This window comes from Tyto alba, unplaced genomic scaffold (assembly GCF_018691265.1).
Source record: "Tyto alba isolate M040663 unplaced genomic scaffold, T.alba_DEE_v4.0 Super-Scaffold_38, whole genome shotgun sequence".
Classification (NCBI taxonomy): Eukaryota; Metazoa; Chordata; class Aves; order Strigiformes; family Tytonidae; genus Tyto; species Tyto alba.
In genome coordinates, this window is record NW_024881313.1 from 18,198,422 (window position 1) to 18,324,958 (window position 126,537).

General features: G+C 35.9%; 2 protein-coding genes across 10 annotated transcripts; both read left to right on the forward strand.

Moving 5' to 3' along the window:
• Window positions 1-1,493: 1,493 nt before the first annotated feature.
• Window positions 1,494-66,192, forward strand: ABCB1 (ATP binding cassette subfamily B member 1). 9 transcript variants are annotated; one of them, XM_032991569.2, is made up of 35 exons: window positions 7,304-7,493; window positions 13,918-13,989; window positions 14,078-14,184; window positions 14,516-14,616; window positions 15,181-15,313; window positions 15,799-15,934; window positions 21,111-21,278; window positions 21,555-21,655; window positions 22,082-22,200; window positions 22,972-23,029; window positions 24,326-24,473; window positions 25,824-25,887; window positions 30,859-31,050; window positions 31,771-31,942; window positions 32,950-33,074; window positions 33,837-34,008; window positions 35,684-35,797; window positions 36,758-36,868; window positions 39,505-39,630; window positions 39,818-40,021; window positions 40,415-40,585; window positions 42,410-42,571; window positions 44,178-44,360; window positions 45,178-45,324; window positions 45,643-45,747; window positions 47,685-47,762; window positions 49,119-49,202; window positions 50,182-50,385; window positions 55,500-55,600; window positions 57,448-57,588; window positions 59,667-59,823; window positions 60,281-60,478; window positions 62,686-62,892; window positions 64,470-64,616; window positions 65,965-66,192. In XM_032991569.2, exons 9-35 carry the CDS (start codon window positions 22,106-22,108, stop codon window positions 66,169-66,171), a joined length of 3,873 nt encoding a protein of 1,290 aa, XP_032847460.1. In that variant the 5' UTR covers window positions 7,304-7,493; window positions 13,918-13,989; window positions 14,078-14,184; window positions 14,516-14,616; window positions 15,181-15,313; window positions 15,799-15,934; window positions 21,111-21,278; window positions 21,555-21,655; window positions 22,082-22,105; the 3' UTR covers window positions 66,172-66,192. The 9 variants fall into 9 exon arrangements, with proteins under 9 accessions (XP_032847466.1, XP_032847468.1, XP_032847460.1 ...); XM_032991578.2 differs by lacking the exon at window positions 21,111-21,278 and having other exon boundaries at window positions 13,918-13,985; XM_032991568.2 differs by lacking the exon at window positions 14,078-14,184 and having other exon boundaries at window positions 13,918-13,985.
• An 11,184-nt stretch (window positions 66,193-77,376) lies between these two features.
• On the forward strand, window positions 77,377-126,309 carry LOC104368207 (ATP-dependent translocase ABCB1-like). The gene is made up of 27 exons (XM_032991712.2): window positions 77,377-77,471; window positions 80,349-80,403; window positions 83,190-83,337; window positions 85,211-85,304; window positions 88,354-88,545; window positions 88,895-89,066; window positions 90,325-90,449; window positions 93,482-93,653; window positions 95,842-95,955; window positions 97,270-97,380; window positions 99,770-99,895; window positions 100,083-100,286; window positions 100,680-100,850; window positions 103,259-103,420; window positions 104,591-104,755; window positions 105,627-105,773; window positions 108,088-108,192; window positions 109,768-109,845; window positions 112,667-112,750; window positions 113,588-113,791; window positions 117,371-117,471; window positions 118,411-118,551; window positions 119,873-120,029; window positions 121,192-121,389; window positions 123,456-123,662; window positions 125,154-125,300; window positions 126,068-126,309. The coding sequence occupies exons 1-27, from the start codon at window positions 77,380-77,382 to the stop codon at window positions 126,272-126,274; spliced, it is 3,879 nt and encodes a 1,292-aa protein (XP_032847603.2). The 5' UTR covers window positions 77,377-77,379; the 3' UTR covers window positions 126,275-126,309.
• The last annotated feature ends 228 nt before the right edge of the window (window positions 126,310-126,537 follow it).

Sequence of the window (126,537 nt, forward strand, 5' to 3'; positions counted from 1 at the left end):
GGACAATAGAGGGAACAGTCAGGCTCTTCTGTGGAGGGCATAACAAATGGACAAGGGGCAACTGTCGTAAGATGCAACAAGGAATAGATATTAGGAAACATTCTGGACAGCAGAGATGTTCAAACACTGGAATGGACTGCTCAGAGCAGCTGTTCAATATTTGTCCTGGAGATACTCAAAACTTAACTGGATGAAGAATTAGAATGCCCTGATGTAACTTCAAAGTTGGCCCTACTTTGAGTAGGTAGAAAAATTACTTCTATCAGTTGCTTCCAGCCTAAACTGTTCGATTCACATCTGACAGTTACATTATAGAATTATTCCTATAATTAATTTCACAAGAAAAAACACTTCCAGCTCTTAATTTTCTGAATACAGAATGCATAATATGGATGCACCATATTAATGGCAACACTGCATCTGTGTGATTTGATGCACAGACTTCAACAATGTTAGCTTTAAAACAGCAATAAGATACCGATAGCTGTGTGTGTCAGAGTATACGGCGTCACTTACAAGTCACTCTCCATACAGCATGGTCATGAGTAATGAGTCATTCTAAAAAAGTATACAAATTAAAACCTGAAACCAAACCCAAACCTACTGGGAACTAACTCCTGTTTGATTTCAACCATGTGAAAGTGGAACACATTACTTACAATATTCAGAAACATTATTGTTGAAGTAGGAATTTGAAGTGTCACTGTATGAATAAATACAACAGCTATGACTGGTATAGTGGCAATGAGGAATATTAACAGGTTAAAATCTGTCTGGATTTAGGGATAGCAAGGTCTGTATGAAAATAGCTACATCTCAAAGAACAGAAGACTCAGAAGTGTTTCTCCAGATTTGCTGGCTTTCAGTCAATAAGAAGATGCCTTCTAAACAGATTGTTTGCATAACTGAAGTGGCAAAAACTCCATTAAGGACATTCTTCATTAAAAAATCTGTGGCTGGCTTCCCTTTCAAATTTGACAGAATTCATTCACTTGAATTATTTCCTGAAGGCATAAGGACACTGGAAAATAAAATCTAAGTGTCAGACTTTTTGTTCCATTCTCAGTGAATTTGTGTCTCAGCACAGTTTGCAACTTTAAAACTTCACTTCTGAACATTTTAAATATTTACAAGGTTTAGTTCCACTTGAACAAACTTACTATACAAGTTGTGTACTGAGTCTGACAGGGATGGAGTTAATTTTCTTTATAGCAACCAGTATGGCGCTGTGTTTTGGATTTCTTACCAAAACAGTGCTGGTAACACACCAGTAGTTTATCTACTGCAGAACAGTGTTTATCCAGTGTCAAGGCTTCCTCTGCTTCTCACGCTGCTCTGCCAGCAAGTAAGCTGGGGGTGCACAAGAAGCTGGGAGGGAACACAGCCAGGACAGCTGACCTCAACTGACCAAAGGGATATTCCACACTGTATGACGTTGTGCTCAGTGGTAAAAGCTCAGGGAGAGAAGGAGGAAGTTGGAACATTTGAGGTTACAGCATTTGTCTTCCCAACTAACTTGCAAATGATGAAGCCCTGCTTTCCTGGAAACGACTAAACATCTGCCTCTCAATGTGAAGTAGTAAATGTATTTCTTATTTTGCTTTGCTTGCATGCACTGCTTTGCTTCACTTATTAAAATGTTTTTAACTCAACCCACAGTTTTTCTTGCTTTTGCCTTTCTAAATTTCTCTCCCATCCCACTGGGCAGAAGTGAGTGAGTGACTGTGTGGGGCTTAGCTGCTGGCCAGGGTTAACCCACAACAAGTAGATGCTATATTGTGATTTGAAGTAGGAGATAATGAACTTGATATCAAGATATCATGCAAGACTTCCTCAGTTAGGAACAAACCACAAACTGATTATGGCGCGTTTGGTATGACATATGGTATATTTTATGATCACACTTTTGGATAATTTTGAGTGTACTAATAGTTTGGAGCACATCTAATGGATTTCAGTCAGTTGTTTGGCTTTGTGTATATGTAGAAGGCATACAGGCTCACTGTTTTGAAAGTCTGTTTTGAAGGGGTTTTGGCTTTTTTGTTGTGCTTTTTTTATTTTTTTTTCTTTTCTTGTTTGTTTTGGCAGCATCCTCTGCATGTCTCTGTATATTTGATTTACCAATATCTTTGTACTGAAACCTGCTAGGTACCGTTTGGAGTTCTAGTTGCACTTTTGCAAATCACTCTTTCCTATGTAAATTCTTAGAATCAGTAACTTTGTCAGATTATTTGTAGATCTTGCACTTCGGCCTTATTACTTTTCCTTATGTCTTAAAAAAATCTGTACAAGATCCTTTAAAAGAAAGCTTTGAGGTGTTTTATAAGATGCAATTCCACCCATCCTCCTGATGGCATCCTGCTGATAATTCTGTGCAAACAGTGAAAGGAATTGAGGAAAGCAGAGTACCATATGCCTTTTTAGAGCATATTTGGGTGACAGTCATGAACAGAAGGAGCATAAGAACAAGACCTGAATTCTACAGAATGACATCATGATCGTAGAGTTGGCCAAGAAAAAGTAGACACTGAAATATGAAGCGTGTTTATGATTTAGAACAGAAAGGATGTAAATTTCGGTCTATGAGTTTTAAAACTTGTGGCAAGTCATTTTAAGGTTGCTTGCCTGAAATGATCAGGAAAGCAGTATTTGAAGGCATCATGACTTAAACACTGGAAGACAGCCTTTGAAAACTATGCTCGTGAACCATAAATGAGATTACTGTTTTAAATCAGAGCACATAAAAATTAATCTGTGTTCATTTCTCTTGATTGTTCTTTTTGCATATTCTAAAGTTGTGTTATTAAAAGGTATTACACTTTTCCTCTGTGACTTTAGATATTTGCATTGGCACTTGGTGGCCTCATTTGATCAGGTAATAGGTAATAAAAATAGAAGATCCTTTTTCTTCACAGATGTGCAGTTTAAACCTTGATATATAGTCTTCCTATACATCCAGGAACAGTATATCCCTTTTTGCAACTGAGTATATGTATGCTATGTTGATTGCTGTGGTTTTTGATGACCTGTATTGCCGATGTTGAGGTGGTCAGATCTGAGAGCTCTTCAGTGAGGACTGAACTGAAGTAGATGACTTTTCTCCCCATTTTTCCTTGCTCATCCTTGATTTTTTAATGTTCCTCACCCCTTCCCAATCAAAACCAGCAGAGGATCTCATCTGCTACCAATATAGTTTATTTTTTTTTAGGACTATAATTTGTTCTGATTTTGCCAGGGTTCTTTCTTGCTTATTCTGAATCCTTAGTTCTTATTTTCCAGATTTTATTACTTGCAGATGTTTTTCTGTATCCCTTTTGTGAAACTCTATCCCAATTCTCTGTCCCTTTGTGGTTCCATATTCCTCATATAATTAGTTGTGTTACAAAATGCTTGTATGTTATTTCTCTGTTTGCTGTTTTACTGTGCTTATGTCTGGGTTCAAGGTAAGCAAATATTGATTATCTCATGCTCAGTATACTTCTACTCGTAGAAGTCTTCTGCCTTGGTATGCTTCTTGTCAATGATGGGATGGAAACTCAGTTTCCCTATGCCTTGATTCTGAATCCAGATACTCAAGCTCTGCTGGCTCAAGGCTTGGTACTACCTCAGAGCATGAAGGTGGGTTGTCACCCTGCTCCAATCTTGTCTCATGGTTTTCTTGCAAAATCCATGTAGGTTTTTTGCAGTTGTATAGCTCCAGATAGCCCCTGTCATACACTGTGAGACATACTGCAAGCTGGAACAGAAAGAAAATTAGTTAATACACAGATAATGATTTATGGTTAAAATAATACAAGATTCTTGTACCAGTACTTGACTGTCATCTAAAAATGTCATGCTAGAATCAGAGTTTCTGTATCAGTTCCTGGCATTAGTAGCTGTTGATTCTCTAAAGGAATATATCCTTTCACTGCTTGGTGCCTATTCATTAATTTTTTTAGCTACCTGCTCTATTTGCTGTGAATCCTTAATGTTTTTGTTATAAAGATTCTAAATTAGCACCAAGTTGGTGGTGTTCTGGATATTATAATTCTGGTGATATGGGTGAATATTGCAAATGTCTACCCTAAATTAGATAGATGAGAAATGTTACACACTTATTTTTCTACATAGAGCACAGTTTTCTGGCAATTCTTCATGAAACAGATGCAGAGAAACAATAACATGTATCCATATCTGATGTCATAGATCCTAGAATCATTAACTGCTAATTGGCTCCACATACAAGTAGTTATTGGTATTGTAGGAGCAATATTCTGTTTCCATTGTGTGGGCTTCTTCAGACTGCACTGCCATAGGACAGGTCTCAGTGACTGTAACCTCATTTCTTACAGTGCCTTTCCAAATCTGTTCACACACCATCAGTAATGCTCCTGAACTTCTGTGCAGTGCCTGATAGATCTCTTCAGGCAATATCAATGCAGGTTGTGCATGTGCCATTTTACAATCATCTCTATGCCTTCTGCATAGTATCTTGGCCTTCATTTCTCCTAAAATCACAGCTTTGTCCCATTTCAGTAGTTGAAATTTTGGCCATCCTACACAGTGACTATCCCATAACTTGCATGTTGGTAATTATTGCTCAAAAAATCTACTATGCTATTAGTAACTTAACAATGTTAATAACCTTTTCTAGTTCCAATACTTTTCTTTCTATAAAACTAATATTTTTGCTACTTCATTCCTCATTTAATTCATATATGACATTGTTAAATCTCAGGTAAATAACATTCAAAGACACATGGTTACTTCACAGATTTTTGAATGTTGCATGTAATATGCCTCAAATTTGATAAGTTACTAGTCAAAGTTTCTACATCAGTTGTGTCCAAAATTCCAGTTGCAACTTCTACTCCCTTTAAAATGGTATCCCTAAACCCTCTTGGTGTGTTGTACTCAATCATATGGAAACCATTTCTGGGTCAGTTACAAATGTCTCTAATAAAAAGAGTATATCTGTTCTGCCTTGGAAAAGTCAAAGTAAATGCTTTGTTCAAAGTAATATGCACTCTATTAGATTGCTGCCACTGAGTAGTATCTTGTATTTCCAGAACTCTAAGTTGTTTCTCAGCTGGAATCTTTGGTTTAAAAAGTTAAACAACAGCAACAACAAAACTCTGTGAACTAAACAAGTTTTACTTTTTTTTTTTTTTAAGTTTCTACTTTGCTTCTGACTTTCACAGTTGGTTTAACCATCTCTGGTGGTTTCCACTTCTATTTCATTTGGTGTGGTTGTTCAGGTTCCATCACAATTGTTGTACATTATTTTAATTTTTAGAAAAGTAAGTAGAAATAAAATCTCCAAGTTAAATTTGTATGCTGCTTCAAGCCCCCATAGTACATTCTGTTAAAATCTGAGACATTTGTTAAATTCATAAGATTGTTTTTGGCATCATGGAATATAGACACTATTGTTTAGCTTTCACACTTGTCTCTCATAATGTTAAGTAGTGGAGACATGTATCCACTGTTTTCATGATCTTTGGTACAAAAGAACTTTCCATTGTTACTAGAGGTAGGATCTATTATCAACAAAAAGCGGGGTGCTTGCTACTCCTTTGTAGCACAAACAAATATTCACAGCTTTGAACTTAACATCGTTATTAATATACAATTATTAATAAAAATAAAAGCATGAAAAATTCACTCAAACAAAGCCTAACAATTAATTTATGCTTCTTTTAATAGCCTTTCCGCTGGCAGTGATTCTGGTGAGCCTTCCCATACATCTTACTCACTGTCAAATATCAATAGCAACATCTATAACATAACATTCTTGCTTTTTGTTAACTTATCTACCTTCCCATAATTAAAATTGAAACTGGAACTACTTAGGCATTTTTCCATTCTGGTGTTTTATTTGATATGCATAAGGTCCTGCTTTATTTATAATTGGAGCCAGTCCATCCCATTTACAGTTTAGACTGTAAACTTGCATGGAAAATATGGAACATTACTTTCCATCCTTGCCATTCTGCAAAGTAGTGGTTTGTTCTTGTTTGTTTATCCATGGATTAAGCATTTCTTCCCCATTGAGTTGTTATAACAACATTAATCTATTTCTAGTGTTTAGATAGAGTCTGTATCTATTCTTCAGTTAAAACATTAGGCAGTCTGTTTTCTCCCAGGCATAGCTCTAGATCACATGAACTTGTGAGAAGCTGTAGTGGCTCACTGGTCATTAAAATGACAAGATGATGCAATATCCCAAACTTTTCTGTAATTTTTTACTGTTTTGCCTAGTTCTATTTTTTTTAGTCCAGTGGGTTCATTCAATTTACCTTGAACTAGGAGTTCCCAGCAGTGTTTAACCTTTCTTTTCTTCCCAGGGCTCCACATAGTTCCATGATGATTTGCCCTGGAAAATATGTTCCTTGTTCCAAATCAACTTACTGGTTTAAATCCCATCTGGAAAACACAACCTTAAATGCCTGCACTGTGGTTGACTTGGCTATAGTTTTCTTTACTGGAACTACCTCAACCCATTTTGTCAGTAGATCTAGTATTAGCAAACAATATTTAATCCCACTTTGCATGGTAGGTGGGATTAAGGTGGGACTACACATGTTCTAGTGTAGTCTGTTTGTATCCTAGCCTGTGGTTCATGAAGTTCTCTAACAATTTAATGTTATTTTTCTCTTAGTGAGGATATTCACCATAGCACAAGTTAAGCAGTTATGTACCCGTCTGTCTTCATGTTCTGCCAACTAGCTATATTCTAACTCTCCCTCTTGCATTCAAGCAACCCCTATATCTTGTTCATGCACCTATTGAAACAAATCTACTTGAAGTGTATATAGTGCTCCCTGTCTACAAGTGTTTGTTATCTGGTCACTTTACGCTCTATATGCTTCATCTGTCTACTTTCTTTTGTAGTAATTGCCCCCCAATTTCCTCATTTCCATGTTGTAAAGTGTCTAGGTCTTTGATACCTTGCTTTGTATGATTTTCTTCGTTTTGTTTTCAAAACGGGTATTTCTTCAAATGCTAAGTCTACTGGAACCACCACAACCTTGGCAAGGACATGTGCTTGACTATTTCAATACTGCTGCTTCTGTATTTTTCCTTTTGGTATGCTTTTATGGGACCTGTGTATTTTTTTTTTTTCTCCCTGCTTTTTTAAAACTATGTTCAGAATTTCTTTTCCATCATTGACAGGCTACCAGATTTCTATTCTGTGTTTGTAGGTCATCTTTGTTCCATGTTGGTAGTCAAATAGTTAAAGCTTGATGTATCCGGTCTGAAACTATGTACAAAGAGAGATCATTTCCTTCAGGTTCCTCTTTTAACATTGCTAGCAAAACTTGTGTCTCTGCTGCTTGTGCAGAGCAAAGGCAAGCAGCTCTTCTTATTTTTTCATAGGGGTTGCAGCATATTTAATTGAGGATTTTCTATTCTTTTGATAAAAACTGGACCTATCTGTGAACCACACTGAATATCCTGTGGCACAAAGTCAGCAACGGAGCTTTTATCTGGTGAGAGACACATAACAGGTAAAGGACACTTACGTTCTGTTCCAGTTGTTAAAAGCCATATAGAACTGGTGATAAAATCTTGTAGTCTTCTACAGAAAGCTCTTAGTTTATAAAAGCCAATGACTGTCCAGCTAATCTTGGGTTTGGTACATACTGAGTTTGTACTTTTCCCTGATTATGCACTTTAGTGGAGTACGTGTGATATGTACTACTGCAAAACAACCTCTAGTGGTGTATTCCCAAAGTTTGTTGCCTATGCCAATGCTAAACCTGGTTTTTAGTATGGAATAGAGTTCTTTCCAACCAATCTTATGACTCTCAAAACAAAGGCTGTATCTTGCATCTTATTTATATGTGTTTTTGAAATAGCACAGTCACAAGGTCTAGATTGGTAGTGGCTCACTGAACATGTAACAGTTTACAAGAATCTGGGCATCTGACAGCCAGGGTTTTGAACCAGTGCAGTTTTGCTTCTTTCTGTTCTTTCTGTTCTTGCTTGTGAGATTTCTTCACAAATTTGATTAGCAATTTCCTGTTTTCTGCAAAAGTAAGGATTTTCTCACCAAAATGCAAGCAATTCCAAAAGTGAATCTAATACAATTATTACTGTGGTGACATGGACTCTCATAATCAGTTCTACCCTTTGGTGATGCCACCATCACCTTCCCTTCCTGACCTAAAACTATTTCTGAATATTTCACTTCAAATTTTACCAACTGAGTTTTGACATGAGTAGCTCTAAAGCCTGTGTTTTGAGTAATGCTCACTACCTCTTGGCTATATTCCTGGACTTTCAATTCAGTTTTTCCATGTACCAACATATCATCCACATATGATATGACATAACACATTTTGATGGTAATTTCATCCACATTTGATATATTTGATCTGAAAGTCTTGAGGTACATGGATAAAACAATGTTGTTTTCCCTCATATGTAAATGCTTGTTTTTACCAGCTTTGCTTTGCTAGTGGAACTGCAAAGAAAACATCGGCTAAGTCAATAACAAAAAATCGGTGAGATATTTTGCTTAGTGCTACAAGATTTTTCAGATATGTTTCCACCACAAGCAACCTGAGAGGTGGCTACCTTGTATAAGTGTTAAAAATCCACTTTTAGGCCTTTTGTTTACTTTTAACCCTGAAAAAAATGGCATGTTAAAATTATAAGTCTCTGTACTAGAACCTTGCTTTCCAGTAAACTTGTTGATGGTGGGTTGGAGTCCTTCCTTTGCTTCTCATGGGTGTTGATACTGTTTTTTGGGAAGGAGAATCTGGACCTTAAATTAATACACAACTTCTATTTTTCCACATTTTAACTTACAGGCACAAAAAACTTGAGGAAACTCTGTTACCCAAATATCCACTGTTTTTATTTCCTCCGGATTCTTAATAACAAAGCATCAAAGACTTGCAGGAATCACTCCACCCTCACCTCCCACTGGTCAGCCCCAATTCCACAAACATCCTTCACAAAATCTGCAGCCAATCCTTTTTGTTTCAGCAAGGCTGTGCCAGTAATTCCCTGCTGTTTATAAAAAGGATCCTCCCACTTCTATACTCAGAAGGAGCTCTTGAGCTTGGCAGCTATTAAACTGAAGGAAGAGGTCTTAATACAGGTGCTTGAAATTCCTTCCATGCGTATTATACAGGTTTCATAATTTTTCCACTTTCTTCAGTTTCAACTGGTACAAATATTCATTGAAGAGTGTTTATTGACACTACGATATCAATTAACGTCATGGCACTACTGGTAGTTAACATTCTTCCCTGACCACCCAGTACTAATATTGTTATTGGCCATTTACATTGGTTATATTGTAATTTTACTACTAGACCAGGGGCAGGTAGACAGGAGAGTGTTCCTAGTCTTTGTTATTGAGAGGAAGAAATGGTGCCTGAGGGCTTCACTGAGAGAGACCTGTTGTGTTCTGTAGTTTTCATTCCTTCTCCTCATATTTTTCCATTAGCTTGACAAAACAAGCCAGCAAAGAATTTATGGATTCTACCCCCTTTTCTTATATATTTGCATATTTTTCTCAAACTTCACCATCTATGTTGCTTTCCTGCAGTCCCACTGGTGTTCCCTAAAGGAAGTTTTTACCAAGTTCTATTATAGTTTTTTACAGTTACTGTTACAACCTCTTTTTATGCAAAGAGCTAAACCCACACTGAGGACTGATTTCCCTTTTCTGTTCCTTTTGATCTTTATTTTTAAATGGAGGCTGAAAATTCTGAAAATTACAGTATGTGCAGACCTTTTGTCAGATCCACAGGACTGAGATTTCCTTGCCTTCCATCTTACCTTCATTACCTTGCCCATTTGTTGAAGCTGAATTTGCATATCCTCCCACTGTATTTCTGCTTGATTCACAGGTTCCAAAATTATTCTTGATGATTTAACCCTTGTACCACTGCTACATTAAAAGCACTATAGTTCTATTAACTCAAACAGATATTTCCCCAGATGCTAATCCCAACAATTTTTCCAGGATTCGTATGATTTTACATTCTGATAGTGTTCTTCTAAGTGGAATAATCTGCTAGCCAAATCTCCTTTTAGTGCTGAAATGTTTTGAGACATCTACCAACTAAATTTTATACAGGAGATTCTTCCTGCCATGTAGCTGATAATCATACTCCACTCTCGGGCAGTGTTTTTTAAGGCTGTGCAATCTTTACTAGTTAAGAAAAGCTAATTCTCAAGCCCTGAATTCAGTGGCCTCAAGTTTTAACCAATTACTCTTGCTTGCTCTGCAGTCAGGTAGTTGCTATTGTTAGAATCTCCCAAACATGACCAAGCAGGAGTAGCCAGAGCCATGAGTTCTGGTTTTATCACTGTTTAGGTTGTAACTGCATACCTGGATCATAAAATATTCTCACATTAACATGAATTTTCAGTATAGTTGTGGACCGAGTTTCCCATATATCCCTGTTTTATTCTGGATAGAGAAATGTTAACATATTCATAATGTATAGTTGACAGTTGTCAACTATACATTATGACAGTCCTGGATGACTGCTATAAAAGTGCTCTCTGAGTGTGCGGAAATACTTATACACAGTATAGTTTTCAGGATGTGTCTTCAAGTTAGTAAATGATTCATTGAGAAAACTAGAAGGTAAACCTAGCAATCAGAAACAGAACCTACTCTTAAACACCATTAGAGTAGTAGTATATACCCAGATCAAAAGAGAAACAAAAGTCTGTCTTTTTATTATTATCTAGATCAAAGCTGATGCACAACAGAGGGTTTGGTAGCATTTGCCATTATTTCTTTTCACCATTTTTGTGCTGGTATAGAAGATTATATATACATATCTCTTCTTTCTGTTGTTTCCCCCTTTCTTTTTCCATATGTTCATATAAATATATGTGAAGAAGATGTCATTATTGCTTTGCTCTATTTCTTCTCATGGTTTAACACTAACGTATGAGTCATCTGATATGGCATGACAATCAAGTCCTTATCTGTATCCATGTGATCTGTTAGAAGAGGATCAGTTTACTTAGTTTACCATTATCAGATTGGCCACTACTATTAACACTGTCCTAGCACAAAGGATGTTTTGATCACTACCATAGTGGTGGCACATAAAAAGAAACAGGATAATAACTTGTACCCATTCTTGGGGTTAAAATGTTTATGAGGAACATTGTACTATGAAATCTTGGAGTAAGCATTATTCTTCCTGCCTGTCTTCACCCTCTTGTGTACCTGAGAAAATTGTCTGTGTGGGTGCCAGATTTCACTGGAACAAAGTGAACTCTCTAACAAATTAAGTGTGATCACCCAATCTAACCCCCAGTGTATGAAAAGACCATACATACACTCATGATGCTATAGACTTATATTCACTTTTAGGCCTTACAGAAGCATGTGTATATACTTTCCCTGAGATACCTACTACTCTTTCAGTCTACTTGAAATATGAATATAGATGGAAATCAATTAGGAAAGTAGGTAGCAATTTTGTCCTGTGAAGCGACCCACCACACCAGTATTCCAAAAGAGTATTTGTCACAGATATATTTGGGACAAGATGAAGTATCACATTTCAAATAATTTTTGTTCTTTTAAACATATGATTTCACATATACATTAGATTTGGGCTATTCAGTTGGTGTCTGATAAATTCTTCCTGGTTCTATTACATACAGTAATAGGCATCTTTCTTTGCTAATGTACTGCCAAGATGTTCCATAAATAACCTAGGCAGATATGTTCTCCTCCTGCAGTTTTGCTTATAGGACTTGGCCTTGTTCTGGTCACATCTGCTTATAACTTCCAACTCAGTGGACCTCTTAATGAACTGATTGCCAGCCATGCATGATCACTGCAGAAATCATCTATCTTCTTCAGGATGTGGGACAACCTAGCAATATATCTGTCCCCAGACACCATGGAAAATGCTGTAATGTTTTCTGCAAATGGCCCATGACATGGAATCACTACCAGATCATTTTCTCTAATGGTTAAATAAAAGGATTTGTTTGCATGCCACTAAGTCCCATAGATACTAACCAGCGGTAGTTTAAAACAGATCCATTTTCTAAATTTATAGTATTGACCATATGAGGAACCCCAGAGGATGGTTCCATTGAGGAATCCCTGTAGTATTTAATAATCATACCTTGCCCGCAGTGGGAACCTGTGGATCCTTAGGATCTCTGATTTCTACTGGAACAGCATTCCTAGTGTGCCAGGTGTGTTTGACACTGAATACAAGGGATATGGGCCTTTGCTTACAGTAGCAGTATCTCAGTTTGACTAAGTGCTCAAATGAGCTGATGAGAGTTGTTTCCTTGAACGTTGTTCCATAGTAATAAAATCACTTGCTTTCAGTGAATGGTGACATGGAAAACAGGGCTGCTCTGAACATTTTATTCAGTCAGGATGAGCTGTTAATCATTTATTATTTGCTGATGACTATAAAAAGAAATGAAGGAATTACATTTAGTGTCATGACCCTCACACAGGGTCATGCGTCATTGTGTGCGAGCAGAATGTAAACTGAGCAGAGGTAGTGACTCAGGGTTGAGTCAGAAGGGAGGAAGTCTAGAGTGCAAAGGGTGAGGAAAGTGGAATATGTGCAGAGATCAATGCGTTCCATCAATTATCTCTGATGCTGCTGGGACACCGTCCTAAGCCTCGTGGTTCAAGGGTTGCTGTGAACATAAACTTTTTGTGGAGCCATCCCTTTAGTCCTGGCTCTGACCTACAGTCTCCATCTCCCATTCTGCCTGGGAAGTAGACAAGAAATCATACTGTGACTTCACAGTCCATTCAGGGAAGAGGAAAAAGCATTGGGGAATACCCCTGAGGCTTGATGATTAGTTAAAAACTTTGTATTGGTCCTTTCTGCTGTTTATTGGGCAGAGAGGTCTCTGTTTACTAATACTACTCTATGAGTTTGGCCATGCTTAGCATTTCTTAAATTTCATCGATCATGTTTCTGTTTAATATGGTATGTCACTTTTACACAAAGTTTATGCTTAGAAATGAGTAAGAAATAAATAAGGAAAAAGATGAAATTTGGATTTGCAAGGCAGAAGTCTAATAAATTCAAATTTCAGTGGGAAATGTACGGGAAAAGGTTGTTTTGCCCTTGATATGGATATTTGGAGTAGAGAAATAAACCTTATTGGAATCAGAATACGTTTTAATGATCTTATGATGTGCCAGCTTGTCAGAACTGGAGTGAGTTTTGACTGAAAAGAAAGAACAGAGAAAAATGGTATTTTTAATAGGTGAGAAATTAATTTTCATTTAGAATACTGGTATAATTTTAAGTAAAGTAATAATATTATTGTAGTATAGATATTAATGAAATTATATCAAGCACTTTAGTACTATATTCTGTGGTGGCTGCTTAATAAATATATGAAATAGTTGCTGTGAAGATAAGACAGTTAAGAAATGGTTTTTAGGAGTTTTTCTAGGGCTGGCACTCATTCCGATTTTTACATAGCAGAGTTGTCAACAAGATAGAATGTTTTACTGACGTGGGAAGACAACTTGTTTATCCTTTAAAAAGCATGAAATGTATAGGATAAAGCAGATCAGCTATCAAAAGCTGGCATGTAAATGCTGTGCAGTTGGGCCAATGATGAGGCAAGTTCAATTGCTCTCACTAATGACTTGAGAGTCTGTGGCTTGTAAAAGAGTTGATCTGTTTGGTAGTGTGAGAGTAGATTTATCATAATTCTTGTAGACTAAAGACCAGAATAAATTATGAGTCTTGGACATTTCTGGGTCTCTGTGAAGAAAACTTTTTTCTGTATCAAATATAAACCACACTCCACATTTTTTTTACTTCTAAAATAAATAAAACAAATTATTCTAACATAGGGAAAATTCCTTTATTCCTAAGAAACATTAACTACTGTATATTTATCAGTAGGTGACTAACAGTTCATAAAAATGTATCTTGTACCCAGGAACTGGAAGCAGAAAACGGAAAGGATACCTGGTAAACAACCAGTCCACAGGGAGACTAACAGTAGTAGTGAGTAAGCTTAGATAAATATATCTTACTTGGGATCATTGTAACTGTGCTTGCTTCTTCCTGATCTCTTTTTCCTTCCTCTCTGTCACCAGCTTCAGCGGTTGACAGCTCCTGGACTAAAGATGGCTTAGAACTGCAAGCAAACCAGGAGTTTGCACCTGGAAGTGTCAGGAAAGATAGAGTGCTGACTAGCCATTGGGTAGGACTGTAGGAAATTAATTTGTGGCAATTAAGATTTATGAACCCTTGTGGAATGAGGGAAATTGGGAGTTACGAGAAGATACAGATAAATTAATGAGACAGTAGAACATCTAGTCTGGTTCAATAGAATGACTACAGGTAATTGCCTCTTCAGTAACTGTAGCCATAATGTAGCTGGCCACAGCATACAGAAATCTGATGTTCTAGCCGCTGAAGTCCTGCATGGTGAGAAAGTTAATTCCTTCAGTCTCTTTAGAACTATTTCTTGCAAAGTGATCACATGCATGCACATCTTGATATCATAACTGGAATCTTCCTGGTCTTTCCAGGATCTACCTGGATTGTTATCAGGGATGTGTTGGCCTTGTGCAATGTGAAGCAGACAGAGCTGTGGCATGTGGAAGTATGTTCCTTGAGGCAGAAGTGGTTGGTAAGAGGAAGCTTTATCCTCAGTGTCTATGGATATGGCTATGGCTATTTAAAGGGTTTGGAGCTTGCGAACAAGTGTATATGTGTACTGAATACAATTGCCTTTAGAACCATATTTACTTTACAGTATAAAACCATTTGTTTTACAAGAAAAATCAAAAAAAAGAACAAAGCAATTTGGCTCTGGTCAAAGACTAGCATGCAGAACATGGTCATAGTGCCATAATGAATTTCTCATTAGATGAACTGAATTAAGTGATTATTTTTAGTCATTTCACTACAGAAACAAAATTCAATATCCAAGATTAAATAAAATAAGTGAGTATACTTCCATACTTCTATGGCACAAGAAAGTCAAATTAGTTATAGAAATTGAAAATATTTACCTATTTTTGAAATAAACCCCAGCTTGGCATTATTTTCCTAAAAAAAAAAAAAAAAAAAAAAAAGCTGTGAAACAATTTGTGTCCAGAGGATAGCAATGTCAAAAATCAATAGCACCAACTGTATCCACAAGGGTTATAGGAACTGTTTGGGTTTGTTTTGTTTATTTGTTTTTGTCTAGAGAGGACAGACACTTGTGAAAGAAGCATTAAACTTTCAAAAGTACTGCAAAGTGGAATGGAGGAAGTTGTTCTTCATATTTGCTGTGGATAGAAAAGGAGTAACAGGTCTAACCTATCTCAAAGGTAATTCAGGTCAGAGATCAAAAAAATCTCCTAAGAGTTCAGAGAGTCTAAAAGTCTCCATCTTTGTTTTTGAAAACTACCAGTGGAGTGACAGAACTCAAACATCTGTCAAGAATGACAGATGGAATAGTTGATCTGATCTGATCCATCTGATTCTGAGGTCTTTTCCACTCCTCATTTTTTGTGATTTGTAAGGAATATAATGAACTGTAACTGTAGAGTAGAGAAATTAGAAAACCTTTGGAATTCAGTATTAGTAGGTAGAAGCTGAGCAATAGGTTTTTTAGTCTCATAATTTCCTGTGTAATCTAAACATTTAACAAATTGTATGGAATAGAATACTAGTATTTATAAAATACAATTTTAAATAGTATTGTAGAAGGGAACATGTCAATATGAATAGCTTTGATTTCTGCACAGGATATAATATTAACACTGTTATATATTTCATATATAATGACTTGAATTTGTAAACTCCTTCCCCTTTTCCTCAGGAGTTCAGCTATCTGTGATCCAAGACATTGCTGTGTAACCCTCTCTCAGACTTGTGAGGAAATTGCTAAATTCTGATCAAGAACTGCGAAAAAGCTGATAGAGTGGATTTCTGCAAGCTAAGAGAGGCAGACAGAGGTAAGACTCTTGAGATGGGGCTAGACAGCAGTTCAAGGGTTCAAGAGGAAAAACATCATCATGAAAATGAATAAAATCCTATGGGAAAAGCAGGGATTTGGAAGACAGCAACTCAGTCACACTGAGGATCCATTCGAGGGGCAGTAGAAACCAGTCCTACCCAACCTCACTGAGAACTTCCTGGCCAATAAAGACTTTTTCTGTTTTTTATTCAGGGCACCGAGCATACTAACACTAAGTTTAGTATTTCTTTAATTAAAATTATCTTTTGTGTGTAGTAACTAACCAGTAACTGCTGAATACTTTTAAATTGTGTATATTCAGCTTACAAAGGCTCTTTGTGCATGGCAAAACATGTCCAGTCAAAGTGATACAGTGAGGAAAGGATAAAATTTCATTCGAGTTCCTTGATTACTCTTAGTGTTACAATGTTACCAGGCATATCATTGGCTAGAAAAAATAACAAGAAAAATAAACTGGATGTGTCTGTAATGATATATGCTTTATTCAACTTCATTGGGGAAAAATGTTTTCCACCTGAAAAAAAAGTCACTTTCATTACTGTTTTTCCATCATTTTTCATATAGCATATTAAATACAGTAAGCTAAAATAAAGTCCTGAACACTTTTAAATCCCTAATGTTCTATACTATATTCCTTTGTATTAATATATATTGTTTATCCAGATTCAAAAGGCATCTGAGTTTCTAGATATGGTGAGGGTGAAAACATCTGCTCATGCTCTAGAAAGATAGAACTTCTTAATCCTGCTCTAGTTTAAGAAATCTTACTAAATCTAAGACAAATTTAAATACCACTTCAATTAATACATTTCTCTAACTGTAGTAAGAATCTAATTTTAAATGCAGATATACTGCAAGTAATTATTATGAAAAATATTATCTCCTTACACATTAATGTATCATTGAGATATATTTAATAACTTCAGCGATAAATAAGTACCAAGAAGTTGTTTTCCATATATAGAAAATATGTCTCAAAGTCAGATGTAGATTTGTCTGGATTTTCTGTTGTTGGTTAAGTATAAACGAAAACAATTTGAAGCTTTCAGAAACAAGACTGAGTTTGTAAAGCTGAAAACTGACATATAAAACTAACTAATAGGAAGCTAGTGACATTAGTTTGTGGCAATCCCCCTCACTAGAATACACAATTAACTCCAAATCAAATCACCAGACAAGAAAAGTGGAACTTTGTAATATCATTAAACACTGTTTTCAAAGTAGACATTTTTAAACAGATATAGAAGCTTGATGGTGACAATAACTTAGTTTGGCCTCATGCTTAGCCCTAGACAAATAAGATGTCTAGCAATTCCTATAGACAGTATCTTGTGGTTGAGCATACAGCATAGTTCAAGGAATACAAAATTGTCATCTTCTGACTGTATGATAATCCTCTTCATGTAGCACAATTCTTGTTGATAGAATGATGGCCAAGTTGGCAAAATTCTTGTACAAAGTAGTATTCTTTTCCAGCACGGATTAACAGGAAAGGGGCTGCTAAAATGGAATCAGATTTCCCTGAGTATCACAAATCAGAGCTTGTTCACAGTTGTTCTCACCTATGCTGGAGCTGAATGTCATTGAGGAATCATTGCAGGATTCTTGGGACCCTCTCCACCATTTCTCCTACCTGGAGTTTATTGGAAAATGCAATTCTCCATCTTTAAAGGAGATAAAAGAAAAAAATAGTTTGTGTCCTTTTCTCTGGTTATAATATATAAAGGCTTTGAAGTATTTGCTTCAGTTTCTTTTCTTGTTTGCTGTTTTTATTGATAAGAATAAAAAAAAATGCTAGTTTTTCTTGATACTGTTAAGAAAATGTTGAAGGTATCATGTCATCATTTTGCAATATTTTGACTCTGATGTCAAAGTTAGATTAAAGTTTCTGTGTCAGTTGTTTGTACTGATATCAGTGTCAGTTGGTCATCTTCTTTGCTGGCCTGCATCAGATAAAAAAAATCCATGGAACCAATGTGTGATTTGTGGGATCGGATTTTCTCAACACAAATTATTTTCTGAAAGCATAACTAGTTGAAACTTTGCCACAAAACATGAGTGCCCTATTTTTCAAGTGCCTTTTTCTGCCATTCCAGAATCTGACTTATGATCAGTTTGCTCATAAAATATTAAGACATTTTGAGATATAGGAGAAGGTTGGATAAGTAAATTTAGTTAAATAAATGTATGGAAACAGTCTAGAATAATTACTAGTGAGTTACAATAACCTAACCTAATGGCAGTCCGAAAGTTATGTTATAATCATGCAAAATACGCCTTAAACAGTTTTGTGAACAACAGGGCTATCCTGAAAATACTGGTGAATGGTCTGTAAGAGCAATGACTTAGAGAGGGATTTAAGGTTCGTTATAGTTTATTGTTATAGTACAATCTCTCATTGCAGTAGAGTGACCGAGAGAGATGATTAAGGCCATGCATTTATATCAAGTTGGAGAAGGGAATTAATTGTGCCTCAGTCTATGGCATCACAATATCTCCAGAATATTTCAAGGATCATCTTTCAAAAATGCAAGAAGTTCTTGTGCTCAAAATTGTAAAAAAGATGTGTGCATATAATCCAGGAGTCATAAAACTATGCCAGGCAAAAGGAAACTGGATACTACCTTAATAAAGAGAGGTTTGAGTAAACCTTATGAATATTTATCAGTATTTTCACATAGAAAGGATATCTGGCAATGAAGAACCTCATAGAAGTAATAATATCCAAGAGGTATTGTTCTGTCTTGAACTAAACAATTTCTGTGAAGGGAAATGGAGCATAGAAGCACCTAGCCAATAGGTGCAGTTGGTGAGCAATTGGAATTTTTTTCAGTAAAATTTATGTTTTCCTCATGTATAGGCTTTAATTTAGATAAGGTCAACTTTCCAGATCCTATGAGTCACTTTCCAAAATTTTCAACTGGCTAAAATCTCTTAAGACATTTACCGCATAACTCAATAGAGGTAGCTCTCTGAGATGCAGTTGTCATTATCTTCATAGAGCCCCACTGATAGATGGTGGGATAGGGCTGAGATGGACGTGTGGCAGAGTTTTGGACAATCCAGGTGCATGAAGCTTATCAGCCTTTTTTTTACTTGCATGTACAAGGGATTTGAATTGTCAAACAGTTCTCATATCAGCAGATCCCTCTTTCTTCTGATTGGGCAATAACAAACTGGTTTGGGAATGAATTTTTAATAGTTTATAAATAGTTCGAAGGACATAGATTGTTCATCTCTTCAAATCCATCTTCTGTTGGAAATTTTGTGACTAGTAAGTAGAAGGAGAAAAAGAACAGTGTTGGATTTTTGAGTGAACAGTACACTCCACTTTCAAGATGTTCAAAACAGCTTTACTTTGCATTAAGTCAATGTCCATTTGATACAGACAATATCTATATGAGATTTCATGCTTCAGGGCTTCAGCCTACAAAATTAAAAAGAAAACTCTCTTGATGATATTGAAGATTGGTTAAAGCTGGGGGTAAACTATTGATTTAACCAAATAACTGATCTGAGGGAAGACAGTATATTTCATACACTGGATTTATGAATCCTGCTTATATATCTAGGGCAAAACTGTTTTCCAGACTTTGGATGAGAATTTCTCCTCAGATTAGGTTGACTGGCACCTACATTGTTTCTGTGTCTTTTTGTACATTTTGGATTGTGAATCAGCTACTACGTTCACCTACATGTATTTTATATAATCAAATGCTGGTAATGTGCAGTGGTGATGCCTCAGATTATTCTGATGTTGGTTTATGACACAAATTTAATCTCTTCAGACTGAAGTTATATAGTCTAACTCAAACTACCAGTTTTAACATGGAAATAACTGAATGATTTATAGCAAACTGTGAGATAGAAGAGATTAGAAGAAAGATTTAGTCATCTTTTTCTGGCTTCAAATTCTGTGCAACCGTGAAGCTATGTCACTGAAAACTCAAAGTACAGAAGCTATGGAGAACTAACAGAATTTTGCAGTTTACTAAGTAGCTGTATAATATTGTACTTTCCCATTTTTTCTGCTTTTTTCACATCAGATTAGTTGATTCAGCTCCTAGTGTGATAAAACCAGATGTAAAAGAATTTTTATTTTTCTTTGCATTATTGTATACAGGCAATAGAAACTCAGATAAGAACTGCTATTCTGATTCATTTCTATTTCACCTCCTTATCATGATTGTACTACAATAGCACTGAGATATTGCAATGAGATAACAGAACATTGTGACAGATCTTGTAGTTTTGTCCATTTTGCCTTTAAAATGAAACAGTTGTGAAAGACCTGCCTATACTGTTTCATTTGTTTAAATTAATTGACTTTTCTCTAATATCTCTTGTTCAGCTTTATTCAGCTCCTACTGAAATAGTTGGACCGGTCCATTAAGATCAAGTCTAGCAAAGCACTTAGGCACACAAGTGAAAACACAGTATTCCCATTAATTGCTGTGGATAGAAGAAGCCTATACAAGTATCTCAGGATGGCTTTTCATAAACAAATGATACCTATATTTAATAATCCTCCATATTCCACGTGACTGGCAATGGTAACCTACCCTTTCTAAAGTAATCCTCATTCTGATATGACCTTTTGTATTCCAAAACATTGTAAAAATACTCACTTTTTATCAAAATTTTGAGATTATAGGCATGCATGACTAAAAAGAACAAAAATTATCTCTTCTGGTTAATCATCAGATTAAGTAAATTTAGTTTTAGTAAAGTGATAGGAGACCTACAGAGAAATTAATATAAAATCTACATGTCTTCTAGGACAAGGATTTTTATTTAACTTCTCATAAATTTTACTTCTGTAAAAGTCTTGAACATATCTAGTTTACTACATACATTGAAATAACAGTTAAGAAGAGCAACTAATTTATTTTAAATATGTTATAATTTTCATTGAAGTAATGCCTACAGATACTGATAAAAACAATACATTCCATAATAAAAATAAACAGTCCATTTCAAACAGTTTAGAATCTGAACATACATTCAAAAATCAGTATACTAATTGATCAGATTTCTGCTGACCATAGCTATTTCCAAACCATTTCTAAACTGAGTGTGCAACTCATCTTGCTGTTCTGCAGTTACCCTATGAGAAACAATATGCACTACAGTAAAATACTGTTTTATTTCAGGCTAGATGGGTCATGGTTTTGTGGATTAGATTTAGAAGAAGCAAAAAGAAGCAGAAGAGTAAAACACTCCTTTTGTGTTATTTGATTTCATTCTCACTGTGTATTCAAGAATGGATTCATCCTTAAGTGTAAGAGTTACTTGGAGCATTCAGCACCATCTCTATTAAGGTAAAGAAGAATTTGTGGGAGTTTTAAGGGGCATAATTAAGCCAACAGCAGATAAGGGGAACTTTTCCTGCTGGAAGAATAGACTATTCAGGCTTGTTTTCCTTGGTGACAATGAAATAATTGTGCGTTTAAGGACCTGTTTGTTAAATATTCCCTTTAGAAAAAAGGGCAGCCCAGTCCAAAGTGCATACACTTTACTCTCCAGAGTAGGCGAGGCAATGGGACTGAGAAAAAAAAACAAGTGAAAACTGTTGTTTATCTGTTTTACATATGTAGAGCAAAGTCCAACCATGCTGCATGTCCTGAACCATATTAATTCTGCAGACTTTTGAATACTTTTTCAGAGGGCTAGACTCAAACCAAGAACAACATTCACGGTATGTCAATAATTTTTTTGTTTTAAATCAGAGATATTTATAAAATTCGCTGATAACTAGAATTGGTGAAATTCCGTATAACTGCATATTCTTTTAAATATTTATTTTCTCGTGTAATTTGTGTATCTGTGCTGAATTGCAGAAAATATAATGCTTTTATTATTCAAATTAAATTAAATGAAGGACCCACAGTTATCAAACAGATACAAATATGAAATATAGATGATTGTAAGAAAACTCCAAACATCTGGATTTGTTTCAACATGTTTATACTTGCCCATTATGAGGATTCACTTGCAATATATGGCATTGATAATATTACTGATTTTAATAGATAGCTACATTTTTCTTTCAAACAAGCGGTCACTGAGATTACTGTAATTGGTTTAACAGTTGTATATTTTTTGGTCAAATATTATTTTACAGGGACCTATCTTAAATAAATTTAAAATGCATTCTGAAGATGAAAAGAAGAAGCGTACTTCAGATGAAAATAGTCATGAAGTTACTGCATCCAACCAGGGTCATAAATCTGAAGACAAACAGTAAGTATTCTTAAACATTGTAAACACGTTCTGTATTGAGGCTTATAAGATTACATTATATTATTTCTGATTTTATTTTATATTTTATTTAATTTTTTTAAAAAAATATTTAACTTTATTTTATCAGGAAAGCCTAATAACAGAAAGCTTTATATCAACTTGAGAGTAGCATTGATTGACACATTCATTTGGTGAAGAAACATCTTATTCTTTTAAGGACTAAGTGTCTACAGTATTGGCTACAGTTTATTGAAAAACAATTCTAAACTATGACAGAAATTATGTTGGAATGGACATCTTGAATACAGTTATGTCATTAACCAAAAATGATCTTAAAATTTTTAGTATGACAGGGAATATTTATTTTATATACCCTGAACATTTTATTTATTCCCCATCCCCTATGTGCAAAAACTTAATTTTGTAAGTTATCTTCCTCTTTCCTGTTTTGCAAGCTACATACTGCTTCAGTTCACAACTTCCCTGATCAGAAAATGGAACCACCAGCACTTGGTGTTGGTGTTTCACCCCTGAGAAGTCAACTGGGAAGAGCTGGACTTAAATTTAGAGGAGCTGATGCTACTTATATACCTGGAAGTTTAAATACAAACATCTCAAGAATGCTCAGTGAAACACATTTGTTTTACACACAATTGTTTCCTGTGAAAATATTTCATAATTATATTTTAACTGAACTTCATTAATATATTACATTAGTACTTCTGTGAAATGTCACTTTTTAAATGCACTAAAACAATTATATCTTTCAAGCAAGGAAAAGAAGAAGAAGAAAGCAGAAAAGGCTAAGATGGTCAGCCCATTTACACTGGTAAGGTTTATTCTCTCTATGCGTACATGTATACACACACACACGTTTCAAAGTATAAACAAAAAATTGTTAAAATTATGTTAGAGTACTTCATATATGGTCTTGCGTCTACCAAATGCTTTGATACTACAGAATATTGGATATAGTATAACAATCAATCAGTTCTTTTTGTGCATGTAGTTTTATTAAAGCAGCTGTCTTATTACTGGTAAGGATTCTTAGAAGTCTTCCCTTAGTAAGTTATCATGCTAAACACACCTGCACTAGATTTTTGTTTGTGAAAGGTAAGGATTTCATGTTTAGTCATTTTTTCCAACACAATGAAAAGGGCATCCATATACCTAAGATTATGTGTGGTCTTGTCCTCTAAATTACCTGAGTGGGGTACTAATCACATTAATTAGCTCCATTAATCCATTCACCTGAGTCAGCAGTAAAGAGCAGCTCCATGGCAATGATGAAACCTAAAATTAAAAACTGTGTACTAAAAAGTACTTTAAATTCCAGAAATTTTAAATTTTTTTGTATATTTTAAAAAAGGCAATCTGTTTATATTTAATCAAAGTAAATTCTATGTCCTCTTTTACTAATACTGAAATGTTTTATACTTTGTAGGTTTAGTGTGCATGATGTGCAGCAATGATATGGCAAATAACAGAAATAGAACTATAGCCTACAGTGCTGGCCAATGCCCAATTTCTCTGCTTTGCTGTACCAGCTAGCACTTGTACAATTACATCATATCACTAGAATTTACAACAGTAAACTTAATATTTTACAGTACAGAACAAAGACAATGATTTTGTAACAAATGAGCTCAAACTTTATTAAGTTCAATGGCAAGAGGTATTTAGGATTTCAGTACATTTTGATAATGTCTGTGGTGCATTAGGGAGAGTTTTTCTGACTGCATAATAATGAATTTACAGTAAACATCATTATTGCCTTAATTATCACAATGCCATTAAATTTTTTTATTATTTGACTTTAAATGCCAAACTGGCAAATTTCTTGTTTTCGTATGGTCTTTCTTACCCAGGTGCAGATATTTATGCATTAAAATAGTACTCTTCTCTGGTTTTGAGAGTTTATAGTATAAAAGTGCTTATATTAGAAGGATTAATTCCATTTGTTTTGTAAATTGTTTCGTCATCTTAATTTCTAATCAGATAAGGTTGTAGTTTTGCAATATTAGGGGTACAATTGTTAGCTTTTTCTCTACTTTCTTGACTTTGTACATGTAACGTTGTGTTAGCATTCTAATACCACAGAATTAAATTTTCTTCTCACCCACAGTTTCGATACTCCAATTGGTCAGACAAATTACTAATGACACTAGGCACACTCCTGGCAATAGCCCATGGAAGCAGTCTCCCTATTGCAATGGTAATTTTTGGTGATATGACTGATAGCTTTGTTGCTTCTGGAGACTCAAATTTTACAGGTAAGAATATATCTGCTATGAAGTGAACAATGGCTCATATGTAGAAAAGAACCAGGGAGATTCAAGCATTTTCACAGGAGATACTGATGTCAGACACCCCATCTTGCTACTGTACTATGATGCAAATTAATAACTACTGTGTTTATTGTAATAGAGGAATTTTTTTGCTCCTAACTCTTAATTTCTGTAGTAGTACTTTTTTTGGTCTTTTTTTTTTTTTTTTTTTTTCCCAAATTATCCACTACACTGCACATTCAACAAATCATGTTTAACTGTGGCTGTGAGAAATAGAAAGAGGCTGATTTTCTATCTTCTCCACATGAGTTCCTGTTGATTCCCTTGCATCAAATCTGACAATTATAGTCCACAAGGTGAATCAGATCAGTAAGTAGATCCATCAGAAAATTTGCTACCAAAAATAAAAGTACTAATTTTCTCTTGGATCAGTTTGTTGAATAGCCTTATTTGATGAATCAGAAGAAAGAAATCAAACACAAAGGAGAGCAGGCATGCACTGCTGGATACAAGAGGGAGGAGTGAGATACTGTAACTTCAGTATCAACTCACAGCTAGACCAGATTACGTTGTCCTCTGAACTCACACATTAGATGTTAAACTCATGAACAGGTTTGTTGCCTGAAATATTATCTAATAAAATTTTATTAAACATTTTAATAAAAGTCTATGCAGAAAAAAATAAAATATGTGACTGTCATCTGTCCTGCATCCATGTTTTTTCTTATTATGCTGCTCTAAAACAGAAACATGGGCATACTGCCTTTATCAGAACAAATAATTTATGATTTACTCATTCTCAAGTACAGTAAATTGGTCAGATTTTTATGGTGCAAATGCAAAATGATGCAGCTATAGTCTTCTCAAAACATTTGTCACTAAGTTCTCATGTGGGGCAGTAAAGTTTTAGGGCCAACAGCAATGTTATAGCCAATGTTTTTATAATGGGTTAAGCTATTTACAGTTACTGATTTGTTGTCAGTGTCCAGACCTGTATTTTTAATGGGTTTTGGCATGACACTAATGCCCTATTTAAAAAAAAAAACAAAAAACAACACAACAAACTGAGTATTTATTGAATGCTCAGGAAGACCTTTTAATCTCTAGTTACACCAATGTAGTTTTTTAGTCAGTGGAGTTATGACTGACCTTATATTAGTATAATCATTATGTTTGAATAGGTAGAAGCCTGTAATTGTCACTCCTCCTTTCATTAAAATCAACATGATTCAAAAAGAGATGTAGCAACTCAGAATTAGCTGAACAGCATGCAGGAAAACAAATTTGTTAAAACTTGCTCTATTAAGAGTACTTACTCTTTTCTACTTTCCTAAGATAACATTTCTGCAGTGAATTCCTCTTCAGCTATTCTTGGCAAGCTGGAAGAAGACATGACAAGGTAATTAGAAATTGATATTTCTGCTTCTTTTTTTTAATGTAGGCACACATTTCTAGTCAAGCCATTCTTCTTCCACGGATGTTTTTCATATTTTAAACAATATAAAAGCAGTGATCGAATGAATAATGCATGCAACTAAGGATTTGCACATGAGATTATTGGAGTCACGGGGAGGATTCTTGAACATCCCCAGCCATTCCCAGCAACTTCCCTGTAATCTCTTGCTCTCATCCATCCCACCCCCTTTTCAGGAGTGCTCTGTGTACCAATGCCATCTGCTTTTCCTTCATTCTTCCTTCTCTTCATCTGGATTTATAAACAGTAATTGTTATGATAAAAAATTATATTAATTATCATCGTTCAATTCCTTGAGCTACAATGATTCACTGATAAAAAGCAGAATTTCTGCCAAAGCAACAAATTTAATTAAATTATATGGTCTACAGAAAAATTAGAGTTATATTATATGTAACCTTAAATCTAACATTCTAGAGCTGCCAATAGCAGAAGACAATAGTCAGTAGGTGCTTCTGCTTCAAAGCTTTATAAGGAAAAGGTCAAATAAGCAGGAACATCGGCTGCCAATAGATGTGTTTTGTTAACGGGCTTTATTAATCACTGTCTATAGACTTAGTTTAGGCAGGATATCTAAAGTTCACGTGCAATTCCATGTACCACTTCAGCTTCTTTTCTTCAAGGTTAAAGTCTGTTCCTCATTAGGTGTTGAAAAACATCTGACATATCAGGAATGCTGATCTGATCTTCAAGGCAATTGTCTTTTCTAAAGAGAAGGAGGAGATAAGCCATTCACTCTAGTAACTCTTGCTGTTTCATATTGAAGTGCATTATAATTTCTGGTAACAGTGGACTGTAAACTTATAGATCATTTAGATTAAGTAGTTAAGTTTCTAATTAAAAAAAAATCTATTTACACCAAAAAAAAAAATCTTATTTGCCCTAAAATAAATGACCAAGAGCTAGTTAGAAAAGGCTATTACTTAGAAATGAAGAACTTGTATGTAATGAGAATGAACTGGCAGTGAATTGTCAATTATGTTTTATAAGAGGGTATGGACACACAGAGCTTCTTGCTCTAGCAACATTTCTGTTAGTCTCTGACATGAATGCGAATAATGCATACACGCCTTCAGCAGAATATACTTGTGCCCAATGATTTGAAGGCAACATTGCAGAACAAAATAATTTGTGCAAGGGTGAAGTTACCCTAACTGTTCTAGGTTTAGTAAATACCTGATGTCTCGTTGCACAAATTTTAAAATTCTGTCTTATGTGTATTCTAAAGAAAATTTTTAAATGGTTGTTCTTAGTACATATGCAATTATAGAATTCCTTTTCTGAAACTCACTAAGATCTTAGTCTCCAGCATACATTTTGACAAGTCCAATAGTTTTATAAAGTGTCATACAAACAGCAATTCCTGTTAAAATGTAAAATTAGGTCATCTGAATTTGAGTGTTCTGTTATTCTTGCAAATGTAGAAAATACTTGATTTATTTTCTCTATGGCAGTTAATTATACTATATATTTCTACTTGTTTAATTATCTCTTTCTAGTAGCTGTTCTTATGGTTGGATTGCCTTTAAAGCTGTATCACTAGCTGTTACTAATTTCTCTCAGTTTTAAAGATATTTGTGTTAGTGTTTTCATCTCCTCTTTGAAATGAAAGTAATGGCACAGCTTTAAAGTCAATATATTTTCTTTTTTTTTTTTTTTTTTCCCTACTCAATTCTACTCAAGCATATCTAACCTGTATTTTAAGAGCAGGATGTGCTACATTTATGGAAGGTATTACTGACTCTTATAACTATAACTCTTATAATAAGAGTGGTGTGTAAATCAGTGTTTCATTTATAAGTTTTTTAGACCAACAATCAATCAGAATTATTTTTGATTAATGGTTTGGGGTCCTTTTAATCTCTGAACTCATATCACACCATTTCAACTAAAACCAATAGGAATCCTCGCATTTTCCTCAGTGGGCTATTGTCAAGGAGTCAGTACTGCTTAAATAACAAAGAGTACAGGAAAACAGACAAGCTGACACAAAGAAATTATAAATGTAAGTATAGATCTACATCAACATCTAAATGTTGAGAACTGCCTGTTCTCATGACCCTAAGAGATGGTCTTCAGAGAGGTCCAAGAGAAGGTTCAAGACAGACCCGCCACTGGACAAGGCTGAGTTCAGCAGTGATGGTGGTAACGTGTCTGAGATAACATATTTAAGAAGGGGGAAAAAACTCTTCACAATAGAAACTGCAGCCAGAGGGAGGAGTGAGAATATGGGAGAGAAACAACTCTGCAGGCACCGAGGTCAGTGAAGGGGGGTGGTACTCCAGGAGCTGGAGCAGAGATTCCCCTGCAGCCTGTGATGAAGACCAAGGTGAGGCAGTCTGTGCCCCTGCAGCCCATGGAGGTCCATGATGGAGCAGATCTCCACCTGCAGCCTGTGAAGGACCCCACACCAGAGCATGTGGATGAAGGAAGCTGTGACCCCCTTGGAAACCCACGCTGGAGCAAGCTCCTGGCAGGACCTGTGGACCCATGGAGAGAGGAGCCCACACTGGGGCAGGTTTGCTGGCAAGACTTGTGACCCTGTGGAAGGGATCCACACTGGAGCAGTTTATGAAGAACTGTAGCCCGTGGGAAGGAGTCAAGTTGGAGAAGTTAATAGAGAGCTGTCTCCCATGGGAGGGGACCCCATTCTGGAGTGGGGGAGGAGTCCTCCCCCTGAGGAGAAAGGAGCAGCAGAAGCAACATGTGATGAACTGACCACAACTCCCATTCCCCATCCCCCTTTCACCACTGTAGGGGAGGAGGTAGAGAAAATCAGGAGTAAAGTTGAGCCTGGGAAGAAGGGAGGGGTGGGGGAAGGTGTTTTTAAGATTTGTTTTTCTCATTATCCTATTCTGATTTGATGGGTAATAATTATTTTTTTTCCCAAGTCAAGTCTGTCTTGCCCATGACATAATTGGTAAAAGAACTCTCTTTGTCCTCATCTTGACCTGAGAGATTTTTTGCTATATTTTTCTCTCCCCTGTCCAGCTGAGGAGGGCGAGTGATAGGGCAGCTTTGGTGGGCACCTGGCATCTATCCATGGTCAACCCACCACAGATATCATGCATGCCACCTTGTCTTTTAGACATTAACTCTGAAAGCACAAGTATGAATAAAAAGCAGCCCAAGTTTCTCTCTAGAAACAAACTGTTGAGTAAGGAATGTATTACTTATTAGCAGCACAGGAATAGGTTCTCTTTTCTAAAGTTTCGAGATTCCTGAGTTCACCTGTTTGAAGAAGCAGCTGTTTGTACTCACCTCTCGTTCCTCTAAGAACGTCTGCCAGCAGGTCAATTAATAACAAAAGCTGTTTACAGGGACAAAGTTCTCACACAGGTGTGTTCAAGTACTGAACTATATATGTGGACTTGGTTGTGTTTGTTACTCAAACAACAGTTTGCCTAAAACCCAACTATTTCTCAAAAGAAAAAGAACCATTATTTTACAATGCAGTGAGCATTTACTCTCTGTTAAGTTTCAGCAGTGGATTTACAGAATATATTTCATCAGCATGGAATCTGGCAAAGATATCAATCCCTTTTGATACAATTTGTCATGAAACAAAGTCCAAGCATAAAACAATTATTTGATGTGATGTAACATCTTAAAGTAATTGTCTAAAGTAATTACTGCTGAATGTTGAAGCAGTGTTCTTGGTTTTATTATGGTAGTTTCTGTGTAGAGTTTTAATGGAGTTGAAGGTGATCAAGGTCAATATTCAACTAACCGGCATTCAGTTAGACATTAACACAGTTTTATTAAAGAGTTTAGATAAAGTTCATTTCGTAATGAGTATAGTTCCAAAATTCCCGACTAAACTGTACAGTGTCTTGGACGCAAAAAAGACTGGATTAAAATTTGAAAAGTTTAATCTATAAAGCCATTCTCTCCTTTTCTGAGCAGAGCATTTGCACACAGTTTCCTGCATTTTGCTCCTGACAGGTTACATGCTACAGTTCTAAAGAATCAGTATGTGTAACTTACTACACGTGAGTGAAAGTCCTAAGAGTTTTAAAGCTTTTTGCAGATTATATAAAATTACTTTTATATAGATGCAGTAGTCTTACATGCAATATATACCACAAATATCTAGCCATTGTTTTCAGTCATGTTTTACAAACAGGAAATCAGTTCAGTTACATTTTTTGGTTTAGTTCTGGTTTAAGTTCACCTGTAACTGATTCTGATGTCAGTTCTGAATCAAATAAAATCTGATTTGATTCTGTTTGAACCATTTAAAACTGGCTCAAATTCAGTTCCACTTTGAGAAGTACAGTGGTTCACACACTCCTTGGTTTTAATTTGACATCCTGCTCATTGCACCTAACTGAATTAAGTAAAATATCAGTCTTGAATAAAATAGAGACCAAAAGAATATTTGATCTAATGGCATTTGCTTGCAATATATATATATATATAGTAATGCTGCATTCTCAAATGGGGAAATATTTACAGCATTCATGCATATATATATATATATAGTGTATGTATATTTGTAGACAGGCATGTTGTGTGGTGTAAATGTGTGTGTGCAATATGGGTATATATGATTAGGTCTGTCTATATGTGTTAAAACAAGAATGTTATGGAGTCTTTGGAAATGACACAATTAAGTGAAAAGGGTACTTTATCTGAAATATAGTTCTAAAATAATCTCATGAGAAAACAGATGCTATATTGACAAAAAGTGATTCCTATCTAACAATAGCTTCATTTTATTTATTGCATATCTGAAAACTGATATTAAATACTACTCATAGAAAACTTTGTAAGTTTTACAGAGAAACATAAACTCTAGTAAAACTCTAATTCATGTCTGAAACAGAAGAAGTAAGCATGAAGGTAATTAAAACCAATTACAGAGAATAATTTTTTTCCTTCTTCTTCTTCCAGATATGCATACTACTATTCTGCAATAGCAGCTGGTGTTCTTCTTGCTGCTTACATCCAAACTTCATTTTGGACCCTAGCAGCAGGCCGGCAAATAAGAAAAATTAGAGAAAACTTTTTTCATGCAATTATGAGACAGGAAATTGGATGGTTTGACGTAAATGATGCAGGAGAACTTAACACTCGTCTTCTAGAGTAAGTATACTATACATTTCCCAATGTTTTTTTATCTTAGTAAGCTTGTATGATTTACAATTTTTATAATTTTTATTTTTAAATTTAATTATTTCATTCTGAAATTAAATTGAATTATTTCATTGTCAGATTAAATTTTCAAATTTTCTCATGGAGAGTCCCAGAGACTGGACTTCTAATACTTCTGATACTGGACTGTCACAAGGATGTCAGAAAAGCATTTTGATAAATTCCCTTTAATTCTGAGGGTGACTAAAACCTAGCATATGAGATTACCCACCATGATGAGAAAACAGTTAATTTTTGTGCCCACTGAGGACTGAATAAGGTGCCAACCTACCCCAGCAGTGTGAACAGCTTTAACTGCATGACAAGCTCTTCCCTTCTCTTTGCCTACATGAAAGGATTTATCCTTTCTTTCCAGATATCCCAGTTTCCAAACAAATAAAAAATTCAGAATTAAGAAAGTGAGAGTAACTTTGCACTATAGGCAGAATTTCAACCTTTTCAGACAAAAAGAGGTTTATAGCATTACATTTTCACAAGAAATAGGACATTTTCCTTGACCAAACTCTACAGTGCTTTATCTTGAAGCAAACTATTGTTTGAAAGTAATTGAGTAAAGATTGTTCTCTACACAGACATCCATGTAACAAAACTGAAAAGCTTTCTTGTGCTTTCTACATTTTCCTTCCTGTCTGCATGTAATTTGTTTTTCAGTGATGTCTCCAAGATTAATGAAGGAATAGGTGACAAAATTGGATTGCTTGTTCAAGCAGTAACAACATTTATAACAGGATTTATTGTTGGTCTCATAAGAGGTTGGAAGTTAACCCTCGTAATACTAGCAGTCAGTCCTGTCCTGGGACTTTCAGCAGCCCTCTGGGCAAAGGTAGGTTAATATACATTCAGTGTCAGGTTTTGTATTAATAAGAGATAATGAAATATATCTGCATATGTGTAATTCTTACTGTTCAAATGTACTGCTTAAAACAATTATAGCTTTAGACAACATCTATGTATATAAACTCTTAGCTAAACTGTATATAAGTACCCTCATGTAGTTTGAATATTATAATTCCCATAAATTGGACAAATTTGTTTGATTTGAAGCTGCTTCTGCCAGTATAGCATATTTTTCTGTAGAAAAGGAAGCAAGATATATAATAGAATCCACATCTTTAACCGTTAAACTTCATCCACAGGAGTACTTGTTCTGTTGAAAGGAATCGTTGCACCTCCTGAAAAATAAGTGAATAAATTAGACCAAGTCTTGGTCTCAGACACAGAGTTTCTTTTCAGAGTTGTTAACAGCTTTGATAAGAAATTTTAGACAGACTTAGTGAGAGAAGTACTAAATTACCATGGGATTGGAGTGACTTGCACTAGTAGTTTGGAAGCCTTCATATTTCTATACTATTTTATTTCCCTTACATTTCAAAGATCATATAAGCTTTCTCTATCTTCAACGAATATATTGTAGAAAAGGTAGTAGAAAAGCATGTGCTACATGTGTCTACCAGCTAAGAGTCTTCATGGTCTGTGGCCAATTAATGTAAACTGTAGAGCCCTCTAGCTAAGGTAGCCAGAGATGAGAATGAGCTGAGGAGATCTACCCAGGGAGAATCACACCAGCTCCCTATGAGAAATCATCTAATCTCCTGCACTGGGTGAAAATAGAGTGGAAAATCCAGCCCTTAGTTGTTGAGAATGGGTAATATTGAATCACTTGATTGAATTCTTAATCTACTCGAGGATTTTGATATTGAGCTTTCTGCACCCATACATAATATAATCAAAAGGATTCATATAGGAAGAAAGTAACTGTGGTAAAAGCCATTATAAAGTGCTTGAGCTCATTCTGGTTTTCTTAAGCCAAAATATTTGATCCTGTATTAGGTTCTCTCTGCTTTCACTGACAAAGAACAAGCTGCATATGCAAAAGCAGGTGCTGTTGCAGAGGAAGTTCTAGCAGCCGTCCGTACTGTAATAGCTTTTGGAGGACAGGAAAAAGAAATTAAAAGGTAAGAGCAATGTTTGCTTTCATCAGCTGATTTTAAACTAGTCATTTCAGATGGTTTGAAATTTTCTTGTGTCTTTGCTGTTGAAAGTCTGTCAAAACAAGTCTTGTGCTTCCTGCTTTTAGGTAATGGGGAATCGTCTGTTACAGGCTATTAAAAGTTTCACTACATGTTGAAAGACAACTAGCTATTTTTCTAGAAAATCACAAAATAAATTGATATATTGTCTCTACTCTAGAAAGTGCACAGAATACTTTAAACATCACACAGTGAGATCTTTAGACAGAAAAAAAGTCCCTGCCATGAGAAGAGATGACGGTATGCTTGGTAATCTGATTACTCAGTAGTTGTTGTGAAGGTAGTAATAACCAATATCTCAATTTCCACTCTTCTGTAAAACATAATTCTTGTGATATTTTAACCTTTTATCTCAAGCTAACAATTACAATCTCAAAACCTGTCATGAATGGCTCATGATCAAAGTTCACTGACCTGCAAGGTTATTTAAGGAACTTGAATGCCAGTCCCTGAACTGCAATGCCCTTTTTTTTTCTATATACCAGGTTGACTGATGCTGGCCTTTTTAGGAGTTAACTTAAAGTCTCTGCCTGACTACTAGGCTTACCTTTGTAGAGTCTTAGGGCTATATATTTCATATATCTTGCACTTTGTGAGTGTTCTTTTTCTAATTCATCCATAGAGTGTTTGGTGCTGTGTGCCATGGTACAAGTCTGAGTCTATTTTGAATTTATATCTTTCTTTCAGATACCATAAAAATTTAGAAGATGCTAAACAGATTGGAATAAAAAAGGCTATTACAGCTAATATATCTATAGGTGCTGCTTTCTTACTGATATATGCATCATATGCACTGGCCTTCTGGTATGGAACCACCTTGGTCTTAACTGATGATTACACTATTGGCAAAGTTCTTACAGTAAGTATTAATGAGCAAATTCCCAATAATAATGAAAAATACTAAAGAAAATACATTAAAGTGTATATTGGGAACTTACTTGAGTTTAATAAGAATTATGTGCCAAAATCAGCAAAATAGCATCCATTCTTAGCAAAAAGGTTCTCACCAGAAAAGTCTACATGTTGTTTCTATTGTATCTCAAAATCTATATCAAGCCAAATAAAGCATACATAATTTTAAACTCCTTCTACATCTTTTATGACTTCCATAAGATCTGACATCCATAAGATGATATAGAAGTAGTTCAATTAAAAACTGAAATACAGTACTCTTCCTAGTTGCTATTTGTTTTCAGAATTGTAGGGCTGAATATCTTTTTAGGATGCAGAAGCAAATACTTTTTTTTTTAGCTGTTGTATGGTCTAAGGAGAACATTTTATTGATACTTTTCTTATATTTTGCACTGTAAGAGCTTGGAATCACTTCTCAGTATTTTTAGAAATCAAGGGGGAGAGAAATATACTTGTGACCAGGAAATATGTCACCATCTAACCAAAAGAAGAAAACCATAACTCATAAGTCATAACTTAAATTCTTCTCTTGATGTGGCAACCATTCTAATTTTGTATAAGATACCAAACAAATATGGTAAGAAGAATAACTTTGTTAACTATGGTGAAACCCAACCAGGAGACCATATATATATATTTATATCTTTTTTAAACTACATGTTTTATTTATGAAGTTTGCGGGAAATGACTCTGATATGTGTTGTTGGCTCTTTTGAACCTGTCTTGTCTTTTTTTTTTTTTTTTTTTTTAAAGTCAGGCTCGCATACAGAACATCTCAGTGAGGTTCTTGCCCTTGTGTGTAGTTTTTTCAGTTCAAAGCATTTTCAATTTCTGTTGTCTGTTTTTTAGTCCATTGGATTGGTGTTTCTGTAACATGAACAGGAGGGTGTTGCCTTATTATGTAACACATCTGTGAATAACTGCTATTGGATAAGAGATGATGGGTGTGATGGACCTTTGCTCTGACATACTGTTGCTGTTATTATGATTTCTGTTTGAGCAGTGTGGTTTTATTACTTTTGTTTAGATACTAGTTGAAAGCAATAAACTATGTTTCTCTGAGAAAATAATGTATTTTTTCTTTTTCTATTTTTTCATGTTTGCTTGCATTCACTCACTTTCATTCCAACAGAGGGACCCTTTATTACTCTGTGATGGAGAAGTTGGATTTATATGCTTCTATTTCACTGTCCCTTTGAAAGCAGAAAGATAGTGCTTTGCATATCTGTCTTTGGCATATATGCAATATACTTTCTGGTCTTTGGAACATCTTTTGTCAAAGAATGAATTAGTACAATAAATCCCGAGACACTGAGTATAATTATCCATTTTTTTTGCATAGATTTTGCTTGTCTCAGTCACTTTTTCACTTCTTATCAGTATGTTTGCAACACTCGCATTGTACATGGACTCAGTTCTCGGGTGAATCTTAAAAAGGCCTTTTCTTAATGTTATTGTTTGTTCAAGAGAGACCCTTTAATTTTTTCTTTAATTCTAGGTTCCTTAAGCTTCTGTTAATACACATGTAGCCTCCTGACCCAAAGATATCTAATGTAAATAAATACATGTAATTCTCTGCTTAAATAAGAATTGATATGTGTCACCATAAACATTTCTTTCAGGTCTTTTTCTCTGTATTGATTGGAGCTTTCAGTATTGGACAAACTGCTCCAAGCATAGAAGCATTTGCTAGTGCAAGAGGAGCTGCCTATACAATCTTTAATATCATAGACAATGTAAGTATCTTTGCCCTCACTCTCATTTAAAAGCTGAGAAACCATTATATTTAAAGTACCGGCACTATTTATAGATATCAGATTAGTAAGAGTAAATACAAATGTGTAAAGTAAGCAGAAATATAAATATAAAAGCAGGTAGAATGCGCAATTATTTCTCAGTTCCTCTTTGTCCTCTAGAGTTATCAGTCCTTAATTCAAAGGTAAAAGTACTGGATCTTTGAATCACTTGGTGTTGGAGGTATCCTCTAATGTTTTTATCATGAAGGGCACGTCTATGGTGCTATATAGATAGGTGATTACAACTGATGTAGGTACATGAGCATAGGTTTCAAGATATCAGTGGCACCACCAGTAGCGTGAGTGCAAGCAAATGAATAAAACAGAACCTGGTAACCTGGATATGTACTTCAATCACCAAGAGTCTGAAATCAGGGAAGCTGTGATTTCACTAGCTAATGAAGCTCTATGAAATGAAATTGCATGTTTTGTATTATCATTAAGATATGCTTCAAACAGTGATAATTAAGAACTCTGTTTCCGCTCAGTGGTCAGTGGATTGGTTCTTTCTCACACAAATTGTTTCAGCAGAAAGGACAAAGCTATAAATGAACAGTGTATGAACAACTCATTAGAGATTATTTTTTCAGGTTAATTATCCAGCAGTGAAATTAATCTCAAATTATGGCTAGCTGTGGGTACAGTCTTAAAGACAATGCACTAAATTCATCCAAAAGCTTAAATGGAGAAATTATAAAAGTATTCTTGCATGAGCAGATCATCAATATAGTAATGAGGAAGCAAAATATCATGCAATTTACATGTTTCAGAAATCTCACCTAAATTACCTTGAAATTACATTTAATATCTCTGCAGAATAATGGTGCACTCTAGGACTTCTCTTTGAAAAGAATCATCAGGAAATAAGGGGTTTCTTTAACTTTATTTTATTTTGCACAGGAACCTCAAATTGACAGTTATTCAGAAACGGGTTACAGACCAGACCACATTAAAGGAAACTTGGAATTCCAAAATGTTTACTTCAATTATCCATCCAGACCAGATGTTGAGGTACTGTAAGTGAAACTTTATAGACATTACAGTTGAATATGTGGATCATTTGTCAGGAAAAAAAAGTCAAATAAATAAAATTTTGTTGAAAGTATAACAATTCCAAATTGATTTTCTAATTTATATAAAAGCTACCTTGCCACCACAGTGATTTTAGCTAGAATTATTTACACCTTAGCTAAACATGTTAAGTTTTCTGAATCATTTTCTGTTTAAAGCTAAAGACAGCATGGCTATGCAATAAGACTTAAAGATTTATTGCTACCATATTCTAAATTTACGCTTCTAACACAAGTGTTTGTGTATAGTAATAATAATGCAAAAGTGGGTTTCAAATGTGCCTGCAATGCAGCTCTGTTAAAACCACATCTCAATCAGTTAAAGAAAGCAGATCCAGCAAGGACTTGTTATATATGAAACAGAGATCAGAATCTGTATTTGCCTGTCTAACAGAGAAAAAGTTTGTTTTTTAAAACACTGTCATAAATCCAGAGTCTTAATGCAGTGGAGGTGAAAGGCATTTGGATGATTTCTGAAAATATTTTCAATAAGAGTGTCTTTGCACTATGTAACGATTTCCTTCCCTACCTTGAAGGAAAATCACTCATCTTGATAAAGGGATCTTTCTTATTTTTATAGGCAGAAAGGAAAAACACAGAGCTTTCTTTTTAAGCCATTTTTACTTATAAATATATTTAAAATTTCAGCTTTTCCTTCTATCAAGAAAATTAATGAAGTGAATGTGCTTGATTTTTCTTCATATAGAAATATACATGAAAAGACAACTATTGATCTCAGTGGATTATTTTATAAATTTATAGAGGTATGAGATGAATGGAGATTTCTCCCACATAGTTTCAGAGATTATAATTATAGGAAGTTAAGGCTACATCAAACATTTAATAAGTATTTCATAAATTATAGTAAAGAGAAAAATGAGGTGGTCAAATAACTCAGGGTAGTTAATTTCTGCCTAAATTTAATCTACCTAACTTTCAAGTTAACTCATTTTCAACAGGATTAATTTCAGCAAAGTAACTGACAGGCATGATGAAGACTGCAAGTTACTTCTCACTAACTGGTTTATTTGCTGTCTTTACTTTCTCTTCTCTGTTTGCTTTAAGTTGTCAGAAACAGCCTCAATTGAATTAATTATGGATTGTATTTTGCTATAGAACAAATATTCTGATCAATAGTCCACTGAAATAAGTGGTAATCCACAGGTTTTAGATCAACTTCTATTTGCTACTTTATTTACATTGTATTTGTTTGAGTTATTCTATACAAGGTCTATAGACTAAATTACCTATAGCATTATGGCCAGAAGATTAAATAAGGCTGCTTCATAAATTTTCAACTGTTATTATTATGTTGGGCTTCTTCTTTTGATACAAAAATATTATAGCAAAATAAAACAACCTAAAAGTTATGATCTGCCTATTACTCTTGTTCCTAAACAGTGAGATATATTTCGCTTGTAAAGTTCACAGATATTGGTACTAAAGGTGAAGAGGCAGCAGTAGTAGAAATTTAGACAGAAAGAGACGGTGACAAGGGCACAGGGCTGCAAGGTATTGGGGAGTGTATTGGGAGAGTATTGGAACAGATTGGAGCATTTAGAATGGAAAAATGCCCTTAGCCATGATGCAGATGCTGACATTCAGGTATGAATAGTTCATTGTAGCCTAGTTCTTCTAGAAGATTAATTATCAAAAAACATGATTTTCTCTATTTCAATATGCATTTACAACCACAGAAGTTGTACAAAGTAGTGAAAGCTGTACAGGCTCCTGTACACATTTTGTCATGTAAAGTAGAAACAAAACCACTTTATTTCTTCTTTCCTATTGTTGTATCTTCTTACTACTCAGGCAAGCAGGTTAAGGTGGCCAAAATTAAATATGCATGTCATGGACATGCTAACTGTGTGTCTGCTCTCCAATCCCACTATACAGGCCAATACAGGTTATATTCTTGGGAAAAAAAAAAAAAAAAAAAAAAAAGCGCAAATGACAGAGCAGTTACATGGCATCAAAGAACTACATTTACCCTTTGTAAGAGTCCCAAGGAAGGGAAAACTTTGTATCTTCCATGGTTGTGAAATGCTACATTTTATGCTGACTAGTACAACATGGTTATATATGGTACAATTAAATGTCACCATTGTAAAGAAGCCCCAGGAGCAGTTCCAATCAAAAGGGGAAAAATTAAGGATACTTTCCCGCCAAAACAATGTAGAGAACATTCTGTCACTTTTAACCGTGACTTTTACTGTAGTTTACATGGTACATTAAAGAAAAAGGTGAGGCAAAATAATACAGAAATATTGAATCATACTGTTTCTATGTTATATTTTAGTTATGAGTAGTAATCACATTTTTATTATTTTGTCATATGAACTGGTTCATAATATGGGTAATTGTGAAGCATGTTGTATAATACATTGATATTGGATCAATTGTGATGTAAATACGAAGAAAAGCTGAAGTCATTAGTTGTCCAAAATTTAAACTCACATATTTGTAAATTTTATTTTGTACCAGATTCTGCTATAAGTATGAGGGATATTTTATTGTTGGTTCTTCAAATTTACACTGACATTTTGACATTTTTGCTTACCTTTCTTACATGAACAGATACTGAAAGGCTTGAATCTCAAGGTTAGTTGTGGCCAGACAGTGGCTCTGGTCGGTGGCAGCGGCTGTGGGAAAAGTACAACTGTTCAGCTCATCCAGAGGTTTTACGATCCCAAGGAAGGCACGGTAAGTTACTGCAAGTGAGATGACTGCTCCGTGTGTCACAGTTGTTGGAAGTCTGGTTCTGGTCTCACTGCCCTTGTTCCAATGACGCGGTAAAGTCTCCCCTAAAAAGGCATGTGCCAGCCTGGAGAGAGAGGTTCCTTGACCAAAACACTCAGTAAAGAGTTTTTGTCTGCTTCCTTTTGTCTAGGTCACCATTGATGGACAGGACATTAAGACTTTAAACGTAAGGTATCTGCGAGAGATTATTGGTGTTGTGAACCAGGAGCCCGTGCTATTTGCTACTACCATTGCAGAAAACATTCGTTATGGCCGTGAGGGTGTCACCATGGAAGAGATTGAAAAAGCTACCAAGGAAGCGAATGCTTATGACTTCATCATGAAGCTACCCAATGTAAGCAAATCAGCTGTCCTGCTGAAATAATTTCTCCTGAACTGTCTTGTGTCAACTAGTTCCTTGGAAGGGTTTCTCATAAACAGAGGAAGCTATCCCTGGATCTGTGAATGGGCAGAGCTATGCAGAGCTTCCTCATAACTTCTGAGAATAACGTTAATTTTAAATTTTTAGGTCATGACTTGATGAGCATTTGGAGAACCATTAGAATTCCAGGGACACAAATGATTAGGCAGGTATATCCAAGTGGGTGTTTGCCCTCTAGTGTTGCAGAGGAAGGACAAGACGCTGACTGGGTTACTAACACTGATGTGCCTTTTCTTTACCCTGCCTTTCTTTGGTGAAAGGACTGTGCTACTGAGTGTTGTGGAAATGTGTGTGGTTGTCTTGTAGAAGTTTGAAACCATGGTTGGAGAAAGAGGGGCACAGCTGAGCGGAGGCCAGAAGCAAAGAATAGCAATTGCCCGAGCTCTGGTTCGCAATCCTAAAATACTTCTGCTTGATGAAGCAACGTCAGCTTTGGACACTGAGAGTGAATCAGTTGTGCAGGCAGCACTGGACAAGGTCAGTATTGCTCCTTTGTTTAAAGAGCTGCAAGAAAGGGAGACCCCTAAAAAGTCTAAAGTAAGCCTGAATTTTGCAAATACTCTCTGTTCATGGAAAGACTGGGAGCTCTAAATGGGGATGAATAGTGAAGTGTTTTGAAAAATAAATACATTAAAAATCTGGTTTGGAGTTTGTCAGCACTAGCTATATCAAGTCAGGCAGACTGCCCAGTGGTGAAGTGTTTTTGCAAGTGCCCATGAAATTCAGTTAATGATGTTATGGATAGGACTGAACTGCAGCAGACGTTCCCAAACAAGCTTTAGTCTTTGGAGCAATGGAGAGCTCAACACGAGCTAAGAGCTAAATATTCTCAAGCGAGTTTGGGGATCCATGTGGGATATGATCTTATTAACACCCAGCAAAGTAATTCAGAACCTGCCAACTAGATATAACTTCTAAACCACCTTGATGGTTGAAAAAAATAGCCAATCTATCTGAACCCCTCTGCCATGCGTGGAGACATCTTTCACTAGATCAGGTTGCTCAACTCCAACAACCCTAACTCTCTCATGCTTTCTTCGTAGGAGAGGTCTTTCAGCTCTATGATTGTTTTTGTGGCCCTCCTCAGGACCTGCTCTAACAGGTCCGTGTTTTTCTTGTAGTGAGTGCTCCAGAGCTGGACACAATACTCCAAGTGCTCTCACCAGAGTGGAGTAGAAGGGGAGGATCACCTCCCTTGACCTTCTGGTCATACTTCTTTTTATGCAACCCAGGATATGACTGGCCTTCTGGGCTGCAAGTGCACGTTGTCAACTCACTTCCAATTTTTCATCCACCGGTATTTTCAAGCCCTTTTCTGCAGGGCTGCTCTCAATCCATTCATCCCCCAGTCTGTATTGATATTAAGGATTGCCCTGACCCGAATGCAGGACCTTGCAGTTGGCCTTGTTGAGCTTTATGAGTTTCACATGGGCCCATCTCTCAAGCCTGTCAAGTCCCTCTGGATGCCATCCCTTCCCTCAAGTGAACCAATTGCACCACTCAGCTTGGTGTCATCCACAAACTAGCTGAGTGTGCACTCAATCCCATTTATCTATGTCAATGATGAAGATATTTTATAATATGGGTCCCAATAGGGATCCTTAAGGGTCATCACTGAAGATGAACTCTATCCAGGTACCAACAAAATTCCACTGCTTGGGATCATTATTTTGATTATTTAAACTAAAAGTTGCTTGACCATTTTAATACAGCCTGGTATAAAATGGCAAGCTGTGACATTTGATACATTATGTGCAACAGGATTATGAATATCCCAAGATAGGTAGTTAGTTGAAATGTATTTCACATGAAATTGAAGAGAACTTTATATTTAGTGAAGTCAGCCATGACTTAAAGCTTAAAACACTGAAATTTTTAAACTGGCAGTGTGAAGTATTTTCTAATTCTTCTGAGTATAAACTATCTTTCACAGATTTTAAGGTTTAGATGAACAACCGTGGGCTTAAATATAAAAAGTTTTAGCATTTTTAAAATTTTAAGGTTAACATTGTAACTTTCTAAAATTTAAATATTGATAATTTCATTTAGATATTTGTGATCAAAATTTGATGGGTTTATGTACCACAGTGAAAAATTGTCTCTAATGTTAATTTTCAAGCTAAAGATTGTATTTCTCTTTTAAGGTACTAATTGAAATCTGATTTTAAAATTTTTTTAAAAGTTATATTTTTCTGTGAACCATTTAAATGTTTCCTTTAGGTCTTATTCAACTTCTAATATGAAGAAGAATATTTTTTGAATATACTTAGAAATACTCCTGTTAAATATTGTTATTTCTAGGCAAGGGAAGGACGGACCACGATTGTAGTAGCTCATCGCCTGTCAACAGTCCGAAATGCAGATCTTATAGCTGTGTTCGAAGGTGGAGTTATCACAGAACAGGGGAATCATTTTAAATTGCTTGAGAGAAAGGGAATCTACTACAAACTCATTAACATGCAGGTACTTTTTTCTCAGTAGCTGTTGCCTCATTTTCTTTTTTGTGTTCCATGCCCATAGTTATTGTATGTTATCAGTAGTATGGGGAATCCTGGAGTATATTTTGTGAACAGTAAAGAAATATGTACTTTAAAAGGAGAGCAGTAATTTGAGAGAGAAGACCACTAGTTTTGATACCAGACCTATTTAAACCCAGGACAGTATATTTTTAATCCTCTAAGGATTTAAACTTAAATATTTATTTTATATTTTCCTTTTATGCAGTCAATATAGAGCAAGTGACTACAGTAGTTTGCTATTCCATTGCTTTTTCTTAGCCTATGATAAAAGGTAAAATACAGTAGCTGATACTAGAGGAATAGAGCTTGAATGTTTTAAGCTGTTTAGTTATAATCCTTTATACTAAACTTATTTCCAAAGGGAAAAAAAAATGTGGTGGAATGTGAGAAAAATAATCCAGCTATGCTGAGTGCAAAAACATGTACACTTTTAAAGTTATGTAGCCAGAAACAAAAGAGATTGGAAAGTAATATAAATATCAGAAATGTATTAGATATTAAGTGAAGAACAAAATACTTTGATACTTCCCAGTGTCCCGTGCATTAGTTAGTCTAGAGATGAGCTTCAATGTATCCTTCAGTGTCACTGGTGGTTTACAGCAAAACCAGCATGCCTTGTAAAGAAACTGAAACTGCTATCTCAGTGTGTCAGACTGAAAAGAGTAAACTAGGCCAATTGAAACATATCTTAATAAAATAACTATGAGAATACATTTGGTCACCTTTGATTCATAGTAACTTTAGATTCAAGCAAATGTAATAATGGGAAAGATTAGGAAATATAAAATGGAAAGAAAATTTAAAAATAACAGAAAATAACAAAATTGGGAAGAAAGCAAAAAAAGTTATTTTTATTAGTAGCACAAAAAGCAGTAAGAAATAAAAACTTTCTGGAAAAAAAAGAAATACAGGTTGAAGGCAACTTTGAGTCCGGTTGCTATTAAATACCTCAGTGGTGAGTAGACATTTATCAGTTCTGTCAAAGTGTCAAAACTGCCACCAAAAGTAGGGCTCTCTTCCAGACTGTTCAGATTTTCCAGTCAAAATCTCTTTTTGACCTGTTGTATTCTGAACTTCCTTATTACATTTAAAGACAAGAATCATTAAGAGTCTTCTGCACTAAAGATGGGTAATTTTTTTTTCACTTAATGAATAAACAGTGTATTCACTGAGGACTCATTCAAAAAGACCCCAAGATGAGTGCAAATGGTTTACACTTAATTTAAAACTCAGTTAGCAGTTAATTCATAAAAAAAGAGCAGATATTTCCGCTTCCCTGCCCTCCACTTAATATAAGTATTTTCTTGAGAGGTGGAATATTCTTATATATGAATCAAACTCTGAAGATCGAGATCTACTCAAAAATAATACAGATTTTCATATCTGCTTTATAGCATTATATATTGTTTTCCCACATATCTCCTTCCACAGAACCAGTCAAAGTTCCTTTTACTAAAATAAATATTTTTAGTAATTATCCCTCATAATTTTGAAAGTTCAAAGTAATACATCCATAATTAATTTTAGCATCATGTTCCTCCCTCCTTTAGGCAATAGAAGCTGAAGTTCCATCATCAGAAAAAGATGTGAATGCACTTAGTGTCAAAAACAGTGAATCTGAACCAGAATTTGAAGAATCCTTAACAAAAGGATTAAGAAGACGATCAACTCGGAGAAGCATGAAAAAACCAGGAACACAAAATGATGATCCTGATGAGAAAACAAGTTCACCTGTAAGTATCTTTGCAGAGCTCATAGTGAACTTTGATTTCTTTCAACAAAGTATGTTAAAATTAAATTAATTCTCTTGCTCTAGAAAGGTACAAGAAGAAGGAAGCATTTGATAGGGGTGAAAAAACCATGAGAATTTCCTAATTCTAAATAGCCTTTGACTGATCATATTTATAACTTGTTTTGTTATTCTCACCATGAATAATTATACAAATAAAATGAGACTTTAAAAATCTGTAGCAAGGACGAGATTTTTCTTGAAAATCAATTTGCTATAAAATCAATATGCTATAAAAATTGCATACCCTATCAATGTAGTCTATACAAGTTAAACATTCATTTTTGGATCAGAAACATAACATTTGTCCCAACATACAACTCTTAAAACAAACCTTACTAAAAAAGCATACAACAAATATGATTGTATTAATATGTGTAGCAAATACTTTGCTGTTATAAATTGCTTAGTGAACAATTATTTGAATTAATCTAGTCATGGATTACACACAGCAATATGCCCAGAATGAATAGCTCAGTCACCATTGACCAATACCAAGAGTGTTGATCAATGAAAATCATATAGATAAACTAAAATACGATGACAAGATCTGTACATATATTATAACAACTATTTCTTCCTTGTATTACAATGAGAAAAATAAATGTACAATCAGTTAATTATTCATATCATTAAAAAGTATACATTTTTACTTCCCCTGAGTAGATTCTTGGAGTAGGAAACTGACTATTAATCTTTCTTTTTCTCCATATTTCTCAAAATGCATACATATTTGTCCTAAAAGAATTCCCGTTTTTTAGGATGAAGAATTACCTCCAGCTTCATTTCTGAAAATTATGAAATTGAACAAAACTGAATGGCCATATTTTGTAGCTGGAACTTTATGTGCAATTATCAATGGAGCTTTACAACCTGCATTTGCGATCATATTTTCAGAAATTATAGGGGTAAGTTTGAATAAAATATGCAAAAAACTATAAAGCCCACAAAATTTATTTCTAATAAGACTAGGTCTTAAACAATCACTGCATAATGAAGCTGAGGTGTGGATGAAGTACAATTGCAAAAAACTGAAGAATTATATGAAATTTACAAAATCCTAAAAATCTTGCTACAACATGAAATTTGCTTGTTATACCTATAATCATATATAGCATATGTTCAAATTTGATACGAATGCAAATGACTACCATCGTTATTGAGAAAAATGTATTTTAGTTTATTATTTGATCTAAAAACCTGTTGTTTTACATATTATTTTATAGATTTTTTCAGAAACTGACAAGACCATTTTAAGAGAAAAGAGCAACTTATATTCCGTGTTATTTTTAGTACTTGGGATCGTTTCCTTTTTTACTTACTTCTTTCAGGTATGTTCATTATTTTAGCTTTATTACAATTATTCATTATGTTTTAGAAACCAGATCTTAAATACATTAAAAATTTGTGTCTTCTTAATACATCTCCTACTCAATCCAGAACCTGCATTTATGGTTATAGATGTGCCTTGTACTGGATTGAATCTTTTGTGACCTAGAGCTTCTCATGTATTAGAGACCTTCCAAACTATTCTGATCTCTTAACTTCAGAACTTCTCCTCTTCTTCACCAGTCAAACACATCTCAGCACGAAACTCTGGATTCTCTCACTCGTTTCACCATTGCCACCTAACAGCCAACCCCTCCAGCCTTTACACTATACCACTCCCTTCTCATCCTCAAGCCCCCTGTTTGCCTCTGTTAGTAATTGCAAATCTTCCAGTCTCCTGCCTTAGCGCTCCAATTTTTTACTCCCCTAACCCCTTTCCCATTCAAGTTTTATTTTATGTGAGCCCCCCGCAAAGATACCCAGCCCAGTTTGTCAAGTAATACCCATCATGCTGATATTCAGCTCCTCTTGCTTAAATACTAATTGTTGAACAGTAATACCTCATTCCCTGCTGTCACTGATCTCTATAGACATCTCAATTTTACAAAAAAAAAGTATTTTAACTTTACTCTGATCCTTATGCATATCTAACCGCTACAACAGTGCCACAGTAAAAAAAAAAAAAAAAAAAAAAAAAAAAAAGGTAGCAATTATACAGGTGCAAACTTTGTCATTTAAATATTTTCATATATAGTCCGGTTTATACTTTCTGGATATGTTTGTATAGTTTTATGCATTAAATGAGCCTACACAGTGAAATAATAAAGTGCAGTTGGGACAGCAGCATAAACAGTCTCTTGCAAAAACCTCCTGGTTTATTTATGGAATTGTCTTGTTGCACATGCATGCAAGAAGGCCTTGAGTATAGAAGACTGAGTTGTAGATAGGTATGACAGGGTTGTTCAAATCATGAATGTTGCTATAATGTTTTAAATATGAATGGGAAGAGTTCACTGAGATGTTACATCTCCAACTTAGTGAGAATAAAACAAAATTAAAACATTTTTATAATCTCTTTAGATAGTGCCTATTCACTGAAATTCCTTTGTGTTTTTTTTCCAAGTCACATACTTGTGCAAATTTATTGACAGTATAGGAGCACAGCAAAGATAATGATCAAAATTAACTGAGTAATATTTGCTGATTGGAATTTACCATAATAATTTTTCTTAATATCACATAGCACAGTTGCATCTGTGGCTTGTATTTTAAGACTATTCAATTTCACAAATGTAGATCCCAAACAATTTATATTTGTGAGCTAAACAAAGCTATTTACAAATACCAATCTCATACTAAAATGTAGGAAGAGCATATCTTCCCAAACTTTTAAGCAGCATATTCCTTTTTGTATCTTGTTAAATTGATTCCTATATCTGGCTAAAAATCTGTTCAAGTAATTATAAAATGTCACTTAAGTGTTACTGCTGATAGCTATGTCAGATTGTGTTAGGATCCCAGGGAAGAAATCTTAATTCCAAATCTGCATTTGACTTCAATGAACCCAGATTGCCTTAGGAAGTCTTTAACATAGAATGAATGGCCTAAAAGCCACTTGTTTAAATCCAACTCAGGTCATCTTATGTAAAAATGAAGTCAAAGGGTTGATTAGTGATCTTTTACTTGAGGTATGCTGGTGAAGCCATGTTGGGAAATATTGCTATGCTTTCTATATTTTTTTGAGGAATAATATTTGAATGTCTGTACTGTGAACCTACTAGAATTTATTATTATTAAACCTGGTTTTACATTTGCTTTGTGCAATCAAGACTACAATATTTTGTATTTTGACACTGTAGAGACAATGTATCTAAAATATTTATTGAATAAACACAAACAATGTAATAGTATGGTAAGCATTGTACCTTTTCTCAAATAGGGTTTCACATTTGGAAAAGCTGGAGAAATTCTTACAATGAGGCTTCGATTCATGGCATTTAAAGCAATGCTTAGACAGGTAAAGATAATAAATATAGTAAAGATAATAAATAAAGATTTCCAGGGTTTTAAAAAGAATTAACTGTATAGATATAATAAAATAATTGTATTCCACATTATTGTATCATATTATGACTTGTCTAGAGATAAGATTCTTTAAATCAGTCTAGAAACCAAATTGGTTAGTTACATATGGTTAAGAAAAGTAAAGGGAGAGTCTTAAATCAGTACAAGAGCTTTTTATGTACTTCTTACAAGGTCTTAGATTTACAGCCAGTTACTATGGCTTGACAAGTTGATGTGCACCAACAGTATCCCGTTAAGTGTTCATTTGACTGCTTTGCTTTCTTGGTGCCCTTTCTCCCCTAAAGAAATGCAATGCAGTGCAACAACTTACATTGTAACTCTTACTTCAAAGGTCTGATTTAAATTGTAATATGTACAGATATGTTTTTATTTATTTATTGAAGATCTCTTTCAATGAGTTCCCAAATCTGTAATTGTTGTTCATTAATACAATACTGAGACTATATACTTAAATCCAAACTTTCAGAGAATCAAAATATAAGTATTTCATAGTGTTTTTAGGTAATTCATGTAGTTATCCAAATTGGCCTTAATCTTGCATGATTTTAAGAACACTATTTTAGATTTTTAAATATACAGTATAATATTTCTGGGGCTTTATGTCTTGCACATAAAGCTACATGTAGACACAGAATTTGATTCATATGAATGTGACTATCTGCAATGCAGACAGAAAGCTGTTGTAGTCTGAAAAACTATGATTTATAGATCAGCATCACTGAAAAGCTAATGAAAGAGCAAGCTTACAATTAAGTCTTGGTGTCACAAAAATGTCTGTACTACTTCACCATATCTTCATTCAGTGCATATTGCACATCAAAGTATAAATCACATATTTGGTCACATGGTGAATAAATTATAAACTGTGTACCTGACCACAGCAATTGACTTTGATCAGATAGACCAGGTTGTTTTGTTCTGGTTTGTTTTGTCTCATATCTTCCAAATAAGCCTTTACAATCTGGGCAGAAAGAAGAGTCAGTGCCTCCAAGGAGATGCAGTTGGGGGAGGGTAAATGTTGGTTTGGGGAATCCCTCAGGCTTTTCTCCTTCCTTCTCAGCAGTGACAGTGTACACATGAGATTATCCACAAGCATACACTTTTTTGCTAAAAATATTCATTGTTCAATGAAGGAATTAGATTTAATTAAATATGCAGAACTGGTGGACTGCCTCATACACAGTCTTCTGACACTGAGCTCAGTTATATGTGGTAGACCTCAGTTTTTCTTTGCAGTTTATATGAAATGTCCAAAAACTGATCCTAAGAAAAATGTTTCTTATTGTAGGACATGCAGTGGTTTGACAATCCTAAAAATAACACTGGAGCATTAACTACAAGACTTGCTAATGATGCCTCACAAGTGAAAGGAGTAAGTAAAGTTTTGTTTTGGAATTTTTCATATTTGGTTTACTATGTAGTAAAGTTGCAGCTTGGGTTGACTGGTTGGATAACAGTCTTGACTTTGACAACTAAAATTTACTACAAAACAATAACTGGTATAGAATGCACTGATGTGTTTTATAACAATTATGGTAGTATATTTACAAAATAATTTCCAAATAAACCATTTTTAAGTTTGCTATTGTGCTTTATTGTGATCTTTGTTATTAAAAAAATTCACTGTGAATCTCTTTAAGTAGTCTGTTTAGAGATATTTTATTTACCTAAAGATATGAATCTAAATTTGTTCGGTTTATGACCTCCTACTGGTTTTTTGATCATACAGATTCCTGAAAAAAATTGGACATAGTAGCAGTAGACTTCCTTTTTCTTGTTACATTTTGGAGATTCTTTAGAAGTAATTTGGGATCTGTAATATTAGGCCAAAGCACACTGAATGTAATTATTAGTGTATGCTTAAATACATTTTTACTGCTAAATGAAATTATGTGCTTCTTTTTTTTTATTTTTATTTTTTCCCTAAACTGAGGAGTTCTGTAGTATCTTTGACTTTATTTTCATAGAAGTTAAGCATTTAGGTTTTTTCTTTGTTGGGCTCTGTGTGGTGTCCTGTAAAGCTAGCTTCATGATCTACAAAATGTGACAGATTTTAATGTTTAGTTGTAAATGTAAATATGTGATAAGTTTAAAGTTTGTTTAGCTTTAAGAGCAGAATTTGAAAATTACAGTGCACACTTAAGTAATCAGAATATGGGGAGAGAAAAATCAGATGTGAACTAGATTATTTTTTATAAAATCTTTTAAGAAAATCCCATTTTGAAAAATAGCCAAACTGAGTTAAAGCTTTCTAAATAGTGTTTTGAGAATCAAGAATATTACAGAAGAAAATGGTCTCTTTATTTAAGATGCAGTTACTTTAGCAAAAAATGTCTTTTTTCTTCCTCCAGGCAACTGGTGTCAGGCTGGCATTAATTTCCCAAAACATAGCTAACCTGGGGACTGGAATTATTATATCATTAATTTATGGCTGGCAGCTGACATTGCTACTTTTAGCTGTTGTGCCAATCATTGCAGTGGCAGGAATGATTGAAATGAAGATGTTGGCTGGGCATGCGAAAAAAGATAAACGAGAGTTGGAAGCTGCAGGGAAGGTGGGTCTAGAGAATTTTATCTATTTCTGTGTAAAGTATGCAGCCATGTTTACCAAAGCTTTGTTGATGGCTATAATACTTCCAAATACAGAACATATCAAAATATACAACTTCCAGAGGCAGCCAGACTATGTAGACCTACAGAGCATAACACCTCTTCAATAATAATTGAAGACATATTATTATTAACCAATATTTATTTTTATAACTGATAACCCCCAGAATGTGCCAAGGCACATTCTTTTCTCCTTCCTGTTTTGATCATCTCTGTTTTTCTTGTTTTGAAACCCTTTTCATTTTGACATTCTCTTTTTTCTTTTCTGTCATCCCTTTTTGGAATACCATCTGTCTTACATAAGTTATACTGCTCTTTTTTTTTCTCTTTCATCTTATTAATGTTTGCAGGGATAATATGTATATATCCACTGGTTTCTGAGTCTGTTTGCCATTCCTTTATTTCTTGAGTGGAAGAGAAAGATGAGAACTGAAAAGTGAGAAGGCTAGACTCTTGTTTAAGAAATTAGATGAAGGCATTTAATGTCACTTCATTCCAAAAATCCTTTTGGGACAGGACAACTATTTCATCACTTCCCAGATATTGCTTTCTTCAAGGTAAAACTTTTCTAAAATCCCTTCCTATGTCCTACTGTTTTTAAAAATTGTTGAGAAGAAAATAATTTACCTAAGGCCATGTGCATAAGGAATGGTATTAATCTTCAGATTTGGTGTTTAAATGTATTTATCTGCATATGTGCTAGCAGTCTAATGTCTCCTTATAGTTTATTGGAGATGTCATAGCATCTGGGTGGCCTCCAGCTGCCTTATCAGAAAGGTATGGGTCTACTCTATATTCTATGTTGTATCTGCCATGCCTTACCCAAATGTTTTGAGTATCCTAGAGCACCTCCAATAACACAAGCCACCTGCATGTGGGTGAGTGAATTAAAGTCCTTTCTACTCCAGTCAAGGATCCTGGAGAAAGAGACTGGGCATATAATGCATAGGCTTTCTAGTTCTGTTGAATAGGTATCCATTGACTACACTGGTAGCTTAGACACCTAAATTCAAGTGTCTTAATCTGTATCTGATATATCCCCCTGCCGCAGTAACTCCTGTTTACTAAATGAGTTTTATTTCCTTCCATCATGTCTGTAGATAAAGTTGCTGAAAAACATTTTTGTACCTCCAACTCCACAGGAAATTGTGCATAATGATCTGTCCATGGGCTTTTTTGAACAAGCCAAACAATGCATTTCCTTTCCTTTCAACTGACTACATTTCTTCTACTTCTTCTTCCTAATAGCTGAACATTTATTTCATATTGTTTTGTGTAAGATACAACAGAAAAAGGTTGACAATTCTGGGAATAGGCACTAGAGACTTTCTTAATGCATCAGATTGTGAAGAATTAGCATGTGTTACAAAAACTTATGATTTTTTTTCAAAGCTTGAGAAAATACTTTATTTTCTTAACAGTGTATGTTTCTCCTTTCAAGGCAACCTAAGTAAGCGCTAGACTACAAGCATTTTATTCAATTACCAATTTTTTAAAAATCCATTTTCTGCAATGAAAATGGGGTTCTACCTGGAAAATTTGCTTTCTGCAAAGGGTTGCTGAACTTATGTTTCTAACAAAAGAAAATGACTACTCCTTTGAGTATCGGTGAGACAATGTAATTAAGAAGAATAAAATCTATTTCATGACTTTGTTATCATTACCACAGTGTATTACATTCAAAAAATGAATTAGTCAATTACCTGCAAATTTTCAAACAGTAGTACAAGCATTATTGAGGCTATATCCCTGTATTTTAGAATTACTGAGGCTATATGTCTGTATTTTAAAACAAAGATAACAGTACTATAGTTTAAAAATCTTTGGTAACAGTTTATGAATAAAAATGCTTTCAGATCTGTGGTTTAGGTAAATAAAAATAACTTAGATAAAACAGTGATGTATGGAAGTTATTTGTTTTTCTGTTTTAAACTGTAGTCATTTGGACTTTATAGTGAATTGCCATAACTCTGGTGTCCTAAAAGACATAATATGCATGATCACTTTTCAGAGCAGAATTTCATTCTTGACACTCCTTGAACTCTGACAGGCTTGGTGCTGTGACCACTTCCTTGGGGAGCCTGTTCCAGTGACTGACCACTCTCTCATTGAAAAACCTTTTCCTCATGTCCAATCTGAACTTCCCCTGATGCAGCTTCATTCCATTTCCTCGTGTCTTATCGCTGGTCAGCAGGAAGAAGAGATCAGTACCTCCCCCTCTGCTGCCCACCTTGAGGAAGTTGTAGACTGTGATGAGGTCACCCCTCAGCCTTGTCTTCTCCAAGCTGAACAAGCCAAGTGACTTCTGTCACTCCTCAGAAGTCCTACACTTGAGAAATCTTGGTCACCCTCCTCTGGACATAGTCTAATAGTTTGATGTCCTTGTATTGAGGTGCCTAAAACTGCACACAGTACTCAAGGTGGGGCTGCAGCAGTGCACTGTAGAGTGGGACAATCACCTCCCTCAACTGCCTAGCTATGCTGTGCTTGAGGCACCCCAGGACACAGTTGGCCCTTTTGGCTGCCAGGGCACACAGCTGACTTATATTCAACTTGCCATCAACCCAAACATCCAAATCTCTATTTGTGGGGCTGCTTTTCAGATTCTCATCCCCTCATTTATATATATAACCAGGATTACCCTGTCCCAGGTGCAGAATTTGGCACTTGCTCTTTTTATATTTAATACGGTTGGTAATTGCCCAGTTCTCTAGTCTATCCAGATTGCTCTGTAAGGCCTTTCTACCCTCAAGGGATTCCACAGCTCCTCCTAATTTAGTATCATCACCAAATTTACATTCAACTCCTGCATCTAGATAATTTTTAAAAACATTAAAGAGCACTGGCCCTAAAATTGAGCCCTGTGGAAACCCCCCTAATAGCGACTGGCCACTGGTCTGATGTAACTCCGTTTACTGTAAGTCTTTGAGCCCAACCCATCAGCCAATTTTTCACCCAACATGTTATGGACTTGTCTAGCTGTATGCTGGGCATTTGGTCCAGAAGGATAGTGCAAAATATAATATCGAAAGATTTGCTAAAATAAAATCACACATATACTGGCTTTCCTTGGTCAACTAGATGGGTGATCTTGTCATAAAAGGAAATTAAGTTAATTAAACAGGACTTTCCCCTCTTGAACCCATGTTGGCAATGACTAATGACTGTATTGTCTCTCAAGTGTTCTTCAGTAACTCCTGGAATAAACTTCTCCATGATTTTACCAGGCACTGAAGTGAGACTGACAAGCCTGTTGTAGTACTTATTAAAAGTGCTCATGCACATTCATAAACCCTGAAGCTTCTCCTGCTTTTTCTGTAAGTGTTCAGTTCAGAAAGCTTTGTGCAGAACAGAGACTTTGCTGAATACTAGGCTTGAGCTGGAAACAGCGAGTACAAGAAACTAGGTTCAGAGAAGCACAGTGTTCCAAAGCACTGGTTCTCAAAGAGCTTTACAGAAAATATGAACCATGCAATACACCAAATGCAGTAACAATATTATGTAAAATAAATGCTTCTATGCTTTCTATAATTAAAATATAAAATAATGTTAAAATTGAACATTTATAAGTTTTAGGATGTTAAAAAACATTGCCAGTCTCTTGGGAAAAAAAAATCACCTCTCCTCAGCTTCAAATATTTAGATGCAAAGAATCAGTGGACTCGCCACACCTGTAGGGAAATCCAAGGATAAATAGAAATTCAGTGCTGAAAAAAACACCATCACTATGTAAAGCCCTTCTTTTATAATCTAAATTTGCATTAATATAAATATGCAAGTAGTTGTAGCTGTTTTCTTACCTTTTTCTGGGCAGACACCATCCAATGTTTAGCTTTAGCTTTGTACCCTGAGTTATCTACAGCACTGCGGTCTTGTACCCCACAGCCAGTTCTGGTTATTAAGGTGAAACTTTTGTCTAGATATACTTTCCCTTGGTTATATTTTCCCTTGACCTTACTTTATGGTCTTTCTTAGACTAAAAACATAAAGCATGAAATGTATATTTCAGCAAAATATCTTACAGCCTTGAGGGTCTTTTGTAGACAAGTTAGTTCTACAAAAGTCTAGCTACATTACTGTTGGCATTGTCGGTGTTCATTTCCTGCTAATGTATACTTTCTTGTATATACTGTTCTCAGAGATATAAATGGACTTATTATTGTGCATTTATACCGTATGTTTATTCTTAAGTGAACTGTCCTGCTAAATACCCATCCTTAGAAATGAGATTGGATGGCAACTGAATAGAGCCCAGGTATAGGTGTTTAATACTATTTGAGATGCATTAGAAAATTTAAAACATCCAGCCCTAAGGGATTGTCAGGTATAATACAGTACATGTGGGAATCCCTTCCCTCCCAGAGCAACAGCAGTTGAGACCAACCGGAATACCCAACATACCACATGCTGCACTGGAGGCAACATACAGATCATGCACTCAAGCCCAGTGTTTCAGCCAGAGTCGAATAGAAGGATGCAGCACTAGTTCCAGTGTTTAAAGAGATGTGACTGTTCCAGGTGTCTTCTGTTGGCCATTTCTAAGCATCACCCTCTTCTACGTGCATAGGGACTAAACTGACCATATAGATTCCTAACCTCACTGTGTGGTCATTGAGGAAGATTTTATGGGCACCTGCGTAGACTTAACATCCTACGTTCACTGCCTTGAATCAATTGTTCCCACATAGGCATGCACCTACTGCCTTCAAATGTTCCTGGGTATCTTTGTATATGCAAATCACTCAAGTCTGAAGAAAACTCAGTGGACTGGAAGTTGAATGCTAAATTGCCATTTTTCTTATGGAATATCTTCTCCAAAATTGTCACTGCTGTCTAATGGTTTTTCACTAGCTATTTGGAGGACATTAAAGAGGTCTTACCAGAAAATTCTGAGCATCATCAGAAGATCTCACTGTCATAAAAAAAAAAATGTAAAATGCTTACTTTTGATATCAAAGGTCCATGATTTTAATAACAAATATGAAAAAAAAATATATTCCAGCAGACTTTTTATTAATTTAGAATACTTTTTATGAAAACATTTGTGTTTCTATTGCAGATTGCCACAGAAGTCATAGAAAATATTAGAACTGTTGTTAGTTTGACCCGAGAAAGAAAATTTGAATTGATGTATGGAGAACACTTGCATGTACCATACAGGTATAATAAAAATAACTAAACTAAAAAAAATTAGAAACATTTACTTGGACAAACATTGATTTTTTTGTTGATAGTGTTGTCCTGGTTTGGGACAAGTGTGTGTGATTTAATGTATAATTTAATTCAGAATTAACGTGAGTATTCTGCATATTTTTTATTAACAAATGTAACCACTAACCAACATTTTTGTTCTTTGATTTAATTAATTTTCTGTAAAATTATTGGTATCTTTTATTGCAAAGTCAGTTGGTTTGGAAAACTGTTAGTTTTAAGCAAGCTTTGGAAGTCATCTAATCTAACCTCCCACCTGAAGTGTTTCAGATATTTAATTTAAAACTTTTTAATGTAAATTTGAAATTGCATTAAGCTGTTCTTGAAAGTATGAATAGGACTGAAAACATTTTAATAATTAGCTACTGGTTTGTGACTGAAAACAAAAACAAAAACAAACAAACAAACAAACAAACAAACAAAACAACAAAAAAACCAAACATAAATCTGCCTGGACTAAATCAAGATTTAAAAGTCTTAAAGTGAAAAACTGAAAAGGTACTGTTAATTAAAGTTTTGTTTGTTCTAGAATGAAATGTTTCATTTTCAGACACCCATGAGAAAAGTAAAGGAAAAGTAAAGCATATTTACACAGATATGATGGGACATAAGGAGGGGTGCTGCTAATACATTCACCGTAAAAACTGTGTAGTTAGAGCACAGTGCAGGATGTAAAAGACATTACTTAGCTTTTTTCCTGGGCTGATTGGTTTTGAGTCCATATCTCACAATTTGCAGGACAGTGCCTAACTGTTCTCAGGGTTGACATTGGTGGGATTGCTCCAAGGCTTTCATCTCTATGTTGTTCTAATATAAATAAGATTTTATTACCCTATAGATCAATTTGTCTGGAAGAGATAGGACATTTGTTTTTCAGTTAATGTTTCAGTGCATTAACTACTGATTAGGCAAAGAGTTCTTATTTTATAAAAATTGAGTTTAGGCCTTCTATTATAATGGATTAATTCACAAGTCAGCTATGTAAAAGAGATATGACAGCAGCCTCTTAACCAAAAAAAGCCACACTTGTGAATCTGCCTCCTGTTTGTTTTGGTTTGGGTTTTTCCCAGAAGGGACCATACAGTTGTGACTCAGTAATATCATCAAAAACATTAAAATATTTTTTTTCTTTTTTTCTGGTATCATTCATAGTTACAGAAAATTTTCTCTCTGCCATCCTTTTAGTTATAGACATAGTTTTATCATCCAAAATCTAATCTCTGCATCATACTTGCAGGATTAATTTTATTTGAGAGAGGAATTTTGACTGATTAAATTGAAAAGAAACAGATTCCTGAGTGTATAATATTGAACTGTTTAATATCTTTGTTATTTGGTTAACATTAAATTGCAAGTAAGAAAAAAAGACACCAAAAAATTTTCTTTGGCTGAAGGTGAGCTAACAGTTCTGCTCTTTGTTTTTTCTTCTTCTATGATGCCGTAGTACAATTTCAAATGTGTTATTTATATCTTCAAAGTGGTAATTATGGACTGAACTGTAAAGTGTTTTAACACTCAAACTATGAGATGTAAGAGAATAATTATACATAGCAGCTAAGGTGTCACCTTTTTCTGCAGCCACATTCCATGCTGTTCTTGGAAGTACATACAATTCTGGAAAGAAAACTAACTTTCTCTTGGACACAGTCTAATAGGTGACAAAGGAATATGTTGTTTAGGCATGAGTACGCTTCCCATTCATAACAGTATCATCTGAACTCAATTAATTTGTTTTTGCATAATAAGACTTCAGTATGATTGCACATTTTTATAAAAATATGCATTCTTTCTTACAGAAATTCTGTGAAGAAGGCACATATATTTGGATTTTGCTTTGCCCTTTCACAGGCAATGATGTTCTTTACCTATGCTGGCTGTTTCAGGTTTGGTGCCTATCTAGTGGCAAATGGACACATGGAGTATAAAAATGTGTTTTTGTAAGTATCTCCTTTGCAATCTTTTTTTTCTGTCAGTCCAGACAGTGGTCTTTGTTTACTGCTAGAGATGTCATTAATCCATTGTGTAAGCTACGAGAGAACAGGCAAATTCTTCTTCTATACCTAAACATAATGAAAGCATATTACAGAGTGGATGCTCTTGGTGACTACAGAGTCTGAGCTCTTCAGATAGGCCTGATTTTGGATTTCCTCTTCTGTATTTATTTGGGACTATTATGTTTTCCAGAGGTTGAAACAGTATCCTACTTATATCAATTCATTTATTCTGATCAATATTATTGTTCATTTAGCTGTGAGGTCCATTGTATATTCTACAAAACACATAGTTGTACCTGTTTATTGAAGTATAATAATACTGTAAAAATCTCTTTAAGAATAGATCATCAGCATCTTTGTTATTTTTATGTCAAGTTTATTCATTGAAATTTGAAATCTCTAAAATACATGTTAAATAATTGGAGAACTGGTTTCCATAAAGTAGATACTGTTCACTATAAGGGAAGGATAACTAAATTATTGTAGTTGACATTCTGATAAAAAGCTTTTTCATTTAAATGAACCAATTTTGTGTGGGAAATTAAAGGATGAACCATGAATGTAAGAACAATATGTAGAGTACTGTACATACGCACAGTCAGGTGGAGCATTTTATTTTTAATTTAGGCAGGTTCTGCAGATAAAATATGATTCTAATTTGCAGTATTTTTAGAAGGTGTATCCATTGCAATCTGAAATTATACAAGGAATAGTACAATTATTTGTCTCTAAGGAGACTTTATAGGTTTTTAAGGGCAAATACTGTACAAAAAGTAAAGAAATAATTTTTAAAATATAGCTTATCCTTAGCTTCTTACTTTGATGTTTTGGATTTATAATCAGTTTAGAATCACTGTTTATCCAGTCTTTTGCCATAATACCTAAGAGCCCCTATTATAACCAAAGTCCCATTCTTCTAGAGTGTACATGAACTCAGATGAAATATAGTTTATAATTTAAGAGGCAATAGCTCAATATAGGCCTATGGAAACAAGTGTGAAAAGAATAAGATTCTATTAGTATGGATATCAGTGACCTCAACACTTAAGAAAGGCAAATCATACCAATTTTTTGTTGCCAACTTGATTAAGGATAGTTAACACAGCTCATTTTGACTGGAAGATGTTGGAAAGTGTCTGCATCCCATCTGCTAGCTGAATATCTCAAGCCAGCTGGGTGAGTGAACTTCCAGTGGCTCAGTTAGATTTGGACCCAAAACTGTGTCAGCCCTCCTAGTCTGATCAAATGCAAGATAAAACATAATAGTTTATATAGCTCTGAATATAAAAGATAAAAATTAATAGAAATTAATTTATTTTACTTTGCCTTAAAACAGGCTAAGACATCTCATATGTCAATTACTGTTTCTCAGTGATGAGTAATCCTATGTTTTGTGTTACTAATTAATAGCTGAGGACAGCAGGTTCTTAAACCATTCTAATGTAACTTGTAAAGATACATCTACATTCACCATAAAACAATAACATAGTTTTCAACCTTTTATTGGTGTTGTGAACCCTTCAATTTTTTTCCATTAGAGCTGTGAGAGAAAATTAAATCTTTATTGTCACTTATTACAAGCTTGATTTCTTATTTTCATTGATGCCTTAAGAATTAATCACTAATTCCCAGAGGTCATTGAACCATAGAGAGGAAACCACAGCAGCAGTAGAACAGGTTTAGAGTAGTGATTTTACCATCCATTGGCCAGTTTCCTCCTAGCCCCGTTGAGACTTAATATAGTTAACCAGTATTAATAATCAAAGAAATTAGTTCTAATAAGTAACAAATACATTGAATTTGGAATGGAGGCTTATTTATCTCACTTCATTAAGAGAGGATAAAAACAAATTTCTGGAGCTAAATGAGTAGTTAAAGCAATAATAGTTGTTTACTATTTCATTCTTTTTAAATTTAACCCTTTTTTTTCGCCAAGTAAAAGAAAAAGTTGACTGCTGTGCCATTTCCATTGTCCTTCCCTTGCCTATTTATTGATATTTTTTTCCCAACTTCTTTTATAGAGTCTTTTCAGCTGTTGTATTTGGTGCAATGGCATTAGGACAAACCAGCTCTTTTGCTCCAGACTATGCCAAAGCCAAGATATCAGCAGCCCACTTGTTCGTGCTGTTTGAAAGAGTGCCCTCCATAGACAGTTACAGCAAGGAAGGAGAGAAGCCTGTGAGTAAGCCATGCGTAATGGGTGATACTATTTACTGACAATATGGACAGCACTCTTCTCACTTCCTTCAAATTGATTTTTTCTTTCCATCTGGTTACTTCCTTATCTAATATATTATTGACAGTTATCCAAATACAACATGGACTAAGTTTTCTATTGTGAGTCCAGCTTTTGCCCACACTCTCTAAAGGTTATTTGTTTTGAAAATCCGGTTAAGGTACAACTTGTGTGGAATTCAACCAGCAGAATTATGAGTATTTTCAAAATAGTTCAGTGCTGTACTTGGATCTTATAACTTCATAAAGATTCAGACCATAGAGTTAAAGAAGTCATCATTCCAGCAAATGCAGACTCTGTTGATTTCGGGGGGGGGGAGGGGAAAGACTTCTGCAATCATATTTGAATCATCTGTCAAACAGTCTTAAAGATGTAACAGTGATACTATTTCCATTATAGGAAACATTTGGGGGAAGCATATCAATCAAAGATGTGGCATTCAACTACCCAAACCGACCAGAGGTTAAAATCCTCCAAGGTCTGAATCTAAAAGTGGAGAAGGGTCAAACTCTGGCTCTTGTTGGTAGCAGTGGCTGTGGAAAGAGCACTGTTGTTCAGCTGCTGGAGAGATTTTATGATCCCCTTGATGGAGAAATGGTAAGTATTTTTATAAGAACATGTTAAGTGAGGGTGTGTTTATTTGGTTTTATGTGATGTGATAAAGTATAATAGATATTTCTAGTTTTATTTTTAAAATATTTTAAATGTTAAAGAGAAGCAGTGGCTCTTCAGGGTTCCTTATTTAAATGTGATGAGTAATATAATGGAAAATATCCTGTTTTCCCACATTGTAATGAATTAATGATACAAGATCTGTGTGGTAAAAATATGCCTGATCCATAGCCTAATGATGACTTTAAATTCAGGGCAAATTTCCTGAGGTTTTTATGATAAGAGCACTTTAAAAGTTATTAATTATATGTATCTACTTCTGTATAATGTAGAAATAGAATTTGCCGTCTATGTTCTTTCCTAAAACAGTGAACATTTACAAAAATAATTTTTTATCATAACTTTTACTTGTCAGAAACATCTTTCAGAGTATGCCTACTTATCAAGCAATAGACTGTAAATACTTTTAGTAATTTTGGTTTAAAATAAAGCTAGGGTTTCCCACACTACTTATTCAGCACCCTAACATATTATTTTCACACAATGGTGTTGTTTATTATCATTTTCTCTTTCACGTATATGTGCTCAGAGATACTGTTTTAAAAAGAACCCACCCGTTTTGGGTTGGAAGAGGTGAGAATAAGAAGGATTTCAGAACCTGTCTCTGCAGAGATACTCACAAAAGATAAAGCAATGATTAAATAAGGCCTAATGCAATGGGCAAGATTTTTTTCAGGTTGGAAGTGCCCATACAGGTCCAGTGTAGCAAACTGATATGTAGAAAGAAACAGCATAGGTGCCCAAACAGTATGTTTAACCAAGCGCAACTTCATCACCAATGTTTTTGACCTTGCATCCATAAATATCCAACACTGTTTTACTGAAGAGAAAAGCACATACTTCTGGCATAAAAACCATGAAAGCAGTGGACTAATTCTTAAGCTGAGTTGCACTGTGAACTGAGTGAAAGGAGTGTATGCTTAAAAGCACTGTCAGAAGAACAGCTGTTCACAACACTGAGCACTGTGATGGTCTGGTAAAGAAAGTAACTATGCCTAAAAGCTGTGCTATTTGTTACGGTGGATCCAAAATGCATAATAATTGAGTCCTCTAGCTTCATCGGTATTTTTTTACATCAAATAAGGAACAGGAAGCAGACCTTAGCATCCTGCAAATCCATTGTAACTCTGAGGAAAAGAGATGGAAAATACTTATGTAGGTGAAATCAATTTCTCCCTTCTAGCTTTTTTTTTTTTTTTCCCCTTTACATCTGGAGATGTAGAAACACTGCCACTGATTTCAGTGAATTTTGAATCAGGTTCATTATGATCCCTTTCCTTTGAAAAACAATTATATCAACTGTATATTGACTGTACTAGCACACACTGTGGAATTACTAGATTAAACATGTATAGTAGGCGTGCTATGAAGGGGCAGTTCTTCAATTATCCAGTTGATTATGTCACTCAACACGGAGCCTGAAGACTGCACTTGGTGATTCTAGTGGAGAGGTAACAGCCCTCTCAATATCCTGGTATATTTGTGTCCAAACTGATATGACTTGTATAATTATGAAACTGATCTATCCAGAAAAAAATTTTCTGTTGTCATTTATCTAATAGACAATGATAACAACTCAGTAGCCAGATTTAGCAGAAGTGTGCCAGAGTTGTCAATAAAGAAAAATGGCTGCAGATGACATTTTAAGGAATCCAGAAGTAAATTTGTCCACTGTCAGGCATTACATCACAATTAAATTTAAGATTGGATGCTTGGTTTAGAAGTATGTGAATGAATGAACCCAATTCTTCCTTTATTTTAATGGAAGTGGCAATATAGATGCAAAATAGAGGAAGGTTTTCCTGCCAAAGAAAGAAATGGAAGAACTTTACCTACGGTCCTTTACAGTTGCCCCAGCAAATTCTATCCTCCACTGTCTTCAATATCTTTCTTAAATCTTGAAGGAAAGAAAAGGACTGAGGCAGCAGAAGAGACTACCCTCACTTTTATATAATGGCCCTTACAAAATTTTGGAACATAGAGGAGAAGGAGGGAAAAGGATTATATGAGCTTTCAATATGGTATATCTAAGGAAAGAGCTGCAATTGCACAACTTCTGTGTATGAATTTACAGTAAGTCTCAAATACACATAGAGCCATGTGACTGAAATTTAAAATGTTTGGTTTCCTAGCTTTTTGATGGCAAAAATGCAAAGACCCTAAATATCCAGTGGCTGAGAGCTCAGATTGGTATTGTCTCACAAGAACCAATCCTGTTTGACTGCACTATTGCTGAAAACATCGCTTATGGAGATAACAGTCGACAGGTATCACATGAGGAAATTGTTAATGCAGCAAAAGAAGCCAATATTCATTCCTTCATTGACTCTCTGCCAGATGTAAGTTGTTCCTTTTCTCTCTTACTCAGAACTAGAGGTAACCTATTGTAGCAGGGAAAAATTGTGTCCATTTATGATTCATTGGGGTACAATAATTCTCTGAGATGCCAATGGATCTGAAACTGACTTTTAAATCTTAGCCTTTCTTGTGTTTAGCAAATTTCTTTTTACTCTGGGTGACTCCATTGTCAGGTGGAGAGCTGAACATTTAAGTTATCAAGGAATAAAATCCACAATTATAACTGAGAGCTGAAAGTGTGGGGTGGGTTTTTTTAAGTGAGTTGAACGTTTATATTTAAGCTCCTATTTTTCTCAAGCATATGTAAAAGACTCTGTTAGACTGACAAGTTTCTTATGCATTTCTCCCAGTCATACCTAGGCAGAATTTAAATTTCTAGTATTCCTACAGTTCAAAAATTACAAAGAAAGTTTTTCATATATATATATTCTTTTATAAATATATATATATCTACACATAATAATGTAAGAATGAACATCTTAAGTCAGATGAAAGGTCTACCATGCACAAAATCTTGTCCCAGTGACTAGCAAGACGTATTTACAAATAAGTATTCAAAAAGGCTAAATATTTAACCACATTTCCTATTAATTTTTATCTAACTTTGCATAATCTGTAACTTGGGAACTTCCAAAGATAAAAATCATGCTTTATTATTTAATTCTGGATGGGTTTTTCTTCTTTGCATTTGACAAACCAATTTCTAACCTATGTCAAATTGTATCCAAAACTTCCTGAAGCAAGAAGGTTGCCAGCTTAGTTGTGTGTTGTATGTATTCAGCTTAATTTCAGGCTGTTAAGATGCTTTTTGCATTTCTTGAAAAAATACAATGGCCAAAGCCCATGATTTTTGCAGATTATGTTTAGCTTCTAATGATTTATCAAGATCTGCTCTTTCCAAAACTTTGTAGAGAAATCTTGTGCTATATAATGACGTCCCATGAAACTTTGGTGCTTTTTGCAACCAAATATATAATACCTCAAAAACTACTGTGATCTATACATGAGTTTGTCCAGAGATCTGACTGGTCTGCCCTAGATGATGTAACTAAATTAGAAGCATAACTGTCCAAAACTGCTGTATATATTGACAAAGTGTATAAATGTCTATGTCTATATATAAATACAGTATATAATTTGGCCTGAAACTGATACATCTGACACATTGATATTTTTTCTTCAGGATAAATACATGTGGGTTAGAATAACTGATTGGTTAGGATGCTAGCTTGAAGTGTTTAAGGTCAGGGTTTGATCGCCAGTATTGTCATAGACTTTCACTGAGCTTTGACATTCTACCTCCTGATTGAGAATAATGTTGCCTTCCAACATGAGAGGGGTTGTTGCTTTGAATTTATGAAATGCTAGATGCTACAAAGGAGTCTCCTAGTGAAAGATCTATAGATCTGTGGCAGATAGCAATTTCGGTCATCTGTTTTCAGAGAACTATTAGCATGGAATATGTGGTTTATGGATGGTTGGTTTCAGGGCTGACATGATTAAATATCCTTCAGAATTGATTTGTATTCATAATCTGAATTTAACATATTGTTTCTAGAAATACAATACCCGCGTAGGAGACAAGGGAACTCAGCTTTCTGGTGGTCAGAAACAACGTATTGCTATTGCCCGAGCTCTTGTACGTCAGCCACAAATTCTGCTACTGGATGAAGCTACATCTGCCTTGGATACAGAAAGCGAAAAGGTAACTTGATTGTGAGCCAGCAGTCTGGAATCTAAATCCATGTTTGTTTGTATTATGATTATTGTTTTCACTCCCACAGATTAAAACCCAGAGCTGGAAATATGGTGTTTTATGTTAATTACATATTCATGCTAATAATAGACAAATATAAAAGTCTTACTCCTCCTTGCCAAAAAAAGAAAACAAGCAACATTTTTTTTGCATCTGTATGGCAGTAGGCAGATGGAAGTTGCAATGAAGAGGCATTTCTTTGCCTGAAATTCTTCAGGCTTCAATTGAAAGAGTACTATCAAAATTGAATCAGGAGGCACGAACTTCAGAAGCCAAACAGATTGAGGATGCTGGAAGAGAACTTTTCTGGGAAACTGCCAAATCTTGCTTTCCCCATTGCTCTTCAGTCCTTGCTATATGTTCACAGTTAATATGCAAACTTCCAGTGAAAAAATTACTAGAACACTGCAATCTTAGTATAACAGAAGAACAGTCTAGCTGTAGAAAATCAACAAGATTCTACAAAAATACTTACTATTAAAGAAGCAAATATTATATTATAATCTGAAAAGCTCAGATTCTATGGACTCAGTTTTGATCAATTCTAGGCATAAAAACGTAAGATTTGAGAGGAAAATGCCATTAAATAATTCTTTATTTTCTTAATTATGTGCCATTTAGGTACAGGAATTTCATCTCTTATTTTATTTTACATTAATAAAATTAGGAATAAAGGAAAGAAAGATTATTATTAGTATTTTTCTGTCAGTGCTAGCTTTAAGAAAAACATGATTCATGAGACTCCCTGCGAAATCATGAGAACTAGTATGATAGTAGTTGACCCAAGATTACTGACTTAACTCCTATATAAAACTAATGAGTCGTAGAAGGGACTTCTGGAGGTCTTTAATAAACCTCTTCTTCAAACAAGGGCCGATACTGAATTCAAACTAGGTTGTTTAGTGCTGTGTCCAGTAGGGTCCTTGAAAATCTCCAAGGACATTAAACAATCTCTCTTTTGTCCCTGTTTCAATGCTCAATTATACTTGCAGTGAATATTTTTCTTATATCCAGCCAGATCCTCCCCTGTTATAATTTATGACCGTTTTCTCTTGTTCTGCCATGCATCTCAGTAATGAACCTGGTTCCATCTCATCCTTTTAGCTATACGGCATCATCTGCTATGACAGTATTCACACTTTGCCAACACAGGCTATTTCTAAAACAGAAAGCTCAAGCCACAGATAGTCCATTTCCCTCACTGTAATATTACAATTTACTTCACAAACAGCAGTTGAGGTGATAATCTCATGACAACTGGCAGAATACTTCACCTTTTGGTTTGTTCATTGCACAGATTGTCCAGGAAGCGCTGGATAAAGCCAGAGAAGGTCGCACCTGCATTGTGATAGCTCACCGCCTCTCCACCATCCAAAATGCTGACAAGATTTCAGTGATCCAAAGTGGCAAGGTTGTAGAGCAAGGGACCCATCAGCAGCTCCTGGCTGAAAAAGGCATCTACTATTCTCTGGTCAATGTTCAAAGTGGGTCATGCAACATGTAAATTAAAGGCAGTACTTATCTCTGAATTGTCACTGTAATTATTTCAATACTGCTATTTTTGTCACTGTCATTATTTCAATATCAATAGTCAGTCTTGATACTTTTGGTTTTCCTCATTTCTTTTATAAATACTAAGAAAACAAGAAATACTAAGTATATGCCAGTTTCTCACTAGTAGTTTTCATTATTCAAACCACTCTATGATGTGGCCAAAGCAGAGGCCTATTGCACTCATAAAAGTAGAAGCGTGCTAAGCCAGATGTAATTAATATTAGCTTGTTTTGAACTCTGGCAAAATCACACTGATTGGGCATGTCCAGTAAACAACCTGTAAACATTTTCATGCTCAGTAAAAGTAGTTTTGCTATTGCCATAAAGAAACTTCAAGCCTTATCCTCACTGTGCCTGTGTAAGTCAGTCCTGGCCTATCAGGCTTGCTACCAACTTGTTATAAGAACTTGCAGGTCAGCTGGAGTTTGATGCCAAGTCTCTTGTTATGAAGTGGAGTTTTAGCTTGGAATAACAGCAAAGGCCTTGAAAATATGGGCACATGCTGAAAACAAAGGTCCCAGATCTGTAAGTATCTCACTCATGGTCAGTTACTGATCATTGAAAAGGTGGAACCTTAAGAGCTGGGAAAATATTATTTTGAGTATAACAGAGAAAAGAAGCAGCAGATAAGAAAAAAACCACAACCAATGGGCAAGGCAAGGCACCTTCTGCAGCCTGGGAGAGTAGTGTCTGCAGGTCTCCCAAAGTCCTAGAGGTCAGAGGTGAAGGACTAAGAAATCTCTAAAGACTAGAATATTTTATAAAAGGTGAAAATCTTGAATTTAGGCTTGGAGGAATGGGAAGGTATCCTTTTCAGTGCCAGTTTCCTTCACTGAAGAGATCTTGAACCTGATCACACTGATGACCAAGACTCTCAAGGACTGTAACCATCCGTGCTAACTACATGACATTAGTTTTGTGGTATTGTATATTAGTTACTAATTTATGATCACTGTTAAGGACTAACTGCTTATATAATTACTAAGAACTAACCATTAGAAATGTATATTGTTAATGAATATCTATGCAGTAAAGTTTTGTTTTTAAGTTTAAAACTGGCCTGATTAATCAGTCTTCCACACTTCTGTCACAGCAATTCCTGATTTCCTGAGGTTTATACATATGATCTCTTATCTACATGTAGCTTTTTATACACACACAGCCTAACTGATAGGCAGTTAGGCTCATCAATGTACTAATAACACTCTCCAGAATGTTGATTAATGCAGTCTCGTTGCATTCCTCTTGAATCAGTTACCTGTTTTCTTTTGTTTCTGTCTTAGATGGAAAACTAATTTGACTAGCAAATCTGTTTCCTATTTATGTATTAATTGATACAACAAGGTTCTTATTCATGAGTGAGACTATTCATCTGCACCATAATATGAAAAAGTTATACTTGCAGTTGCAAGAATGGAATAGATATTCTTTAACATTACACTCTGGAGACTCAAGTGAGAACATAGTGTAGTGGTTTGAGCCCGGTTAGCAGCCAACCACCGCAGATGGTCACGAGCAAAAGACAGACTCGCTAGGGGAAGAACAAAACTCATACATTTATTACAGACACTAACAACATGTAACAGAGTAGGACAGTGAGAAGCATTGTCACATCTTAAGAACACCTTTCCTCCACCCCTCCCTTCTTCCCAGGCTCAGCTCTGCTCCCGATATCTCTACCTGCTCCCTCAGCGGCACAGGGGCAGGGAATGGGAGGTGCAGTCAGTGCTGCTGCTTCTTCCATCTTCGGGGGCAGGGGGGGGAGCTTGTGGAACTTCTTCCCCCTGCTCCATCGTGGTGCCCCTCTCCCAGAAGACAGTCCTCCACAGGAGTCTCTCTCTCCCATGGGCTGCAGCCCTTCCCAAGCTGCTCCATGGTGGGCACCCCCGCATGCTGCAATCCTCCCAGCGCTGAATTATAGCAGCAGGATTTACCTTTCTCCCACAAGAACCCAGCCTTCTTCGGGCTCAGCACCTTGCTCATCCAGGTGAAAACAAACACAGGCTATAAATCAATGTCTGCTCCACCATATATCTTCATTGGTGGCAGGGGGGGCTGCCCTGCCGTCTCATCACAGGATACAGGGAGGGTCTCTCCTCTGGCACACCTCCCCCCTCCTTTCTTCCTCCATTCCTCCACTGACCTTAGTGTTCAAGCAGCTGCCACAACTCCTCCTCACCAGTCCCACTGCTTGTCACCACGTCCCTTCTTAAATACGTCATCTCAGAGGCGCAGTTGATTGGATCAGTTTTGGTTCAGAGGTGGAGTTGACTTGGAGCTGGGGGAGCTTAGAGAAGCTTCTCACAGGGGGACGCCCCTGCAGCCCAACAAAAATCCCCACCACTCACTCAACCCAGGACACATAGGTTGATTTTTTTACTAAATTCTGGATTTTAGTCTTTTATTTTTAAAACTAGATTTTTAAATTTTTGGTGATACAACCTCTAAAGACTGCATTGCTTCCCAACTTCTATCATTTCAAAAATGCTTGATTTACCAGACAAATTTAGCTCTTTCTGAAAATCAGGCAAGCATTATAAGTGTTTTACTAGACATCCGGAAATCAATTTTGAAAATTTTGTCCATATAGTTCAAAACCTATTTTAGAAATTCATGCCAAATGTAGAAACTTTTCAAAACAATCTATTATTCCCTATCTTTTTCTTCCTCGTTTCTAAAGAAGTATTTCCCCTTGGCTGAGATTTTCACAAAAGTTTGCATAATAATTGCTAAACACCTCACTTTTGGTTGAAAGGGGCTATAAATAAAGTAAGCACTTTCCTTTGAGGATAACAGATCCTTGTTTCCAAATACACCACAAATGCTTAAATAACTATGCTGCTGCTCACAATCACTTTCAGAATTTCCTGTCAGAAGACTACAACAATCATATTACTACCATTGTGCTACCACCAGATGACTCATCATGTAATTTTTAGTCACAAAGCCAAAAGGGCAGACAAGGACACCTCGAAAAATGTGTTCTTCACCATATTGTATTTATACACCTTTACATTACAATGCTTGACCCAAAGAAAGGGTTGACTGACCTAGGAAAATTCTGCTTTAAAGACCATTATTCTACCACATTTTTCTACAGAGCACAAGGGATCTTACTTCCTACTCTGCCTTTTCAGTTAGGCTCTGAGACATTTTGGTTCACCTTGATATCATAAGACAGTTGTTTGAGCTCTGTGTCCTCCTTGTTGGAACAGTCAGCACTCATCTTTGACCATCAGCACCCTAAACACTTGATGATATATATGTGTTGTTATTCTGATGTCATAGGGCTTTTTTCAGCTGTTGTGTTCTTCTTTTGCAAGCCTGCAGCAATTTCCAGCAGAACTTACCTTTCTGGAGGAAAGTAGTCTAGCAGTGTTTTTCACACATTTCTTGTGTCTCTTGCCCCATTACCTTTGGAACAAATCATTAGAGGGATGTCAGCATCAACAGCACCTTGGCAATCTTAACCACTTTGCAAGCATATGCCACTGACTGTGGGAAAAAGGAAGCAGGAAGAACTTAAGTTCAATAGTGTGATAACTCTCCTGCTGAAACAGCTAATCAAAACAGCGCTCTCAGAAGCAAAATGGGGTTTAGGTCTAGAAAGCGTTTCTTACTGCATATACTTATCATCGTGTAAAACACTACATTGCCCAATGTTCTCCACCATACTTACCCCTACAACAGCAGTTTGCTCTTCCTTACACAACAAATACCTCACTATTAAGACTTTCTATAATTTCTGACATGGAACAAGAGCATAAACAAACTCCAGCATTTTCCCTCTCCTCAAAAGATTCTAAAGGAATTCTCACCAATACCATATACCAGGTACTATGTCCAAATGAAGACTGTAAATTTTTTCTAGATCTCCACTAGTTTCTTCTTCAGATATTCCCTCAAAGTTCTTCATGAACTATCCCATGTGTTGGGAGATGTTTAACAATCTTCCACTCTGACGTTGACTTCCCATCAATTTAGTTTTAATGGAACCAGTTCTCCTTCCTTGAGTAGATCCTTTGAGCCTGTTGTCTCTTTCTTGCTGCTATACTTGTCTATGAAAGAAACCTTCTTGGCAACATTCATTTCTGCAAGACACTCATGATCTCCTCAAACAAATTGTTACTGAGTAATCTTTGTAATCATTCACAGTACAAATAGACATACAGTTAATCTCTTCCTCAAGATGTATTGTCTATTTGTGCATTTATAACTCTTCCTCCTATTCCTCTCCCTCAAAATCCAATCTACCTTGTAGACTTGGTCATTGAAAGGAAAGAATATGACAACCTGGAGGAGAGGAGAAACATGGCACACTGCCTATGAATATAGGGTAAAAACACTCCACTAGCAATTCTTGTGTCAAAAAGGCCATATTGTAAATGTATCTATAGACAGCCTAAATAACTTATTGTCAAGTACCCAGTTTTTCTTCTAGATAAATTATCTAGAACAATACAGTTTCAGTTTAGTAATACATTCATTCTGTATTCCTAAAACAGGACAGTATCTTTTATTCTAGTTATTGTGTTGCAGTAAACTGAAAGCAGAAAGTAAGAAACAGGGCCAGCAGCCACTTCAAATCCTTTGCTGTGAATTCCATGGACTGTAGAGATTTCAAAAGTAGAGAACAGGAAGGAAAAGAGCAGACACACAAGGACAACTATCTTTAGCAATCCATGTTACCATAAGGTGAGTACATTTCATTTGGTCTTTGTATGCTTATTCCTATGTACATTTAATTCTATTTGTACTCTGTTAACTACGATCAATATACTAACGCCGTTGCTGTAGAGGTCTAGGACAGGACTGCATTTAACTGAAAGTGAATGTTCATGCTTAAGCTCCTTTCTCTAACCAAGCCCATCTTCTGCAGGGTTAACAAAGGTCTGGCCAATGAAGACTAGGGCACCCTATTCTAGAGTTGCTGTCACTAGCAGGCCAGATTAACAACCACCTCATATTGTATCTCTTCATAAAAGAATATGAGCATGATTATCATAAATACCTACATTATCAGTGCCTTAGTGTAGAAAAAATGAGTCACACCTTGAATCACTGCTGTATTAAAATAAGTATCTCAGATTTTGCACTATATAATGTTTCAGAAAAGTAGATCTGTAAACACTAGATGTAGTTTTGTATTCACCAAGACAGACATTTTTTATGGAAATACTAGAAATTGTATGGGGCTGTTCTAAAATGTCCAAACATTTAAAGTCATTGATACTTTAGATAGCTTAAAAATAAAGATGGTGTCTGCATATGTAATATGTATATAATCTGTGTCCTAATAGATTCACTTTAAGTGTCCATGCATAGAAATTATATCATTAATTTGCTTAGTAAAGAAGACAAATACGTTAACAATTTTTTTTAATACAGCAAACAATTGTTCTAAAATAGCACAGCTTTTACATCATCTAACAAACAGAAATAGTTTCCTTTCCATTTTAATTCTGATTTGATTCTCAAATCACTTATGAAAATGGGGTAAGTGAATAACTTGATTAATGTGGAATCTAAGAAAAAAAATTAAGTTCAGGATATCTAAGATGTTAAAATGAAGCAGTGTTGAGGGAGAAGGAATGCATATCTATCTGACATGGTAACTCCTAGTTCCCACCCACTTTTCAAGTGTCCTTAATTAGGTCAGCTTTGTTTACAGCTATCTATCAAAAAAGTCAGAGCAGAATTTAAAAAGGCTTAAGCTACTGTAGGTGTAAGGTGACTAGCAGTATCTACTCTCTATTTATTGCTAGGGCTCTAACAAGCTGTTTGGTTAACATTAGCTTCACACTTTTTTCTTTCTAAGCACTCTTGTCTTTCCCCAATATTAATTTATTACCTTCACTTGTGCATATATCAATCTTGTACAGCTTTTGCTTTGGATTAATCAATGTGCTTGTTTGTTGTACAAACTCTTCAGTCATTCCTTGACATGGACATATTTCACAGTGATGTAAAGCTATGTAATTTCCATGTTGTTCCAAAAAAAAAACAAAACAACAAAACAAAATTTATGTGCACATTCCAAGGGACAGGTAGAAGAAGGCACTATAGAATTATGACATATTTCTCTGTCCACAAGGTGAATTTGGCATAGAAATTCCTAATCTAAATTAAGTTTTCCCAAGATTTTCTGTTGGATAGCACTACAGTAGATTTATCTCCATGTAACTGTCTGTTTTTCAATGTAAAAAAAAAAAGATGAGTTATTAAAGATGAGAGTTATTTACATATCTGTTAAATCAGAAACAAGTCAAACGTTACTCTTCATGGATGCTAGAGTTGAGAATTACAGTTCAGGATGCTAATATTTCAAGGTTCAACTTGCTAATAGTACCTTCAATGAAGCATACAACAGTCTAGTTTTGCAGATGTTTATAATTTAATTTCCTGCAATTTCCTGAGGAGCTCAATAAATAATGAGAAGCTTAGTTGCTCACTTGGCTCTCATTTGAAATCTTTGAAAAATCCTTTGAAAACATGATTATTCCTTCTAACTCTCATTCTTTTGTTACTACCTGTGAGACTTTAAAGATAGAAAAAAATGTATGTGATTTCCATCAAAGAATCTTTCATTGATAAAGAATTTCTAAGATATCCTTAAAAATTGCTCTAGAAATCCTCATGAAAAAATGAAAAGCTAGGAGGAATTTGTGTCTAAACTTTCCCACCAATTTCCTTTGATGGAAGGTCTGTATTTTCTTAATTATCACCAATACTATTAATCAATGATTTTTCTTTCTGTGGCCATGTCTTTAATTTGCCACATGATGGCCTCATTTGTTCAGACAGTAGCTAAATTAATCTGCATTTTCCTTGAGAAATTTCTTTCTCTTTTCCTCTTTATGTATATCTTGTTCAACTCATTACATGCAGTGTTCTGTCTAATCCAATCTCATGAGCTTTTGGTTACTGTCCAGGATGCCCACTCTCTTTTCTGCCCAAGGGAATAGTATCATTTTGCAATCCTGACAGCATTGCTACCATGTCTACTAAAATCAGAGTTCTGAAGACCTACACTAAGGCAGTAAATACTAACTGCTCTTCCCAGCTTGTGCTATGTTAAGCAGTCGTACTGGAGGCAATCAATGATGGTAGATAATGTTTATCTTAGCATTTAAATCAAAGGACTTTCATTTATTTCTTTCTAATTTAATCTTATTTATCACAAAATATATTAAGATAAAGGAGAAGGTTAAAGAAGTGTCTTCTCATGTATTAAAAATATTTATGAGTATTACAAGAGCAAAGAGGTTTTCATTTAGTCTGGGTAATTTGATTCCAGATACAGAGTTTGACTGCCATTTTCCTGAGTGAATGACTTCTTTCAGAGGTATTATGTTCAACACCACTATGATTCTACAGTGAATTTCAAGTAGCTATTATTTTTAAAGAACAGATATAGAAATTTACAAAATATGCCATTAAAATGCTACGGTTATGTTAAAGGGAAACTTTTTGCCTACAAGACAACAGGCATTTTACCATTGACATCAGTATTTTATACTACGTGAATTTAATATATCCTGCTAGTAGAAGATAAAAAGCATTACATAATTGTTTGATTTTGTGGCTGTGGACAGGAGATATAATGCTTGGTTCAACTTGATATACCACAGACTTTAAAACAGATGGAAAATACACTTCTAAAATAGTAAAATTGAGAATAATAATAAACTTGAAAGAATTTAATGATATAATTGGTAGAACTGGCTGCAGTGAGGATACAAAGATGGTTTATCACTCTACATTGAGGAAAAATCTGTTTCTAGGATGAGATTGCTTCAGAAGAAAAAAAGTCTGGTTAGTGTATTCATGAGTATCATAAAGGAAAACTGTTCTGAGAATATTATTTAATCTAAAAAAATTTAATATAACTACACAATTTAAAACATTCAGCTCCCAGATGTAGAGGAAATGTACATCAGTTCAGTCAGTTTGGTGCTTGAGAAACAAAACCAGACTTAATATTTCTGAGAATCCTCATGGAGCACTAATGCAGCCTTCTCTGGCTGCTCCTATTCATCCAGCTTTAGGAGTTTATGTGTGTGTAGCTGCTTGTGCAGTTGAGCACTGGCCATGACCACAGTTCTTGTACTATCACCTACAAATTTCAAAATAGCAGTTGCAGTCCACCCACCAATAACTCTATCTGTCTCCTTCTTGTGGATAGACCAAACCCCACTTTTAAGTGTTTGTCTGAGGATTCTCATATCATGTCTAAAATTAAAGCATCAGAATATTCGTGCAAATAAAAGGAACTTCAATCTCAGGTTAAGTCAACAAAAGTTTTGGACTACCTTTTCCATCCACAGATTTCGTTTCTAAATACAATAAGCATGTTTCAAATACCCACGTGTCAGTAAGAAATATTACACCTGGATCAGGGGGAATCATTTCAACATTTTCAAGTGGGTTTGCCTACTGGTTTCAGTTTCAGAGATGATAAATAACTGAGAAACTGGCCAATTACTTGGATTCCAGCCTACAGTTTGAGGTTACATATTTTAGGCATCTGACTATAATTTTTTATCCATTTACCATTACACACAGTAAGTCATTATATCTGTCATCTTAAAAAGTCTGTATTAGGGAATTCACATATTAAACAGATATTTGAACACTGTGATATAAATTTTTTCTCAAATTATATGTTTTCTATATTTGTAGAGGTAGCTATGTTATACTATTTGGTCATAACAAATTCCTTAGCTTTACCTTATTATCTTAATTGCATTTGACTTAGAAAATCCATTTTTTATTGCACAGCTGTTCATCAGCTGTACCTATCTGAAAACTGATGTGGACTTTTGTTCCTAAGTTTCATCAGGAAGAAGGATCAAATGAGCTGGTGGCTAATTCCTCCAAATAAATTCCAGATTGTCAAACTGATTATGATTCCTTAAATTATAATAGAATATATATGTAGGATGTCCATGCCAGAGAACAGCTGACTTAAAATAATTCTCAACGACACGCCAGTGAACTTCTCATTGTGGGTGACAGCATATGTCCACACACATTACTCTTCTCTGTTGTATCCAGTAACAGAATAAGAAATGGTGGGTTAAATGCCACCTGAACATGAATAAAGAGTCTATTATTGCAGGAGTGGTTCAACACTGGAACAGGTTGCTTAGAGATGTTGAGAGTCTACATTTAGATATTCAAAACTAGCCTAGACACAGCCCTGAGCAACCTGTTCTAGCTGACCTGCCTTGAGCTGGTGTTTGGACTAGATGATCTCCAGAGTTGCCTGCCAACCTCAGCCATTCCGTGATTCTGTGCAGGAAAAGTTATGGTCAACCATGTGTGTCCAACCAATTAAACAGATCCACTCCATATGGTGACTTCCAATATGTCAAAACCATTCAATATATCACAAGATGTATTAAGAAGAAAAGAGTCATAAAAATAACATTGAAAAATAACATATTGAAAATAACTTTCTAAACTTTTGTCCAAAGAGTACATAAAAGCATCCCGCACCTCAAAGGTGACTGGAATATGACAAAATGAATGTTTTAGAAATACTTTATGGCCTCTGTTTTCATCCCCACTTTTGAATGAAAGCCTGAGATAAGGAATCAGCCTTGGGTTGTGTCTCCCCAAGTAGAGAGAGGGGGATTTTGTCACTTTTACCAACAAGCCATCACTTCTAACAGAACATTGTTTTGACAGCAGGACAGAAAGCCATGCCTTTACTCAGTGAAAGCCAGGGACTGAGAAACCTTTGTGTTAGGAATCACAGACAGTTGTTTACAGGATGGCTGTCAGAAGCTGAAAATTGGATGCTCAGGTACTTGCGTGATTGTTTCTCTCTCCTCTTCTGCCTCTCCTGATGAGACAGGAGCTGCAGCAGCTCACCCCTTCCCCTCTGTCACCTTCTCCTGCCACTGCATTGCTGTAAGGCCCTCAAAGGCCACCCACTTATAATGAAAGGAAAACACTGAGTTCTCCAAGTTCCTAAGAGCTCTCACATCACCAAACCTCATTCTAACTGTTCATTTTTATTTTTTTTTAATCTTGCTATCCCTTCTCAACCAACGTTATCAAACCCTGAAAAAACACCACTGATCTTTATAAACACAACAATCCATAAAACTTTGAGGTATGCTAATTGAAGAGAAGAAACATTGCCTAGCTTAAATCCTATTATAAAACTTATGTGCATTATCTGTTACCTAATATAAGAGTAGGCCTAAAGAGTCTTTATGAACATTTGTCATTAAGGAAACTATATGATATTCTGAAAATGAACTCCATCTTCTGGGCACAAAATATCCAAAAGGGACCATACTGATTCCTGTTCAGTTTGATCATGGATGACTGAACAGTGATAACAAGAGCACCTTCCCTTGAACAACTTATGATGGGTTCACGGCCTGGTGTGATGGTCTAGTCCAAGAAACGGTGTTTTTTCAGTCATCCTGATTTCTTGAGATCTTCACAAGGAATGATTAAAATATGAACAAAGAGACTTCCTTTAAGAGGAGTTAGGAAAAGACTTCTCAGATGTTTTCAAGAGTGACAACGATAATACAGGATCTTCAAAACTATTCACTGCTGATCACTCTTTCTGGAAGCAGAGTGTGCACACAGTCCTTCGCAGACCTAGCAGGCTTCAAGGCCACTGCAAAAGGCTGGCATGCACCAGTTTTGAAAGTTTTTCTTCATTAGAGTTTTACGTAAATTGAGCAAAGTCCAACCTTACTGCTCGGTCCCAGCCAATCTAGTCCTACTGACTGCTGAATAACCTTTCAGAACAGGTGAAAAAAGATTAAGATCACACCTTCCCACCCTGGGTAAGTCAGCACATTTATTTTGTCTGAGACAGATTATCAATGTTCAATTGTGAATATTAAAAACCCAGCAAAAATTCCCAGTGAAATTTTATTCTACTTTAAAATACATTTTACTGTTTATTTTGTACTAATTAAACTGCAGAAATTTGCATGCTTTGAAATGACATATTACCAAGGGTTATACAGAGGACACCACTGTGGGTCCTGCTTAAAAACTGAAGACAATCTGGATTCAAACAGCACATCAGGATATAGGTTTTCAGATTATTAGCTTTGCATTCTCTCAGTTAAATATTACTGGTAGTTTTTCCTGAAGTACTCTGTTTCTCTAACAGATTAAAATGCATTCTGAAGATGAAACAAAGTCTTACAGAAATAGAAAGGATGATAATATTGCTGCATCATATCAGGATTATGGATCTGAAGGCAAATGGTAAGTATAGCAGTTGATTTCAAAATATTCTCCACAATAGGTTGGACCAGATGATCTTTGGAGGTCCCTTCCAACCTGGGCTATTCTGTGATTCTATTCTACTAATGTTTTACCTTTAACTGCATAGGCTTAAACTTTAATGGTAAACAATATAAAAATAATCACACAGTTTTCCTTTGCTGGAAAAGTCTTTGATATCCATTATTATCTTCAGACAATATAGACAAACACAGATATAAAAATTTATCAGTATCTGTATCTAAATATGGATAAACAAATCTAAATATAGATAAATTGTTAACAAATAAATCCAGTTGAACCCCACAGGTCAGAGGAAGCCTGTCTGAGGAGCAGAAAGCTTTGTTTGTACCTTGATGCTATGATTGTGAATTTCCATTGGGGTTACTGAAAATTTGGCTCCTTCATTCATTCTTTTGCAAAAAGATAGTGACAGCTGTACCTATCCTATTTTGTTAAAAGGCTGATACAAACTACTTGGAGAATCGAAGTCAGAATAGTTAAGGGACAGCTAAATTACATGCTTCTCCAAGTTCTCTGAAAGTAGTGGAATTTTTTACTAGAGCGGAGGGCCAATTGGGGTCAGATGTCCTACACACTCTCCTCTCTACCCCATTCCTGTTTCAAAAAAAGAAATGGGTCACAATGGAATATAGATTCCATGATTTTAAAACCTGCATAATATTGTAATGCGCTGTTTCCTGTGTTACGCAGTAAAAGACACTTAATCCCCATATTCCTTATGAGGGTGGTCTTAGAAAGATTGAGTGGGAATTCCAGGATCCAGAATCTGACCTCTGTGCATGACAGAAGTGGAAACAGTGACTCATCCCAGTTAGGATTAACTAGAGTTTATGAAATTGTTGCCTGGCACAGTGCTTCATATCCTTTAAAATAACTTGTGCCAGTGACAACAAGAGAAAGACTAGTATTTGATCCGACACTGAACTTTTTAGAGCTGAGAGAAACCCCATTGCAAAACAGTGGAAAGAGTTTGACATTTTACCTACATCTTTAACTGGATGGGCTTAGTTTTAACTGGACAACACAGGCTATTTGGAGGGAAAATTCAGTTTATTCAGATAACAACTTTCTCATGACTCCTTTCATGGTTTATAGGTCAAGGACACCTATTAAAGCTCATCTTCATCCTTTTTCATGCTAAAAAGGAGATACTTAATTCTAATTTAGACAAAAAGTCTTAAAACTTTAAGAAATTGTCCTGAATTTGTCCATGGAGGGAAGTATGGTAATTTATCATTTTAGAGTTCATCAACTTTCAGATTCTGACATGTCAGAATAAAGTTTACTACTACCACTGTTAGTTTTACTGTACCAAAAAGCTGTAAAAATGTCAAGTAAAAATAAAATATCTCATGTTTTCTCTTAATTTATTTTAAAAACCCACCTACAACCCTCTGGAAATGAGGTAGACTTTTATAACATTCTCAGATCTTGGCATATTTTGGAAGAAGCCAAATAAATAAAAAATTCTATAATATTTTAAAGTATCCAGTGAAAGTCCGATGCACAACTGATTGAACAAGATGTCTATTTTTTTGAAGATTACACTGCTGATTTTACTGAACATGTTGCCTTCCAGTCTTTGCTGGGAGTGCCCAAAGTAGAGAAATACAGTTCAGTCCCAGACTGGCAACTATGTGCAGAACAGTTTATTTTATCTCTGTCTAGACAAAGACTGATTATTGTCACTTTTCAATATAAAACTGGTACAGCTCATAATGGCAATATAATGAATATAGGTTTAATACCAAAAAACACCAACATTTTCACTATAATAGCGTCACCTAAAAATTAGTGATTTACCTAACATTTTTTCAAGTGGAAACACTCAGTGTGAACCTTTTGAATTTTTCAAGTGGAAACACTCAGTGTGAACCTTTTGAATTTTTCAAGTGGAAGCAAAACTCCTACATCATTTTAACACTCTCTAGTTGACACAGATCATCTTCCAGCCCCATAAACCACGTTAATAACTCACAGGGTATCTTGTGATAGGACAGGGCATTGCCCGGCAAACTCACTGTGATTTTTCTGAAATTCTGCCTGTTCATGTCTTCTTTCTGGTACAAGCCTTCTGACCCTCACAAAGCATTCTTTCCACCACCACCTTCACCTTCTCCAAGTTTGTTTCATTTTCTCCTCTTTGCAGTCCACTTCTCATTAAAATAGATTAGTTTCTTCCAAGTCCAGTCCTGTAAATTGAATCTTATGATTAGAAGGACCAGTCTATCCAACCACAGTCTAATGATCTGAAATCAAAGTACTTAGATATGAGAGGTCTTTGACAGACAATTGGCAGTATTGTTAGATTAGCTCACCCACCTGGGTAGCCAATAGCTGCCACTAGGCCCTAACCTAGGCTAGAAAGGCTGAACAGACAGCTTTAATTATCAAAGAACCTCCCACCCTCTTCTTTAAGAAAAGAAAGTGAAATGTAGCTAGGAAGACACTAGCAAAGTTTGCAAGAGGACTTTTCTACGTTATCAAAGTCCCACTGTAGATCTAGCTAAAGCCATTCTTAACACTTTTTCATAGGCACTGTAATTTTAAATGAGTCTTACTTAAGTAGCTTGTAACCTACAGCTGAACTGAATGAGATTTTTCCCAAATAGATTCTGTATTAACACAATACCAAACCAGAAGACTTCTTGAAATATTTTTGACAGTGTTCAAAGAAATACTCTGAGATTACATTGAAAGTTCTTATTTTAAATTCCTGTATCTCCTCCTTGCAACTGAACACAATTAAGAGACAGTACTTGTATTAATAATGCACTAGGCTTGCTTTATGCTTTAAGTGCTCTTCCTACTTAAAATACAATCATTTTTTTTTAGCAGTGGGAACAAGAAGAAACCTGAGAAACTGAATATGATCAGCCTGTTTACAGTGGTATGTTTAATGATGTTTGCGTGTTTAGCAATCCCAGTCTACCATAATGTTCAAAATTTATTATTTTAATATATGTGGATGTGCTCATGTTGCAGAGCTATACTAGAGGCACTTCACTGTTAACAGTATAGAGTACTCGGAGATCTGCAATGAGAAGGGAAAACGGAGGAGGAAGGAAAGAAAAGGCAGACACAGGCGATGAAGTAAACTAGCTTAAACCCAGTCAATGCTGGAGATTTTTACTGTCACTGTTACGTCAAACAGATGTTGAAATATATGTATTAATAGATGGGTGGTGAGGGGGGGTGTAACATGGACCTGAAATGTGTTTGGAGACACAGAAAGAAAAGGAAAATCCACAGCATAAGCATAACATATGCCAGAAAATTTATCTCCCATACTAGTTGTATTTTCATCAGCACCTGGCATAGCTACCTAATGGAATAGTCTTCAAAAGTCATTATCAAAAACAAAGAAAACTTAGTTTCCATTTTCAAGTTATTATTTTGTAATTTATTCTAAATTACAAATACTACACTAATTACTAACTAGTCTCTTCTCTGACACTCTCCCACTCAAACCCATACCCAGAAAACAAGAGAGAGTCACAGCAGATTTTACAATACAATTGTATTCCTTTTTAAACAAGTGATTTGGAAGCACACAGTTTTAATTTTCTTCTTTGATATGCAGGCCATGATATTTTTGCATTTTACATAGTTCAAGTAATCATAGATAAAGAGGATCTCAGGAGATCATCTGGCCAAATGTCTTTCTCAAAGTTAGAGCAGGTTGCTCAGAGCCTTATCCAGGCAAGTCTGGAAAATTTCCAGCAGCTGCAGTTCCACAGACTCTCTAGGCACCCATTCCAGGGCTTGACCACCATGTCTGAGGTTTTCATAACATACCATATGAATTTCTCTTACTACATCTTTAGTTATCTGCCCTCTTGAGGACTTCAAATGAAACTGCACATGAGCTATTTGAAGTAGCTTAGAAAGGAAAGGTTAGGGCAACTTCTGTACTATTTCAGTCTTATTGATAACTGTATTAAGATTTCACAGAGTAATTCAATTTAATTCTTAACGAGTAGCAGACTTAGGATTTATTCACGTTTAAGTGAAGTCTATATCTAACAGGATCTGAGGAAGCTTTAGGAAAAAATTTTGCTTTTATAAGTTAAAAGATTTCCCAATACTCCTAAATACCTGTGAAAACTAATATCCCTTTACCTTCTGAAGGATAATTCCAATATTTGAAACAAAATCTCTTCCTGAAGAGGAAGCAAGAGAAAACCACTACTGCTCAGTATAGGAGAGATGAGCACTAGCATCACACCCTGCATATTCCCGATACTAGAGCTGTGTTCAGTAGAACTCCCATCTTTCTCCCCATTTTCTGAAAACCTACAGGAAACTAGCATTAAAAATTCACACAAAGGAGAAAAGGAAACCACACATTGGAAATTCCTGCTTCTCCACACAGAGGACAAGAAACACTGAACTGCTCTGACTCACCTGAAAGACCAGGGAAACTCTGTTCAAGTAACAGCAACAGCAAAACCTATTTCCTTCAAAGACCACCCATCTAAAGGTGCATTCCATGGACCCCGCCTATACACAAAAAAGCACAGTTTCCTTCATCTAAGGGATTATTTCACAGCCATGCCTTTCAGACTGTCACTACAGGCTCAGAGAGGAAAACTCTTCTTGGTTTGGGTGTCCCTGGTAATCACATCCCCAGCTTGGTCTGACCTATTTTTTGGCAGCAGAGCCAGACACGTCATGAACAAACTCTTGTCTCCCAGGAGTACCCTAGGCTGGCATACTGACACAGGTGCCTCCTAAGAGCCAAGGGATGCTGAACACATCCACTCCATTACACATCTGAAGATACACTTTAACTCAAGGACTCATTATTATGCAGTGAGAAAGATATTTTTACTCTTTTCTCTTCTTCCTTATTTGGAGTATGCAGACAGGAACAACCTGCTCTGACCTGCCTGTTCCTAGGCACTACCCTTCCAGGGCATGAGAGGTGATTTACCATCTCCCCTACAAGGAGGATAAGGTATCTCACAATCACCTGAGAACCTGTTTAGAGGTTTCTATTGGTGCCATGATAGCCCATGGCTCCTACCTCCGTGAAGGTCCAGTAGCTGAACTGAAGAATTTTTTTGTCTTCAGAAAGCTGACCAAAACCCGGAGGGATTATTTTCCATTTGTATACTTCTGTACAATAAAATGCATGATGAGACTTACTCTCCTTAGTGCACAGTTATATTTAGGTTTTTATGACCATTGTTTAATGAGAAGTATTAGTAATGTTAAAATAGAAACAGTAGACAACACTTTTACACAGCTTTAAATATATTGGCCTTGAAACTGATTACAGTAGTACCCACCAACCCAAAGTATGGACCTATCTAAGATACTATAAAAGTAGAGAAACAATTATAGATATTGTATTATTAGATTTTATTTTTTAAATTTCAGCTCTAGTCATCAATTTAAATATCAATTTGACATCATTAAATTGGATGCAAAATTTGTTTAAACGTTTTAAATATTTTATTATAATTCATATTTTATTAAAGCCTTTATTTTGTTCATAAAACAATTATTAAGAATTTACTGGTTTATGTTACAATTTTACCATTTTATGTATTCAGATTTTCTTATTTTACTTTTTACTGCCTCCTTCTGCATTGTTAACACTGTGTTGCTACTCAAATGCAATTGCTGCAACTAGAGAAGTTTTCAGAACAGTCCTGTTTCTGCTTTCAGTTTCGGTACTCTGACTGGCAGGATAAACTCCTCATGGTGGTAGGTACTACAATGGCAATATTCCATGGAGCAGGTCTCCCCCTTATGATGATCATCTTTGGTGACATGACAGATAGCTTTATTACTTCAGAAAATATTACTTATCCAGGTAAGAACTGTTGTAGCTCCTAGTAGGTGTCATTGAAATATGGATTTTATGCAGCAAAAAATTAGTTGTATTTGGAAAAAATAAAGGGTAGAATAGCAGCTCACCTCAAGCTATTGATTCCCAGGGAAGTAGTTTGCTCTTGTGCTGTGGGCCAGATGTCACTGGCCCACTCACTACTGTGAGAAGCAGCAGGGCTTTAATTTTGTCCAGTTCTGTATTTCTTCCAACCAGTCTCCTGTATTGTTGCAAACAGTCCACTAATAAACTGCTATGACAGGTTTAAATTAATACTTTAAAGTATTACCATTCAGGTTAAGGAACTAAATAAGTGGATTAGTGGGAAATGGTAAAAGAAACAGAAAAAAAATGTGTCATGCTATGTGCTGAAATCAGAAACTATTCTTAAACAAAACTAAACATGTAAACTATTATATGTAATAAAGCCCCAGATTTCAAAAAAAAAAAAAAAAAAGCAGGTGCAATAAATATATAAACCAGCACAAATCTTATTAGATGATTTAATATTTACTAACTGCTGTGTATTTTAGAAGGATATTAAGTGTCTCAAAGACTGTGATGATCCGTCCATTTACTTGAACAACAAAAAAGACTTTTGGACTGATATAAGGATTAGATTATCAGAAAAGTCACTTTTCTGTTGCCAAGTTTGAGCATATACATTTTCACACTTCAGAGAGATGCACCCAAGAGTCCCTTTTGCCCAAACATCAACTTTGTCCTTTTCTTCTAAACCAGTGGGTGCCTTGCTTACGTTACATGAATGTGGAATATGCTAAACTTCTCCAAAGACCTCCATTCTATTTCCCATAACTTCTCCAACACCACTTTGTTCCTTGAGAGAGAAGTAGAGAAGGTACAGATGGCAGAGCTGAACACTGTATTCATATAGTTGCATGGTTCAGCCAAATACTCTTCATTAAAGAGCATCATGCTTATTTTAATCACCTCATTTACCTGTCAAACATTGATTTCAAAAGGAGTTAACCACTCCCTCTGAGTATTTGAACAAGAATGACTGTTACTGGTGCACAGAGGTATAATGATATTCCTCCAAGAATCCCCAGAAAAGTCAAAATCTTAACTGTTGCCACCTCTGTCTTGTAATTTGATTTTTACTAAGCAATATTTGCATTGGAAAATTAATCTAGGTTTAAATGAAGTGTAAATATAAAGTGCACTATCTGCATAATTCTCAAAAGGTGTTACAATCACTTCTTAGTGCAGAGCCAAACCAGAACAAGGCACATTTATTCTGAAATTAAAGTGCCAAGTGCACATTATAGAATTGCTCATTCTCATTAACTTCACATGTAGATGAATCTTTATACAATTTAATTATGCCTTTAACCTGTGACAATAAGAATGAATTAAATAAAAACTTGTTCCCTGGACAATTGGAAGGAAGAGCCTAATACCATATTCATTAGTTTTTGGAACTTTACTTATTTATGAACTTTCATTTGTACAGTACTCCGGAGCACTATTAAATAAGATGGGTTTTATGGCTCCAGTGTATTGTTTTATAAATATTCATAAAATCAGCACACATTCCAGAAAAAATACTGTATGTGAAATGTGGGATTCAGGCTAGTGATTGTAGAGTAGCTGAATTTAACTAGTTTTTTAAATGTTTATTATATTACAGGTAGAATGTTCACTGCTGGCTTCAGAATATGCTTTATAATGTGGTGCATAGCTCCAGTTCTCTTAAACTTGGTCAAGGGCTAGGTAAGGTGGTAGGCAGCTGACTGCTCTTAATCTTCATTCAACATTGCTGGATTTACAGAAGAAAATTATTATCATGTGATTAAATAAAAATAATTAAGTAGTTTTTCTGTATTTTTTTCTCTAGCAAATTTTTCTTTATTGAACCATACATCAGTGGATTTTTCTATAGAATTTTTTTCTTATACTCTGATGGGAAAATTGGAGGAAGAAATGACCAGGTAATAGGAAAATTTTCATTCACTTCATGGTTATTCTTTTCTTGTAATAGAGATCTCAAGCAATTGTCCTCTAAAGATTATTCTAATATTTAGCCCAAGATTAATATAATTTCATTATTTTGTGGAACTGAAGGAATTCAGTTATTGTTATGTCTTTAGGCTAACATCATTGCATGAGTCAGGAGCACCTTGCATTTTCCCACTCTAATCCAAGTCTGTGCCAGATGGCTCACAAACCTAAAACCTTTATGACAGAAGCTCAGAGAAAGGGTTATTCCTCCCTTCCTCATGTGCCAGGATACCTTGTTCTCCTCCTGTGGGAGATGACTCGTAGCTCCCCGAAAACAGACTGAGAAAAACACAACTCATGCCTTTCCCTCAATGTGTCTTCCTACTCTTGCTCTTCCTCCTTGCCCACTCCCTTCACTCCTCATCCTGCCCTTGCACTCTCCAGCTCTCATTTTGCCACCAGCCTTGCCTGTCTGTCAAGCTGGCTTCTCTTCTTCCAGCCACATCATTCCTCTTCTTCCTTTTTCCTTTTCTCTGTTGCTTTCCTTCATCTCTCATTAGGTAACCACTGTAAGAGTAAGGCACACTCCAATGCACAAATTGCAGCCACCCGCCTGGTTCTGAGGGAGGTCCTGGCAGCAGGAGCTCCTGTGGCTGAAGCGGTGCTGTGCCAGATCTGCAGGAGCTTCTGTGGAGGTCCCCCATTTCCTGCCCTTTAGCTTTGTCATTTTCATCTAAACCACAAGCGTTTTGATTAATGCCTAACAAAATCCCTAAAATATTGGAACCGATCATTTGCAAAGCCCTGAAATGACTTTGTTTTATCCATAATTAAATGACACCACACCAGTCAGCAAAGTCAATTGATTACTTACATCTCTGAACCACATATTTTCTATTAGTTTATAAACTTTTTAAAGGACAGTACCTAGGAGACCCTAGTAGTTACATGAAAACTGTGGATACCGTTTTCACATAACGCCATCAGCTAGTGAAGTTTGAATCCAGTTTTATGAAAGGAAGTGAAATGATGTTTCTTGTTATTCAGAGAAGCTAGTCCCTTTCTTCCTCTCCTGTGCACCCCCTCAACATCAAAAGCTCATGATAACTTTCTAGGTAAGAACATTCACTCCATGTTCTTACTGCATAGGATCAGACATTAAAAATTTTCTGATAATAAAAGAAATTCTGAAAGACATCCCTTAAATACAAACACCTTGTACTCTACCAGAGATAAACCAAAAGGAGATCATTATGAATTCGGGAATGATAGAATTTTCATTGAATTTCCAGGTTTTCAGTTTTCATTCGTCTTTGCCAATACAACCAAAGAGGAATATCCTCCCAAATAATAATAATGATTGCCATTGGGAAGGTAAATCAAGTATTCTTTGGTACCCTTTTCTTCTAGAAGGACAAAGAATAGACATTGAAATTGAGATACACTAAATTTAAAACTACCAAAAGAAATACTTTTTATGTAACGCCCAAAAAATCTGCAGAGCTCATAACTAAAATATATAAATTAGGTCAAGAATTTACTATGTATTTTTAACATTTTCTGATCTGATAAAATTGCAATAGGGACCAAGATGCAACGGTTGGTTCGATTAGACTATCCCACTGACAAGCTGTTTCATGTTAGTCTTCTAAGGTGTTAAGTACGAGTTATTTTCAGAGACAAGCTGTGGGGACAAGTGGTGTCATCATGTAAGCAATTTCCAGGTTTATGATTGGGGGGGGGGGTATTCCTTTTTGTTTCTCTGTCTACCTATAACCTATCTCTTCTTTTGTTATCCTTTGCTCTTTCTGGGTTTTCCTTCCGTTTCCAATTTTTGAAGACCTAGCTCCTCTTTCTTCACGCCACCATTCTGAAAGGGAAAGCAAAACCTAGTCTTTTTGTTCATTGCCAGAGAAGGGTATTTGTTTTGTAAGTAAGCAAGCTGGGATGGTGTGCTCCTTGAAGGGAGTATGAAATCACATATGTAAAATTTTACTCTTGTTGTAGAAACCCCACTGTATAGGATAAGAATTAGGAGTTATTGATATAAAAATTATGTGGCTCAATTCTGGAACTGGAATCTAAACACAAACATTAGGTATATTTGTCATGCAAGAAAGCTGGTAAAATCAGGGTTATACATTTCTTAACAATTGTCATTGAATAAATAATTCACAATGTCATATATTTTTATTTTCCAATTAATTGTTGCTAATGATATTATAAAATAACCATAATTAATAGGGATTCTGATTGTGTTTTAGCATAAACTAAATGTTCAAACAAATGCATAAATTCTGTGTTTCCCTAGTTCTGTTGCTTTTTGTAGTTTTTTATTATGCTGGCAATGATTAAGAACATTCAGCTACTCATTTAATTTTAAGTTATTCTTTAATGTACTCATATTTCTCATTTTAAATATTAAATATTTTGTTTAATTGCAATTAGGAATAAAACATCTTTGGCGTTCATTTATAACAAAAGTACTTTTGTATGTGTGGAGTCTTATTTTTTTGTAACTGCATGAACAGTACCTAGACATTAATTCATATATTTTTCTTGAGGAATGTATGCAATTTTAAAACCAAACTAACATTTCTCAAAGATGACTAAACAAAACAATTTCATGATGATAGCATGAAAGCAATTAAAATTCAATGTCTGAATCTTTACTTCATTAAATGAAGGTGGAAATCCTGAAACCTAACTCATTTTTGCTTTTATATCACTTAAGCATTTTTAACATCCCTGTCTGAATTTTCATTCATTGTGGAAAGTGTTTCTAAGAGTAAATATGTCATTCTAAAATCGTTTTTTTAATCTATGACTTCATGGATTTTGAGACATTACTTTTTAAATTTTTTTTTGGTTGGTTGGGTTTTTTACTTTGTGGAAGTTGTATAATAAATTAGCAAAATATAACTGAAATTTGATTCTGAAAGAATTTTTTAAATTTTCATAATAGTGAAGAAAGAAATGCCTGCTAGCCCTGTTTGGAGTAGAATTAATTAATTTTCCAATCTTTTTGTTTCCTTTCAGATATGCATATTATTATTCTGGAATAGGAGCTGGTGTTCTTTTTGCTGCCTACATTCAAGTTTCATTTTGGATGCTGGCTGCTGGCCGGCAAATAAAAAGAATCAGACAAGAACTTTTTCATGCTGTAATGAGACAGGAGATTGGATGGTTTGACGTAAATGATGTAGGCGAACTTAACTCCAGACTTGTAGAGTAAGTATTACATATCAGTCAATTGCCAACTGAGTATTAATTCTGATTATTGAAAATCAGTTGTAATACTTCCCTCAGAGCAATGTTATTTTATTTTATTGAAGTCCTCTGTAAACTATGCTATTATTTATACAGATCCTGAGATGTGTATGGATCACTTAAATGGAACCTGAGGAACAGAGAAATGTTGGAGAATGCTGCTCCATGACCTCTCTGGCTGCAAACTTGTAGCTGTGTTGAACTGTAGGTCTTAGAAACATCACAGAGCACTGACAAATTGTACCACATCCAAAGAGTTCATTTCTGTACTTTCCACACTCTTATTTGTTTGGATATTTTTTTTTTTCAGTGACATCGCCAAGATTAATGAAGGAATAGGAGAAAAAATTGCAATGTTCTTTCAGGCAATAGCTACCTTTTTCACTGGATTTATAGTTGGTTTTACAAAAGGCTGGAAATTAACACTTGTGATTCTAGCACTCAGTCCTGTACTGGGATTCTCATCAGCTCTGTGGGCAAAGGTATGCAAATCGTGTGACTTTTCAATAAATTTGTAAATTATATCTTCTACAATCCCATTTGGTATCTGTAAGTCTTAAAAATGCAATCTGGCTTTTAGTGAATTTAGATCTTGCCCACATGCAAAAAGGTGCAAATAGGTGCATGATGACACTGGTACAGCTGAAGAAGTGCAGTGTTTTCACCATGCACTCAGTTATACTGCTGCAAAGTTTATGTAAGTCTAACATACCCTCATTTGAAAGAGTAAATAAGCAGTCCTTCTGCCTTCTTCCACTGGACTCCATGACAACTACACCAGAATTACCCAGTACAGTCAGTAAAAATAAATAAATATAGAAATTATGTAAAACGGCACAGCTGCAGCCATCTTGGGTAACTGACATCGAGTTCTGACATGAACCTGTGGCAAATCAGGTTTCCTGCAATAAGGCCCGTCTGTGGGCGCTGACCCCAAGGCGATGAGGTTGTTACCCCCAGGGACAGCACAAGGACACGGGCAGACACAGCCAGGCAGCTGGCACACCGTGAACTCTGTTCCAGATTGTCCCTTTGCCATTTGCTCAACTCCCATCGACTTACTGAAAACAGCATTCCAGAAGTGGATGCAGGCCACTCAGAGAGAGAAATAGACTTCATCTACAGAAATGTAATTGCTTATGGCTAGGGCTTTCAAAGGGGCATCAAGGTGTTAAGTACCAACTGACTACTGAGTTTCATTGTCACTGGCCAGCCTTTGCCTTTTAGCTAAGACGAAAATCCCAACTCTATTTAACATGTGCAGTCCCTAATACTTCAGAGAACATGAGTACTCTGCTATAACTTCATCTGCAGCATACGATGTGTTGGGAACATGAATATTCCTGTGCTTGTTGGCATCTGTCCTGACACATACCAGAACTGCCTGATGGTGGCGGTGCAAGTATTTCTAAGTTTAGGGGATCTTAGTCAGCTCCTCTGGCTTTCCAAAATGATGAAAGTATAGAAGAGCTGAAAATCCAACCTCATTTTTTGGCAGCAAATAACACGAATTCTTCTAGTTAATGTATTTTATGCAATGCAAGCATTGTCATTATGCCCTTCATCAAATTTCATCCTTGGAAATCAAATATGGATTATTTTATAAATCTTTATAATAAAACAAAGTATATAGGAGATTTGGTACAATCAATTAAGAATTCTTAGACATCAGAACAACACTTGAGCTCATTCTGGGAGTTTTTTTGAATGGGAGAATTAAAATATTTTTCTTCTGCACAGATAATTTCCACATTCACTAACAAAGAGCTAACTGCATATGCAAGAGCAGGAGCTGTTGCAGAGGAAGTTCTGGCAGCAATTCGAACTGTGGTAGCATTTGGAGGACAGAGAAAAGAAATTGAAAGGTGAGAATAAAGTTTCCATATGTTGGCTGTTTTTATAATAGCAACTAAAGAGATTTTGAATTTTTTTATATCTTTGCTGCTGATTTTTTTTTCTTTTCTCTATTTTTTTATTAGCTTCAAAAAGCTTGATAAAACATGCAGAAATGTAGTTTCTTTACCGGAGAGAATATGGTCTTACAGGCCTCATAAAACCAGAGGGACTTGTAAGCAAAAAAGACAGACACATTGGAAAAAAAAAGACAAGTATAACACTAAGGTCACAAACCAAGGTCATGCACATGTATTTATTTGTATTACACTATGGAATATCATTCTTGCCATCTTTTTGATCTTTTATTTAAAGATAACCAGCATGACCACAAATACTGGCAGAGTCTTTCAAACTCAAAGTTCAGTAAGAATTGTGTCACTCACAGAAAACACACGCCATCCCCTGACATGCTTAGCCCTTTATGCTCCAGCTGTCACTACTGCCCAGCTCAGGTGGCTGAAAGAAGTCCTTTGGGTATCTGTACCTCACTTCCCAGTTCACCCCAGCATCTTTCTTTAGTTATCCAGTGCTGTTTATCACCCTCATACCTCTCATTATCTCTTTTTCTTATCCTTAAAGCATTTTTTGCCAGCCACTTCTTTCCATGAGTGGACTAAATGTGATGTAGGTGTTTGCTTATGACCCAGAATTGGGAAGGACCTCCCACATTACTGGGACCAGATCCTGCTATTATAATGAGCAAATGTATCATCTAAATCCCTTGCTAATAAGTATTAAAAGCTCCATTCTAAAACCAAGTAGGCTTTTTAACTCTACTGCTGCAGGGAGGCTATTCTGCTTGGCTCTCTGAAGACCAGACATCTCTCTCCAGCAAAGTATATGCATAGTTCCTATATATTAATTTGTTACTGTACCAGCACGGAACATTTGCTTTGGTAGTTCCCTTCCATGGGTTTACTTTCCTGTGCTGTTTATAGAAACACATCATAGACTCTCTTAGGTGGCATTTTGCTAGGACCAAATTAAGTACTTTTTGTTTTCTTATACAGTATTGGTTTGCCATTTCACTGGTCATCTTTTATTTTACATAATTATGGTTCATCTACTTCTCTTATTACTACCCTCCAAGATTATATAACTAATTCTATAAGTCATTTTGGTATGCTTTTGTCCTGGTTCTCAGTACTGATCCTCTCAGTTTTGAACCATCAGAAAATTGCATTATCCTGAGTATTGTTTGCATGCCGTAGTCATTAAAATCAGAAAAAACAATATATCCCAGGACTGACTGAAGAATTATGTTGTCAACTCCACTGAGTATTATAGCTCCCTGTTGAACACTGCCGTGTTGCTTCAAACAGTTTCTTACCTTACCATTCTTTTATTGCTTTACAACTACTCTTTAATTAAAAATTTATTCTATGGCTTTAGGATAAATTGGCATTAGATGGTATTAATGAAGGCCCAATGGATTAGTTTTATTGTGTGTTGCCTTTCTAGAAATAACAGTATTAAAGAAAAGCAATTGGGTTAATTCTTCACTTTCATAACACATGACACATTTCATGTCTTTTTATTTTGTATGATTTTATTTTATTTCTGCTTATTTCTGATTTTATTAGTTTCTTCAGGATTTATTTGCAAGATTTATGTGCTAATTTTGTCAGGCTACAAACTTGTAATTTCTCATGTTACTGTTTCTTTTGTAATATTTCAGTGTGGCTCTAAGGTACATTCCTTCCTTACTGCTTTTCCTTTCAGGACCGATGTGGTAATTAAAACACCCTAATTCACATTGGTCATCTTCCTTTTGACATCATGCACATTTGCGAGGTTTATTTTGTACTGAAAGTTGAGGCTGAACTACAGTTTCAGAGCTATCCCCAGTGCAATTATCATCTCAGTGCTTTTAAAATTCTAAGACCCATGAAATGGAAAACCTTTGAGCAGACCTTTTTTGGGTGTGTTCGTCTGTAATTAGTTTAACTGATTCAACCTGAAATCATTTTATCCTTGATTTCTATCTATAACCAGATTTATCTAGATAGCCTTAAACAAATTCTAAAAAAAAAAGTCCTTTTTTTTTGTTCAGTGACTATTTAAAAAAGAAACTTCTCAGCTAACACTTCCTGGAGCACATGGGTCACACAGCAATTGCTGTCATTTGATCCTTTAGTCTGTATTTATGATGTATCTCTCTCAGTCACACACTTCTGACTGAACTGTTCTCTCTGTTCATGTCCAAATCCAATCTAGACTATCAACTGCAAGCACCATCCCAATAATATTTTTTACATTCATCACCAAAGAGATTTTGCCATAATTGATCCCATTTTCTCCATATCACCATTTCTCCTTTCTTTCCAATGTACTTCAACACTCATGCAACAGTTATCCTACCCTTGTTACCTTTTTTTCTGATCAGTACTTTATTTCTCCTGTTATCTTCTACTCTTTTAACATTTCTGTACTTTCATACTTCTTTACACATCATACATACACATACATATATATCATACATATATACATACACATCATACATATACATACGCCTCCTATACATCAGAACTGCTCTTAGAATTGATATCAGTCTCTCCCAACTTTTACACTTTATTGCCTCAAAATTTTTATCCTCAACCCTAGATGCCTACTGCAAACTACTCAGAGGAGACATCTTTCAACCAGTTCTTCCCATGGCTAGTCACTGTTTAGCTTTCTTCATTGCATCAGTAATATTCACTCACAGTTGGAAGATTCCACTGAAAAATACAAGATTAAAGCTGTTTAACAGCTTGCCACAGCCTTCTCCACTCATCCAGGACTTGTTCCAGACAAAACTGATCAGCTCAATCTGTCACAACATGAAAGACGGTTAATATATTTTCTTCTACTCTTAGCAAGATCTTTCTCAGGACAGGACTACTGTTTACAAAAAATTTTTTATATATCTTTGATGTATTTTATGGGAAATTTATAAATATACACAATGAAAGAAATAGTAATTTCCTGTATGTTCTGGGTTTTTGTTTTTTTCTTTCAGATACCAAAAAAAATTAGAAGATGCCAAACGCATTGGTATCAAAAAGGCTATTTCAGCCAATATTTCTATGGGTATTGCTTTCTTTTTGATATATGCATCATATGCCTTGGCCTTCTGGTATGGAACCACTTTGATACTCTCTGATGACTATACAATCGGAAAAGTCTTTACAGTATGTATTTCCCAGTAGCTGAACAATGTTTATTAAAAATACTGAACTGATCCTATATAATCTTATTGGAATGTGTGACTTTAAATTTTAAGTGAGGTTGAAGTTAGCTTTTCAAACTACATTTTTTAATTTTTCACCCCTGCTGACAAAACCAAAACCAGTTCTGCATACCACTAATATTTTTTTAAGTTGGATAGCAACATAAAGAAAAAAAAAATCCAGCTTGGATCAATAATAATTAGTTGTAAATTTTTTATTCAGTCACACCAGATCTTTGCTAAAAGACTGAGACATAACTTCTAGGAATCATGATTCATGCCAGGTGGTTACATTCAGGAGAGAAAGACCAGGAGGCATCAGGTAGCATTCTCGTTGTAACAAGTTAGCTCCTGTCTTAACACAGTTAATTTACCTGCAGTCTTTCTCTACAGTGATATCAGGTCGGACCTTTTATTGGAAGGCTTTGGGGTATAACTGTGTGGTTGAAGATTTGATCCCAATTACAGCCTGCCTGCTAAGGAGTGCATATCTGTGATAGGTCAGCAGCTCTTGAGGCTATCCTCTCCTTTATGCTCAGGCACCAGGGTCTCTTGCAAGATCTATGAGTCTTTGAGAAGCAGCTCATTTAGTTGTTCCCACTTGTGACCAGATAGGTAAGTCCATTTTGTGGCCAGCAGGACTAGGGAAGTGATTGTGTCCAGTACTCAGCACTGGTGAGGCCTCACCTCGAATACTGTGTTCTGTTTTGGGTCCCTCACTACAAAAAAAGACATTGAGGTGCTGGAATATATCTAGAGACAGACAACAAAGCTGGTGAAGGGTCTAGAGAACAAGTCTTTTCAATAGCGGCTGAGGGAACTGGGGTTGTTTAGTCTGAAGAAAAAGAGGCCCAGGGGAGACCTGATCGCTCTCTACAACTACCTGAGAAGAGGCTGTAGTGAGGTGAGTGTTGGTCTCTTCCACCAAGTAGCAAGTGACAGGACAGGAGATAATGGCCTCAAGCTGAGCCAGGGGAGGTTTAGGTTGGATATTAGGAAAAATTTTTTCACTGAAAGGGTTGTCAAGAATTGGAACAGGCTGCCCAGGGAAGTGGTTGAGTCGCCATTCCTGAAGGCAGTGTAGACATGATGCTTAGAGACATGGTTTAGTGGTAGACTTGGCAGTGCTAGTTTAAGGGTTGGACTTGTTGACCTTAAGGGTCTTTTGAAACCTAAAAGATTCTGTGATTCTACAATTTTGTCCACTCCAGGGCAGAACCAGACAGGTGAGTTTGTATTACCAACACGCTGCAGAAATCAGCTGGGAAGGAGCTTTGTTCTCATGTCCTCAGTGAAAGCAACTGCTGGATCAGGGAAAGCAGGAGTACCTGAAGCTAGGCTTCTGCCTTATCTGGCAAGCAGCACATGGCTACAGAGCAGGGGTTATCTCTGGTCTTCGGAGAAGGCTGTACTCATTGTCATCTCCTCTGGGCTACTAACAACTTAGACTGTAATGTAAGCTTGATTTAATACTTAGAGATAATTAGAATAAAATGTAAATAAGCCTTTATTCCCAACATCTGAAATGAGTGGCAGAGTTGCATGAATTCAGAAAAAAACACCCAAACACAAAAATGTCAGAACCAAGGCTGAAAAAATTAGATGAGAAATTAGAGTCTGCTTTTGATGTGACAATTTCAGTTTCACACAAAGAATTTTCCCATTTCCTCAAGCATTTGGTTCTGTTCTTGCCAGTACTACAATATAGTAGATTACCATGCCTTTACCTTTTGGGTTGAAGTACCCTTGGTTATATCTTATATGAAGAAAGAAAGAGGGGTTTTTTCTATGTTTAATCACAAAAGTAACTAGTAACTAATTTTTGTTCAGGTGGGGCTAGAAATGTCCTTCTCTTCTCTATTGTCATTATAAAGAAGAATTCCAGCCTTCAGCAGCTCACAATATCTTTCTTATGGTCCAATTGTGGAAGAAGGAAATATAATTTGATTTCTTATTGTCGATGTTTACCTTCTGTTAAATGATTGCCACCTGTTTAATTGCTGCTTTCATTCTAGACTTCCTCATATTGTACAGCATGCATGAAACTACTTGAAGTAATGATAGATAATATTCTCCAATAAATGAAGCTGTCTAATTAGAGTTATGAATTCCTAGCTATGCATTATGTTGGTCATTTTTTTTTTCTTTAGGTCTTTTTTTCTATATTACTTGGAGCTTTTAGTGTTGGACAGACTGCACCAAGTATGGAGGCATTTGCCAATGCAAGAGGAGCTGCCTATGCAATCTTTAATATCATAGACAATGTGAGTATGTTTGCCATGTCTGTCATCCAAAATTGTTAAACATCTGACTTGTTTGTGAATTAAAATTAACAATTGTGTGTACAATATCGTGACATTTAAAAAAATCTACCTATAACAATTGTGGATACAGGACAAACATGTAAACACTGGAATGTGAGCCAATAACTGAGGAAGATGCAAATTCCTACCAGTTGTAGTTTTATCTGGTAGTTCAGAAGACCAGGTTAATAAATATACTTTAATCTTAATTCTTAACAAAACCCCAACTCAACAACTGAGAGAGGATTCTAGATCTTCTGTAACTATGCTCACTTTATTGATAATATTTCTTTTCAGCTATCAATAATTTAAAAGGCTGCCTTTACAGTGACTACATCTGTAGTTATTTGGCCATGTAACTTCTACTTTCAAGTCCTATATCAAAAATATTAAAATATTTGAATATTTTATAAATTATATGCATTATCTAATTACTGTATATAAAATATAACTAAACTTAATGTTGTGTTTCCATTTGCTGCTGCATCAGGTAACAGTTATGAAACAATACTGGAATGTCCACTGACATTTTTACCTCTGGGGTCACATCTACCTTGTAGTTCAGAGATGTGACTGTAGCTGTTGCAGTTATACCCATGCTAGATCAAGATGAGATATCAGTAACAGCAGGATCATACCTGACAAGGATTGGTTTCAGCTATAATATTTACTTACCAGACTTATGGTATATACTGGCTGGCAGGGGCTGTAACCTTGCTGCTATAGTATCATAGTGACTACAGTGCTCTTTTAAAAGTAATCTTGGGTTGTCTACACAAGCTATATTTCTCTCTTTGGATATTAGTGCACTATTCCTAATTCTAGACTGTTCTGGGTAGCAATTAAAACAATCGCATTAAAACCTAGTCCTCTGTCTGTGTTAATATGGCACAGCTGCTGTCTCTTACAGTATGTTAAAGGGAGAAGTGTAATCATGAAAACAAATTACTGGTAGTATGCAATGGCTGGATGTGAATGTGTAGGTTATTCCTTCCTTTCACTGATTTTTTAGATTATCCCTTAATTTATGCCTGTGAAGACTTAAGGCCCTGAGCATTTGCCTCGGTTACTCACCCCTGACAACAGATCTACCAGTGACCTGGACTGTCAGATTCACACATCTGTGAGCTACAGCTACTTTGCAATGATGCTTGTTATGCCTTGTTATATAGTAACAGTAATGTCTAAGATGTCACATCCCTGTATCATGCTAAAATGACATTAAGAATCTAAACAATGTTTTCTTCCCTTTTTTTGATATGTTATTCTTCACAGGAACCTCAAATTGACAGTTCATCCGATGCTGGCTATAAACCAATGCATGTTAAGGGGGATTTGGAATTTCAAAATGTTTACTTCAATTATCCTGCTAGGCCAGATACGAAGGTACTGTGCATGGAGGTGATACAGATTCCATTTAAGATAACTTGATTGATTTAGAGGAAAACAATTGCTTTAATTAAAAAAAAAAAAAAAAAAGTCCTAGAAATAATGGAAACTTTTGTTTTTAACTAGAGCTGATAACATGTTTTAGACAGAACTGATTAGTTAAGTAAATTAACAGCCAATCTTTTAAAATAAAATGTAACTACATGAAAGTTCCACTAAAAGCTGAAAGGTTGGAGATCCTTATAAGTCACAAATATAATGAAAAACACTAATTGTAATAGTATTTGTTTTAATCCAGTAAAAATATTATAGCAGTATATTGATATGCCAAATTGTCCACACTGTAAGTCTAAAGTATTTCTCTGAGAAACTGGCAGCAGATCCAACACCTACCTTATTGTATTTACAATGCAAAATCTGCCTCTTTGAAGAAAGAGATTGTTTTGATTGAGAGGTCTCACTAAGGTAAGTCTTGATGCAATAACTGGGGAAGAGGTCTGAATTATTTTTGAAAATACATTTATTAAGAATGTCTTGGAAAATCATCTTTTCCAATGTGAAGGAAAGCCACTTTCATTAATCTATAAAAGGGGATCTGTTTCCATTTTGTTCAGGTAGAATATGAAGACAGAGAAGAACAGGGCTTTCTTAGTCAACTTTTAAATAAAGAGACAAAATATTCCAGTGAGCCAGTATCTAAAAAGATCAGCTGAAATCATTTGGCATTTATATTAACTACAATTAGAATTGATATGAAGACTAGGAAGACTACTAGTCTCAGTGAATTCTGCATCAGGTTTCTAAAATGTTTTTAAAATTATCTAGTATTAGAGAAGGGCTTTGAGTTTTTATTTCTTCCTCTATTACAGATGTCACCTTTTTAGCACTTAATGCTGGTGAGAAAGGGCAAAGGATATTGCATAACAAATAAAAACAGGAATGATGAGCAATCCAGAGCATAGCAGGGAACATAATGTGTTAATGGAAACAGCATTGCATACTGCTAAATTGTCTTTGCCTACTGACAACAGTAAGGTTTAAGAGGGTAGTACGCAACAGAAGACCTCACTGCATTCCTAAACTTGTGCAGGCATATGTGACATCAATGGCTGGGAATTCATCTCATGTGATAGCTGCAGGAACACTTCCCCAGCAAGGGCTGAAAAACCTGCCCAAGACATGGAGCAGGTGCTTGTGCAGTGATTGTGCCAGGCTTGCTGTTGTTGCATTTTAGCAGGGATAGAAGTAGGTAGGCTTCTTCTCTAACATTAGCTTGTGTTAGGATGAAGATAAAACCTAAATAATGTCCTCAGATAGGCCCATTCTATTTTCTAGGACTTTTTATCTTGCATGTTTATGTATAAGAAAATATTGTGAAGATACTTTATTCTTCTCACTTCAGTGAGACAAAGTATTTGGCCCAAAACTGACTGAAATCAGTGAAATATTTCCATTTGCATCTTCATGTTTTGGATCAGGCTCTTAGCTTTTATCTTATTCCCAGGGCTAGCTTTCATGTAAATGTCTAACAATGTAATAAGTATATTTCCATGTAAAAACTTGCAAAACAAAGACTTTTGATTGAGTTCTAAGGTAGCTTGAGGGTTTATACTAGGTTGTCTCAGCTTGTAGTTGCTCATTTTGACATCATATAAATCCCACAATTCAAAATATTCTTGATAAAAGTAGCAATTTTTTCAGAGGTTTTAGCATTACTGAAATGAAAGAGTGTTCGTTTTACCCTGTTGTTCTGAAATAAGAAAAGTCCTGTTTAATGGAATATCGGCTCTCCCATTTCTTTTAAGATAAGAACTTCCCCATGATGTATTCTTATTGGGCTACTTGTAACGAACATTTTATATAAATATGCAAAACCAGAACCATAAATTTTTGCACCCTGCTAACTAAAAAAAAAATATCCAAGGAAAGGTTCCCTTTCATCTCATGACACAGAGGATTACAAATGTGTCTCTGCTTGAAGTTTTAGAGAAAACTGTAGGGAAAAGCTCCCATAGGCCAATAGAAGGTAAGAGGGAAAGAAAAGTTATTTTCCTCTACAGCTGCAGTGCATGTTGTGTGGCATATTCACCACCTACCTGAAACTGAGTGGTCGAGAGAGTAGCAATTAAGTTTGTATGGAAAGCAGACCTTCACTTTTGCAGTAGGTATGTAATGCCACATTTTGGAGGGATAAGCATAAGGAAGAATCTATTCATAGTGCAGTAAAACTTCATAAACTCCACATCAGCCATTCCACAATTTCACATATAGTTCTTCCCCTTCACTAGCTAAAGGTCTCTTGCAAAATTTTATTGATAGTCTCCAGAGTTTCTTCAAATTTACACTGACATTTTGACATTTTTGCTTACCTTTCTTACATGAACAGATACTGAAAGGCTTGAATCTCAAGGTTAGTTGTGGCCAGACAGTGGCTCTGGTCGGTGGCAGCGGCTGTGGGAAAAGTACAACTGTTCAGCTCATCCAGAGGTTTTACGATCCCAAGGAAGGCACGGTAAGTTACTGCAAGTGAGATGACTGCTCCGTGTGTCACAGTTGTTGGAAGTCTGGTTCTGGTCTCACTGCCCTTGTTCCAATGACGCGGCAAAGTCTCCCCTAAAAAGGCATGTGCCAGCCTGGAGAGAGAGGTTCCTTGACCAAAACACTCAGTAAAGAGTTTTTGTCTGCTTCCTTTTGTCTAGGTCACCATTGATGGACAGGACATTAAGACTTTAAACGTAAGGTATCTGCGAGAGATTATTGGTGTTGTGAACCAGGAGCCCGTGCTATTTGCTACTACCATTGCAGAAAACATTCGTTATGGCCGTGAGGGTGTCACCATGGAAGAGATTGAAAAAGCTACCAAGGAAGCGAATGCTTATGACTTCATCATGAAGCTACCCAATGTAAGCAAATCAGCTGTCCTGCTGAAATAATTTCTCCTGAACTGTCTTGTGTCAACTAGTTCCTTAGAAGGGTTTCTCATAAACAGAGGAAGCTATCCCTGGATCTGTGAATAGGCAGAGCTATGCAGAGCTTCCTCATAACTTCTGAGAATAACGTTAATTTTAAATTTTTAGGTCATGACTTGATGAGCATTTGGAGAACCATTAGAATTCCAGGGACACAAATGATTAGGCAGGTATATCCAAGTGGGTGTTTGTCCTCTAGTGTTGCAGAGGAAGGACAAGACGCTGACGGGGTTACTAACACTGATGTGCCTTTTCTTTACCCTGCCTTTCTTTGGTGAAAGGACTGTGCTACTGAGTGTTGTGGAAATGTGTGTGGTTGTCTTGTAGAAGTTTGAAACCATGGTTGGAGAAAGAGGGGCACAGCTGAGCGGAGGCCAGAAGCAAAGAATAGCAATTGCCCGAGCTCTGGTTCGCAATCCTAAAATACTTCTGCTTGATGAAGCAACGTCAGCTTTGGACACTGAGAGTGAATCAGTTGTGCAGGCAGCACTGGACAAGGTCAGTATTGCTCCTTTGTTTAAAGAGCTGCAAGAAAGGGAGACCCCTAAAAAGTCTAAAGTAAGCCTGAATTTTGCAAATACTCTCTGTTCATGGAAAGACTGGGAGCTCTAAATGGGGATGAATAGTGAAGTGCTTTGAAAAATAAATACATTAAAAATCTGGTTTGGAGTTTGTCAGCACTAGCTATATCAAGTCAGGCAGACTGCCCAGTGGTGAAGTGTTTTTGCAAGTGCCCATGAAATTCAGTTAATGATGTTATGGATAGGACTGAACTGCAGCAGACGTTCCCAAACAAGCTTTAGTCTTTGGAGCAGTGGAGAGCTCAACACGAGCTAAGAGCTAAATATTCTCAAGCGAGTTTGGGGATCCATGTGGGATATGATCTTATTAACACCCAGCAAAGTAATTCAGAACCTGCCAATTAGACGTAACTTCGAAACTACCTAGACAATTTAAAAAAAAATAGCCAATCCTGTATTTCTTGTTGTCTTGTCTAAGCAGGTATATGAACAGTTTACAAAATAGTTCCACCTATTCCTCAGGCTGAATCAATCATATTTGTTGGGTTTTCCCTCCTCCTGTTTCTTTCACTATGCACCTACGCTTATGCCCTGGGTGATCACAATTTCCCACCATTGCATAAACATTTTCAGCAGTGATCATAGTTCATCTACAGACAATATCTTTAGAAAGCATTTTGCCTCCATATGCTATTCTGCCTTAGGACAAGTACCTTAGATTACCCACTGTGCAGTGTTGTGTTTAGAAGAATCAGAGAGAATATATGTTCTCATCTTCAAAGATATTTTCATCCCTACTTTTCACTTGGATGCCTCATTGCCACTAATTTCAGCAAGAGTCACACTCTGTCTACTAGCCTTAATTACTGACAATTCACACTGCCCTGCAAAACTACTTTAGCTGCCATACTCGGGGATCTTTCTCCCAACTCATGTCCTATAACGTGAATCCCAGAGACAGGAGAGCAGAGAGCTGATGATTGAGACATATTTGGTGGGATCCCAAGTAACTGCTGCAATATAAAATTTATATAGCTAGTTTAAACAAGTTACTTAGCCTCTCACCTTCCCCACCTGTCTTCAAAATATGTCATATGGTGAGATGAATCTCCCTGTTGACATTTCTGTCAGAGCATGCCAGAAAGACTTGCTCAGACTAGACTAGCCCTCAGATTGCTGATGTTAAGCAAGTCAAAGCAAAGCTGTTGGGTGCCAAGCATTCATTTGTCCTCTTGCCTGCTATTTCCCTTCCTCACTGTGCGGAGCATGTATGTCTATAGAAGGTTTACATCAGATCTAGAGTAGACCACTTTTCCCTGCAGGCTTCACCAAACCTCTGCTGAATCTGTTTACTGTTTATGTGGATGAGGTGTTCTGCTTTTTATAATTAAGGACATTAACCTGATTTTCTTCTACATCTCAATGTGATTTTAACTTTTTAAGATTGTCTCAGACATAGTGAAGCATTAAGACTACCAGGAAAATGCCTCCCATTTCTTATAGGATGGTTTGAATAGCTGTCATTTCCAGTTCTTAAAATCATGTGGAAATATTAAGATACCAGGTTTAGCTGGAAATTCATTGAGAATACTCCACACATTGAAGTTTTCTTTTATTTCCTAATTGTAAAACACTTATTAAGCCATTATTCTAGCAGTTCAAACGTCACGTGAAGATTTTTAACCTGAATTATATAATGTTTGGATTAATTTCTTGGGTTATTAGACATTAACACCAATTTATCCCAGCACATGCTGTCACAATGTGCCTGTAAAAATATCTTTATTGTGTCAAACTACATACTTATAGGATTTGTTACTTGTGAGTGATTAAAAAGATGAAAAAACATGAGTAATAGAAGTATGATTTTAAGTACAATTTTAGGTAAATATTTTCAGCTAAGCCACACTAGTAATTTAGAACAAGTAAAATTGCTAAGTGATTGATTTTTAATATTTGTAAAATTCTCTGAAATAAAATTGTCACTGACTTGCTTAACGGTATATAGTCTTTCTTCAGTGAAAATTGGATACATAACCTGGAAAGATATTGAAGGGGGCAGTTTCAAACGTATGTTTAGATATTTGTGTTTAGAAAGAAATAGTCAGACATGAAAAAAACAGACTACCTTAGTTCATATTTTCAAATAAAATATGTTTTGTGGTATTTTATTTAAGTTACATTTTTGCTTTAGTTTACCTTGGAAGAACTGAAAAATATTACAAAATTCAACATTTCTCAGTTGACAATTTTGGTCTTTGATAGAAAACCATTTCTAAGGGAAATTTTTCACTTAAAATATTTTGTTCAACTCTAATATGAAGAGGGGAAATATCATATGTGCCTGACAATGTTAATGTGAGGCCATCGTTATGCTGTTTTCAGGTCAGGAAAGGACGCACTACACTTCTTATCGCTCATCGTTTGTCAACAATTCGAAATGCGGATCTTATAGCTGCATTTGAAAATGGTGTCATCACAGAACAAGGGACTCATAATGAATTAATAGAACAAAAGGGAATTTACTACAAGCTTGTTAATATGCAGGTAGCTTTTTCACAACCAATTTTTCATACCTTTCATCATATTGTGTACTATTGATTTAACCAAACTGAATTGCTCCCAAAGGTACCTCTAGCTTTGCAGTGTTTTCTCAGTTGAGAAACTCTAGGGGAAAAAGAAGCTTCCCTGAAGAGTGCTGAACTTCATATTAAGAAAACTTCATATTAAGTAAAATGTGCAAGTTTAATTCACAGTTGTGAATTCTAAGCAAAAAAATGTTTCTTTAAAAGTATGACATTAAAAATTGTGTGAGAACGTAAAAAACACGATTGTCAATGTGATTGAGGTAAAAATGAAGTTCTGGTACTGATTGATTTTCAGACTACTTTTCCAAATCATAGAGTTATAAAATAACTCAGGTTGGAGCGGACCACAGTGGCTCATCTAGTCCAACCCCCACTGAACACAGGGCAGACTATGAGGTTGGAGTGGGTTGCTTAGGGCCTTGTCCTGTTGACTTTGGAATACCTCCAAGGATGGAGACTCCACACCCTCATCAAGTCACCTGCTCCAATGCCTCCCACCCTCATTGTGAAAACTCAAACACTCTTATGCAAGTACTTTTGCAAATCAGCAGCGTTTTAGTTTCAGGCTCCTGAAGCTTTGTCAGTTAGACATGGTCTATCTTTAATTTTTTTATTATCTGTCAAGCTGTCTCAAACTTTTCAAACAGTTTCTCTCAGGTCTTAACTTTGAAGCAGCTGGAAGTCTTGCTCCTATTCTTCATGGCTCTCTCCTCATGTTGACAGGCCCTCCTGTTGAATTTCTGACTCTCTTTAAGGCCCTTTTATATAATTTTTGCATTTTGAAGACGCTTTCTTCAAAAGGGCTTCTTCAGTTAACTGATTTTAACTCTCCTGTATGTTTACAGAACAGTTTAACTTGACAAAAAAAAAATAGAAAAAAAATCTCAGTGACTAAAACTTTTCCCCCCCCTTGTAAATGTTAGAGTATCAGCAAGTTTTTCACTGAGTATAGAGAGGACTTAATGAAACTTCAGTATTTGATTGGTCTTTGTAACATTGCTCAGTTCTTATCAATCTTCCATTTACTTAACATAAATCATTGTTGTTGTTATTTAGAATTTATCATCATTTGAAAATACAGAATAATATGGCCATAAACAATTTTTAGCATCATTCTGTTTCATTTCAGGCATCAGGAACTGAGGATCAGTTACAGGAAGAAGGTAATACACCAGCTGCCTCAGAGGAGGCATGGAAGCGATCAGTACTTACTGGACAAAGACATTCCATGCAGAAAAGCATACAAAGGTTCAGAATACAGAATGATGAACCCGATGTAAAAGCTGTTCAGCTTGTGAGTGTGCCTGTATTCTTACTTGTGTGTGTTTTCCATAACTAATGGGATAAGAAATAAATGTGATCCCACTCAAGAGAAAGTAACTTTTTAACAAAATGTGCAAAGGCAGCCTACATGTCTGGTTAAGGACTCATCAACTGACAAAATCATACAAGAGTTCTATGGAAACAGTCTTTTCCACTGAAGCTAAAATTATTTTTTTTTATTTGATACTTGAAATATTTTGAGGAATATTATGAAACAAAATCACTTGAGTATGGGAATAGCCAAGGTTGCGAGTTAATTCATTTAATTATAGAAAAAACCCAAAACTAGGTAATTAGTCATATAATGCAAATAGCACACCCTGAATAGGCAATAATTACATTTTTTGTCTAAATGTTTTGCTATCTATTGTCTAAAATGTCTGTGTTAGCAAATAAATGACTGAAAAATAAGAGAATTAATGAGCTGGCTAATGACCTAAACCTGCAAGAGATCATATTCAGCAACAAGTAAGGAGCAATTCAATACCATCAGGTACAAAAAGTGGTTTAAATTTGCAATTTCTGTTTCTGGATAGTACCACGAAGGATAAGTGGGATTTGTGACTAATCTTTTCAGGGAAAGATTCTAATTGTTATTGTTGTAAGAAATTACATTTTAGATAGCATTTATTCATCTTTTCCTTCTTTTATGTTATTAATATTGGGTACTGAGTAACAGTAAGAATTTCTGCAGTTAATTAATACAGTTTTTAAAGATCAGTTAGTTTGGGGTTTCCCAACATGGAATATTGGATAAGGAACATATTACAAAGAATATAGACATCACTCATTTCCCTCCCTTAATGTATTGTATTTATCCTGATGGAATCCTTTTATTTTAGGATAAAAGAGTACCTCCAGTTTCATTTTTTAAGATTATGGAGTTGAATAAAACTGAATGGCCATACTTTGTTATTGGAACTTTATGTGCAATTATCAATGGGGCCCTGCAACCCCTATTTTCAGTCATCATTTCAGATATTATAGGGGTGAGTATAAAAAAAAAGAAGTAACACTCTTCATTGTATGCTTTAGCTTTTGTCATTATTTCCTAATTACCTTTATGATAAACCAATAAAATTATACATTTTTTTTCAATTTGCACTGCAAATGGGCAAATGTCCTTGCTATGGAGAATGCAAGATGTCTGCTCAATGTCTTATAGAGCAGTGATGCTAATTGCACATCCTCAAGCAGAGCAGTTCACTGATGCTGAATGAGGAGAGGTTCTCCCATGACGTCTCCAAATCTGCTTCACCCTTACTCCTTTAGAGAAGGCAATATGTTAGCATGAGCAGTGCAAGCCTGAAATGGGATCCTTGCTCTGCCTTGCCCATGTGTGCTCAGCCATAGCCTTTCCGAAGATAGGATGTGACATGAAGCAGTGAGAAAAGAACAAGATGAAATGGATGTGAGATAACGCTTCTGAGTAGAGTTTTCATTACAGAGAGAATTTCTGTAAACCTGAATTTATGGTGTTAGAAAATGAAGTTACGTTCTCAAGTAAGCAACACTTTTCTTGTACTGGTAGGAATTTTCTAACATTTTCTATCAGAACACACTGTTGTGTTGGAAAGGTATTGAGATTGATAACAGTGTAGGACCTTACTATGCTATTGACACTGCAGAAGAGGAGACAAACTGATTGTGAAAGTACATGTTTACGTGCACTTATGTACCCATATGCCATACAGCACTCATATGCCACACCAAGGGAGAATATATGGACCTTTTACTTGCATGAGTTGTAGAAGACAAAGAATCGGTTTAGAAACAAATACAGCTCTGGAGGTTGAACCTCAGGTTCATGTTTTGACTGCTTTGGGATGCAGCACTCAGTCTTATTTTCTCATGTTTTTCACAGTTTTACCACAAAACATGAAAAAGAGAAAAGGAAAACACAGCAACATCTGCATTTACTGGAACATTTTTTACAACCAGTCAAGCTGTAGTATATAACTTGAAAGATACTGAAATAGCTTATCTTAAATTTTTGTACATGAGGTGTTACCTTCCAAAGAACTGTTTGGGAAAAGAGTATTACATTGGTGTTATACTTCAGCTTTTAATGCAAAGTGTAACAGAAAACATCCCTGAGGAAAGGGGAGCAGGCTCTGCATTTGCAGTTTTTCAGCATTTGTCCCCAAATCAGTCTGACATGGAAAATAATCTGACAAAGGGCAGAATATATATATTGGGAAAAAATAAAATTAAAGTCCTTTCTTTTTAAACATTAATTAACTCATAAAACTTAAAAAATTATTTTCAGATGTGATAGGATTTATAACAAATCTATATTAGAAAATTTAAATAATTTCATTGTAAATCTTATTGCTATGGACCAAGGTATAAAACGATGTAAACTGGAGTCACTCTGAGCAAACAATAGATAAATTTTGACTAAGGCAAATTAAATTTTATTAAACAAATTAAAAACATATAATGACAGTTACTCAACATCCAAAATATGCGAATACAATGCAACATCAAAGAACATGCAACACTCTTAAAGATCTATTTAAAAGACTTAGAGACTCTGAAGACCTCTAACCTTATAAAATATATTTGTGTTATCCAAACTCAGAATCATTTTTTTTATTCTCTACAAACTTGGTGAAACCAAAACTATATGATCTCCTTGTTTCATGAACTATGATTTTTTTACCATATACAGAAGTATGACGATGGCTTGAAGATACTACGTATTTAATATTAATTTATCTGCTTTTGAGATAAATAAGTGCATGGAAACTTTAAATGGAAAATTATTTTAGTAACAAAGCAAACTCTCCATACAGTGTAAATTTTTTTTTGTTGTTAACATATAGAAAACAAACAATAGAAGTCTGTTTGTTGCTGAGTCTTAGCCTAAAAAAAATAGTGGGTCTGTAAAATATAACACATCATATTAAGAACAACTGCCATATATCTCTCACTAATTAATCATTGTTTAACATGCAATAGTCTTCAGCCAGTGACTCCAGAAATGCTATTCTAGAGTTTTAAGACATGCTTCAGCATTTTGCTGGTGTAAATTGCAACAATAATTAACTGATGTAGGTTCTTCACTGACATGTGTTACTGACTTTATCTTGCCAAAATACCAATGAAGCCTTTATTCACAAGACATGAAAAATCACTTCAGATCTATAAACTTCAAAGAAAAAAAATCTTCGTTCAACAAGAAATGGACTTGTTATCACTTTAAGTGTATGTAATGCATATAGCATGTATGTAACAATAACAGGGGATATTATGGCACTGTAACTTAAGTAAATTAATTTTCAAAATTTTCTCTTATAGATGTTTGTAGAAAAAGGAGAGACTATCATCAGGGAGACAAATAGCATGTATGCACTGCTGTTCTTAGGTTTTGGACTAATTTCATTTGTCACTTTTTTTCTTCAGGTAAGTTTTTGTTACTGCAATTGTTCGTGATATTTGAGGCACTATATCTCAACTGTGCTAAATTCTCAGTGCCTTAGTGGTAAGCAGTACACAAGAAAAATTATGATGAACTTTCACTATCAGATAGGTTCAAAATATACTAAGAGGTATCAAATGTTCTCTGTATTATATGCTGACGCCCATCTCTCCAGCAAAGGAAACTTTGGGTGTAAGGCCCACACTACACCACAGCTTGTGTAGGAAATCCCAGTACTGACAGCACTGATAGTACTGAGAGTAATGTTGGGAGCACAGGCTTAGATCAGGTTTTGATTCTTCTGCCTTGAGTAAATAGTTGCCTCAACACCTGCTCTGAGCTCTGTGCAATGCTCCTGGAGCATCTGATCTGATTGCACTGAAACTACTCTGCATGTACCTACATGGGCTCAACCCCTTGGATTTCTAAGAAAACATACCAAAATTAATTAAGACCATATCACATGCTTAATTTAAGATTACTCACAGCTCCATACTGTGAAAGTTAAATAATATTTCAAATCACGTCTTCAGTCTGTGGAATGCATCCTTCTGTTTGTACAGGAAAGGAAGACTCTGAAACAGAGTCTAAATTCCCATATACACATAACATGTATTTGCCAATGCATGGACTTACTTATATTGCAGGAGAACTGCCAAGTTCATATGTAAATTAGTTCACTTGTTACGTGACTTGATGTGAACCTCATTTACATGCACAAATCCCTTTAGTTATTGCTCAACTACTTGTTGGCCTTGCCCAATCACCTGTTGACTTCTGAACACCACCTTGCTACTTTCTGCTAGATGCCTCTGAGACAACAGGGTGCCTTTTCTGAAATTACCTCCAGCCCTTGACCTCTCTTCAGGCAGAACCAACCTCAAAATTCCTACTTCTGTGATGTCCTTGGAAAATAAAAGAAATTGGTGGTAGAGCTGTTATGGATATTTCTCCACTCAGATGTGTCTGCCTGTTTGTCTCATCTCATTCCTGCACAGTCTGACCCTGCATGGCCCTGGCCCAGGAGTGACAGATTCACCAGTATGTCTTTGTGCACAGAGTTGTGTTGTACTTAGTGAGTATCTGTGCAGGTTCAGAGGGTTCCTCTAAAAATAACCAGCAACACTATATCTTTTTCACTCCAAGCTCTTAGAGAGAGAGAGGGAAATCCCTGGTATTTGTACCGTGACTAAAACAAGTATAGGGCCTTACTTGTGATAGCACCGAGCCTGTTACTTTGAAGTGACCAATTTCTGTTTGAGATCAGGTGTGATAAAAAAATTCCTGCAATTAAAACACTGTTTTGTGGGGCCTGAAGACTGTTCCATGGGATACACTTGTTTCTTAAAAAGCAGTGTCTCATTCTTTGCATTACTCTTATAGGTGCTAAATTTAGCTTTTAAAAATTTTGATTACCTCCGTTACAGCTAGAGTATTTTTTACTTAGCAATGTTCTTTTTGATATTATATGCAGATAGTCACTTAACAATTTATCTGAAGATAGACAAAAACTATGATAAGGTAATAAAAAAGCTTTTTTTTTTTTTTTCCTCAAACAGGGTTTCACATTTGGCAAAGCTGGAGAAATCCTTACAATGAGGCTTCGAACTATGACATTTAGAGCAATTCTGAGGCAGGTAAAAGTATTATATATTTAGCTTTCTGGAGCTTTAGAAATGCTTGTTTGTTTACATGCCATAAATTATCTCTCTGTTTATTTAAGTAGTCATGATACAATCATATCCATAAAGACCACACTGATTTCTTTAGCTCAGTTTAGAAACTGACTGGACTAAATCTGCATAACAGATCCAGGTAGATATAATAAATGGTTTTAAAACCCTTTTACTGATATAACTATAAGTCAAGTATAAGAAAGCTCAAAAGTAATGATAGTGTTTATTTAGTTTATTTAATAAAATCAAAGCACCTTTGGACTGAGGACCAGAGAAAGTAGGCTGTACTCCAAGAGACTGAATCTGAAATTCAGATCAGCCTTCATGGTAAGCTAACTCCATGTATAGGCTAGGATCCACAAATAATTACTAGTGAAGGTTATAGGACCTGGATATCTGACCAGCTGCACTCACTAATCTGCTGGCTGCTCCTACGTAGCAGGCACAGAGCCATAGACAGATACAGGAGGGGTCAGCAGTAGGAACAGAGCTCTGTTGTCAGTAAAAGCACATTCAGCAGCAGTGTGAAAACTTGTAAAAATAATCAGCCTGAAATCCAAGAACAGCAGTCCTTAGTTGCTAAGCAGTGAGGAGGATGGCAAGGATCTTAACTGCATGTGTAACCAGCCTTATCACCGTTGTTTGATGGCTGGCATTAGCTGCTTCCTGGAGCGGGTGCAGTGCCAAGCTGCTCAACAACTCCACTGCAATGTACCAGTGCAAATTGGTAAGCCCTTCCTGGGGGGCACAGCCTGCACTGGTACCTGTCCTACTGACTTGCTAGCATTTCCAGTCCCTATTTCAACACAGCTAGAACTAACTCAGGTATTTTTTGCCCCTCTTTTGCTGCCACTCCTACTTTTACCAGTTGATTTCCTACTATTTTTTATTTAATTCGCCGAGTATTTAAAAGAAATGTTGGTATTCTATATGTTATTATCAGTCCACAGTACAAATTCAGTCCTTCACTGAATTTCTATTAAATTTTACTCCCAGCTGACCGAGCTGTAGGCATGCATGTTATCCCTGAGGTAGTAGAACACAGAGCAATGTGAGACGAGGTGCATCACTCACTTGCCTTTCACTCACTACAGAGAGCTCTATCCCAACCACACTAGTCTGATACATCAGCAAGTCTGGGATCAAAGAGGATGTTTCCAAACAGGCACCAACTTCACCACTTCAGCACATACAGCTAAGTGAAGATTTCCTGATCTCCACAGAGGGTCATTCCCCACTTGAGAAGTTCCCAAAGCCGACATGAGTCACATCAGCTTCCCTTTTGTTAACCCCTTTCACTGGTGGCCCAGATACCCCTTCTTTCTGGTTTAAATGGGAAGAAATTATGAGTCACCTGCCTGGAAATTAAGTCCCATTAGACTTATTTGACTAGCTCAGGAGGAAAGTAAGACCATGCTGAATCTCAGCAGATCCATAGAGGAAGGGCTTGAAAGACCCTAAAGGTAACAGAGAGGTTTTCATGGTCAAGTAATATCATTATATTAACTTTTTTCACTCTGGTGTGAAAAGTGTTCACCTGGCATCATTTTCAAATATCGGGCACTACAGTGGGACCAGGGAGGCTTTTGTGTATTAGCACCAACACATGTGGTTCGTTCTCCATATCATGTAACACCAAAGTAACCATCTGTCTATGTGAGCCTACAGCCAGATTGAAACTGTTTGGTTCACATCTTGTTTTTCTTATTGTATTTAAGAATAGAGTACTTTACTGCAATTAAATATAATTCCTCACCCTCAATAAAACACCAAGAAATCAAAATATAGCAAGTTTGTTGATGTCTAAAGGTTATACATTTATACACTAATGGTAGAAAATATAAAAGCTTTTACAATAACCTTATGAACAGTTATTACACAAAAATACCATACTGTTGATAAGAATTATGTATGTATACAGTAATATAAATACTTAGATTGTTTCATTATCAATTTTTTTTTGTTTTTACATTTGGCAAATCTGGAGGAAAGATAGAGTGAATATTTTATTTTTACTTCATGGGTTTAAATAAGACAAATGTTTTGGATTTACTTCAGACATTTTAGTTTTTAAGTGTGTGCTTTAAAGTCACTGATCCCTCTGACCAATTAATCTGAATTTATAATGAGTTACAAAAGATCGACAAGATTTTTTTCCTGGAAAATAGTGTCTTCCAGATGAGGAAGAGGTAGTCTTCAGTAATCTCCCAGCACTGCAAATCATTTTACATCTGTCTTCTCAGACACCACAGAAATTTTGCAGAAACACTCAGACTATTGAAACATTTCACAGCAGACTTACAGATTTCACAGTACTTGTAACTGACGGAGAATTAAGATGTATTTTTAGCTTTATAACAGGAGAAAGCATATTATTTAGTTAGTAGTCTTTGCAGATGTATGTTATACATCCAAGTAATTGTCTCTAAATTACAGATTCCTAGGTATTGCTATTTAGTGAGCATCTGATCATCAAAACCATGTTAAATTCACAAGCAAGAATTTCTTATAAAGCTACAGTTAATACGAAATAATGTGTTCATGCTATTGCAAAAAGGATATATGATTGTTAACATAACTTAGGTTTGAGTTTTGAGGTTTGTGTTCCTATGCCTTTAATCAATTTTTAGGTCTGTAGTGTTTATGATTACATGTAAAGATCATCATATCGTGTGTGCCATCCTGTTGTAATTGGAAGTGATTAAGTTCTCTTATGTAGACTGATTAGGTGATGTGCAGACTAAAATTTTTAAGATTATAATAACTCTATTTCATGTTGTAGGAGATCAGCTGGTTTGATGATCCTAAAAATAACACTGGAGCATTAATTACAAGACTTGCTAGTGATGCCTCACAAGTGAAAGGAGTAAGTAGCAGGCACTGATATTTTTAAGATCTGGTTTAACATGGGGTAAGTTTCAGACTGGATTCGATAGGTAGAAATCCTGCACACAAAGTCATCTGGAAGCTGTTATCATTTATTAAATTATTATGTATTAAATATTAATTATTTTGGTGTCACAAAAATTAAATATCATAACAGTAGGTAAGATATACATTTAATTAATATATATCTATATATTTGCTTTTAGTTCATACTACTGTTCAGATCTGTTATCACTAGTATAAATGAGTCATCCAAGGAGTCTATTTATTTATCCAACCTGTTTAGATGTCTAGACAGCATTGCGTTTCCATGTTAAATGTTACAAATATTAATAAAATATCTAAGTGTATGGGTCAAAATGAGGATTGTTCTCATTGCAGCACTGTGTTTGCTCACGTGCTTAAAGTTATAAGTGGTCAGAGAGGAAAAAATGGTCTTGGACTCCAAGTTAGTAAATGTCATGTTTCAGGAGATCTGACAAGTTTAAAGTTGTGGTTCTATGTATAAAAAATAAGAGGTTTTTGAGATGTGTTTTCTTGGGCAAAACCTGAAAACAAAGGCTGTAAGTCTTTAAGTTACTATAAGTGAATAGATGGAAACAGAGGAGGAAGACAAGGTAAGATACAGAAGATTTGAGGGAATATTCTGTACAATAGGATGTTTTTTTTTTCAAAAGATAAAGCGTCCAGTCCTGCAGAATATTTAGACCAAATTAAGCACTTTCAGATGTCCTCTGGTGAATAAATCTCAATTGTCTAGGTAACAAATATTTCCTGCCTAGTTTTCAAATAAAACAATGGTTTCATTCTTTTCCAGGCTACAGGTTCCAGACTGGCACTAATTGCCCAAAATGTAGCTAATCTTGGGATGGGGATTGTTTTGTCATTGATCCATGGCTGGCAGCTGACTCTTCTGCTTTTAGCCATTGTGCCAATTATTGCTGTAACAGGAATGATTCAAATGAAGATGCTTGCAGGACATGCAAAAAAAGATAAAAAGGAACTGGAAATCGCAGGAAGGGTAGGTTCAGTGGTGTTTTTGTCTGGTTTTATGTTGTACTACACAGTGTTGTTTGATAGGGACGTTGGTGATGGATCAAGAATATACTCCTCAAAGAAGTAAAAGTCTGCATTGTTGTACTGCTTTAACAACATGGTATTATATCAAATATGAAGCTGAAAATTGAAAATGTGCATTATTAATTTATGTTCTCAAATAGTTAGTAGCACTCAGAGTGGTTTGTTTTTTAAAAAAGTCCTGGGTCTCTCACACTTGTCCCAATTCTGCATTCAAGTTCCCTATTCTTTCCCAGCACTCTGTTTTTTTTCCTTTTCTTCATTTCTTTCCAACTTTTTTCCTTTCAGTGCGCCTTTCTTCTACCTGTCACATCTCTTTCTCTCACCTTGCAACTGTCTGTGGGCTTAGTACAAAAAGGCACGATATAAAACCCATCCACATTAGCAAGGATGCATGAAAACATTGCAGTGACAGTGTAGCTGATGGCGCCTCGCAATCCCTTGCTCTGATGTTCATTCATTTCCCTCTCAGCTGGGAAGGGAAGCAGGAGCCTGGGAATCTGCTTCAAAGGAAAATGTGAATGTGGCAGCAAAGGGAGAGGGTGTTACTTCATTTCATAACTTTGAGGAGAACCGTTTTCTCACTTCCTAAGATGTGCTGTCTCAGGACAGACTGTGCTTTGTGGGGACCGGGTTTCTGACACCCCCCAAGCAGTACAGCACCTGTTATCTTTCCTTCTGCTCTTTCCTTCCCTCCCATTACACTGTGGTCAGTTATGGAGTCTAGGCACAGCAAATTTTATCCTCTCTTTCCATTACCTATATTAGGAAAGTTTCTCAGAGGCATTTTGTGCCTCCAGGCTGATTAGAAAATGGGTTTGGGTGTTTACTCCTAGCCCTTTTCACACTAAAATAAAAAGAAAGGAAATTTCTCTTGGCTTTGTCTGCCAGGCATTTTGGTATAAATCTACATAGCAATGATTCATTCTAAGGCCAAATCCCAAGGCATCCATAGAATGTTGTTGTCCTCTGCCACATGTAAATGAGTATTCTCTAATAATATTTTTTCCCAGTAAAAATATAACAAATAGTTAAGAAAATTCAAGGGAATTAACTCATCTTTTATGTATCATGACTTCTACAACACTTTTCAGCTGAGGCTTACAGTACAACTTTTTGAAATAAGTATCCAGTGCAATCATTGTATGATCTGGAAGGAAACGTAGAAAGTAGATAGTCATTTTAGCCCGATCGTACAATGACTGCATTGGTTACCTATCAGCCTCGGCTGGTAACGGCAGCTGGGAAAAGGCAAGAGAAGGTAATGCAAAGACCAGAAGTCAAACTTGGAAAACTCTGTGAGCCCACAGGTTGGCTGTTATAAAGACAAAGAAACAGTACAAATCAATCGTGCTTCTAAGAAGAGCAAATTCACTGAAGGTTGTTAGTGAGAGAACTGTAAACCTTCTCAGCCTCAAAGCATATTTAAATTGGCTGTGCAGAGAAAAATTTCGTTTAACCTGTCTGTAAAATTATTCTTATCAGTAATACAGCCATAAACAAAACATGATGTTTGTCTTTGTAGGGGAATCAGATAATATTTACATGTAGTTATGTTAGGTTTTCCACATTATTTAATTATTTCAATATCTTATCCCTCATGTTACTTAGTCTGTTGTGTTTCTTATGTGTAGATTGTCTATGAATTTATTCTACTTATTATGTAGAAGTAACGATGTAGAAAGAAGGGTCTGTCAAATACATGGGTATAGTTTAGTTTTTGGAAGTTAGCTCTTGTGTTTAGAGCTGCTAGTCTTTTCCTATTTCTTACTGAGTTGAAGGCTGAAAGTCATGTTTTCTTCCAAGCTGTTTTCTGCACTTACAGTAAAGGCTGATGATTCACAAGCCTAGAGGTGTTTTGTTACACATTAAAATAAGAAGTTAAAAGAGATTTATTTTTAAAATAATGTATGTGTTGAAAAAGAAAAACCAAAGCTGTTCTTCTTTACATGATAGAGTAATCAAGAAAAAATTCAAAATACTGTCACTAACTATTCATAGCATTTTGCCAAACAAGTAACCTTGTTGACTACATTCTTATGTACTGAAATATTTTAAAGTTATCTCATAGTCAAGTTCTCCAGTCATGGTCAAGATCCCCAGTTTCTGGCAAAATTTGAAACATATGTATTTTCATAGCAATTCAGCAAAATGTTTTACTCTCAACATATCAAGCAAACCTGAAGGAAAACAAGTCCCAGGCATCTATTTTTAGCTCTAGGTAAAAAACTGCTCTTCTCTATAAAAGAGGGGTTCTTCCTGCAAAACTGCCTGTGGAGAAATGCCATCTTCACATGATAGATAAAAATCAACTACTCTCATTGAAAAGTAGTGCAGAAGCAACATAGCTAAAAGACAATAAATCTATTTCATGCCTCCTTATGATCAGCAGAATTCATCAACACTTATTTATGGAGTCAATTATGTCCTGGTACAATCCATGAGCACATGATTTGGAGTGGTACAGACACTACAGAGGGCTTCTGTGAAGGCAGTGGGATTCCACAGTGTACAGATCTTACATGGGTGACAATACGTGAGAAAGAATTGAGCTTGACTCCCAGGTCCTAGGTGACTTTCTAGACAGTGGATAATTTTTAATTTTCTTTTCCCATAAAATGAGTATATCACAACTAAATTTTGAGCTGGAATGAGTATAGTGTTCCGTGAATATACTTCACAAAATCACTTCTTAAGATGCTTTACATTTTGAGTTTTGATTCACTGGATTCTTGATCAAGGCTAAATCAACTGTTGTTATTCAAAGACTTGCTGGTGACATTGATTAACTACAAGTAAATCCCCTTAATATTTGGGCAGTATTAAAAAAATTAAGGCATGAACTTCCACTAGTTTTCAGTCAAGATTTGGTATCTAGCATCATTAATAATTTTGGAAAACGTCTAATATTTTTTCTTCTATGGCAAAAAAGGAAGATTTTCAAAGATATAATATTAACAGGAATGAGATGCCAAAATGCCATATGGGCCAGGAAAATCTGTCTCTAAATTTTTAGGAATAGCCAGTGAGTTTGAGTTCTCCTTCAGGAGTTTTGAAAGACTCCTGATTTTCCAAAAATGCTGAGAATGCACCTTGGGAAAGACCATTTCTTTATGGGTGAACTCAAAATCACAAGTTGATTTTGAAAATGTGGGCATGTGTTTACCTTGCAGTTCCAAATACGTTTGCAGGTGATGTAGGTTTGTTCAGTTTATCCTGACTGGGCTCCTGCAGCAATGACAGCTGCATGGTATCATCCTCGTGACTGGTTACACAAGCCTATTGGAAAATAAAATCACGCGCATTGCTGGCCTGTGCTAAATGGTATGCTGACTCAACTTCACTGCTGTAATCCACTCTAATTGGATATATTTAACAGCAGCATATCTACAAATGTTGCAACCACACTTTCAACAGTGTTGTAGACATACTTCTATTGCAGTTATTCTATTTATCATATTATGTTTAAAATTTTCTGTATAATCTTGTTTTTCTGCTGATGAGTACCTGCTGTCCAATACAGATTGCTTCAGAAGCCATAGAAAACATTCGAACTGTTGCTGCTTTGACTCAGGAAAGAAAATTTGAGCTTATGTATGGACAAAGCTTGCAAGCAACACATAGGTAAAAGGATACTTCTTTAAAAAAAGTTATTGAAATATCCCTTTTTAAAATGAACATAGATTAACACCAACAAACTGAATCACAATTTATCTCTGTCAGTGCATCATAAAATCTTCCATAGCAAACTCAGTTTTGACATAAAAAATACAGGTTATCTTTCCCTTCAGGATATTTCCCTTCTTGACATTTTAGGTAACGCTCTAAAGATAAAGTTCTAATGACTTTTTTTTCTTTTCCAAAGTCTCCATGATACTGTTATTAGTCGCTGTAATTCTAGAAATGGAAACCTTTATTAATTCTTGTCCTCACAAACCCTTTCTTTTGAGGGAACCTACTGTTTAACAAACAAAAAGCCAGTTGTCACCTGTATGTTTAGGTAACATTCCTATAAAAATCAGTAGAATTTTCTCAAGGAAGGAACCAGAAAGGTGGACCTGTATAGCAGTTTCTGTATTTGGTCACTCTGCTGTTTTATTGAAGTACTATTGCAGGTTGTCACTTGTTTTAGTTCAATGTAAGATAAAGCACAAAGATCTGTTCTATTGAAGTAATTTCTACTTTGTAGAAATTCTAAAGTTCCCAATGATTTTCCTCATGTGTCAGTTGAAACTCTAAATTGCAAATGTATTATAGTTTTGAAAATAATTTTAATGAATGTATGAGGTGAAGACAATGTAAATTGTATGTGCTCAGAATATTCAGAGTTAAAACAATTTCTTCTTCTATCCCGATAATCTCATCAGTTTTTGCAGACAGGAGACTGAAGGGTACAGGAATGGTGATGTTTTATTTTAGGATCTTACAAAGAGCTGGAGATTATTTTACTTTAAAATACCGAGGACTTGTGAATTCCTTTGAATTATAGAATACTCTTCACATTCTTGACTGCTACAAGTGAATGTACAATTTAGTCATGATTACATGTTTTTTCCATTACAGAAATTCTGTAAAGAAGGCACATATCTTTGGATTTACTTTTGCCTTTACACAAGCTATTATGTACTTTACTTATGCTGGGTGTTTTAGGTTTGGTGCCTATCTAGTGAGAAATGGACATATGAAGTTTAAAGACGTGCTTTTGTAAGTATCTCTTTGCTAGGTTCTTTTTTGTCCATGTGGGAGAATATGTTTTATTTTTCTACAGATATCATGAATCATGGAGAATAGAACAGAAAAAATCAATAAATACTTCCGTCTTCCATTCTTCACCCTTACATTCCCCTTCTTTCCTTACACTATTACAAATCCAAAGTAAGTGATGCTTTTAGAGTGGATTTGGTTACCTACATACAATTTGCATTGTAATCAGGTTGCCCAGGGTAAAAGGAAGGCAACATGAAGGCAGTCAAAGCAAAGCCTTTCCTTGTTTTCATGGCCATCAAGGTTTCTTTAACAACAGAATCACATGGCTTAGCTGTAGGGAGTGTAGGTGTACAATATTAAAAGGTATGTAAGTGGAGCAAGTAATGATTCAAACTGAGGTGGGGAAACTATGAGCCTTGGAACAAGAGAGGTGGAGAGGAGGAGAAAGATTCGGCAAACACCCAATCTGGAAAATACCCAGCCAGAGCTGAAAAAGCTTCTCCAAGTGTTTCTGGAGAATTGTTCCCACTGACTTGCACCTTTCCAACCTTATCTTTCCTTCATCCCTATCTCCAGCATCTAATCAAGTCTTTTGCTTTTCTCCCTGCAGCTGAAATCCCTGTCTGTATTTGTCAATAACCACCTTGTCTCCCATCCACATCCCATGCTTGTTTTCAGCACTTGCCACACTCTTGTCCCTCAAAAAAATGCTGCTGAAGCTAAAGCTGCTTCTTACCCTGATTACAACCCCTTCTCAAATACCAGCATTACCCTCCCTTGCCCTAAGCATTCAAGTGATTCTCTTCTCATGTATCTCCTTTCCTACTGCCCTCTGCTCACCCCAGATTTCATGACCCTTTCTCATCTCCTATTTGCCTTTTGCCTTTTTCTCCTGAAATCAATCATTTCACTGTGCCTGGAAGATGAGGCCATCCAAAGGAAATGTAGAATGGCAAATTTCTCCATAATCCTCAGACTGCTCCACAACTAATACCTTCAATTTTATAGACGAAGAAACTGAGCTGCAAGAACCTATACATCCTGCCACATTAAGAACAGAAACAGATATCAACACATCCATTTCTAATAAATACGAAGTGGGCAAGGAATGGAAGCTTAGAGTGCTACTATCTTCCCTACAAACAAATTACGGATTTTTCTCAGTAAGGCAAAAAGTCACAATTTGCCGTAGACAGCTCTTACCCTACCTCAGCCTTATCAATGAGTATTTATCTGAAGTCCCTAATCTGCCCATAAAAGCTTTTCTTGCCTTTGCCACAACAATGTTACTCTATTTTTCTCCTTTTTATCTTTACAGAGTTTTTTCAGCTATTGTATTTGGTGCAATGGCATTAGGACAAAGCACTTCTTTCACTCCAGACTATGCCAAAGCCAAGATGTCAGCTGCCCACTTGTTCATGCTGTTTGAAAGAGTGCCCTCCATAGACAGTTACAGCGAGGAAGGAGAGAGGCCTGTAAGTAAGCACGGTGTTATGGACAGCATAGCATACTCCTCTAATTTATTTCAAGACTGTTTTTCTTTTTTTTTTCTCCCACCCACATCATAGTTACTGAGTACAAGTACTCTGTGAGCCCATTCACACATGACTCATCTGACCAAATTGGGGTTAAGCTTTGCTTTGTGTGTGCTGCCAAAACCCTACCTGTCTCTTTGATAAAACATCTTAAGAACCAGTGAAAATAGAGTTAGTGCAGCAGAGATAATTTTTGAAGACTTTCTTGCATGAAGCTACCTGAGCATGGATCTTGAACATATAACTAGGCCTCTAATATTTAACCAAACATTTTTGAGGGATAACTTATTTGCAAGTTGTCCATAATAGATTATCACATACTTTAGTAAACAACAATGTATATGAGCATATATGTGCAGGTTGTCTGTCATATAACAGAGGACAGAACGTTCCAGAAAACTATCACATATATATTATAAACACTGTGTTTATTATATTTATATATGTGTATATATGCATATATATATACACACACATAATAAAGGAAAATAGCTGTGAAGTGTTATGAAGTATCATACATTTGAGCTGTTATGTTGATTTGCCATTTGCATATGTCTATATTTACATTTTATCTATACACATTCATATGAATTATATTTCTTCTGTAGACATATATCCATATTACATATATCATATTACATTTTATGATAAATTAATTAGAAAATATCTTTAAGTAGAGGGATTGATTCTGTGCACAGATCAAAAATAGATTATTTTCAGTATCTTTAATGACAAAACGAAAAAAACAACAACTGCAAAGAACATGCCAAGAATCTGAACAAGGTCCTTGCAAAGTAGACAGAAGTCAGCCACCTATAGTTACTGTTACTTTTGAAAATGTAATTTTGTTTAACAGATGGTGTAAGAGAAGCTGTCAGAATTTGTGTTTATGGAACAGAATTTTAATTAAAATATGCCTGCAGAGTAGAATATTTAGGAGAGAATTTGTGTTTTCACAATAGCTTCTCACTATATATTAATTCCTGCAAGTCTGATCCTTTGGAAAAACTTCCACTGATCTCTTTTATGAATGCTCTTCAGAGTCTTTTATGATTTGTTACACTAGCCTAAAAAATTGATCTAACTCTACTGTTTCAATCAGAAAGTATTTGGTGGAAACATAACATTCAACGACGTGGCGTTTAACTATCCAACCCGACCAGAGGCCAAAGTGCTTCAAGGTCTGAATCTAAAAGTAGAGAAGGGACAAACTCTGGCTCTTGTTGGTAGCAGTGGCTGTGGAAAGAGCACTGTTGTTCAGCTGCTGGAGAGATTTTATGATCCTCTCAGTGGAGAAATGGTAAGTGTTCCACATCAAAGTGTAAGTGCAGTTACATGACACATGCTTACTCTATTTTATTAATATAATTAATTTGCCTTTTTTTTTCCTTCTCTCAAATAATCTCATTACATGTTTGCTAGTGTAACTATTCACTTTTGTAAATGTTTGTAATATTTTTTTTTTGCAATATTTTTGAAAATTAAGGGCAGGAATGCATGGATTTTCAATATTTTCTATGCAGTCATGGGGAAAGTAGAAATAAAGTAAAATTTCTGAATTTCCCATGCTGTTTCAAGTTACTAGAACAAGATCCAAGGGAGAGAAGTTGCTACATTGGCCTAACCAGAGACTACTGGTATCACCGAGGTTTAGTTTAATTACACTAAGGACAAATTGTTGGAAATTTAACAGCAGCACTGGTCAGGATAGCCACTGACCTTCATTGCGTCATCACCTAACACGTAAAAACTAAGTAAAGGGAAGAAAGAAATCCTGAAAAGCTCTTCTTGCATCTTGAAGCATCTGGAGGCTGCAGACAGATGTCTCTGCATTCCTAGGACGATTTTGTATTTGCCAAATAAAGCGATCTCATATTTCATGTTTCTTCACTTTTATCTGTATTTCATCCATAGGCAGGGCTTCAGTTCAGAGAATTTGGATCCTTCCTCTAAAAGTTAGAGAAAAAAGTGACCGCCAAACTTCCCAAACCCAGATATCTTTTCCCACCATAGCCCTGAGTCTCTGTGAAAGGCAAAACTGTCATCTGTAGCTCAGACTGAACTGCAGCCTGAAGTACAGACAGCCTCTTGACACATGGAGATGCTGGAGACACCTTTTGGCTGCTTCTCCCTGGAGTTTGTATTTAGTTCCTGATGCCTGCCAATGAGAGAGTGGCCTTGAATGGCGAGATACATTTTCCTGAGGCTAGAAAAAATATTTATTCAGTGCTTAATCATTTAACCGCCTCTATTTATTACATTCTGAGAATAAGAAAAGAGATTCATCTCATTAACCCACAGAGAAAGCAGTTGGAAAGTCAAGTTATTCCTTACAAAGGAGTCCCTAGTCTCATGTGCACACAAACATCATTTTTCTTGTAAAGATAGAAATATTTAGCCTATTATTTTTTAGTTTATCATTGTACTGAGGAATCTAAACCCTGGATTATAGCTCTCTGCAATGTCAGGTGCTGTAGAAAAGAATGAAAAGGTGGTCTGGCCTCCAATAGTGCCACAATGCACACTCAGGAACAGAATGGTGATTTAGTCCACAGCACATCAGTTGTGCTTTAGACAGAAGTCATGACGATAAAGCAGAAATATGGACTGATATTTTATTTTAGACAAAATAAACCTCTGCATAACGGAGACAGTTAAACTTGTAATTGTGGATGCTAATGTCCAGATAAGGTACAGTGGGGAGTTCAAGAGCTGATATATTGAGTTTTACACATGTATCTGATCTTACATGAGCAAGTGGTGGTAGATGACTTTTTCTCACTGATGTACAAGGATGCTATTCAGTTATGGGATTAGGGACTACGGTCCATTACTGTTCCCCATTACTGTCATTTGAGAGGTGAGGACATCTGACTCCCAGATCAGCGTAATAGATGGGATAAAGCTGCTAATAAAGGAAGTAGCTGTGGAAATACTTTGTGGTATGGATCTTCTACTGGTTTCTGAAATAGATCCTTCTGTCACCAGCATAGTACCAAATGTCTCTAATACTGAGAACAAGGTGGCAAAGAGAGTAGATCTGTATATGCTTTTATAGTTAGGATGATAAAAAGTGGGGTGCAATATATAGTGGCTTCATACAGCTGGAGTTTTTCAAGGTTCATAGAGACATCTGGTGTTCTTGTATTGATTGCAAACATAACTAGGCTTTAACACTCATCTCCCCATCTCTGCTGCCATGAATAAGTGCCTAAGTTAACAGACTCAGGGCATGAAGTGGCCTGACTGCCTTGTCTGCTAAAGGCCTTAATGTCCCTGAATTAAAAACAAAGACAAAAAAATAACCCAAACCCCAGCCCTCTATAACATACTATGAATAAAATATATTTTTTTCTGACTTTTTAGCTCCTGGATGGCCAAAATGCAAAGACCCTAAATATCCAGTGGCTGAGAGCTCAGATTGGTATTGTCTCACAAGAACCAATCCTGTTTGACTGCACTATTGCTGAAAACATCGCTTATGGAGATAACAGTCGGGAGGTGTCACATGAGGAGATTGTCAGTGCAGCAATAGAAGCCAATATTCATTCCTTCATTGAATCTCTACCAAAGGTAATTAGACCCTCATTTCCAACTTGCAGTTGGGTAGAAAAAAAACATAGTGCCTATTCATGCTTTCTTATGTAAATACGGGTTAAAAGCATTTATATTTTCATGACTTACTGAATTAAACATTTAAATTCATGTTTTTTCCCCCGCCCCCAGAAGACTCAAAGAACAAGCAGAGATCAAGGAGGTGACAGTGGCTGCAGGCATTTTCTCAGTCCCACTGCTGCAGATGCCTGAATGGGAGGGGTCTTCATTTCTGCAGAAGTGTTTGTTAATAAAATAAACCAGGTGATATTGGCACTCAAGCAAGTCATTCTAAATGGAGCAACAGACTTGCAGAAAACACTGAAAAAGAGTCTAGGCACTTCAGTTAAGTGAAAGCAGCAGGAAAGTGCTAAGGCAGCCCAAAGAGCACTGGTCTTGCCCTCCTTTTTCAACATCTCATTAGCCAGGTGTGTAAAGTGACACACAGAGTTGACTTGGAAAAGCAGATGAACACATCTCCACCCCACTCCCCCACCCCTCCCATCTTGTTCCTGCTTCCTTCTCTCCCTATTTATAACTCCTGTTACCTCCTGGTCACATCTGATGTGACGAGTCACCAGTACAGTGGACCTTCTTGCTACAAAATAAATAGTACCCCCCGTGGGGAAAGCAGTTTCAGGTTTTCTGCATTGGCTGTGAATAACTATGCTAAGAAAAAAAAAAAATCCCCTGAAGTTGATCTGCTGATATCCTGCTGAGCAGCTGCTGGCAGGTGAACGCAAGCAAAGGCTCTTCCCACCTGTTCTGTGAACTGATCTGCTGATGCTAACACCTGCTTGTCAGCTCGCTCTTGTGGAAAATATGGGCTAGGACAAATATTTTTCAGTCAATAAATTCCCACAGGCTAAGGAGGTTGCTGGGCTTTCCCTGCAAAGCCTCGTCTCTTAGATCAGAGATGTACATTTGTTCACACAGCAGGTAACAAACGGAGGAGGCAAAGAAGTGGAATCAAATTTCTTGAGTAAATTTGTGTCAGCTTTAAAATCAGGTGCAAGGCAGATGAGATTTTGAATTTGACTGGCTTCTCATTCATCCTAAATCACTCTCAATGCCTCTCAGGCTGAGTTTTCTCCTTACAGAGAACCGGGGAGGTAAGAGAAGAGCTGACTGCTCAGGCTGCTTGGTGCTGAGTCTTGGGTTCACTCCCGAAAACGTCACAACCTTCCTCTCGCACCCTGCACTCAGCTTCTCTACACCTTGGTCCCCTACCCCAAACCAAGTGATGCTGCTCTTGCTCAACTTCATGGGGTTTGCTCTGCAGTTAAATACACTCAGAAATGTGTTTCTCGGCTCAGCAACTGTATGTAAACTGCTCACCCACTCTTGCCTGGTGACTGGGAAAGGGGCTGCCCCAGACTTGTCACTTAGTGGAAATGCAGTTCAAAAGTCACGCTCCACAGGATTAGGCCCAAATCCAGGTTTACACTTGTGCTTGCTTTCTGTACCTAGAAATACAGCACGCGTGTGGGAGACAAAGGAACTCAGCTCTCTGGTGGTCAGAAGCAACGTGTCGCTATTGCCCGAGCTCTTGTACGGCAGCCCCGCATCCTGCTGTTAGATGAAGCGACCTCTGCACTGGATACAGAAAGTGAAAAGGTATCTTGGCTTTGCAGAGGGAAATGAGGATTTGCAAGTTGGCTGGTCATGACAACAGGAAGCTCTTTTTTTGTGGAAAGCAAAACTTACCCACCCACTATCCCAAAAGCAGTTCAGTATTATCCGTTTTCAAAATAATGTTATTGCAACTTTTGGCATCTTTGTGGCCACAGAGCCCAGAGCAACAGGTGACATTAAAGAATTCATAACCTTCAGAGTATTAAAAAAAAAAAAGGGGAAGGGCTCAAAAGTGTATGTACTAAGTACACCATACTTAGTGCTTAGCGACTAGAATACAAAATTATCCAGCATGTTATTTGATTATACCATGATTTTTACAATGGAATTATTTGGGGGATTAAGTTGTAATTATTTAATGAGCAGGACTGAAAGTTGGAGCAGTCTTCCATGTTGCTGAGAGTGAGAAAGTGCATGGCTTGTCAACAGAGCCACACCAATTTGTTGGGGACAATTTCTAAAACTGACCAACTAAGACCTACCTGCAGCAGTAAAGGAAGGGTTGGGCTGTGACCCTGGAGAAGTTTGCTTGCTCCAACTTCTGGGGCAAGTGAGAACAGGAACACAAACACACCAACAAGCACTGTCTGACCCAGTCATCAGGGGTAACAGTTTTTCACCTCTGAGGCCACAGAAACATTATCTCTGTCATAGATAACTTTACAGATGAGAGACTAGGGCACCACAGGTGGAAACAGCTGCTCTATTTATTTGGTTTTAGTTCACCTTTTGGTTTGTTCATTGCACAGACTGTCCAGGAAGCGCTGGATAAAGCCAGAGAAGGTCGCACCTGCATTGTGATAGCTCACCGCCTCTCCACCATCCAAAATGCTGACAAGATTGCTGTGATCCAAAATGGCAAGGTTGTAGAGCAAGGGACCCATCAGCAGCTCCTGGCTGAAAAAGGCATCTACTATTCTCTGGTCAAAGTTCAAAGTGGATCATGCAATGTGTGACAGTGGGCAGTACCTGTTGCTGAAATGCAGTTGTACAGCTGGTTCAGTCCTTTCAACTTGAGACTATTAAGGATGTTTCACTACTTCTGGTTTTGGTAAAATTCTGTAAATAGCTGTAGTAATCCCATAATTAATAAATATCTGAGGTACATTTGCTTTAAGAACCCAACTCTTCTTCCACCAGCACAAAAATGCATAGTTGCTCGAATGAAAGACTACACAGCAGTCACAGAAAAGCCCCACTGAGTGGCCAAACTGCAAAA

What these genes read in the sequence shown, in the direction of transcription:
- ABCB1 (XM_032991575.2), top strand. Translation starts at nt 22,106, where the DNA reads ATGCATTCTGAAGATGAAAAGAAGAAGCGTACTTCAGATGAAAATAGT. An exon ending in CTTAACACTCGTCTTCTAGA is followed by an intron (nt 31,051 to 31,770) that starts GTAAGTATACTA and finishes TTTGTTTTTCAG; the next exon opens with TGATGTCTCCAAGATTAATG. An exon ending in TTAAAGCAATGCTTAGACAG is followed by an intron (nt 47,763 to 49,118) that starts GTAAAGATAATA and finishes TTCTTATTGTAG; the next exon opens with GACATGCAGTGGTTTGACAA.
- LOC104368207 (XM_032991712.2), top strand. Translation starts at nt 77,380, where the DNA reads ATGCATTCTGAAGATGAAACAAAGTCTTACAGAAATAGAAAGGATGAT. An exon ending in ATGCCTCACAAGTGAAAGGA is followed by an intron (nt 112,751 to 113,587) that starts GTAAGTAGCAGG and finishes ATTCTTTTCCAG; the next exon opens with GCTACAGGTTCCAGACTGGC. An exon ending in AGCTTGCAAGCAACACATAG is followed by an intron (nt 117,472 to 118,410) that starts GTAAAAGGATAC and finishes TTTCCATTACAG; the next exon opens with AAATTCTGTAAAGAAGGCAC.